Source organism: Solea solea, chromosome 15, assembly GCF_958295425.1.
Source record: "Solea solea chromosome 15, fSolSol10.1, whole genome shotgun sequence".
Classification (NCBI taxonomy): Eukaryota; Metazoa; Chordata; class Actinopteri; order Pleuronectiformes; family Soleidae; genus Solea; species Solea solea.
The window spans coordinates 23,098,494-23,208,989 of record NC_081148.1 but is presented as its reverse complement, the minus strand read 5'-3'; the positions used below and the strand labels follow the sequence as shown (position 1 = coordinate 23,208,989).

Here is a 110,496-nt window from a genome sequence, read left to right as displayed (position 1 = left end):
TACCAACATTTTTTGACATTTTATGGGTCAAAAAACTCAATTAGAATCTTCAGATTCATTAGGTTTAGATAGATAGAGAGAGCGACAGACAGACAGACAGATAGGAAACCTTCGGGAACATTCTGGGAACCAAAAGAGAACGTTCTCTAAAGGTTGTGACAAAGTAACTGTGGAGAACATTCTGGTAACTGAATGTGCGATCAAAAACTAACGTGAGGAGAACATTAAGAAAACTTTCCATATCAACCACAGGAGAACCTTCAGAGAATGTTCTGGGAACCAAAGGAGAACGTTGTCTAAAGGTTGCATGAAGGTTGTGACAAAGTAACGCTGTGGGAACGTTAAGGGAACCGAATGTGCGACAAAAACTAACGTGAGGGGAACAAAAAATTCCATATCAACCACAGGAGAACCTAGTGGGAACCTTCAGGGAACGTTCCCAGTGACAATAAAGCTAACTTTGAAATTCGAACTACACACTTTTAAGAGAAGACTGCAACATCATCAACGTCACCAAAAGTTTAAAAGTGAATTAAAGTAAGAAATATATATAGATGAAGTGAGAAACAGCTTCAGGCCAGATTCACAGTGGATTGGTGTGAGACACGTGTGTGTGAGACGCCTGTGCAGCATCTGCTTTACATTTTAAAATAGAGTTTGCCTTTTGAAAATCATAAAAAAGATAGCGCACATATTTCACAGTAAAACGCTACAAACGCAATCATGTCACGCTGATGCTTTTACTTTGAAACAGGAACAGGACGTGCTGTGCTGGCGACATATGAGAGCGTCGGATTAACACTAACGCTGTCGTATGTGTGTATTTTTGATGCGAGACATGCACACATGGGGCTCGTGTGAAAATTAGGTGAGAAGTTTGTTCCCAAATAAAAATGTGTGCGTCTCGCTTTGTGTGAGACACAGGAGACGTGTAAATGAGCTCATTAGTTATCATGTGAGAAGAGACACGTCTCACACACACATCCACTGTCCTCTGTGGAGGCCTCAGACATTCATGGACGCTGTCATTCATTGATAACCTAATAAAATATGATGTTTGCCAAGTTTATCCTAATATTAAACAGCCTTTCGTGAACTGCTCGCTCATCTACACCAAAATCCATAGAGAAAATCAGTATTTTTTTTACATCACATCTCACAGGAGTTGTTGATCCACTGCTGCCTCCATCGGGAAGTTCAAACGTGTTATTTTATGAATTCTGTTTATAAAATCCTTCAGTTGGACGTATCCAAGTGGCACAAACTGGATAAAAGAGGTGGCTCCTGTGTAGCTTCTGTATCCCTGAGTTAAAAACGTCAATTTTCTCAATGGGCTTTGGTGTGTGTTTACAAACTTTCTTTTCCAGCGGGGAAAATGCTCTCTAACGGTAAAATAAAGGTTCTTAAGATGTCATAGACTTAAACAAACATATATATTATCAGGTGAGGCTTTTGTTAAGTGTCTAAAATCATTTTTTCTTGTTTTCAGCGAGAGCAAGCGTCCTTAAAAAAACCCTGAACTATCACTTTACTCAGACAGCATGTTCACAGTGTTATATCACAGATTAGAGTAATAAGTAATTACACTTCTCATCACCTTTAACCCCGGTGCACTGTGCTGGAAACTGAAAAGAGATTGTGAAGAGACTGTCGATTTCTGCGGCTGCTGCGTTAATCTCTGAACCCAGACACTTATTCTGGGCTGCGTTTTTTTTATTCTGCTCAAATCTGTTTCAACTCAATGAATTCATTGAAAAAAAAAGACAGAGAAAGAGAGAGAGAGGAGGTCGTGAGCATGTTTCATTAAGATTCCGAGTTAAAAATAGAGACAGACTCTTTGCTGCTGTAGTTCAGCACATCTCACCTTCATTATTCCAGTTGAATGTCGGAAGGTGTGGACATCATTTGACGTGTCCCTCCTTCTTGAATGTGTAAACGCACCTTGGAGTAGAATATTACCATAACAACCAAGTCTTTTTGTCCCCCCCTGCCCCCCATGTGTAACTCACGATAACCTGCTTAAATTGCCTGGTTTTATAATTGCACCAAAGTGGAGTGGCTTTCATCTTGAAATAAATTGATTTTCTCGCCTCAACAAATAGAGAAAAAAAGCACTTTTAAAATTCAATTTTCTTCACACAAATATGGGTCACGTTAGGGTGCAGTGACTAACATTGTTGCCTCGCAGCAAGAAGATAACCTGTTTGAATCCCATCCTCTTGAGCGAGGAGTTTGCATGTTCTTCAAGTGTGTGCGTGTGTGGGTTCTCCAGTTTCCTTTCACAGCCCAAATTAGGGGATTAGATTAATTGGACAGCGTAAATGGAGCATGGGTGTGAATGTGGAGGATAAAGTGGAAGAAAATGGACGTAAAAACAAATATGTATGTAAGAAAGTAAACAAATTACTAGATTAAAAAAAGTAAATGCGGCTAGAGGGGATATATTATGTCAACAGTGACATTTATCATTTAAATTTAGCATAAAACTATGCTACAAATACTAATAACTAAAAATGATTTCTTTGTCAAATGGAGCAGAAAATACAACCAGAAAACATATAACTTGATTTTAACGTTTTATCTCCACACTTTTGTTTTTCTTCTCCTCTGGTCAAGACATTTCTGAGAGCGGCACTGAGGCTTTTTACGTTCAGTATTGTCAGTATTGTTTTTTTGCCATTTTGCATCAGCAGCAATGTTTTTGTGGCCCACAAATGAAAATTATATTATTAACATGTTTTCTGATGACACAATGGTCATTTTATGTCTATTTTATTTAGTTTACATCATGAAAGAAAAATATACATACTGGTATTAGTTATTGGCTTATAGTCCAATATCATGCTTCCCTATGTCTTTGTGTATTTATCGTGGCGGGCACTAAAGATGTTTGTGATGATAGTCACTTTACAGAATAACTCGGGCCAAATGAAATCGATTAGAGGGCCACATAAGGCCCACAGGCCATGAGTTTGAGACCTCTGGCTAAGCGAGATGGGGATGAAGGGAATAAAGCAGTCGCAAAAAGAGATCAAAATAGGAAATCTGAATATTATATATAACGTATTACGTATAACGTAAGTATTCAAAGATAGAGTTTATCAGTGAGTTAATTCCACTCCTTTACTCATTTTAGCACTAAAAGAACAGATTTGTAATCATTCATAAGTCTTTATTTCACTAACGACTGACCTCTCTCTCCTGCGACTTTTCCCTGCGAGCGCGTCACACGCTCCTCGGACATCGTGAGCGGCCGAGTATAATTGCAGGCAGCGTTCAAAGAAGAAGAGCTGAGGTTGTGCTTGTGTGGCAAACAGCGACGGATTAATTATGTATGCGGCAGACACTGCGCCCATTATGATGGCGGTAAATTAAGTGTCACCTTCCGTGACCCTGTCCACGTCGATGGAAAACATGGGGAGAAAGAAAAGGGGAAAAAAAAGACACAACGGGACATTGTGTCGTCCAAGAAAAGAGTGATGAGTCATCACGCATCTGGTCTTTCATGTTGCGTTATTACCAAAATCAATAATCAGTGTACACACTCTTTACATCGTCACCATGACTATATACCAGCGTCCGCCGGCCTCAGAGTGTGTGTTTGTGTGTGTTTGTGTGTGTTTGTGTGTGTCCATGTTTACACAGAGCTCTTTGAGTTATGCTGCACTACCAGTTTGTGCCGGTGTTGTCTGACATGGGTCGTCTCCCCTGGACGTTGTGGGTTAGGTAATGGATGCCAAGTTAACCTTCCGGCACCCAGAGATAGATAGATAGATGGATGGATGGATGTGCACGGGAGTGGCCGCCGCACACGTGGGGCGTCGCTGGGTTCATTATTGCTGAGTCGTGCCATGCGGTAATAAAAGTGTGCATGTGCTGCCTTTGCAGGGTTTTTACAGTGTCTGTGGGCAGAGGAGAGAGAGAGAGAGAGAGGGAGAGAGAGAGAGAGAGGGAGAAAGAGAGAGAGAGAGAGAGAGAGAGAGAGGGAGAAAGAGAGAGAGGGAGAAAAAAGCCGGTGCCCTCTCGTTTGCCTCGGGGACAGATCAGCTTACGGAAGAGGAGAGGGCAGACATTAGTCACTGTTTTCCTGTAACACACTCACACACTGGTGCTGCACACAAGAAATAGAGTGAAGTATCTTGGGTATACCCAGACATATGCTTGCACATCATTATCACCCACGCACGCACTGGCATACAAGGATTTATGTAACCATTCACAAAGACCAAACCTCTGCACACCAGGTTAGGAAATTAACTTTTATCCAATGTCTTGTTTCCACTTTTTTTGATACATTTTTCGAATGAAATGCAATCCCGACTGCACGATCATATCATAACAGTCTCAATGATACAAAGCCAGAGAAAGTTGTTATTTAGCAAGTTATATTGCAAGATAGACCAATGTTCTGTGAAGGTGTTTACAGAAATGGAAAAAAAGGAAATTGGAAAAGAGAAAACCAGAGTATTAAAGTGTCAAATTAAAATTATTCCAGAAAAGGTGGTGAACCGATAAACGGATTCAAGGATTCCCTGACCTCACTTTTGAATCTGCAAAACCTTTCAACAACTTTTACGCAGGGTGCAAATCGTCAAAATGACCGCCTCACTGTTTAGTTGAGGCCACGGTTACGGCCGACTTTTTTGTTCGTCTTGGTCTATAACGTCTTTCCACCAAGTTCAAGTCAATTTGGTCAATTTTGCCTCTGTTTTCACCTCAGGGGGCGCTATAGAGCCCTTGAGAAACGCATGCGTCCGGGAACTATGCTCATATCGCATTTCCACCGGACCTGACCTCCATGCCAAGTTTCAAGAGTTTCAATGCACGATACACCCTCATGTCTAATACACTTCGTTATCCTTCTGTGGCGCCACCTACTGGTTTTCTCAGTCAGAATATTCGCTTTACAGCGGTGAATAAAAAAAAAAATCTTTCATCGAATATTTGGAAATTGGGTTAAAATTTGCGATACATTTTAATGGAAACCGCTACAAATGTATTTGATTTCTGCAAGTAAATATTAAACAATCACGATTAGAAATAACAACGTCAGCTGTGGCGAGACAGTTTTCTTAAAGGTAAAGTTCTGGGTCCGTTCACACGAGAATCCACAAAAGTTTTGTATCCTATCCCCCTATTTTTGTTCGCATGGAATCAGGGTTTTGTTTGTTTGTTTTTTTCACCCGTACATACAACCAATACATGACTTATGTTAATAAAATGATGACGTCATAGCCCCGCCTCTCTAACCCTAAGCCTCGTTAGACATCACTCTTATTCTTGTGTTTGGAGTTTGTAAACACCGAAAAAAAGATCGTAAAAAGGAATGTTGTGTTTCTGTGTCGATATGGCCCCAGTTTGCCTTCAGTTAGCATCAGAGCTAAAAAAAAAAGAAAAGAAAAAGATGTTTAGTTTGTCCTTTGTGGGCAACTGTAAAAACACACCTGAATTTTACACACTGGACCTTTAAATACGCTGGAAAACAGAAATGGTTGAGAAACCACTGACAAAGAATTACTTAAGTCGGTTTGACTCTAAGTTAGGAGGTTATATGAAGTTTTCTAAAAGTTTTCCAGTGTATTTTACTTGGGGTATTGAATGCACTTTATATAATTTTCTGTCAAAACAATAACAAAAGAGCAAATCTGATGATGTTAGAAAGCAGCGTGGGATCATGGGAAATGTTGTCTTCACCAACACGTGTCTCAAGAGGACAGTTACGACGATAACGTCATTAAAAAGTGACCGTCACCTTGAATGGAATCAAGGTTTTTAACTCATATGGAACATTTGTGTCATTTTTGATGCATGGAATATTACATACCGTGTCTTTAAAAGCTCCTGTCATACAGTGAGCGCAGTGGTGGGTTAGGGTACGTGTACCCTGCCTTGTCTCGGACGAATCGAGCACTAAAATGTCTGTGTGACTGCACGCTCTGCTGCCGTCCCACGGCGAGGCGCCACCAGCTGGACACCTGCCTGGGCCTGCAGTCCCCGGAGAGGTGGGACGAGCACTGAGGGAAGGTGAAAGGAGGAGGAGAGAGAGAGAGAGATGCATCATGGGACGAGGACAGGAGGGACACTAAAGCCACCGGGAGACGTCTATTATTTCTGTGTCCCTCCAGCCGCCAGTCTCGTAAAAAAGACTATAAAAAAAAAGGTATCTGACAGCGAACGCTTGCACTTAAGCGGCAACATTATACGCCGACGTCATATCACCATCACGTCTGTAACATGAGCTCACATCCCGGGCTGCAGACGGATCAGTCGTCTCACACTGGAGACGGAGACGAGCTCAGGAAACTGACGGTGCAGACGCAGTCACGGTGATACTTCCTTCCTGTTTTAGTACGGTCACGGTCAGATGAGGTGAGGTGAGCGCGTGGCGTATTTCACCTTTTGTTTACAGCGGTGCTACGGCTACAGCTAACGCAGCTGTCGTGAATATTCTCGTTCTGGATTTTGTGGTGAAGATGAAGATGAAGGCCACATGACTTGTTTTAGAGGCAAACTGTGGTGCGTGTACAACCAGCGGTACGTGAGGATTCAGCTGCTGGTACTTGGAGGAAAATCAGAAATACTGTTCTACTGTATAAACCAGGGTATGTGGTCGCAGTGGAGCTGAGGAATTAGAAAATCAAAGAAATAACAATATTTTTTTAATTTGAATAATAAATAGAGTCACATTATCTCTCACTCCATCTTAATCTAATTTCACTATCCATCCTGTGTTGTGTTTTATCTGCACTTTTAGCTTATTTTAAAGTTAAAAAAGTTTGTGTTTTATTTTACTGTTTTATTTGCATCTTTTGTTTTATTACAAAGTTAAAACAGGGTTTTTTTACTATTTTACTTAAGACTTTTCCTTTTCATTCCACCCTGTGTCGTGTTTTATTGTTGTTTTTGCTTTTTAAATTAGATTTTCCTTTAATTGTGAAGCTCTTTGAGCTTCAATCCTTGTGTGAAAGGTTTAATTGTTATTTGTGAAATGGGTTTTTATGTGAGTTTCAGTAAAAAACTATGACGGCCAATAGTGAAAAAAGGATTTTTAGTCACTTAACAAAAGGCTAACCTGGCATTAGATAAGCTGTTTGACTGGAAACCAAAGTTTGTGTCACCGCTCACTCTCCTGCACCAAAGCCCATAGAGAAAATCATCATTTTTACTTCACAGGGACACAGGAGCTGCTGGTCTACTGCCGACTAGTTTGGTCAGTTTGTGATATTTAGGTAAATCCATAATGAAGGATTTTGAATGCCGAAAGTCACTAATAAGCAAATTTTAATTTAATAACAGAGGCAACAACGGATCGACAACTCCTGTGAGCTGTGACGTAAAAATCGCTGTTTTTCTCTATGGGCTTTGGTGTGAGGGGATTAAACCGTCAATTACACAAATGTCAGTACATATTAAGAAGAGTCAATTGTACATGAACAAATTGACTGTTTTAGGTCCACACACTCACACACACACACACACACACACACACACGTCTGCCAGTGAAGCCAGATTAATAAGGAGCTCGGTGATGTGAAGCAACGACAGCCTGTCAGCGAGCGTGAGAGGACGCTCTGCGTCTGCGGTTATAGCAGGAAGACATGTGTCTGCGAGGTGAGCGGGGGGGGGGTCAGGGGTCACTGTCTGCAAGACTGCATTCACGTCATCTTCCAGGTGTGCTGGGGGCTGGTGACTGTTGTTAATAAGCACACAACGGCCCTGGAAGCTCACGGCAATAAAGAGGGAGAAAAAAGGACTGCAAATAAATAAAGAAAACTGAAGTTATGGAGATTATTTTTGCTTCAAAATGTTCACTCTGGTTTTTTACAGCGTGGTTGTGTGAGTACTGACACACTTACTGCTTTATGTCACTGTTAGACAGACTTTTCTAGCACATTTAGGTCACTTTGAGAAACTCGCTCACTCCCCTGCACCAAACTCCATAGAAAAAATCAACAATTTTACATTTGGAGACACACACGAGGTGTTAATGCACAGCTGCCTCCATCAGTAGGCTCAGTAGGCTAAAATATAGTATTGTTGTGACTTTGGCATTTAAAATCTTTTATTTCGATTCACTTAAGTGACACAAATTTACCACACGAGGCAGCAGTCGTCCAGCAGCTCCCCATTTAACCCAAAAGATAAAAATGCTGATTTTTTCTATGGACTTTGGTGCGGGGGAGTGAGTGAGTTTACAAAGCAACACAAAGTGAAAATACTATTAAGATTATAGTAGATGGATTCCACTGGTGTGCCCTGTTCATTTCATGTCTCTTTATAGGTGTCTTGTGTCTATGTGAGTCTGAATCTCTTTTTGTTGTTGTTGTTGTTTTTTACATGATTGTTCTGCACACAGCACGTGTTTTCCCACAATCAGAAGTCACTGCACGTGCTGAGCCACAGACGAGGTCCTCAACCCTTTGTGACGGACGACTCTTTGTCTCAGCGCTGCATCTTTAATCAACAAAATGAACAAAACGGAAAATAACGCCGCCGTGAAACGAGGTTGTCGATGCCTCGCGCGCCTCGCATTTCGTTTCGTTTTTCTCAACCTTTGGCTCGGCGGCGTGGCATTAGCGAAATGTTAATCTGAGGAGGGAAAACACAGATCCGTCCTATTCTACCCATCTTTTCCTCGGCGTCATTATCATCATGATGATGATGACAGAGTAAGATAAGAGTGTTTGTGGACGTGAAGTGTTTCACTGCGAAGAAGGTGATGAAAACAAACAGGCACTTATCGTCCTCGTCTCATCCCCTCCCTGATTATCATTCTGCCAAAGTCTCTGCGGCTCATTTTTGTATCAGTTTGTTTTCACCTGAGAAAACAAAGGCACTCGGTCGAGACAGGATTAGTTTCTGCTCCTCCTGAGCAAATTCTCCGCTGTAACAGCTTTTTTTAGGCCTGCCACCAGCTGTGTGACGCAAGGAGAGGCCACTAAAATGTTGATTTTGTCCTTTTTTTTATTTCCTACGTGCGTCTCACTGAGGTGTTTTGGATGATTTACACACACTTGCAAGTTGCTCTCTGAAGGATTTTCTCCTCGACCTTCAACCAAGGTTACGTCTTTAAAGTGGTGCAGTGTTACGTTTTACAATTGGCCGCTCCGACAGCTGTGATAAAATTCAACTTTGTAAACAAACCTGGGACCACACACACGGCGGTGAAGTGGCTAGCTCTGTTGCCTCACAGCAAGAAGGTCGAATCCCGGCTTCTGTGTGGAGTTCTCCTGCTGTTTCCTCCTGGAGTACAGAAACATGCAAAGGTTACTTTTTATGTGCGGTCTATAGCAGAGGTCTTCAACAGGGCGACCCCTAGAGGGTCCGTGTAGGTACTGCAGGAAATTTTGGGTTCATTAGACAATTTTTTATACATGCCTTTAAATACAAATTTAACCCTTTTATGACCATCATGACATCCTGATTATTAGGGCCCGAGCCATAAATGGCAGGGGCCAAAACGGCTCCTGGCACGAATTTGACCGTAACCATATTTGGAACCATTGGGCGATTGGCACCCTACATAAAAGGAGCTAGACACATCAAAGGCGAAAAGTTGTCGAAAGGTTTTGCGGATTCAAAAGTGAGGTCAGGGAACTGGTACACTACCCGACTTACGTGGGGACGCGAGGGCCCAATCATGACTACAATTCTGCTCCTTTTTCCAAGATAACTCTCACTTTCATTATTCAACCGTTTAGGAATTATGGTACAGAGAACATGTGGCGTCGCTGGTGAATCTGGTCTGCAATTGGACGGTCATTCCTTGGGAAGTCCTGCGGGGCTACTGTAATGACAAGTATATGGGTGCAAAGTTCTATTTTCGCAGCTTTCTAGTATCCATCCATCCATCCATCCATTTTCTAGATATCACAAATGGTCTAGGAGTTACAGTAAAGATGCCAAACCCTGTCTGTAACAGAAGGGTTAACATGATTCCGACATATTGTGACAGGTATTTTAACACGGACATCGGCCATTTCTCATTTTTGTTTCCACATAAACGTCAACTTGAATAGCTTATATATCATGTCACTGACAGACAGTGTTGATATTGGCATTGGTATCAAGTTAACAGGGTATGTTTATATATGGCACCAGGCCCAGTTTAATATAAAAACTAAAAAATGTATACATGATATATACTATGGGGGCCCCGCTGCACTTCTACTTGGCCTGAAAAGTAGTGTTTTATAGTGTTAGGTAGGATGGGAGATCTTTTTTTTAATGTTAATGTTAATTGTGGCAAAAATGAAAAATGTAAGTCACCTGTGGAACAGACAGGACCTGATACCGATACCGATATAATAAACTATGATTTACTGAGACTGATATTATTCCGACACAGTCATTTTACACCATTTATGAACGTATGAAGCTGTTGACGACACATTTGTGCCGAGTCATTTCAAAGACAATTCTCTGACAGTGTACCAAATATTGTTCTCCCAAAAAAGAAGGAATAAACGGCCCAAACATGACTCAGCTAAAATGCTTTTGCTGATTTTTATTCACATATTTACAGTATGTGCATAAGTGAAGAATGTCATATATATAGGATTTTTGAATTGTATCGGATTTTACATTTTTATCCGTCCGATATCCGATGCCAAGTGATTTTGACCAATATCGGTCCGATACCAATACTGACTGATACCGATACCCATCCCTAGTAAAAACATCATCCAATCGTATTGAACGGAATTAATTGGATCGTTGTACATCAATCAAACTTCCGTCTGCCAGTATCGAAGGACAGAAGTACCGAAAGTTACCGATGCTGCACGTTGCTCATGAAACCGTGTGAAATCAACGCTCCTCGTGAACAAGAACCTACAGATGGTCCAGAATACATCTTCAATTAGCCTAAAGGGGCCACCATTCATTGACCTTCAAGAAGTTCTTGAAGACCCAGCTCTTCCAAGAGCATATTCTGTCCTAGCATCTCCTTCTGCACTTGGATCCAAGTCGCTTTGGATAAAAGCATCTGCTAAATGCTTAAATGTAAATGTATTCCTGTGCTTTAGCGTCGCTTTGGATTGTCCAGGATCTCCAACCCTATCCCTTAAAGGCAGCAGTAAATAATGGCTTTCCTTTATCCATTCACACCAATGATGTTTCCACACATGTGAGAAATTCCTTGTTTAATTTTTGGATCAGCGCTAACATCTCACATGTGTGAACACTCCCGCACTCAGGGTGTCATTTTATTGCTATCCATGCAGAGTGATGGACAAAGCCCTGGCCTGTTATGAAGGAACAGAGGTATGTTACATAATCTGTGGATAGATAATCCCTCTCATCTCTCAGCTTGTGTGTGACAACAGCTGCAGCCGCTGCACTGAAGCAACAAACTCGTTTAGGTGCAGAGGTGGAAAGGTGGGTAAATGATGGCCCTGCTTTAAAAAAAGAAATGAGTCTTTTATCGAGTGGAACTCACTTCCCCTCGGCCTCACACGTGGGGACGGGCAGTAATTCTGATGCATGCGTTTCAAATACACAGTATTGTATTTGATTGAGATTTTGTATCAATGTTGTGTATTTTTGTGTTTTTGAAATACAGTAAAATACTTTCTTTGAAACAACGTGATGACACTGTGAGAATTTAGTTATTTCTTTACTCTTTAGTTAGTCATTGGAGTTATGATAATTGATCTTTTCAATACTTTGAAATTGTGTATATTCTCAATCCTACAGATTACAGATTATTATTATTATTATTATTATTATAATTATTATCATTATCTCACATGTGGAGTTTTGAGTAGATTGGTCAATATACAGTGAAGTTACAGCCCCACTTCCTGTTCTGCGGTGTATCCAAAATTTCAATGGTTGCCATGGCGATTTTTTTAACATTATTTTTGCCTTAAAAATGTGAGGAGAAAAGAAAGATTTCCACATAAGAACATACAGGATGATTGAGGGGCCATATTAAGATATATCATAGAGTGGAGTAAGGCAGAAGCTCGGAGCGATAAGATGTTTGGTATTTGCCAGTCTTGTATAAAGTACCTTAAAGTACGTTACCAGAAAATGACTTTGGTAGAAGTCGAAGTCACTTAAGTCACTTAAGTAAAAGTCTTAAAGTATACAACATTTACTGTACTATCAAAAGTAATTTCTTCTGATAGAAAATCTAGTTAAGTTTTAGAAGTAAAAGTATTAAAAAAAAGTGAGGAGTTAGGATTGAGCCATGGTGGCTCAGTGGTAGAGTGAGTTGTCTTTCAAACTGGAAAGTTGTGGGTTCAATTCCCGGCTCTGCTAGTCTGATATGTGTCCTTGAGAAAAAACACTAAATCCCATGTCGCAGCGTGTGAATAGTTGAAAACTGTTGTGTAAAGCAGCTCATCAAGACTAGAGCAGCTCTATATAAATACAGACCATAATACCAACTCTTTGATAGTAACGAGAAACAATAATGTAGTGGAGTAAAAATACAGATACGTGAATTTATTTTGCACTCAAGTACAGTAACAACGTATTTGTGCTACGTTACATTACGACACATTTTGATGTATTCTGGGCCACACGTGCTCACACGTTCACCCTCACTCCCTCACACTCTGCCTCTCCTCGTGTGTGTGTGTGTGTGTGTGTGTGTGTGTGTGTGTGAAGAGCTCATCACAGAGTGAGATAAACGTGACACAGAGCACGCCGCTGCGCTGTCCTCTTAATAAGCCGTAAACACACCTGAGCGATGAGTCACGCAGAGGCCGCGTCGTTATCAGGCTGTTTGTGAGGAATGCGTTTAATGGACGCCATCGTTAGTTACTCCCCCCTCCCGGCGTAAACCGTACCATATGGAGGCTATACGTCAAGCTGTAGGCCAAACATCTCAGAATTCTGTGTCTGTGAGGGAAAGCTCTCACTGTCTCTGTGCACGGACTGAAACTCTTTGATTTAGGAGGTTTTTTTGTTTATTTCATTTGATTTATTTGTTATAATTCACTTCATTTCTGACGGATCCTTCACGTTATCTCTCTGTGACGTCAATGAGGAAGTATGAATGTACTGGATAGTCACTAGGGGGCGTCAGTCAGTACATGTACGGTTTCATCGCGCTAAGGCCTTAGTCCGACTAAGACAAGCAATCGGACAATTGGCCGTGTACGTCTGACTCCGCCTCCGTAGGTGGCGCTGTGTCGCTCTATAAGATAGTGCGTATTGATTCAGTTATTTTGAATGAACGACGAGTAATCGGACTATGAATCAGATTACCCAGGTGTGTTAGTCCAACTATAGGACTAGCTTGACTATAGTCAGACTAACATGTTTATAGGACTTTAAGAAAACCGAATTATTGACTAAAAACATTCTCAATTTTAAAGTCAATCAATAAATGGGTGAATGATAAATGTGTAATATTATGGGATGTGAGTCATGGTCTTAAAAAAGCACTTTTCATATAAAATACAGACAGTTTTAGTGCATTTTTGGATAAATTACTACATAAATAATTTATCTGAGCAATAAAAATAACAATTTAATGGCTATATATTGTGTATATATATTAGAATATTAGGTTTTGTGACGTGTTCTTTTATGTGTTTGTTTAGAGTTTAAAAAAAGTAACTTTTCTTTCTTTGTGCTTTGCCTCAGGATCAAAACTCGACCTTTAATTATCTGATAATCATCTACATTAGGTTTTTGGCTGTATTGCCCAGCCCTACCTAAAAAACGATTTCAGTTTTTTGAGGTATAGATCATGTTTTATCAGATTGAATTAGGATTTTGTACATTTTTGACAGGTTTATTTTTTATATAAATTGATTTATATCGATTAAATCTGAATTTAAATTTTATCTAAAGATTTAACTCGTCTCTGTGAATACTCAGTTTAATGTATACTAATGCAGCACATGCTCTAAATATGTCATTTAAAAAAAAAGCACAATAACACAACATCTGATTCTTAGACAGAGTAGAAATAGAGGAGGAATAAGGTTGCACTAACATTTTCACAGCGACCGAGCAAATGCTTTAGTGACATTCCACGTCGGTGTAGGTGTGAAACAGTAGCTCAGCTGCAGACGCCTTAAAACAACAACTATAGCACCCCTTGGATTCCTCGGGCACATGCCAATCTCTGCGGGGTTCCCTGGCCGTTATGAGCCCGGACCTAAGCGTGTGAAGGCACTGCTGCTGCTGCTGCTGCTGCTGCTGCTGCGGCGAGCGTCTGCAGCCGGCTCAGCAGACAACAGTTTTCACTGCAGTGACCTCATAAAGAGTCTGAGCGGCTAAAGATAGACGCAGGCGGACAGAGGGACGGCCGTAAATCAGAGGGAGACCCCCAGGGTTTGATCAGAAGAGAAGAGAAGAGAAGAGAAGAGAAGAGAGAGTAGGGTCCTCAGATTCTGCTGCCAATATTCTGATCCTGAGCCTGTTGAGGATCTGCACCTCCTCTCGGCTCATGTGACCTAACGACCTGGCTGTACAGTGATGCTCCTCAGCGAGCGAGTGACGTGCTGCTGCTGCTGCTGCTTCTGCTGCTGCTGCTGCTGCTGCTGCCACAGAAGGGCCTCCACATTCCAGGCTCAGCTGGACACTGGACAGGCCACCACCTGCAGCATGTCAGCCGACCACACAGGGTTAACAACCCCCTCCTCTGCCTCACTGTTAAACCATTTACCGTCACTCTAACTACGGGGAGCAGTAAAAATAGTAGTGGAGTGAGCGTACTTGTTAGTGGACACTGTCAAGTCATAACAGAGAGGACGACATAAACAGCAGAGGCGGAGAGAGCGGAGTCATAAGAAGAAGAAAAACGGACGTGTGCGTGTACAGTGACATGAAGATCAGTCAAGTCTCTTTATCTGTGTCCAAGTCCTTTTCTGTGTTCTTATGTCAAATTCTGTGGTTATTATTGACGTTTGCATCTGAATCATGTGACTAAAAGCACAATGTAACAAAGTAACAAAGTACAAATACTTTGTTACTGTACTTAAAGGGCCACTTCACCCATAAAATACATAGTTTGTTGTACATGTGTTATTAGATGACCAGACAGTGGATCTGAGGAAGTTGGGATTGACACTACACGACAGTTTTCACCCATTCACACACTGCAACACCGCCACTGGGGTTAAGTGTCTTTGCTCAAGGACATATAGACGAGCAGAGCCAGGAATTGAACCTTCCACAACCTTCCAGTTGAAAGACAACTTTCCCTACCACTGAGCCACCATGGCTCAATACCAACTTTTAAAATACTTCTAAAACTTAAGTACATGTTATATCAGAAAATGACTTTTCGTACTTAAGTACAGTAAATGTCGTACACTTTAAGACTTTTACTTAAAAAAAGTGACTTCAACTTCTACCAAAGTCATTTTTCTGGTAACATACTTGTACTTTTACTTTTAATATACAGTTTGTGTCATACTTTATCATCTATTTACCTCTAAAGAGGAGCAGAATTTACAAAACTGTCATGATGTTCCATCTGAGAAGAGCTGAAACTAGTGATTGAAACCATTAACTCCTCAAAGAAAATAACAGTGCAATCAGCAAAGTCGCCCGCCCTCTAGTGGCCATACAATATAATTTTTACTTCCACGTCTGCATCCTCGGGAGAACTGGAAGACGACGTCCACTTTTTAATACACGTTTTGTGCATAGAAGGTGAAATAAAAACAAGAATAAACCTAAGATAAAGGTGCTAAGCAAGACTTTATGACTTATTATAACTTATTATAAATTATAAATGTGGGCATAATATTACATTTGTGGCTATTTTTACTGCCATTTTTATACCATGTAATATTATTTTGAACAGATAAACCATTAATTTTCGGGAGACAGGAATCAAAATTTGATTGGACGCATGTTTTATTTAATGAATCTTAGGTAAAATGCTAGAAAACAACATCCCAAAATATGTCCCCGGGAGTGAGTCTTTGTTTAAATTTGATTTCACGGACTGATTATAGTGATTAAATAAGAAAAGATGAGTTTATACAGTATAGACGAAGCCAAACAACAAAAGGCTGGTGAGTTTGATTGACGTTTGCCTGTGGCTGTGGGGGAGGGGACAACGAGGAGGAGGACTAGGAGGAGGAGGAGCTGCTCAGCTGTCACTTCTGAGGCAGTGGTGGGAAAATAAAGCAGGAGCCCACACTCTGTCTGTCTGTCTGTCTGTCTGTCTGTCACATCCACACACTGAGATCCCGTCAAACACCTTCATGTAATCACTTTGTCACTGTGTCCCTGCTCTGATTCAAGTGATTTTAACCACTTCACACAAAAGAGGCTGCGACTTAATAAACACGCCGCCGTCTTAAAGCTGTAGTACGTAACTGCAGTAAGTCACATCCCGGCTGGATTATTCAACTTATTTTCTTGCTCAAAATTCAAGCACTTTCAATGACCACTGTCTATTTAAAATTCCAGAAAAAAAAATTCTAATTAAAAAAAACTTTCAAGGGAGTTCAAGGACCCACAAAGGTCATGTCGCTGGTGGGAGATATTTACCTAAACATCAACTTTACTTCTGTTCTTGCACAAAATTCAAGCACTTTCAATGACTCATGCCTATTTATTCACAAACTTTCAAGGATTTCAAGGACCCATGGGAAGCCTAAATGGCACATCAGTGGCGGGAGACATTTGACCTAAATATCAACTTAACTTCTACTCTTGTACAAAATTCAAGCACTTTCAATGCCCCATGTCTGTTCAGAGTGCTTTTCAAAAGACTATCAAGTGCCTTGAATTATTATTTTTTTCTATTCACAAACTTTCAAGGATTTCAAGGAACCATGGGAACCCTGATTAGAACCAAACTGAAACTGACTCCCCAGTTACATACTGAGATTTTAGACATTTCCTTTACTAAAAGTTGGAGATTAACACATGTTTTTTATGTTTTAAGTCTTTTTAACTGATCTACACTGACAACACCCTCTGACCCATCAGTGGCCGGCAGTCTGTCGATGTCACATTTTAGTGTCGGCTCAGCTCGCTTGGAACCGTTGTCAGAGCAGGTACAGAAACCAGGAGGGACTATCACTGATGGTGAAGGCCTAAAAAAACAAAAACGAGTCGAGTTAAGCTGACGCCAGTGCGTCATATAAGCCCACATCAAAAAAAAACCCTCAAGTGTCCCTTAAAGACTGAGTGTTTTTATAAAACCTCCTTGAACAATTAGCAGTTAAATGCAACGACGATCTGCTTTGATGTCGCATTCAAGAAAAAAACCTCCTTCAGTAAGAAGGAGAGGACTCTTCTGCTGCTGCTGCTGCTGCTGCTGCTGCTGCTGCTGACGTCTCCACATCTGCATGACAAAGACCACACCAAGTGATAATATAGGTGACCACTCATCAGATCTTCTCATCTCTTTGCTCTCGTCGCAGTTGCCTGGTTGCCAGCAACGACGCCCTCTTCATTTCCTAATCGACATCACGCGGCGCCGGTGCCAGCAGCAGCAGCAGCATCAGCAGCAGCAGCAGCAGCAGCAGCATCAGCAGCAGCAGCAACAGCTCTCACCCAGAATAACTGGACACGGCCTCCCGAGGCAACTGCTAGCTCATGTAATATGCATGAGCGTCTCTCGTGGACATCATGTCAGGGACATTAAGAGAAGCAGAGACGCGTCCTTCATCAGAGAATCTGTGTTTGTTAAGCAACAGCAGAGCAGTAGTGGTTTAAGCCCTCGTTTCAAAGCTCGAGCGCGACTTTAGAACCTCACTGTTCCTGTGTGCAGCTGGTTGCTGGTCGTCTTCGTGTTCCACGCATGATCGGCTGCAGTAAATCAGCCGTGCAGGTCAGCGTTCATTACAGCGACCCTTTGACCTCTCACATGCTCGACAACGACGACGACAACAGCCTCATTTATTTATCGTCGCCGAACGCTCACGTGTACATTTCTGCTGCAGCTTCACGGCCTCAGCATCATCTCATCTCATGTTATTGTTTTATATCATATGAGATTAGGTTATTTACGTTCACTCTCAGTGGATAAAAGGACATTTAAAGGCACAAAAATGTTTTTTTTGTCAAATCAGAATCAAGTTTTTGTGATGTAACATTTTGGGCCATTCTTTGTCTGTTACTTTAAGGTAAAATGTGTGTTTTTGTAACATTACAACAACTTTTTTTGCATCTTTTAGTAATTCACAACATTTTTGTAAACTGTATTTAAATACATTTCTTTTGTAAAGTAGCATGTTTTAGTAGCTTTTCCTACCATATGTAAATTTTAAGTAAAATATGTGTTTTTGTAACATTTTGTGTTACAAACATGTAGCATTGTTAACATTAGCTAAAGCAAAAAAAGATTTGTTGACCCATGCCTACTTCAGTTTGACCATTTTGACTGATTTTAAACATTTATATTTGAATCTTTAGTTGTTTTAAATATGAATATTCTGCCTAAAGTGTATTCAATGCTCATTTTAAACAACCTCTCCGTACGTGCTGATAAATGACAGATTTATTTGAGTTTTTGGAATTTTTTGGAATGTTTTTTTTTTGTTTTTTTGTGTGATTTAGTGACCTGTTTTGACGATAATACCATTTTGTGACATTTTTTCAGAATTGTTTTGTAACTTAAGCATCTTTTTGTAAACTACAACATTTTGGATCTTTTATTGGAAACAGTGTTCTTTTGAAAGTATCAAGTTTTAGTAGTTTTTGCTATTGTAAGTTATTTTGCAGCGTAAAAATGTGTGTGTGTAACGTAAGTCACATAAGTTCATTTCATGTCTGTATTTGTGCACATTTTCTTATAAAGTGTATTTATATGAAGGATATCTTGAAAAATTGTGAAATAAACATTTGCTTCGAGTATGTGGTTTTTAAATATGAAAGTTTAGACTGTTAAGACTGTATTGACTGTCCTCGGTGATAAATAGACGCTTTTACTCCATGTTTTGTGTATATTTATATGTAAATTGTGGGTTGTTCATTTGGCTCACGATAAGACTTTCTGTTTACAATTCCTCAGGCTTTTTCTTTTGAGTTGAGGAACTCGACAGCGGGTTAGGGTTAGCAGGAGCAGAAGCTAACGTTCCCACAGTCCCAAAGAAAAAAACACACATGATTACCTAACAGTGGGCTGAAGTGTAACACGTACATAAATCAACTTTTAGAGACGAGAGAGAAAAAAAAGACAATCAAGATTAAACAGAGAGGTTGTTTTTTTTTTTCCTTTTACGCGAGTTTTTAAAATTCCTGAATGAAGCGGCTTCAGAACACAGTGTCCGCCTCTGTCTCTGTGAGACTGTGAGAGATTACACGTTACACAAGACCATGAAAATAACCGTGTGAGAGAGAGAGAGTGAGAGAGTGAGGTCCAGCCAGCGTGAGAAGCTGGTAACGCTCCAGTGTTTGGCTGCAGGACGTCGTGCTGGGCTTTCACACTCTCTATATATGGTCATTATGTTGTCAGTGGTAATTTTATAACACGACAGTCACACACGCTGTGTGTGTTACATAAGAGTCGTTTTCTTAACGCTTTTATCAGGTTTTTCCTCTCTTGACCAACTGCTTTGTTCTCCTTTTAGAAGCATAAAGATTTACATAAATAAATAAAATAAAGTCTCAGTGTCGTCTTAGATCAAAAAGCCACAGATCTGCGACCTTTAGGAGAAAGATGACAATTTTTTTCTCCAGCTCCAACCAAATAAAACATCATTTTACACACAGTAGTAGGGCCAGAAAATGTGCTTTTGCCAGTTTTTCTAGAATAACTTTCAATATCTGGTAGTTATTTACAATTGACTGCCATCAATTAAATAAAAATAAAATCGGGGCCTAACAATTTAAAATGAAGGAAAAACAAAAAGAGCACTGTAGTTGTACATGGACACCAGATTTTGCATGCTAAATTTTTAAATTTGAACGGTATAAGCTACAAGCCAATAATATTGTTATGATTCATTTCATATCAAATTTTTAGTAGTGATATAAAGTAGTGATAATTGTGCAGAAGTCATAAAAGAAGTCTTTTATATTTGTTAATAAAAACGAGCCGAGCTAACTGTGAACTGTGACGTTTTTCATATTTAAACATTTTGAGTACTAGGTGTATAACGTATATATAACATATATATAACATATATATATATATATATATATATATATATATATAACATATATATATATATATAACATATATATATATATATACACATATATATATATTTATATGTACGTTATAACAGTAATGGGGGGGCTGCCTAAATTGTCTGTGTTTAAAGGGTTAATTATGATAAATGACATAATAAAGACTGAATATATAAACGTAGAAATCATATTGTCTCGGTTGTGCTGAAAAAAGGAATATAAGACACTCTATATAACACAGTGTTATAACCTCTGTATATACTGTACATTTAAACACAGTCATGTGTTCTCAGGGTTTAAGAGGCTGAAAAAACCATGCACGTGCAGAAAGCATGAGAATAATAGTAGTGATTGCCAAGAATAACCATCAGCACTCTTCACCCTGTGTCCCACCGAGAATCATCATCATCATCAGGAGCAGAGGAGAAGAAGGGGGGGTGAGGGGAGGGGAGTTTTCAGTTCATGCTGCAATCGTCTTATATTGATTACGCCCAAAGCCCGTGTTTACGTCTGGATCCTGACTCGTGGAAAAACTCAAATCTGAATTTAGACGCCGAGTTTCCCACAGTGAACTAAATAAAGCTGACTTTGACTTTCACAGTTTCCCAGCATGCTTTGAGGAACGTGTGCTGTACAGTTTCTCAGAGAAGTCAGGTGATTGCTTGAACCAACCCCCCCCCACACACACACACACACACACACACACACCAGGACACACTGGTAATGGTTGCCCGTGGCAACGCAAACATACAGTAAAGATATCTGGAGACGCTGTGGATGTAAACGTCAGGAGACCTGACCTTCTGCAACAGTCGCTAACGCGCGACATCAATTATTACAGCGTTATTCCCTGATCAACAATTAGCTTCACTGTCGAAACATGATTTAAAATATAAACAACAAAGCGGAGAGATAGAATATTATAATGAAATAATAATCTTTCAATGTTCAAGAGGGGCAAAAATGATCAGGATGACGTAAGGAACTTTTCAAAGGATCAAATGAGTCATTAATGGCTTCATGCCACTGTTCCATCATATCGATATTTCCCAAACCTCGAGTATCAAATGTGTACAAATCAAACATCCTGGGACCCGGACCCTCGCTCTCATAGACAACACGGTGGCAGCAGAACTGTGGATTCCTGTTAGAAACTGAGGTTCCGACACATCACACTTCTCCTGCACCAAATCCCATAGAGAAAATCAGTGATTTTAGCTCTCGTGGACAACAAGTGCTGCTGGTCTAGTGCTGCCTCCTGTGGTCAGTTTGTGTCACTTAAATGCATCCGAATGAATTTTTTCAAAAACAGAATTCAGAAAATAACGCATGTGAACGCTTACTGACCGAGGCAGCAGTGGATCGACAACTGCTGTGTGCTGTGATTTAAAATTTAAAATCGATGATTTTCTCTATGGACTTTGGTGGGGGGGGATGTTTTTTGTCACAAACTTCAGTTTCAAGCTGGAAAAGGCTATTTAATGTATATTATATGTGTATTATAAGCTGGCATAGACTTTATCAGGTAAACATCGTCATTTAAGTGATTTTCTTTTTTAAAAAGGCACCTTGTAAATTAAAAATATCCCTTTAAGTGCATTAAACTCTCATTTTCTAATGACACTGAAGTCACTCCGAACAAGGTCATTCAAATGCCAAAGTCGCACAATAACACGGTGGAAGTTGTTAATGGAGGTAGCGGTGGATCAGCAACTCCTGTGTGCTGTAAATGTAAAAATCAGTGATTTACTCCATGGACTTTGGTGCAGGGAGAGCGGAGCCTCCATAAGTGCCAGACACAGATTAGTGAAGACACTGAAATATGAGGACAAACGACAGGGATTTGGATGTCACAGCCGTGTGGTCTTTATGTAAATGATACTTTGACAAGCAGGATCTAAATCAGTCCGCCATCTGTTCACCCCCAACACTCCACTGCAACGCTTCCAGAATCATCCGCAGGAATAACCTGCACGGGAAGACATCAGCGATCAAAGCGTCAGTTCAAGGACGACGACGATGATGATGATGATGATGATGATGATGATGATGATGCATCAAGAAAAAGGCCTGAGAAGAACCAAGGATGTTGTTTGAGTTTGTGTTTCAGAGTGGACGACAGATGGCACGGGAACGGTGTCCGTCGGGATTTGACCTTTGACTCCATTGCATCACACAGTGTGTGGGTTTCTGACGTGGTGCCAGCTCAGATGGGGATTCTGTGCAAGATTACAAGAAAGTCGATCACGTGGCTTAAAGGGGTTAAAATATGTAAAACAGCGACAATCTGGGATTAAAAATGAGTACTGCAGTCCTGATTCAGAACACTGGAGGGCGCTGGTTGCTATACAGAGATTTTGTCAGTGTTAAACGTTGACATGCACTTACAGAATGATCACATGACGAGGAGACGGTAACGGGCTGCAAAAAAAGGGTTTGAAAACAAACGTCCGTTGTTGCTAAGCAACCACAACCTGGGAGATGCCGAGGCGACTGAAGCTGCTGCAGCTTTCACACATTATTAAAACTATTGAAATTCAAACTTTCAAAAGGGACAATTTGCAGCTCATTTGCTGGATGTGGATGTCGGTGTTTGTAAACTGGCCTTTCCGTCACCCAGTGACTCAGCGGCTTCATCTGGAGGACAGAGGTTCACAGTTTATTTCAAAGTCCAAGTTCACATCGTTCTTTGGCCCCGAGAGTCAAAGAACACACACGAAGAAAACACTCAGCGCATTCCTAAAAGCTGAGATATCTTCATTTAAACGGGACAACAACGTCCTCAGAGTTGCTCTGAGGATCTTGACGTTCTACGAGCTGCGTTATTGTGTGAATGTAAATGAAAACTGTAGCTGTTAGGCAGTATTTACAACTTCACATGACTTGAAACAGTCATTTCTTACGTAATGTACCTTTAACAGTACAGTCTGATGCCCAAAGTGGGGCCCGAGGGCCAAAGATGGCCCGATACACTGTTTCATTTGGCACACCAAAGTTGAAATTATTATAAAATGTTATAAAATCTCATTCTTTTCACAATACTTTTGACTACAGTTGTGATGGTTTAAAACTTTAGTTACATGCACTTTGAAAGCTGACGAGACAGAAAACATAATGTTAAATTGTTGTTTAACTGTTTAAGATGAAACCAATTTTTTTTTTTTTATCAAGTTTGTTTAAATACCATTGGTGCAAAATCGCCCAATTTTTTTTACTTTCGACCCAAAATGGCGGCGTTCCTGTTGGGTTGCGTCCATTGATCATCGTTGACTTTTTGGACCGTCCTGACACGATGACGCATGTACCAACTTTTTTTCTCCATTATCATAAGCCCCTCCCACTTCCAATTTTCCACACTTTCACACAGAGCAACTTTCACACGTAAATTCCACAAATTTTAAAGTAGTGTTCCTGCCATTTTAACGTCAACATTGTTGGAGCGCTGAGGCCACGCCTTTTGACGTAGAGAAAATCCTTTGACAACTTTTGATCATCAACGTCGGAAAATAAAATAATATAATATATAAAATCGGAACATATGTGCGACTTAGACATCATACCAATCTAAAATGTAGCATTTAACGTAATTTTGGCCACTTCCCATGACCCGACTTCTATAGAGCTTTTATGCTAAAACTAATAATCTCAACAGGAACACAACAGGTTTTCCTAATAACAAGTCACTTCTTCCGCACCTTGTGTTTACTTTTGGTCTGTGACCTGCTATTACATTCAAGTTTGGGCAGCCATGTTCCCATCAATGATCATCAGCACAGTCATGATTGTTTAGACTGCTACTCGCTGAGTCATCTCTATCTCCAGGGATTGGCGGGGGAGGAGGGGAGGCAGGGAGGGGGGGGGATTGCAATGTCAAGAGGCTTTCAGAGGCTGCACTTATTGGTCCAAACTGATGTAGCGCGTAGCGACACGAGCGAGTTCAGAGGCGAGGATACAACGACACAGCAGCACCAAGCGTTTGAGCGCTGCTCATTTCATGGCTCCTTCAGAAGTGTGTGTGTGCGTGTGTGTGTGTGTGTGTGTGTGAGTGTGTGCGTGAGATTAGAAAATAAAAGAATCTCATCACGACAACTGTCACCGTCGTTTTTTGGGGCCTGAGCCTCCTGAGGTTAAAATGATTTGGAATTGAGAGCCCGTGTGCAGCATTTTTAGAACCAGGATGTTTACCAATGCTACTCTTGCCCAGTCATTTTAAAAATAAATGTGGTATATATACAGAGTGTATAGACAGTAGAAATGAGAAAATGTCACATCAAATATAGCCATCAATCAGTGGAGTGTTTTTAAGACATGGAGGTTCGTTCTCACTAAAAACACAAGGGAAAAAAACAACGAAAGTCACTTAAATGAGCATTTTCACCTGCTAAAGTCTATGCCAGCGTATAATAGACTTCTTAAGAATACATTCGCCACTTTATTCCACTGTTAAAAAGCTTTTTCCAGCTTTTCCAACCACTCACTTCCCCCCATACCAAAGTCCATTAAGAAAATCAGCGATTTTACATCACAGCACAGAGATGTTGTCGATCCACTGCTGCCTCTGTCAGCACACGTTCAGATGTCTTAGTTTATAAATTCTTAAAAAACTCATTCAGGTGCATTTAAGTGACACAAACTGACCACAGGAGGCAGCAGCAGACCAGCAGCTCCTGTGTCTTCATAAGCTAAAATCACTGATTTTCTCTATGAGGTTTGGTGCAGGAGAGAGAGGCTCTTTCTAAGCCCAGTTTCCCTCCCCGTTTTCCATGTTTACAGTACGAACATAACTTGAACTTTCACCTCAACGTACAGTACACCTCCAAAGACTACAGTCCAGACGGTGACTATGTTCACCGTGGCAGTTTTATTGCCCCAACTGTTCTGTCTCATACCACCCACTTTTCCCAGTCATCCATTATTAGGCAGCACTTTCTCATTTTCACTGCAACATCGTTATCTCCACAGACTAAGTATGGTATTACGGTTAAAGACCGCAGCAGCAGCAGCAGCAGCAGCAGCAGCAGCAGCAGCAGCAGCGCTGGGAATAGAACATACGTTGCCTGTGACCCCCATGAATCAGATCTTTGTTTCTCTTGGCTTTGCAGCACCGAGGGGAGGACAGGTTACTCTGCGGCACTCGTATTGTGCTGCTGTTGTGTAGCTGCAGAAATGTGAGTTTGAATTTGTCACATACTGAGTGAAGTAAGTCTTCAGAGCAGCGAGTAGAGAGAGTGGCCAGATTGGAAAACAGGCTGCTGATGAGTGGACGACGCCAGAGGAGAGAGTGTGTGTGTGTCTTCACAGACTGTTAGAATATTACTTGAGTAATATGGAACTACCAAACTAAACATTCACGACGCTGACAGTAATTAAAACAAGTCTGCTTTTCCCTGCACATCTGCATCGTTAAAACATTTTTTTACATACATACAGTACATGCAGCATCACCCTGGTTTGTTTGAAAAAGGGTTTAGTTCAGTTTAGTTTTCAGAGTGTGCTTTGACAAGGTACTGACACATGGTCAGCAAGGACGGTGCACGTGGAAAAACAGATTGTAACCACTCCATAAAAAGGTCTGACATGTTCAAAATCGACCCTGTGACATCTTAAGGACACGTCTTGCTACTTTATCTCGCTTTATCTTCACTTTGTGAATCCATCACACAGAAGTCCAAAGAGAAAAATCAACAATGTCACATCACAGCACACAGGAGTTTGTCCATCCACCGCTGCCTCCGTCAGTTTATTAAAATGCCTTATTTTGGGACTTTGGTGATAGAAACTCAGCAAACGAGGCAGCAGCAGCAGAGCAGCAGCGGGTTCCTGCATCACTGCAAGCTAAATCCATAATTTACATTTTCTCTTCTCTGGAGTTTGGCGAGGGAGTCGACAAACTTCAGTTTCCCTGACTTAAAAAGGCCGTCAGACACAAAGATAATGTTCTTAACACATAGACTTGCCCAGATGCATTATTAGGTTTGACTTTTATTGTGTCCCTTTAGGCAGCCATGATTTCAGCGGGCTTTCTAGCAGCACTGCTCAATTACGCTTCAAAAAAAGAAGAGCTGAAAGTGTAAGGTGTTTAGTGCACAGCTCCTCACCATCGCCACACTCACACCCCAGCCCTCATGTGACTGAGTACAGTAGTAGCGTGGGAGTTTGGCTGACCAGCCCAGCTCTGGGGTGCCAGCAAATTCTCCAGCGAGCTGAGGAGGAGCCGGCTCCAAACAAACATGTCAGGGTTTTTGGGGGAGCTGTTTTTTTTTTTTTGTCGTCATGAGGACCTCGTGCTGTTTTCACTCCAGAGGTGCACTGAACACCCGCCTCCCCCAAGCAACTGCTCATCAGCAGCGTAGGCGTGTCGTGGCAAGCTTCCATCATGATCAGCAGCGAGAGCAGACGTATGGTGATGAAACACACGGATCACAGTTTCATTCCGAGTGTGACATCTTCCATCAAACGACGATTCGTTTCAAATCCTGGAGCGACATGTTCCAACATGAACCCCCCCCCCCGACAAAGTGTGAATGATTAGGCGCTGTTGATCCACTGCTGCCTCCGTCTGTGAGTTCACAGGTGTCATTCTATGAATTCTGTTTCTGAAAACACGTCAAATGACAACGATTCGCCTGTCGAGCAGCAGCTGGAAAATGTAGATTTTCTCTACGACAAACTTAAATACGCCACAAAAACCTCCAGCATTTAGGAATCACATTCCTGACCATCTCTTAAATAATCATCCTTGGTCTCCACAGGGAAATGTCTGCTATGTTGCTTGTTTTCACAAATATCTCAGAAGCTACAGGTGAGCACTGGTGATTCATTGGTAGATTTTGGTCTTATCCACACGGAGAACAGAACTTTATATGAGATTATTGTGTAAATTGTTCGGGTTTGAGGAGAAACCTTCCAAGTTGGAAACATGTCTGAAGGTTCACCAGGACACAGTGAAGGGGCAGAACTAATGCAGGAAATGACCACGTGAAACTGGAGCAGAGAGAGAAAGTGGTTTTCTTTATGCAGCTCAACGTGTCCACCTGCTGGCTGCTCATGGTTACGTGAAGATGTTGCAATGATCTGGCACAATCTGCAACATGTGGTGAGCCCGGCAGTAAATCATGTAAGAAAAGCATCCTTCATATCTAACAAACACAAACAAGTGGTTGAGAAGTTCATCGAGAAATGAGAACAACTTTCATTTTGTGGAGACAAAGGGAAACTTGAACCTGAGCTAAGTTTTAGACAGATTTTTCAAATATGTCCATTATGTGCTCTTGAAACCAAAGAACTGTTTTCTGTACAACTAGATAATAGATAACGGGAGGGAGGGTCAGATAATGCTCTGAGCCGACAGGAGTTATGTTCTGAGTCCATTACTCTGTCAAACTAATTAAATGTATTTCCACCCACTGACTGCACTGCATGTCCCACACGCTGTGCTCCACAAAAGAAAGACCCAGGCCGACTTTTCAGTCATTAAATCTTCCATCAGAGCATCAGATTTAAGCCCGACTCAGACGTTTGCTGCATCTGAAAACACGGCTGTTAGCAGAAAAACTGATTTTAGTCATGGAATAAAAGTCTCGCCTCATAAAAAACGATACCTGCTTATGTCCATGAGTGTCTTTGATGGTTTATCTCGCTGCTGGGCGGCCTTTTCTGACTGGAAACTGAAGTTCACTCTCCCCGCACCAAAGCCCATAGAGAAAATCAGTGTTTTAAGCTTGTGTGGACACAAGTGCTCGAGTTTGTGTCACTTAAATAAACCAGAGTGAAGGATTTCAAAAACAGAAGTGATAAAATAACAAAATAGAACTTAAGGATGAAAGGCAGCAGTGGATCAACAACTCCTGTGAGCTATGATATAAAAATCACACATTTTCTCTTTTCCTGTGGAAAAAGTTCTGTCAGTTATTGTGTTTTGATTGATTTAGGAATCACTGCTGGGTGATTAGAATGTCACGTAGTTAGTTTGCCTTTTTTGAGTACTGTGGTCGCCATAGCAACCAATGAGTTGTGAGTTACCGACTTGAAAGCAACAGCTTGTTTCGAACAATCGACAGCCGCAGGAAACACACGAAAGTGAGATTAAAGCCCGTCTGAACCCGCGGCATCTTGATCTTTGGTGATTTATGACATCCAGTGACATGACTCTGGTGTGGCCCAAGGAAGCGAAGGTGTGCGCAAAGCAGCAGGAGGAGGCAGCGGCCAGCATCATGGACGACAGCTGTCATAAATTACCAAAGGAGGAGAAGGACAAGGAGGTGGAGGAGGAGGAGGAGGAGCAGGGGAAAGTGGAGAAGAAGAGCACTCAGGGATGGCTCTTCAGGATGAAGAAGAGTGGAAAGGTTGCCAAGGATTTGATCATGAGGGGTCTGGCTTGGCTCGGCGATCGCTTGGAGCGCCTGTTTCTAGCGACGCATCCGAGCTGGCACGCCAACAAGCTGGAACCCAGTCAGAGGGCCCGGAGGAACGAGGAGGACGAGGGCCCCACCCGGGATTATAAATTTGAAATCGTACTGGGTCTGTTGATGTTCGGCATGGCCGCAGCCATGACGTTGTTCTCAGTGTTTTGTGCCATCCCTTTCTGAGACCTACAGACTCAGACTCAGACCACCGGAATGATCATGCGTGCAGGTTTCCCCACAGTTTCCCACAGTCTGTCGTGGCCGTGGTCCTGGTGGTCCAGGAGCTCCACCAGGAGCGTAAATATGGACATGTTCAGAGATGAAGATGCTTGGATCTTCAGGACATTTGGAGTAGCCATTAGGTCTGCTACCATGAAGGCGAAAAGACTAAATCATCACTTCTATGTGCATTTTTGGTTTATACTAAAACATTAGACAAGACGATCAAAGATTATTCCTAGTCTTTATTATTCTTTTTTATTATTCGGAATGATGAGTCAGCAAATTGTGTTTTCCTCCATTTGTCACAAACTCCTCCCACAGTTCAGATCAAAGGCAGACACCACTAAATAAACACTGCAGTCACGCCAGCCGTGGTTCGCGAGTGCCTGGTCACATCAGCCGCACGTTGTTTTCTAGTGCGCGAATTTACAAACGTTTACGGTAATCGTAATGAAGCGGCATTGAGAAGCTGGGAGGGACTGTGAGGAGTTCAAGATTCATGCTGCTGGGACTGAGTATCGTCCAGCTGCATCCCCGGAGAGCAATAACAACACTCCGGCGTTATGGAAGTTATTTATTTAGTTATTTACTTAAACTCTGTTTACACACACCGAAACAGACGATTCCGTCAGAAAACTCACAAAAAAGAAGAAGAAACGAAGTGAAAACTTGAAAGTAGTGAACTAAATACGTCCCAGACTACCTGCAAGCGTAATATGAAGTATTTTTGGAGTAATCCTCTGTCAAAATACCCAACAGAGGACATGATTAAGTCAATTTCGACCTACTTCGACATGGAATAAAAACCTTATTTTAAATAAGTAGTCCAAGAGTCATACACTACTGCACTAAGTACTTCCCAGACTACACGTATGAACAATATGAAGTACTTTTACTGTGTACTTTTGGAGTAATCCTCTGTCAAAATACCTAACAGAGGACATGATTAAGTCAATGTTGTCCTACTTTGACATGGAATAAAAACCTTATTTTAAATAAGTAGTCCAAGAGTCATACACTACTGCACTGAGTACTTCCTAGTCTACATGTATGAATATTATGAAGTACTTTTACTGTGTACTTTTGGAGTAATCCCCTGTCAAAATACCTAACAGAGGACATGATTAAGTCAATTTCGACCTACTTCAACATGGTATAAAAACCTTATTTTAAATAAGTAGTCCAAGAGTCATACACTACTGCACTAAGTACTTCCTAGACTACACGTATGAACAATATGAAGTACTTTTACTATGTACTTTTGGAGTAATCCTCTGTCAAAATACCTAACAGAGGACATGATTAAGTCAATTTCGACCTACTTCAACATGGTATAAAATCCTTATTTTAAATAAGTAGTCCAAGAGTCATACACTACTGCACTAAGTACTTCCTAGACTACACGTATGAACAATATGAAGTACTTTTACTGTGTACTTTTGGAGTAATCCCCTGTCAAAATACCTAACAGAGGACATGATTAAGTCAATTTCGACCTACTTCAACATGGTATAAAATCCTTATTTTAAATAAGTAGTCCAAGAGTCATACACTACTGCACTAAGTACTTCCTAGACTACACGTATGAACAATATGAAGTACTTTTACTGTGTACTTGTGGAGTAATCCTCTGTCAAAATACCTAACAGAGGACATGATTAAGTCAATTTCGACCTACTTCAACATGGTATAAAATCCTTATTTTAAATAAGTAGTCCAAGAGTCATACACTACTGCACTAAGTACTTCCCAGACTACCTGTATGAATATTATGAAGTACTTTTACTGTGTACTTTTGGAGTAATACTCTGTCAAAATACCCAACAGAGGACATGATTAAGTCAATTTCAACCTACTTTGACATGGAATAAAAACCTTATTTTAAATAAGTAGTCCAAGAGTCAAGTAGACTAGTAGTGGGTATTTTGACAGAGGATTACTCCAAAAATACTTCATATTACGCTTGCAGGTAGTCTGGGACGTATTTAGTTCACTACTTTCAAGTTTTCACTTCGTTTCTTCTTCTTTTTTGTGAGTTTTCTGACGGAATCGTCTGTTTCGGTGTGTGTAAACAGAGTTTAAGTAAATAACTAAATAAATAACTTCCATAACGCCGGAGTGTTGTTATTGCTCTCCGGGGATGCAGCTGGACGATACTCAGTCCCAGCAGCATGAATCTTGAACTCCTCACAGTCCCTCCCAGCTTCTCAATGCCGCTTCATTACGATTACCGTAAACGTTTGTAAATTCGCGCACTAGAAAACAACGTGCGGCTGATGTGACCAGGCACTCGCGAACCACGGCTGGCGTGACTGCAGTAAATAAACGAGCGTTGCTATATAAATTAATGTAGGGAAAAGTGACCCCAAAAAGTGCAAAAACACGGAAAGAATAGTTGGGAATGATGACTCAGCATTCCCAACTAAAACGGAAAAACAAAATAAATAGGGAAATCTTTGACTGGTTGCCCTATTAACCTTACTCACCTTAACTGGTAGCATCTGTCCGAAACCCCATTTGCATGGTAGATGAGTGATGAAGAGTCACCATGATGTAGAGGACTATAATCTGGAGGCTTCAGACGCTCGTGACCTTCTGTGAAGGGACAGTGAAGCTTAAAACATCGACAGACCAAAGTGTGTTGAAGTTACAGGAAACTGTTGTAGAATAATAACGCACAACAATCTCTTCTGATGACATTTTTTGAGGGGTGAGGCCGAGAATCAGTGTTCAAAATAATAGCAGTGTGTTTAAGAACGTGAATAAAGCACAAAATCCTTATAATAATGTTTATTTTGACGCATTGGAAACACTGCACATTATATTCTAAATCAAAACATGAAGAAAAATGTATCCATTTTTTAACTACTTTACAGAAAATGAAGAAAAAATTAATAATTGGCTGTTCAAAAAATAGCAGTGTATGCATTTTTCTTTACAATTTATTTATTGTATAAACTGAACAATCTTTAGGATTTAGCATTCCTGTGAATCCCTTAATACCTGTTCACAGGTGCAAGAAGTTCTCAGGAACAGGTTATACAACTAAATGTTAGTTAAGGACTGCTAAATCCTAAAGATTTTTCAGTTTATACAATAAATATTTCAGTTTGTAAAGAAAAACGCATACACTGCCAATTATTCATTTTTCTTCATGTGTTAATTTAGAATAATGTGCAGTGTTCCAAATGCATAGAAATAAAAATGATGAGGATTTTGTGCTTTATTCACAACTGTACGTGAATTTTTGTACACACGCCAAGTTGTGATAGTGAAATCCACCTCGTTTGTGCGTTAAACCCATCACCAGTGGTGACCACATACAAGCCCAGCACAGGGAACAGTGGCTCGCACTTATCTGCAGGATTTGAACCAACGATCCTCTGGTTACAAGCTCAATTCCTTTGCTCTTGGTCTTGGGGGAAGTTTTAACGAAAGTCTTGAGTTGTTTACTCTGTAAAACAAATTACACTGACACAATTACACTCTTTTAACCAACCAACACCAAAATGGCCTCCAAAAACAACCCTTACCACATAATTTGGACATTTGTAGAGAAACTAACATTTTGGGGGTTTTTTTTCCAAAAAAGCCGAATGAATATAGCGCAACAAGTTATTATTCCTTTAATTAAAGATATTAGTTACTCGTTCTGCTGCCTCCTATACTGCTAACAGCTAACAGGCATGTCCACAGATTTGGTAAAAAACATGAAATTCTTCCACACGCCACTTTTCAGGTTCTTTGGTGTCGTGATTCTCCACACGATAGACATTCCACCCCCCCACAGCAAAGCATGGTAACATCATTGTCATTCAAAATAGATCTATGGCCATGGACTGATGTGCTTCAGGGCTGTGTATTTTTGAAATCTTGACAGGTTGTTTTTTTTTTTTAAACTTTTCCCCCTACGTTTGCACAGATATGTGAATTTCAGATGGGTTGTTGACTCAGGTGATGCCGAATTTACATACAATGATCAGTTTATCATCACGTTCCGCACACATACCAGTCTTTACAAAGTTATAGTGCGCTCCAGTTGGAATTTCCAAGTTCCCCATTGCTCCCACAGGTCAGATTTCCATTAGCTTTGTTGACTAGTATTTCTCAACAAGAACGCAGCAGTCCCGACTACCGATGTTATTGGAACGCACCATTAAAACACATAGTAGGGGGAGTAAATCTCATTTTTTCAAAAAAGCTTATCAGTTTAATTTGAAATTAAAAGTAAAAACAATGAGTTAAATGTATTTTTTCCCCATGAACTTACGTAATACTTATTCTTTACAGTTCATTCACAGTTACACAACGAAAAGCAAAGTAAAAAGTAAACAAGGACGTGATTTTAAAGGTAATCAATAGAGACGCACTTTTTCGAAAACGCTTTTGCACGAAACGGCCAAAGTAAAAAAAAAAAAGTATAAATCACCAGCTCTGTGCTTTCATGCTTCTTCACTTTGTTCCCCACATTCAAGTTCCATGTTGAACGTTTGGTATCACACTGGAGAGGATTTGTACGCCGTCTTTAAAAAAGGTAGTGGCTTCATTTAGTGCAAGATATAACAGATTTTCCGCACAGAAACTTTGTCTGAAGCTTCTGTTTTTCGCCATTTTTAACCCCCCCTCCCCACTATTGGGGGCCAATTCTGATCCAAACTGGGGTCTAATGTGGGGAACAAATCAGGACTCCTCATCTCCTAAGCAACAACAATACACATTTCAAGCTCAGGTCCAGAATAACTTGCACCTTGGAGGTATTTTCCAAATACATACACATCCAATACATACATTTCCAAACAGGCAGTGACATTTGAGCAGGTTAAAAAAAAACAAAAAACTGGGAGGTGTCAATGACCAGGGTTTAAACGTGTCTGGTGGTTAAAATGAAATTTTACGGACATAAAAATTAATTAACAGTCAATTTTTTTCATCTATTTGAACAGCAGTATTCAACTAAGCACAAACTGACATCATTAAGCATCAATAAATAACGGTACATTTCACTCACTGCACTTCATTTTGGGAAGACCAATCTTCTGCTAAGGCTGGCGTAGTTGTTGGTTGTTTTTTTTGTTTTTTTTACATTCATGGGAATTAGACTGTTAACTAAGTACAAACTGGTTTCCGTGGCGTGTTCACACCCACGACAACAAGAAACAAGACACATAATAGTTACTTGAACTGTTTTACAATCAAGCTAATAAAGGCACTGGAATCGGGTTACACCACATTAGATTCTTATGCTCTCAGATATCAATCTTGAAAAGGTAAAAATCTAAAAAATCTTTTTTCATCGGACATCATTTTTGCGTTTGAAAAATAAAGTTTGACATACTTAGAAAAGTTATCTTCTAGTTTGTTTTTTGTTTGTTTTTTTTTGCACCGTTGACTTTGTTTATAGCAAGAAACCGTTTTACAAAAAGTAATTTTGCTATTCAAAAAAATAGCATTATGGCATTTTTGGTTATCAAAGAAGCGATGGACGTTGACATGACTAGCGCTAAAAAAATGTTTTAAGAACATGAAGAAAGTATGGTTTTGTGCTGAGTAGGGATGGGACGATATATGAGTTTGTCATGCGTCACTTAATCGCAATTAGCCGACTGCGATTAATTATCATTTTAGGGATAAATCGCAAACGGGCAAAACTGCAAAACTTGAAAACACTTGGTGTGACGACGACATAGAGTCCTTGTGATTGAGTAGAACCTTTGCAGTCATTTTATGACCATGTTATTTTGGAAGTATGTAACCCCCATTTGTGACGCAAAGAAAGAACAACAATAATAATAGTAATAGTTTGTACCTAAATGTAAGGTATATGAAATGTTCATATCGTCCCATGCCTAGTGCTGAGGAAGAAAAGGTTTTTGAGTCCTTACAGTCAAAACATGTAGTCTGATGAAATGCTTCATAGATCTGCTACAGAAGCAGAAACTGTGCCCACAAAGAGGAAAAGACACAAAACAAATATAATTTACTTCTCTGACAAATACTACAAAAAGAGAAAATGATGACGAGAAAAGAAAAAAGAATTCTGTACATACACAAAAAAGGACAAACAAAACAAAAAATACTAGGTGGGTCACAGTGCTACCCATTTACCCTTTTGGACGTGGATGTGTCTGTTACTAGAGGTGAAAGGACAGCGCTACAAAAGAACAGTGCCATCTTCTCTGTGGGTTTTCTTTTTTTAAAAAAAAAAACAAAACAAAAAACAGCACTTATGGATGTCGCAGTCCCAAGTCGCGAGTCACTGAAGGTCCAGTCTGCTGTACTTTACGCCGCGGCTCCAGTTCAAGCCTCGCCACGAAAATGGCAGCTGATAGTTGCGCGGGACGATGCCGCTGACGTTCTCCTCAAAGTACTGGAACGGCCTATACCACCACACCCGCGAGAAGGGGTTACCCTGCGACGTCTCCTTCAGCGACTGAAACAAAAATACAGAGATACAATCATACAATAAATATTGAACCAAATATTTGTAGGAAACTTTTTTATACTGGTGAAAATTCATGTGTGTATCGGTGCGTACATGTGTGTTTATAGGACTAGGATGAATCAATAATAGGGTACCTCCCGATACGGTAACAATAACATCACGATACCTTTATTTTTTGATAATCAACATATTGCGAGACAGCGATACAGATCTAGCAATGTCTAACTGAAGAAAACAGGAAGTCGCTGTAACCACCAACAACCACTATGACACTGTTAAGACATAATTCTCCAACTGTTGATATAAATATCCTTCTCCCATAAAGCAGAAATAAACAGCTCCACAACATGGCTAAACTCAGTTTTTACAGTCTGTGCATAGGGAAGTATGTGATATATAGGATTTTTTGGATCGAATCGGATTTTACATTTTTATCCGTCCAGTGATTTCAAAAGGAAGTTGGCATATAAACAAAAGTAGCTCAGAGGCTATTTATAGTTGCCTGGTGTTGTTTATACTCCTACTGTATAACTGTATGCTTAAATATAAACTTCATTCATGTTACTTTGTTAAAGCTAGTATTTGTTTTAGGAGTGAATATTTGTTTAAAGCTGTTAAAATGAATAATACTTTTATTTCACACTGTATTTCCTTAAACCACACATGACAGGATCCATTAAAATAATGTATAGGTAAAATACCAACATCAAACATCTTTATTTAAATAATGTGAAGATTTAATCCAACTTAATTCATCATATGGGTCTAAAATTACTAAAATTCCAAGTCATGGTACAGAGCCAGAGACATCCACCGTTCTAGACATGTAGTCGGACCTCAAGGTGACACAGACCTCAACAACTGTCTTACTTATTCTGTGAAGTGTCCCTGAGTGTCTTAAAAGGTGCTTATAAATAAAAATGTCTTATTATAATCAACTGTAATTGGTCCCCTAGGGCCCATGACTCAGCACAGGGCAAGAAACTCTCCCACCACGGTCAGCTCGTCTTCTTTCTTTTGTGTTGCAGTAATTTGCAGTAACAAAAAAGCAACAGAGAGAAACTGACAGTTGAAGATAAAACGTCCATATTCAGAAAATGACTTTCGATCACTTTGCCAGACAAAATATGAGGGTGTAATCGACAGACATTGACTTCTATTCACTCAGACAGCCTAAACATAACCTTAACCCTAACCATGACCTAAATTAGGTTCTGCCTAATTAGAACCAGGTTGTGGTCCTGACAAGGTCAGTGTTTATGCCACAAAATGTCCTACAAGTACATTGAGTACACTACAGTAAATACCAGTACACACAAAATGACAAGTGACATTTTCTTTCACTCAATTTCTGTTGCTCAACACATATAAGTGTGATTATAAGAGTATAAATCTGGCTTTACGGCTATTTGTGCTCCATCTAACCACCACCTCTAAGGATCACAATTAACATTAATAGATAAATAAATAGGGAGTTTACTACAGTAGTTGTAGTTCCAAAAAAGTGTTGTTTTCCCTCTCTTTTGATTCCTTTTATTGATACATTATTACCGTAAATTTCGGCCTATAAGCCGCTACTTTTTTCCCACGCTTTGAACCCTGCGGCCTTTACAACAGTGTGGCTAATTTATAGATTTTTACTGGCTAACGGCCACCGGGGGGCACTCTCTAGCAGTAAACGCAAAAATGAGACAGACAAGGGGAAAGATTATGCACTGAAGATGAAGACTTCAGTGGCTTTCGTCCGCAAGAAGAAGATGGTAGGCTAAAGTGTTTTCTTTTCTAACCAGGCGTGTTACTGTCGTGCTGGTAAACATGCAGGCATGTTCACCCCGTGTTTAAATTACGTTGTCTTAACAAAAACAATAACGAAAATCTTCAGTGTAGCGTCTTTCTATGTAAATATCTCATGTGACAACCATACGCGGCGCTACAGATGGGGCGAACTTTTGTCCGTGGCCCACGCATCATTCAGTGCTAGTCACGCGCAATCACTCGCCATTCACAAAGTTGATGCATTCATTAACAAACTCCTTTGATAAGAGATTGAATCCTGGCGCCGCTACTGGTTACAACATGAAAACCTGCGGCTTATATTCAAGTGCAACCTATATATGTACAAAATGTTTTTTCTTTTAAAATTTAGCTGGTGCGGCTTGTAGTCAGGTGCGCTCAATAGGCCGAAATTTACGGTATATCATACACTATGCACATAACACATATATGTGCGTCTATTTACTCATTCCCAAAATCCAAATACCACCACTTGTGTATAGCAAGTTGCACTTACCTGCTGGTTGGCCATGGTGTGGTACCACCAGAAGAGGCGTGTAGTGATAAAATATGCCACCACCACATCCACAGTATAGTGGTCATGGGCCAGAAGGATGCACACAATCCCCACAGCACTTAAGGTCCAGCAAAACCAGTGGTAATACCAGAACCTCTTTGGAGAATCTGCAAATAGAAACATAAACACCAAGCAAATCAAACCAACTGTATCACATTTAACTTTATCATTTAACCAGTCTTTCCACTTTTCCCCCACTAGATGTCACTGCTGTATCAATCAGGTTTCCCTGCACAAACCTTGTGGAAATGATTAGAAAAACAAATGTAGTTACTCAAACAACGCCTGTTAATAGAAATGCTATCATCTCAACCACAAGCAGCTCAAAACATCCAAACTGACCCTTGTACTTTGTCTTGAACCCACATATGGGTGTGTAAAACAAGGAACTCGGATAACGCACATATGCACTTAAAAAAAAAGACACAGTACATGCGGTTGAGCAACAGAGCAATAATGCACTAGTACTCACAGGAGAAAAGTTAAAATTGTGACTTTTTGTGTCGCAACAATACTTGTCAGAGAGATGATAAGTTATGAATATGACAATATGTTGCTATACAGTAATGAATCTTAAAACTAGAGAAAGCACTTATGTTTTTATGTGTGTGTGCAAAACTCCACTAAAGCCACTCATGTTCTGTCCAGAAAGCCACCAATGGTGTCACGGGACATAAACCTACACACCTACTTTGTGAGAGTTCTACAGTTCACAGAAAAATGCGACCAAAAACGGAACTTCATTAAAAGGAAGTAACATTACAGTAGTGTGCAAAAAAAAAAGGTATTGTTTTGTTCTTATTTTATGTCTGTCAAATTCTGTGTGAAAGCTGGTCAATGAGCTTAACTCAGCAGGTATTTATCTATCTTTTAATACTGGACATTTTAACCTGTTTTCTGAAAATGTTGTTATTTTACAACTGTATACACGTGTCCCTTATCTACTGGATGTGTACCAATAAGGTGACTGAGAAATATTTACACTGTGCGATCATGATAGCATTACTAAAACACAACTAATGGACTTTTGCAGTGTTATACATTCTTCCACAACAAACTCACCACAAATTGTCCAAAATGTCTTTGTATGCTGAAGCGTTAAGATTGCCCTTAAGGGGCCTAGAATGCCTGAATGAAACACCTGAATTCAATACTTAACAGGTGTGGCCAAACACTTTTGTCCATAATAGCTGTACACTGACGTGTCAATGTACAGAATTATAAACTCACAATTATCAGTTGTATATCAGTAATAATTAAGGTAGAGTTGAATAAATAGCATCAGAGATAAAACCTTTGTACACATTGTTGCGCCTTGTTTCCATGTAGCTCTCTGTCTGTATAAGATACAAATTAGCCAGTGGCAACTTGAGTCACTGTTCTCAGTCTAGAATTTGCATCATGTACATTAAAATGTGTAAATTATCAGACAGACTGTACCCTCTTGTGTCACAGCATGTAAAACAAAGTAGCTAAAAGGCCATTTGATTCCATTCAGTTGTTTGGTGTTGTATACTTATATTAACTTCAGCCAATTCATCACATTGTCCATTTCAAGAATCAAAGTTACAGTTTATTAATCTACATGTATATAGTCATATTACTGAGATAAAAATGGGCATCATCCACTAATCTCATAAAATATCAGGTGCATTTGATAAATGAAGTGGATATACAGTATACATGGTAGTGCATCCATTTTAAACAAAACTACACTGAAACGACAAAGAATCAACGGTGACACTTACACTCCTTGATGAAGAGGTATGTTAGTGTTAACATGACAGTGTGACCACTGTACAGATAATCTCCACACATGTCGTGGGCGCCGGTGATGGTCAGGCCCCCGCCCGCGATCATCTTCAACACTCGCCTCATCTGTGCCTCCCAGTTCCCGAGAAGCTGCAAGAAAACGACGGCATTAGATTACAACATCTTTAACACACTCACAGAACAATATCTGACAAGAATAATGGGAAATAATTCAGAAAAATATAAAAAAGTAAATGTCCATTTCTTCTTGGGACAAGTGAGAACAGCCAAGTTTTCCCTTGAGAGTGGAACCACCAGTGATGTGACAGCTAATTTCAATGATTATATTTTATTTAATACTGAAAATGCTGCCCAATTTATTGCCTTGAGTGTTTTTGACAATTTAAACAACAAGCTCTGAGAACTTGATCTGCCAAGTGTCGCTTGGTGTCCTCGTACCAGGTTAAGCCCCAGAGGTCATGAGTATCTTGAGCCTCCACCTAACACATTAGAGTAAATCAGTGAAGGAGAATCGTTGAATGGCTCCTTTCAGAGTATCAGCAGCCTGTGGCAGTAACGAGTATTGTACTGCTGTTTCGGTAATCGAATCACCAACAATGGAGAGTATTATATTCCACTAACATAGCCGCAAAAAAATATATGCGTTAAAATACAAAAAGCAGGACAATGTGCAGATCAAAACAGGAAAAACAGTATTTAAAATTGTCTTCATTTGAAAATGTGTAAGGACTGTGTCGTTATAGTGGCTGCTCCCAGCACTTGAGGAGTTTTGCTTTTATCCCCTTTCTGCCATTTTCCTTTTGATGCTGGTTAGTTCCTCAAAGTGAGTATTGTAGTGTTAGAATTTGCCTATTCACTCACTGTTTTGGTTACGCAGTTCCTTTGTGCCAAGTGAGCTGTTATCTCACTGAGAACACCGTGTTCCTAGTAACATGGATTATACAGAAGCATTATTCAGCTTTAACTTTAAATCGTCGCTCAGTTGTCTCTTTCTTTTTTTACTACGACTACTTAAAAAGGTCCAGTGTGCAACAGGATGGTTAATTGGCAGAAATGTAATATACGATCTGTAAGGATGTTTGTATAATGCAGCTTTTCCATTATACAGTTCTAGCACTACTCAGCTCGAATGTTGTTGTTTTTTTTCCTCTTCCATTAAGGATAGCACCTGGTGCTTTTTTTTTGGTACCTGCTCTGGCGAGGTTCCAAGCTTGCTGAGCCGATACTAAAATGTGACGTCTGATAGGTCAGAGACTGCCTTCACTGGAAGTAAGTCCACTATAATGGAAGTCATGAGCATGACACTAGGCAGAGGTCAAACCCACTATCATTAATTAGTGTGTGCAAAAATGACAAATTCTAATATGAAAAAGCATCTTGTGTGTATCATCACTTTAAAATAAAAACTAAATCATTTGGTTTACGCACGGAACTTGAGTTACAAAGACCGCCATCGTGTTTCACCAGCAGCTCAAAACAGCCAGCCATTTGTTACAATCTGCAGTCCCACTATTGGATATCCGCAATTCTTAGACACTGAACCTTTAACAGCCTTTGTTGTTGTTTACATTTGATAAGGGGTGCAACACCCTTGAACAGGAAGACATAAGGGGGTTTCAAGGCAAGTATAACAGTGCGTTCTATTGGTAGACAGAACTTGAGGTCAGGGAACTCTTCTACTTTTACCGTTAATGTCTCGTATTTGTCTCGTACACAAAGTACTGTTTCAATTTTAACTGTTGACATGTTGCCATGCTGTAAGTGTGCACAGGTTACTATGTAGAGCATGGTTATTGTCCTCAGCCCCTATTATCAGTCCTCAGTCATGAGTTTTTCACAGTAACAACTTTCCATTACCTTAGTCCTCAAGTTCCTCAGGCCTAACAATATAATCAGTTTAAAAACAACAAAAAAAGTTATATATAAATTTACAAGAGGAAGGTTATGAAAAGGGTGTTCCCATTTGTTAACATTTCGGTTCGGGCAGCCAACACATCAGCATCTGTATTTAAATGATGTTTGGACTGCATCCACATTACCTTTTTTCCCCCCTTTATTAAGAAAGAAATTTACAAATAGTGGCTTTATTTGCAGTGCTATCAAAGAGGAACCACAGTGAATCAAGCACTCAAAGCCCCACTTTGTTTTAGTGTGCTGCAGTAAAATAAGAAATCCTTTTTATAGTGCCGAGAGAAATAAAAGTGAGCAAGTATTATACCTTTGGAGAGCATTTGAAGTGCATCCCTGGAACAGGCAGAGTGGTGATGTACATTGTAATACACCGGTACAGGTAGAGTGTGCCCACAATGAAAAAGAACCGCCTGCCTATAATTGACCTGTACAAAAAAAATAAGAAACATTTTCGTTTAGTTTGAATTCATATTTCAACTCGATCTGTTCAATGACTGGAGATCTGTCCTGTACCTGTGCTTGAGCAGAATCCACTGTACGAGCCACAGTCCGACCAGCAGCACGCCGTTGATCTCACAGATGGAGAAGGCCCACTCTACTCTGTTAAACAGGTCAAAGAACTTGTCAGGCAACGGCGGGGTGTGCTCTTTTGAAGGAACTCTCTCATGGACCACGGAAATGACAATCGTGGTAGTCACAAAGCACACCACGGCGTAGCAAAAAGCCGCGCCCGTCTTCCTCCACTCCGTAGGAAAAGAGGAGCGCGACGGTTCCGCTGTAGGGATGTGGATGTGCACCATCTCCATCCTCAGGTCCTTCCTCCCCATTGTGCCATTCAGGGGTTTGCTCGTACCGTTAGGTAGTCCGACAACATGTCCGTTTGTGTGACCGTTTTTGTGAGCGACCATGTGGTTCTCAATCTGTAGCGTCTTCACCCGCTCCGTAATCTGCTGCCCGCCGTCACATGACAGCAGCGAGAGGGGAGGATTCCGGAAATCCGCCTCTGTGAGCCTGAGCAGAGCAGGACCGTCTGTCTGATGGAGGGCATCCTGGTACTCAGGCATCCCCTCTTTGCTCAGCCAGTCAGAGACATCCTCCGCTGACCATTGCTCCACCTTCTTCATCTTTGCCAGTCGGCAACGTGGGGGATTAACGGGGGTCCTCAGACTAGAGAGGAAGGTTCACAAGAGGACTGGAAGTCTTACGAGGCGGTGGGAACTCCTTTACAGTTTTGGCACATGGTGTTTCTTGCACCCAGAGGGACCACAGCCTCCTCTTGAAATGCTGTAGGGAAAAGTAGGCCAGTGGTTTCTTCACCTCGTCTGCTTCTCCACCCGCACACTGCACCCCCCTGTTAAAAGAAGAAGAAAAACTCTATGAATCATCAGTGGTGGCTAAGCACTTCCACATTCTCCACCCAAAGAAATATATGATTCATAATGGTAGAGATGACTACCAAACTCTAAGTGGGTGTAGCCGTGGATGAAATGATAGGACACTCCAGGAAAACTGTGCGTACTTAGAAAACAGCATGGATGTGTAACTCTAAACTACTAAAATTACTGAAAGATCTTGCACAGCATCCCACGGACCATAACATTGAATCAATAACTGACATCACTCTAAAACTTTTACAACAATAATAGGAAAAGGACTCAATCGATCAAAAGGTTTCCCCGTTAGATCCTCGCTGGAGAGAAGCCCTTTCATACATCAGCAGTAACAATCCCGTGTGGACTTTCATATTAAACCTAATCCCAACAGAGACGTGGGGGAGTGTTTGCAGCGTTACTTCTATACAGGACTCGATACTAATGGCATCACCTGATTTAGAACAAAAACAGAAAAAGCAACTGGTATACAGATCCTTTTTTTATTGTTATTATTGCAATACCACTGGGAAAAGAAAGAGGGTTTTTAAATATAAACGATGTAGTTTATTTTAAATGTCACCGGGCGACACAAGATCTAAACACAGTGAGAGTCGAATGGAGCAAATTAAACAGCACTGTGTGAACTCATTTGACAAGAGTTTGAATGTAGAGTATGTTGTTTGCACTCCAGTATTACATTTTCAACGTTCATGTTCAAAGAAAATGTAATCAATCATCTATTGATTAACTGGCCAATTGATGGTAGAATAATACTACCATGTAAATTGGCTTCTCCATAATGTTTCTTATCTCGGTTTCTGGCAACAGCCCATGCTTTGCAACAACAAGGACATGAAAACGCACATCTGCTGCACATCATGCTTTGTTTATACACAGCGATGTCGGCACCGGACACAGAATGGACCAACTTATGTTTGGGGGGGGGGGGGTGCAGTGCAGCTGGAAGAGATTTCTCATCTACTGCTTGGACCAGAGCGAAGGAGGAGGAGAGCAGGGAAACAAGAGTGAAAGGAGGAACTCATAAATCAGAGTGAAGGTCAGTGCTGAGCAGTGAGGCCACCCCACCCCTCAGAGGGCAGTCAGCCAGCGGGCAGGCCCCAGCACAGCCAGCTCAGCTCCGGCCAACAGCAGCTAAATGCACTGGCAGGCAGAACAACAAGCTGTACATCAGTGGCTCGTCTCACCTCAAAACTGCTCAGAGGGCTTCGCACATTTAAGCCATTAAAACAGGGGTGAACGGAAAACAAGGGCTATTAAATGGGTCATCGAAAACACCTGGCGTCAGATTTATTATTCACTGCTGCTGTGGTCTGGAGAACATTCTGACCTCACAACCCAAGTTTTAATGTAACAAGCAGACACCAAATGTGTAAAAATAAGCACATGGATAGCACAAGGCTCTACAACCCAGCATGGGGCCTCGTCACCTGCTATGTGACAACTCAGCTGGGTGCCTTAGTGTCGCATGACGTGAGCAAAGGAAGCGGAGATAGCTAGAAACGGAAACAAAGAGCACTCAAATCAATCTGCGTGCAACTGAGGCCGATCAAAGTTCAGCTGTCACCGAGTCGGCTGTGTGCCAAGGACCTTTAGTCAGTGAATCGGTTTACTGGGTGCCTGGCGACAAATTCATCTCAAAAAGACCCTAATCCCGAAAACTCAGATATGACCAGGTATCAGACTCAGAAAGGGGAGGTGCTACTAATTTACAAAATTAACCATGTTTTGTGATTCATGCAAAAGTCTCATCAATGTGTGCATGTCCATTTGGTAGTGAAATGACAAAAGTGTGGTCTTGGTTGCCAACCATGTAAATTCAAGTAGAGTCTCTTCATACTGACATTATGATAAACCTGATAAACCATGAGAACTGATTCATTGGTTTGAGTGTTTTTTCAATATATATATATTTTTTTTTTTTTTTTTTTTTTTTAAATGAGAATATTTTCAGGTGTCTTTGCTAAATCTAACAAAGAAATATAAACAAATTAATAATTTTGGTTTGTGGACAAAACACGACATCATTCCCAGGTTTGATAAACACTGATCAACATTTTTATTCACCAAACAAGTATTCAATTAATGGAGAAAATAATCAACAGATAATGAATTAGTTGCAGCCCTACATTAGTCCCTCCTTCAATCCTTTTTATGTAAATGTTGAGTGCCATCCAAAGTTGTAAAAAGTATGGCTACCCTCATGGCCGGCAGATAAATGCACATGACAGTATTGGAAATTTGAGCCAAGGCTGATTAAAAACCACCGTGCATTTTCATTTTGAGAGTCATTTGACCAGAAAATAAATACCAATTAAATCTGTTCTGGTCAAAAAAGAAAAAAGCAGTATCGGGGTCACATTTTAATGAATGTAACTTGACCTTGCAGGACCACACAGATACTGAGGTTGTTGTAAAGTGCCATTTCTCTCAATCAAATCTTTGCATGGTGAGGTTAACCTACGCCCTATGACCACGGAGCAGGAGATAAAAGATAGAAAAAAAACACAAGCAAAAAGAAAAAAACACAAGCAAGTCTGATTAAATGTAACTCCAGGACAATATTATTTCAGGGAAGAGAACTACAAAACGCAGAATAAAAGAATGGAAATGCGTCAGCCTTGTGGTGTGGTGAACATATAAAACAAAGATAAGACACTGAAGCTCCTCCACCTCCTCTAAACAAAGGGCTGAAAAGCCTTTACTTTCCCTTTAGATCTTTTGTAAATATGACAACACTAACAGAACACAAGGGGAGATTGGATTGTTACAAGCTTTAATTCTCAGCTCAGACGTGTGTATTTACAGAGCAGGGAACTCTATTGTCCTGTGTTTACTCACTGTGAGCCTGGTTCCAATTCATGTAGTTGCATATGTGTTAGATGTAAAGGGAAATGGGGAGGTTTTTTTCAGACCAAAAATAGACTGACGCAGAGTCAGTGTTAAAACAGTTCACATATACTGTGCATGAGTATGTCTGGGTAAACAGGAAGCAGAGTTTATATTCTGGGGTCTGCTGCTTAGTTGCAGGTAACACGGCCAACAAAATAATGCCGAAAAATAAAGCAATTTTGTCAACTGGAGCAAAGAAACCAGAAAATATTCATATTTAAGAAGCTGAAAAATCAGAGAACTTTACTAAAACTGATTAATTGAAGTTACTAACCATTTAATTAACCAAATAATCATTACAGCTCTAGCTGTATCCTGGATATTTACCATTCCAGATGTGTGCGTAAGTTACTGTGTCTCATCCAAACTAAAATACAGAGTTTTCAAAATAGAATGGGGTCTCTGATTTAAAGGGTTCAAAAGCCCGGGGTAGTGTGGAGCAGCAGTCTTAAACATAAATGTACATTATAACTAAAATGTAGAAAATTGATTGGGCATGAGATGATGATGATGAAGAAGAAAATGGCAGGTCATAATATTTGACTTTTTGCCAATATCCGATATATCGGGCTGATACCAGTTTTTCCCTGCACCCAATTGCAGAGGTCCCTTTGGTAAAGAAATTAACATAATACTTTTTATAGTATACTATCCCTTAAAATAACTGTTTCACAATATTGTGGTAAAAAATGTGAAAAGCTTTAAACTCTAAAAACACAATGAAATGAGTTCACCCTATTGTTTTCCGTGAGCATATTAGAGTAAATAACAACTAAGGTAAAACGACTAGAAAAGGTGCTGGTTTGAGGCAAATTTAACCCCATTAGTCACTCACAAATTTATCCTGAAAATGTGAAATACCTTCACACACAAAATATGCTATAATCAAAGCTCACAAATAATGAGGCGATAAATCATGTGTCTCTACAAATGAATAAACATCTAATCAACATCTCTGAGCAACTTAGCCAACTGGTTTTCATGCACAAATATCATTAAGAGCAGTTGTTATAATTTTCTTAAATCAATATTTACTTAGCTTAAGTTTGCCCAGCACAAACACACTCTCACTAGATTCTGTTTTGTTCAGTAGAAGAAGAGAGCATTGGGGTTTGGGAGGGAGGGAGTGTCACTTTGAGGATTTTGTGATGATAGTGGGACAAGGAAATTCTTAATTATGAACACAATCTTGACAATATCACTTCTCACCATACCTATTACAGCTAGGATTCCACGCCGTCTTCCAGCAAGGCTAGTCTAAACAGGTAGAAACATTTCGATTCCCAACATGGCAACCGCCCACTCTTTCGTAATATTAACAGACTCTTAGTCATTGGACCACACAATAATAAAAAAAAAAGCTAACTGTTAATCACAAGCTTATTATTCTCTTCCATTTATGGGACACGTCATCATGGTCTAGACATTTTCAACCATGGGAAGCCGATTATTAATATTTACAGTTGAAACAATGAGCTAATTATTGAATTTGATACGAATGTAATAGCTTATCAAGGAAAAAATAATGAGAAAAAGCAAAACTAATCTTAGGTATCTGCTTCTCAAATGCAAAAGAAGACATCACCATGGGCTCTCGAGTGATTTTACTTTTGTAAAAAGATTAATAGCAATAGAAAACCTGATAACTAAGAACTTTAGGGCTGCAACAAGTAATTGATTCAAGTTCATAATAAGTTAATTTATCACTTATTCATCAACAAAACTGGAGAGAACAGAGGGTATTTCTGTCCATTAAGTTTGTTTTCAAATTGGTCTGAAATTGTGCGTTTGTCAATCAAAACAGATACAAACTTGCCCAAAAAGGTAGATACATTTGACTAATTAGCTGAACAACGGTGTATAATGGTGCAATTATTCAGAGACAGTTAAATGCAAATCTTTCATTGAGCAGGTATTGCTTAAGTTTCTGTTATGAAGAAAATATATATTAATTGCATTCCCCTTTCGTTGAGAGAGTGAGAGTGAGAGAGTGAGTTCTGTTTATCCGATTAATAATCAATGAATCGAAAAAATAAAAGACAGATTAATCGATTATCAAAATAATCATTAGTTGCAGCCCTGAAGAACTTAATAGCTCACTTCTTCCATTCTCAACTGAATTATTTATGGTTAATAAACAGCTAGAAATACAATAGCATGGCCTGAATGAATCTCTAGCGATCAATGAAACTTAAAACATTGTGCGACGTAGAGAATATTAATGTCTCTGCTTTGCAGGTGTCGCCCTGCTGCATGTGCAAAAATGCCACTACAGTGCTAAAAAAAGACAAACGCACTGTAAGCATCACTGCTTAACTCGCTGTGCTGACTGGAAAAAAGTTAGAATGGGAGTGTATCATACTCAAAATAAAGAAAATATAAAAGCAACTGCTCCTATCCCTCTTCCTCTCGTCCACAAAAAGGTTAGTGGGGCCAGGGGAAGGGGACGGCAGGACGGGTTGGGCAGTGCATGCGAGATCCCAACCAGGAGTGACAATATGTCAACGCGACACAACATAAACACAACCATCCGTAGTCCATTTTTAGTTGGCTAAAAGTAGGACCAAATGACTCATTCACAGCGGCTTTGGGAGAAGAGGAAAAATCCGCTGAGATTGAGTATCACAATAACCAATGAGACACGGCACGAGACAATGTCGGAAACCGTTTCCACATTAACTAGAGCAAATAGGCCCAGTGTACTTTCATGAGATTGCTAAGCAACTCTGCTCGTTTCGTCTATAGACACCTAAAACATTTGTACTTTCAAAAAAGGCCTATGTGATATGAACTTCTTAGTCACAGTCACACATTTATAAATTCCATCCTCAGACAGAATTGACAGAATTGAGAGGATAATTGGTGTTTTTATTAAGCTGCCACGACTCTCTTTCAGTTGTTACCCCTTTTCATTATCCTTGTTACAGCTGCTGAAGAAGGAAGCAGTAACTACTCACTGTATTTCATCACTCTGCTAATCTGTTGCTGCACATTTGTTTTTCACAGTTGTTTGTGGGGCTCTGTCAAAAAAAGTTAGTTAAAAATACAATTAAAAGTCATTGGACCACGATTTAATTTTTTAATTGCTGACAACATTCTCTGACCAAAAAAAAAACAACCACAAATTGGGGTTGACTCCACCCCAGTGTAAAAATCCCTGCAAGGTACATTGTGTAAAATCTATTAGGGCTGCAATGATAAATTGATGGATCTGCAACTACTTCGATAAATCAATTAATTTTGGTTTGTAGACAAAAAGACATTCACGAACACCATCATTTTTAGGCTCTGGGTGAAACACAGATGAACATTTTTTAGACATATTGTGATATTTTATGGATACAGCAAATTAAAACACCAAAAAATGTCTCGTTTGTCCATTGTAGGCTACCAAAAAAACATGCTGGTCCAAAATAGAAGCCTCCTTAGAGCTGACCCTGCTTAAGACTCAATCTGGGGTAATGAAAAACTAAATAATTTCACTTTAAGTAAAACATTTAACTCATTAGATTGCAAAAGTCAGAAATTTTGCCATTACTCAATTCACAACAACGACTGCTGTAAAAAAGAAAAGATCTTATTCGAAAGAGCAGCCCTGTATAGGGTTTCGCCAATACTGTCTCTGTGGAATATCACTATTACAATCCACAAGTGATACATTTTATATGAACAATAAGTGGCCCATTTTCCCTTCAACAGGCATGAGGTTACACATACTGCAAACAATGTCAGTTACGCAAAATAAAAACCACGTCCATGGCCTTGTTTGTCCTACCCTCAAATTGTGTCCCCTCAGGGCGGGGGACACCCTTTTTTATTTCCATACTACAGAATCCAGTTACAGTTCTGTCCAACAACTGCATCCTTTTAAATGCCTGGAATACAAACACCACACAGGTATACAATATGGGACCAATATTTACACAAGTGTTGAGCCTGGTTACTCTGACACGTATCGTGGTTAAAAATTAACCCTGTATGTTCTCATTGTTGATTTCATACAGTTCAGCACTTCAGTTTGAACGAGTTAATAAGCAACAAGCTTAAAAGATCCTACCCAAAGGATTTTTGCCTAAGTGTGTTATAATTTTAAGAGAAATACTGTTCAGCCTAAGAATAAGTTTTGGGTGACTTTAGCGCCCTGCTTTACAGATGCTGCCATCTTGGTCCACCGTGAAAGTAAGAACTAAGCAACGCCTGTAGTTCATGTTTTGATGTTGATGCTTACAACACAAACAAACATAAGGGAATTTCTGGTACACAAAGGCCACCGTAGTCCCCTGACACACTTGAGAAAGGGAGGGGTTGAGCAGAGGAGTCCTCACCATTAGATGTCTCCAGTTCTTCTACACTGGACACCTCAAATCTAGCATGATGTTTAATCTTTGTAAAGATAACATTTGTGGCAATAAAATAAAATGTCCATCAGTGCTTCCTAAAGCAAAGCATACATTTTCTGGTTTCTTTGTAAAAACAGGAATGAGAAATCAGAGAACTTTAAAATGAAAGCAAAACCTCAAAAACACTTTATTCAATCAATTACCAAAAGATGAACAATTCAACCTATTCAAACTATGTTTTTAGAATCAGTTAATCTGTTACTTAATCAGTTAGGTCTAAAAAAAAAAATGTTGAACAGTGTTGCCTAAACCTCAAAATTATGATCTTAAATGTCTTGTTTTGTTCACAGACCAGAATTACTCAGATGTGATAATTTCTTTGTTATATGGAGCAAAGAAACCAGAAAATATTCACATTAAAAAAAACTATTAATCGAGTTTTAGCCCAACATGAAACATAACATTTACACGTTACACGTTTACATGTTTTAAAGATTGAAGGTTCACCCACCTATTAACCATGAATATAGTTTTGAGACTTCAGCCACTGACTCACCACGAGGAGGGTCGGCTTTCAACCACACATGAGCAACAGAATATAAGCAAAACAAAAAGCCTCAAAATTTGCATTACACACCTCCTCCGCCTACAACAAAGCACTTCTGAATGTGTTTAATAAATAAGACGACAGCTGCAGGGTAACAGTAAAACAAAAACAGAACTGAAGGCAACAGGACTTGTGTTGACGTTCTGGAGACTTTGGTTTTTAACATCATAGGTGGAGGAACGACTGCAGGGCGATGACACCACATCGCCCTTTTTTTCCTCTTGCATCTCTTCCCTAATGACTTGACAACTATTTACTACTTACACTTGGCCTCAGGTGAGTCTTAATAAACTCTTGTTAAAAACTGCCAGGAGAGATAATGAAGACAGCACTGACCTTAATGATGACACCACAGACATTTAAATATCTCATAACCAGTCACTTAGAGTTGGAGAAGCTCCATGGATCAGGTTTGATAATGCTGACAATGAAAATACTGCAAATTGTGCAGGACTTGACCTACAAAATGTCAGTGAAATAATAATTACGTCAAAATGACTCACTTACATTTTGTAATGTAATTTCTATATTTAAATGATGAAATGTTTACTAGATATAAAACTGCTGTGTTGATCCGTTCTTATGTTATTGTATTATTATTAATTTAGAGTAAAGCTGCAACTAATGATTATTTTCATCACTGATAATTGTGTTGAGGATTTTCTCGATTAATAGATGGGTTGTTTGGTCCATAAAATGTCAGAAATGCTTAAAATTATGATGTGATGATCAAAAGAAAAACTAGAGAATCACTAGAGAACTTCTTGGAATCATTAGATAAAAATACTCAAACTGATGAATCAATCATTTACTTTAATTTAGTTAAATCCAACGATATGATAAAGTCAAGAATATCAAGACTCAACTCAAACTAACATTTGATTTATAAAGTTAGTTAGTTTAAAGCAACTGAGGTTGTTGACCGAACTGCTGTACGGAACCACATCAAAAGATTAGCAAAAAAATAAAACAACACCATGCATAACAGCAGCAAACAACAGGAATACTATATTACATTGCACCAGTTGCTATATACACAGACACACACACACACAACACAAGAAAAAACAAAACTCAGGAGTCCAGCTCAACCTGAAGGCCAACAAGAAAAAGTGAGTTTAGAAGAAGATAATAAATCTTTGTTCAAAATGTGTTTCATTATACAGAACTAGGGCTGAACAATTGATTGCATTTACAATAATATTGTGATATGACGAAGAGATTTTCTCGATTACACTTACACTGTAAGTGAGAGCAGAGGATGGAGGAGGTTACCTGTTGTATCAATGGCTTCAGGCTCAACTGAACCCGGCACTATGGAAACCCGAGTGTCAAACAGAAACACTACATCAGCAGTGGTGTGGAACTATTTTGGCAATATTGGTTTTAAAATAAAATTCAAATTGCAATTTTTCCCTAAATCACTCAGCACTTAACAGAACAATTTCACAGAACAATTAAACATGTTCAGTCCCTCTGATAATTAAGAGGAAAAAAAGCAGCGTGTGGCCACATGTGGACGTGGAGCAGACTGTAATAAGTTACAGTTGGCTCTGGGGAGCAGAGCTGAATGGCAAAACAACCACTGCACTCCAAGGTGCCATCTGCTCATAAGAAAATCACCTGTGGCTTTATGAGTCACAGAGGAAAATGTAAGGGGCCCCAGAGGACAGAAAACACAACATGTGTGGACTTCAGCTGAACGAGGCACAAACAAATATTTGTTAGAATCGCACTCAGGTAACCACTCTGTTCTTAATACACAAGTTGCGGAAACTGCTGTTACTTCAGGTGCTATCATACAACTGTAAACAATTATTTAGTTAACTTAACAATGCCTCCGTTTCTGAACTGAAGAAACATTCAGGTCCAAACCAAGCCTGAACCACACGGACAGGCTAGAGCCATATTCAGTTGGTCATTGCTAGTTTTCCCTGATAACAAGCGTGTGCAGTGTAAATGGCCATTAAAAATTACATATTAAACACTTATATATACAAAGCAACATTCTCAGAGTCATTGAAGACTGGATTGCCCTTTGTTAACCCTGCAATGGTGAAATGTACAACAGCAAAAACAGTCAAATGTAAAGGTGATATATAATAAACATGCACCTTGACATAGGGAACGATCATAATATGTCTAGGTTGATGGGTCCTGAAAGAATTACACAATATTTAATATACTAATAATTTTGTATGTATTAATAAATGAACTGCCAACTACTTTGATCATATAGACCTGAAGATGCCTTTTGGACAAATCTAAAAGTCCAGTTGCTACTGATTTAATGGCAACATTTTTGAAGCTTTGTTTTGTTTTTTTCCCCCCCTATCCCCTCTAAGTTAGGTCTATGGATAAAATTACACATTTTATGACCTCACACGTTCAAGGTTAGGTCACACAGTTTTCTTCAATTTAGAATAAAACAACTATTCAAAAAAATCAGAAAAAATAAATGATACATATTGGATGATAAACATATTTGTTAGCTGCAGCCCTACTATAAACAGAATACTGTAACTACAACTTTCAACAAAGATACTCCCCTCTACAAGTTACTACTAAAATTAAAGTCAAAGACTCTCCCTTGCAGAAACCATTTGCAAAAAAAAACAAAAGAAACACAAAATTGAACAGGTACTGCTCTAGATTTATGAATGCATGATTTCCTTTAAATAGCTTCAGACTGGCTTGTTGTTAACCAAGGTCGCACACTCAATCCTCACTGTGGTATCATGTTAAAGTTTTCACTTAAAACAAACCAAAATCAGGCTAAAAATTAAAAAAGATCTTCTTTTTTTCTTTTTAAATAGGGCAGGGGAAGATGGTGTCTGGTTTAATATGGTCTCTCTTAATGGTCTCTTTAATTTGAAACTACCAACTTATATGAAATGTGTGTAAAACAAGACACCTGATAAACTTGATTAACACACTGGAATGCAGGTGGGGGTAAGGGGTGTCACAGTAACAGGAGACGTGTCAGGACAGGGGATTTTACTCGGCTCAGGTAAGCAGGCTACACAATAGTACACAACTGACAAGGAGCCGACTCTCCAAGGATCAGCCTGTACCACTTAAAATTCCTTACCAGCACCAGCACTCCCTCCCCCCACAACCTTTCCCCACTACGTTTGTCCTGTTACCTGCAGCTACTAGGTTAATATAAAACCTCACATATGCACATTATCTCAAGTCAAACTGCAGCTCACGTTAATTCTGTGGGGTTGGTGAGTTGACACAAGACCGGGCATGGGCATCGATTACGGCATGTATCTGGACTTTGATACAGTCCCATTTAATCCGTAAATTTCTCAATTTTTCAAATCAGTCTTTTTCTCCATAAATTTGCTGGAGGCCAGAGGATGAACGCATATCATAGTGCTGTGCTGGAAATGGCACTTCTCTGGAAGAGACCAAAGGCGACATTAGCACGTTCACCTCACCTGGGATTTATGTTCCAATGTCCAACAGCTGAATGTAGATAAAACAACCTCAGACCCATTTTGGTCCATTAAACTGTCAGACAACATTGACAAATGTTGACCGGTGTTTCACAAACCCCTAAAAGATGATGCTCTCAAATGTCTTGTTTTGTCCACAAACCAAGATTATTCAGTTGTATTGGGTTTTATTACTATATGGAGCAAAGATACTGGAAAATATTCACATAAAAGAAGCTGAAAAATCAGATAACTTCAAGTAATCAATTCATTATTGCAGCCCTACTGGGTACAGATTACAAATTTTCGATATAGTATCATTAGCGATATCTGGACCTTGAGGACCAGGGCTGCAACTTATACTTCATAATCAATTAATCTGTTGGTTATATTCTTCTCCATTAATCTCATTTGGTGTGTAAATGTCAGAAAATCATGAAAGAATTTGATATGTTTACCAAACCAAAATAGTTGACGATTTATTTAGTAATCGAATAGTTTAGATTAACCCTCTATGGCAAACCACATAAAAGGACCTCACACTGTCCCTTTAATTTTTGAAAGGGCAAAATTCCAAAATTCAAAAGATGGGGTGAAATATTTTTTTGCCAAAAAAATAAAAAGTCATGCCATAGAGGGTTCTCATGGCCTGAAATTTCATATGGTATGAAAACACATTTTCAACATTAGGTGATACAGAGGAAGTTGACACCCAATTCGTTCCACGGAAGTATTGAAGTACAACACCCGGTCCTACAAAAGGCTACTAAAACAATTACCTGTGCTTTGTGATTGTTAACATTGCATTTCTTTATCTGACATACAGAGAATTGGTTCCATCACAGTGCCATTAGCCTAGATTTCCAAAAAGCAGTTGTAGGCCACAGGAAACTGGGACGTCACGTGAGTGGCAGTAAATCTTCATGTGTTTCTAATTATGGCAGAAATAAGATTACGTCCGTATTACATGTTGTTTCTCTGGAGGCAAAACGTTAATGGAAATCAAATTGATCAATGGCTGTCGGCTGGCACCAGCATTTACAGTGTGCCATACGGCAGAACAACACCTGTGGTTTGAGTACAGAGGCTCAAATACACCGGAAAGGAGCGCATGTGCACACACACACTCTTTTCAAATCGAGCCAAAAAAAGCCTTTCACGAGTTTAATATACGTCAGTTTAGAACGTACTGGCAATCAAACAATATTTTCCATGATGCATCGGAGGGAGTTTAAAGTAAGTACGGTATTTTTTGTTTTAGGTAACAAGATTAAGGTAAAGTACATTGAGATCTTGAGCTTTTATCTGGCAAACAAACATTGACATTTACTACAGAAAGATTAGGTTTGCATTAGCAGTGACGTGACAGATCATCTCTGTGGTGAAGATCATGAAATAAAAAGGGTAACATGTTTGTGATAGAGACAAAGAGTCAAAAGGTTACCACTTTATAAGGAACAAAGAAAAATTGTTCTGCCATAAAGTCTGCTTTTATGGTGCCTATAATACCCAGTCTTGCCATTGACACAGGTGTAGATTGTGTTTTACCACTGTCAATAACATCGTGACTACTGTCTACTGCACTGTCAATAATGAGCGTTGTACCTTCCTCGTGCAATACAATAATCAATGTGCCACGGCAAATACCGATATTTTAATGAATAATTTAAGGTGCTTTGAAGTACAACAGTCCCTGCCAGTTTCACTCACAGGCGTCTTGTCTCAAATAATTGAGGGAAACTTGGGCGGAAGTTACCTGGCCAAAGAAGAGGGAGTTTACAGTGGGTTAATGCTATGTTAGAGATGCCCCAGCCACGTTCAATTGTTCTCCATGTTGTAAATAAATATAGAAATCCTGCACTTTTAACTTTTCACCGACGTTTTGCTTTATCCAGTTAGACAGATATTGTGATGCATTGCTGTATGATTGTCTTGCAATATATTGATTATCACAGAATCGCTGTATGGTGATATTATCGGTATCACAGACCATGTATCGCGTATTGTGAGTTTGGGGACTGGCACTGGACTGTTTATATGAGATATTTCTATTTCCCAATCAGGCTTTTACTCAGATTACTTTTGTCCATGTAAACATAGCTACCGACGATGGTGAGGAAACAATTGTGAGAGTGTATTACTCAACTCAAGTGATAAGCCAGGTATTTAAGGGATTTGTGAGTATTTTTGCTTCACCAACACCACAAGCATGCATGCATGCAGCAACACTTGGTATGTGTTTAGACAGAGAAGTCTCCTTTAGCCAAGGATCGACAGTACTTTTTACTACAGATGAGTGAACATGACTCGGATGGATACTAATATCAGTTAGCTGTGTAATTTAATATCTGAAACTCAGACAGATTGATTATTCATACACAGGAGAGCAGTGCATTCATTAAAAATACACCTAGTCCCAATGTGCAACAATTGTTGGCATCAGTGGGAATGTAAGAGCCAGGTGAACGTGCTAATTTTGCCTTTGTACACACATTTATCCTCTAGACACTAGCATAGCTGATAGCATTAATGTTTGTAGTAATCATTACTTTTTCTTCTTTTTTTTAACCAAATGGAGCCTCTTACCCAGGCTTTTAGTTAACAAATGTTTTAATTAACACACATAAAGTGAGGTTTTATGAACATTTCTGAAAAAAAAGTAGAAGATGCAAAATGGTACACCACCATAACAGTATCACAGAGACCTATGGCGGTGGTGGGTGTGTGTGGTGTCCTTTTCCTTCCCCTGCTCGCTTTGTTTGCAGCGTCACACTTCACGCACAGGTGAGAAAACTTTTACGGGGTCGGACCAGCCACTGTCGGTGGAGTGAATGGGTTTAAATATCCCAGCTAATTGTAGCATGGAAGAGGCTGAAGTAAACTGCAGCTGAGAGTAAACAAGCAGAACTGTGTGATTCTGTGTGGACTATTTTTTTTTTCAGTTAAATAGAGAAAACCTTGTAATTATTACTTCAAAAAAGGTGTCTCCAGCAATCTAAACACAACAAGAGCAAAAGAGCACTTATTCCAGAACTGAAGAAGTTGATAATCCAGGATTAGATAAATTTGGCAGTTTTTCAGGGCTGAATCACAGCTGTGTCATAGAAATAAATAAATAAATCACTGTTTCCATCAAAAGACAAGAACCTCTACTGTGTCTTGCTTGTCAAAACCACCAGTTTGCGTGTTGATAGTCTGACATGCTTTGCATTGGCAAAAGATGTTTCTCTACAAAAGGGGCCGGATGCAGTGACAACAATGCATCCCATTGACTTACTAACATTTTGCAGCCTTCACACAGAGTGCATTCACACTGTTTACATCTGTGAAAATCTGCTTTCTCACCATTCCCTACACACAAATACCACACTGTGTATTTCTAGCTGGCTCATCTGGCCATCGTTTACTGTGGCCTTAATGCAGAGGTCACTAAAAGGGTGGCCTGCGGCCCCGATCCAGACTCGGACATAGCTGACTTACTACCAATAAAGTCTAAATTCTGATAATGGAATATTTATGTTATGCCTTTAGAGCAACAAAAGGCCAGGGAATTCATGTGCTGTAAACAACCATGTGATGGCACTCAAGCAATGAGCCTTGGGAAGAAAAACTTTATTTACACATTTTCCTCCTGAAATTACTGACTGTAGTTCTTTTTTCATTTTTAAATATGCATCAAATGTAGGGACACATGATGACTTGCCGATATCCAAAATGCCCATATATATCGTGATGTATTGTTCAGCATGGTCAAGGGGATTTCATAGACTCACTCTAGTAGTTTTTTTGGACACACTTAACTTTTGCAGAAACTCATAAACTGAGAAAACAAGAGCTCCATGTGAGGAATTTAACCTCTAACCTCTCTCTTGTTTGTTTGTTTATTTTTACATTTCTATCCTCAGTTGGATTATTTAGTATAATTGGGGGGCTGCAACAATTAATCAATTATTAATCGAATAGCATTAAATGAATCGTGAACTATTTTAATGATCAAAGATCATCGGTTTTAGGGTTTTTCTCAACTAATTTCATGAAACTTGGTGGGAAAAAGGTTATAGGCAAAGACAAACAAAAAAGTCGATTGGACCTGGGAGAAAATAGATTTATTGGCCGTGTACGTATGACTCCGTGGCAGCAGTACTGTATCTCTCTATAAGATAGTGCATATTGAATCAGTTTACTGTTGATCTTTGAGTCACAGAAAAACTAAAAGGGTACATGAGATGGACCATGCTGTGGTTCTGTATCTGCTGTACATGTTAATCATGGTACAAATTAGAGTGTTGCTCTTGTAGTTGCCATGTTGTCCGAAGAAAGACACCACCACCATCTACATGTTGTCTCATTTTACTTCCGATCAAAGAACAGGAAGGAAACACCAAGTCCAACTCCAGCATATATATGCAGGCGTAATCAGAATGAATCGGATTATCCAGATGTGTTAGTCCGACTATGATCAGCTCGATTTCAGTTGGACCAACATGTTTACATGACATTAAGAAAACAGAATTATTGTCTTAGTCTGACTAAAATCATACTTTTAACATAAATTTAACATGAATGTTACACTCCCGAATTCCGAAAGCCCTCAAATCCTGTGAAGTTTGGGACGCTCTGCTCCCGAGTTAAATATTTGCGAAGGAATAATGTTTATGCTTCCACTGTCACGTTCCTCAGCACACACCTGTGTAAGACCAACATAACCGTTCCACAGAGGCGGATTAAGGCACTGAAAACAACACTTTCGCGAATAGCCAGGACCCCCGACCCGACAGCCGCTGTTTGATGACGACGTAGATTAAGAGCTTAAAAGTCTGAAATCTTAAAAATAGACAGGCCAGCTGGGATCCTCGAACATGAGGCTAGCTAGCCTCGCTCGCTAGCTACAACACCGTGGCTCGTGAGGTTCTGAGGTAACGGTTAGTCACTCAATGACTCACCGTGGTTCACAATAACGCAGCAACATGTTGTACTAACAAAAAAAATGTTTTAACCAGCTGTTAACCACACTGAGGTCGACGTTAGCACGGCGCCACACGGAGGTGTAGCTTCTCCGCCCATCACATAACGGAAGATGTTTCTTTTTCGTTTATGTTTGCAACACAAGGCCAAATAAAAGCAGCGTCATTTAAACCAACGTTCCATGTATGCGTCACACAGTAGCTCAACATTACGTTCTTACAGTTTAAAGGATAATCTCAAGAGTTAGTGTTAACTCATAGTTACCACGACTTAACCAAAACACACATACATACATAGATGGTTCGGCGGGACGTACACGCGCGCTGGTTTCTAAATCACGTAACGAGGGAGATTGTGTGTTAAATTTAATTTACCTTTTGTTGTAGAAATGTGGAAGGACTTGTCCTCTCCCGTTTGGAATCACCGTAACGAGGCACGGAGTGCTCTAGTCTGACTGTGGCAACCGACCACACGTTGCGTTCACTGTTAAGTAAGTAGGCGGTTTGCCTGGAGAGTGAAGCGGCGGTGAAGTGACTTCATACCGTCACTCGTGCTGCCTTCACGGGCCGCCAAAAAATGTCCGTCCACATAGACGAGAGCGCCACATAAACGAGAGCGTTTGGAAAACAAACGCCTCATTTCACAAAACAATCCGTTCACTTATGTGCACACACATCATTTCACTGTATGTGTCTGTATGTTAAAATATTACTGCTGTGTATTCAACACGATTTCGCAATGTTGACAAAAAAAATAAACCGGAGCGCACGTGAACGCAGCAGCAGTGACAGCTACGCAGAAAACGCAGTGTTGGAGCTCAAAGCAACTTAATGTGCTGAATCCCTCTGTCGGCGAACGCGTGAACTCACAATCCTTACATAACAAGGAGGACTGGGAGAATCAGGGGTGGATGTAGGATTTTTAAATGGGCCACATTTTACACTTAGGGGGGGCCCAAGTTTATGGCCAACATCCATCCATCCATCATCTATGGCTTTATAGGATGGTTCCATTAGGTATAGTAACTAGTACCTGGTGCTTTTTTTGTTATGTTTTGTACGATAAAAAACATTTATATCGTGAAATGTTTATCCGTCTATACCAAAACAAACACTTTTATTACTGAAATGTAGTCACAAATATTGTTACTGCTATATCATGATGGAATTTCACAATATAATTTTGAGATGTTCTACTGAACTGTGGTTTTTTTCTTACTTGACCTGCCCTTAGTGACCCCAGGGTCATTTGACTGTGAACTGAGGAACTGTATATGTATATATGCACTTTAACTAATGACATGGTCACACAACTGCCACTTTAAACAATTCCCAGCGATGTGAGTGTTTGTGTTTGTCAGGGATGTGAATTTGTGTATTTGTTCATTTTCATGTATTTTCATACTCACAAACAGTCTCGCTCTCATCTCGTCTGCACTACGGTCATATTTCCAGCAAAAATATATGTTTTGAATCTGCTTTGAGTAGCAGTAATAATTCATGCAAAGCACGACTCCATGCATGCAAAGCAAGGAACTTTGCACTAGTCATTAAAATATTTTTTGCAGGATCAACACAGAATAGAACAATCACATGAAAAAATTGGGTGCATACAGCGTATTCTCGTCACTGAAGAGTTCTCGAGGGCACTTTAGACATGTTTATGTTATACAAATGGCACATTCTACTGTATATAGCCTTAAAACAGTTAGTTTGTAGTTAGGATCAGCATCCATGGGAACTGTGTAGATTCAAGTATTCATGTATGCAGGAAATAAAACCCTGGGGGGTCTGCTGGTCCTCCCCCAGAACATTTGCCATTTCCTGTATTCTAGTGCATTTTAACACCATATTAGCACCAGATAATCCTGGTTCTGTGAGATATAGTTCTGGCTCAATATAGATCAAAAAAGGCCCCGACAAGTCATTGCAAAGGTAATGTTTCAAGGCCCTTGTCCTCGAACCTGGGTCTTCTTGCTGCAAAGCCAAGAGCGCTAACCACTACACCAACCGTGCAGCCCACCAGGAATTCTTTTCCCCACCTAAATAAGTTCTTGGTAATTAACGTTCCTGGAAATGTTGGTGGAAAAAGAGCTTTTGTAACAGAAGCTAATATCTGTCATTGTTAGTATTCATGAAGTTGTATGAACACAAGCTGGGTTGGTTCACAGTTGCAGGTCCAGGGGAAACAGTGGTGCAAATTTTGGTCACACAAAATTCAAATTCATTCCATAACTCATCCGAACGATACATCCGACAGGTGAAATGTACAAGGAGAAAAGTAGTGGTCCGAGGACAGACCCCTGAGGCACTCCATACGTCAGGGCTGAGATGCCAAAACAATTTTTAAGGCGGTCAAGAAGAATACTGTGATCAATCGTGTCAAATGCTGCACTAAGGGCACTCTAAACACCAGGATAATCCAGGGGATTTGGTTTGATAGGACAAAATTCACACGAATACGCAGTGCAAAGAAGAGAATCTCTTCATTTGCATTAGAGTTCGACCTTTTAGAAAGTTATTACTGCACCAAACTGCCATTGACATTTAAATGTGAGTTTGCTCTTCATTCGTTCTGCCGGCCCCTGATCAGCTCTTAACTCTGTGACGCTGAGATAATGACGTTTGCACAGTCACTGAGTAAACGTTCTCCGGTCTGTCCTGACAGAGCAGTCATTGTTTTATCCGCATGCCGCCCTTCACTGGTAATTCACTCCTTCAGGGATGGTGACAGTGAATCTAATCTCTTTACTTTCTCCCTCTTTTGTTAAGGCGATGAGCACCTTCTGTTCTGCAGAGAACATGATAAACCACAGAGGTTTTTGTTTTCGGCCTTGATAAAGTAAGTCATGACCGGGTTTGTTTGCTTTTGTTTTGATAAAATCTGCACTCAAAATTCTTCCTGTAACATTTTAGGATTACAGTTGTGTTTTTCCACTCTAAAGGAGAGTGTTATGATTTCAATATGAATCATAAACACTAAAAAAATGGGTGAATATGAACTTTACCTGAGTTTTTATATTAGGTGTTAATTATTCACATTGGTCTAATCAAATGTGGGTTTTCCCAGAAGTGAAACTACACCTGGAGGTTATCATTATCTACAATAATGTTGTTGGAGCATTTAAAAGAAATGACATCCCACCTGACGTATGAAATCGTACGAAAAACAGAATCATTAACCAAGCGAGGGCAGAGTTTAACAGCTGATGTGGTTTTATGTGGTTAAATATTAAAATACCAACAATGTTCCTCTTATTGTCACTTTAAGATATGTATTTTTATGTCAGTCATATCAGGACATTGTTTTGTGGTAAGAGATGTTTTTCTCCAAAAATCAACATTTGCAAATCTGTGCAAACCCCACTGCCCTGCATGTTTTCTTTGATGTCACACGCACCTGATTCAAATTGTCAGCTCATCGACAAGCGCTGCAGAAACCTGATAATGACCAATTGATTTGAATCAGGTGTGTTGGAGCGGGGGAAACATCAGAAACACACAGGGCGTGTTACAATGTACTGTATATACAGAGGCTATAAGAATATAGAGTGGTGGCTTATGTCCTTGTTTTCAGCACAAACTATAGACAATCTGATGAAATGATTAGTTTTTCTTCCATATTCACCAATTATATGTAGGCACACCTGAGCAAAAACTACTCAAAAACTTTCAAATCGTGTTGAATTTGTGAAATTTGGAAATGCATCACAGTTCAAAGTTTGCTCGTTTTTATGAACAAAAAAAAAGAAAAACAGTCCTGTTTTGTGGCTTTTGCACAACTGTCGCTACTCCTGCTTTTTTATATATAAAATTAATCATAATTGTGACTCAACTACACATAAGAAGACAAAAAAAACACACCCCCAGGATGTCCATATCATGCTGTGTTCACACCGGACACGGCAACAAAAGTTTACGCACGAAAGTTTGCGTACAAACGTTTACGTACGAAAGTTTGCGTACAAACGTTTGCGTACGAAAGTTTGCGTACAAACGTTTGCGTACGAAGGTTTGCGTACAAACGTTTACGTATGAAAGTTTGCGTACAAAAGTTTGCGTACAAAAGTTTGCGTACAAAGGATAGTCAATCCACCCTCAGCCTGGTTCTCTTCTTCGTCCTCTTTGGTGGGAATGCGTCTTATTCCCCGTGTCCTGACTTGTACCGCACAAGTATAGCAGGGTCCATGTGCGGAAGTATACCAAGTCCTTAAGGGTTAAATACAAAAGCGCAAATGAATACTCGGCCACTTTTGTGATTTTACTGCCCTCTAATGTTAAAAAACAGCAGTGTCACTGGTATCTTTGTATCAAGGATAATAATAATCAAGCACCGGCTCCTCTGAGTTGCTGGGAGGGGGGGCTCCAAAATCAAATTCAGCTTAGGGCCCCAGAAAGTCTTCTGCTGGCCCTGTTCTAGGTATAGCAGCTTGTTATGAGGGAGTTCTTGGCCTGGGATGAAACTGAAACGCTGTGACCGTGAATAAAACAACAGAATGGAGCTGGATGATGAAATGGTGTGAAATATCGGAACAGTGATCACTTTTTTCCTTTATCTTTACAGTGTAAGCACGGAGCACAGAGAGGAAACGAAATGTTTCACTCTGTCACACAGAAATTCCCATATTTTAACAGGGCCCTGAAGCCACATGACACTGATTATTATGTGATGTGTCTTGATGGGGCCCCCTAGGTACTATAAAGGTGACACTTCTGTGCCAACGCGGGGGATCATAATCCAGCCCAGGGTTTATTTATGAATATATGATTGAATAAAATGAAGTTTTAATTAATTTACCAATCAATAACTGACCAATTTCACAATTCAAAATGAAACTGGGGCTGATGAGATTCATAATCTGTGTTAATCAGTGGTGTGCAGTACTGACTTTGGACACTGGGTGGAGTTGTTTTCATATAATGGAAACAGTGTGATGTTTGTTATTGAATAAATTATTACACAGACATCAAAACGAAAGGGAACAATAGTTAAGGGAACTGAAATATCAGATTCAGTTTCTGAGATTATAATTTTTTGTGTGCATGTGTTGAAACACAGTTTTTTTTATCTGGAGCATAAAAATTTAAAAAATATATATATTCTTGCAGCTGGAGTTTTGTGGACGTTTACTGAATTAAAATCCAATCTCTTAATCCAGCTATTTTTTAATCTTTATTTTGTTTATTTATGGAGTTGTTTATGTCGGTGTTTGTTATTCACAAATAACCTTCACTCTGTAAATCCAATATGTACACTTACAATTAGTATTTTTAGTATTCTAGTGTTGCGTGTGGCCATGACATCACTCACTCATTAAGACATTTATTCAATCCCTGTGCTGTGCTTAAACCTGCATGTCCTTCTTTTCTTATCAGGCTGGCTCACTCAGGCTGACACACCTGCAGCAGATCCAGCATCGTTACCACCCAATTACCAGCCTGCTATAAAAGCCAGCAGTTCAGTTGCTCAAGAGACTGAGACACCTTAGTCCGACAGTATCATTTGTTAAATACCTTTTCCTTTCAGTAATCCTTGATTTAGTTGTTATTTTATTTTGGCCTGGAGATGGCCGGCAGTCCTACTTTTCGTTTAGCTTTAGTTTATTATTTGGTTTTGTCAGGGAGGGAGGGGGAACCAGCTTTGACGTCCCTATAGGGGGTGGCCTGGGCCCCCCTCCATTTTGCTGAGTTTGGCTGGCATCTCCAGGTCCCTTTTGGTTTGCTGATTCTTTATTTGGTAAGGTATTTATATTATTTATTTTATCTTTAGTTGTGGTTTTCTTCAAGAATATTCATTTCCCTGTGGGAGAAGTTGATGAATAAAACCGGTTAAAACGTTCAATTTTCTGGTGTCCTTCTTTTATGTTAAGGTCTCCAATTTGAGCCACTGAGTGTTTTATTTAATTGTTTGGAGGCCGTATCACTAGTATTTATAGTATTTTTTTTTGAAATCCTTAACTTTAAAATACAGTCACGTGCATACATATGTAGTAATGTTCACAGACCACACTGGCTCAGGACATACACATGGTTACAGGTGATTTGCAGTACACTTCTCAGCCACATGAGGGCGCTCCTTCATTTAATTTTCCACCTCAGTCATGGTTTCTAACATAAAAACTCACCAGGATGTTTGACCAGGATGTTAAAGCTAGAGCAAGGATGATTTAACACAAATGTAAATGTTTAAAATGACACCTGGTTTATTATATGTATATATTGATTCATTCATTCATTCAGTTACTTTAAGAGGCTTTTTCCTCTTGTAAAGACCCTGGAAAACGGAGCATACAACTTTAAAATTATTAAACTATATACAAAAAAGACAGAAATCATCGTTAACAACATTATTTCCTGAAACTAAAGGATCTTAGAGGCAGAAGCATCTGGATGTAGATGTTTCGACTGTACTTTATACAGATTCTTTTATTTCACTTTGCTGATTATGTGATTTTTATCTTGTCAAATGCTTTGTCCTCATGAGGGACAGCGGGTGGAGTCAATCCCTGCTGACGTGTGCCGCATTCCATTTACATCGGAATTAGGAAATTGGACGTCAACCTGCCACTGAGAAATGCAAACGCATGCAAAGGTTAGTCATAGAAACCTGTCGACCGTGATATTTTTGCATTTACGGTTCAGCAACATCACGTCCAACATGTCAAAAATTAAAAAATGACTGTGAATCAAAATAGTGCAAACTCTCAAATTCTGAGAAAACCGCATGAATTCTAAGATTAAAATCAGAAAGTCAGAATTCTGAGAAAAAACTTTGTGTCCGAATTCCGACTTTAATCTCAGAAATCTGACTTTGATCTCAGAATTCCGACTTTAATCTCAAAATTCCGACTTTCTTATTTTAAATTATGACTTTAATCTCAGAGTTATGACTTTAATCTCAGAATTATGTCAGAATTATGACAATACAATGAGTTAGATTTGGTCAAAAAACAAGAGACAAAACATTGACAAAAAGTAAATAAAGTGCTATTTCGTACTTTGGAGACAATATAAACACAAATTAAAGACATAATCTGTACAGTATGAAATATTTGTTCACGTCAAAATTAAAAAACATAGGAACTTTACAAAAGAGGACAGACTCTGGTCCGACTGAGGATTTATTTAGTGAGGACTTTAAAGAAACAGCACCTCCACAGAGGTTTGTACGGGGATTATAATTCTGTTCAGGCTAAAAATGACTGTATCGGTAAAACGTGACAAACACTGAGAGGACAAAGAAAGCAAACACTCATTATTATTTGTTTGTGAGGCAGGGACTGAGGGGATTATTCACATTATGAACAAGTGTTTATGTGTCTTATGTTACAAACTGACCCTGAAACATAATCCTCTTTCACACCTTATAACTACGTGAATGATGTGCACTAACAGGTTATGGTGTGCATGCAAATGACCACAGGCGCTGGATATTATATTAACAGCAGGTCCAGCTGCATTCTCCCTTCTATCCTCTCCTGTCTCCTCTCTCCTCTCCTCGCTCCTGTCTCCTCTCTCCTCCCATGATGAGCTGACGTGGCTCAACGAGTACATCACAGCCACTTTATTAGGTACACATGCATGCAAATATCAAATCAGCCAATCCCGTGGCAGCATCTCAGTATATTTATTCATGTAGACGAGGTTTAAATTGAGGATCAGACTGAGAGGAAGTACAGTGCATCACTTTTAAATATAAACCAAAATGTCCATTACACATTTTTCAAAAAGTGAATAATAAAGCAGTAAATTCCATGATGATGCTTCATCACTGTCTGACACACACACACACACACACACACACACACACACACACACACACACACACACACACACACACACACACACTGATAACGTGAGTAAAAGTACAAATATGTTACCAGAAAATGACTTTGGTAGAAATTGAAGACACTTTTTTTATATATAAAAGTATTTACGTAAAAGTCTAGAAGTTTATTATAACATTTACTGTACACTTAAGTATCAAAAGTCATTTTCTGGTATAAAATGTACTTTCATGTTTAAGGAGTCAACTATTGATTATATATTATTATAGATTATACTACTAATTATATATTATACACATTATACTACTGATTATACAGTGTAGTATTATACATAATACTATTGATTATATATCATATTATTATACTAATAATTATACATTATATTATTATACTACTGATTATATATTATATTATTATACTACTGATTATACATTGTATTATTATACATTATTAGACTTATATTTCAACAGGAAATACCTGAGCGTAAAAGGAACAATGAAGGGCAATATATAAACAATAATAAACTCCAATGACAGCACCTGTCGTGTGAGTGAAAGGTTGTTGAATTTAATTCTCTCTCTCGAGGTTTATATTTGACAGATGTAATAGTTCTTTATACCCGTCGAAGAACCTTTAAAGGGCCAGTACAACTAATAAAACGGTTCTTACAGCTCCTGTCGTGTGAGTGTAAAGTTGTTATGTTGGATTATACTATTGTAACTTAAACAGACTAAGAATGAATAACAATTTTGTCAGTGATTATAATCATGTTTTAGATTCTAAATATGAATTATTACCATCAACTACCTTAAACTTAATAAAAAACTTAATTAAAGGTCAAACAGGACTATTTTATCACTATTTTTCATTGACTGGCCACATGCGGCCCCCTACTTTAAGTACTTCAAGTTATTTCTGCAAGTTTTTTTTAATCAAAGGATTAATTTGGCATCATAAATATGTTTATATTATAAATGATGATTTTTCCGTATCAAGACACACTTTTATTTTGAAATTTTGAGATTAAACAAATAATTAATGTTAATTTCTGCATGTTTTTTCTTTAATAGATTCATTTTTTTATCATAAATACGTGAATATTGTGAACTATTTATCATTCCATATCAAAACATACTTTTATTTAGAAATTTTGAAAAAACATTTAATAATAAAAAAAAACATTTAACTTTAGTCACCTTTAAAAACACTACGATACAATGATAAAATTAATAAATACAAGTTTGCAGAGTGTAAAATAACCATAAACAGATGGTTATTATTTACGTCCGGCCTGAATCTACAGAAAGTTTCTCTGCTTCCTTTTTCAAAGACCAGGGTCATGTGACTCTGCAGATTTGTGGACTGTGTTGACCTGGAGTAACCCTGAGGCTGTGTGGCCCCTCTGAGCACCTGTAATAACCCAAACCTTAGTCAATGTTCAGAGTCCACTAAATGTGCTGTGTCACTCCAGTGTGCACTTTTTTATTTGGCTGCCGACAGCATCTGTTTTTATCTGCTCAGTAGTAAAAATTAAAGATTAAAGTCATGCTGTTTTATTATTTTTGTCTTGCAAAGCCTGTATTGTGTGTTACCAAAGGACTACAGCTCTTTTATTAACTCATTTAAATTGAAATGCTGATTCATATGCATTGTCTCTTTTAAATAAACAAGAATTAAAAAAAATAAAATAAAATAAAAACATGGCTGGAGATCAATTATGTCAACAATATTCTTAGAATGTGTTAGCTGCTTTATCTCACTATTAGACAGACTTTTCTGACCAGAAACTTGACTTTGTGTCACTTTGTGTAAACTGTCTACTCACACACCAAAGTCCACAGAGAGGAAATCATTGATTTCATCACAACAGCAAATAAAATGGGCTGTGTGCTGTGTACTGCCATATTTATGTAGTTGATGACAAAACTCCGTATACGTATAACGCTGTGTCGTATTTGGCCAAAAAGAAAACAAAAAAAACACAACCCCCTCTCATGGTTTATGTCTGTATTTTTTCTTTTTTTTTCTTTCAGTAACTTTTGAAAAAATGTGGGTGAATTTCCAAAAAAATTAAATAAATAAATCAATAAAAATTAAATAAAGTATTTAAAAAGGAAACAAAAAAAGGAGCGTTGTGACAGTGCTGCAGGGCGGGACAAACAGGAGCAGTTTGTGCGTTGTTGTAGTTTAAATAATTGTTGGAAATGTTATTTCAAGGGAATGCAAAATATTACGAGGAAACGCCAAAAGTATTGTGAGGGAACGCAAAAGTATTTCAAGGGGCCGCAAAGTATTGCAAGGGAACACAAAAGTATTTCAAGGGGCCGCAAAGTATTGCAAGGGAACGCCAAAAGTATTATGAGGGAACGCACAAAGTATTGTGAAGGAACGCCAAATATGGCAAGGGATTGCAAAATATTTCCAGGGAACCCAAAATGTATTGGGAGGGAACGCAAATGTTCAGTCTAAAATATTTCCAACCATGACTTTCATTTCATACCACTGAAGGAAGCTTGCGTACCACTGGTGGCACATGTGCCACAGTTTCAGAACCATGGCCACTAGATAAAATAAAATGAGTCAAAATGATGTTGAAGACATCTAAAACGTTAATTCCAGATGGTCAAACGTTAGCTGTTGAATGTTCAAACACAAACTATCTGTGTGGACATCCTCTCTAACTGTCCTGTCACTGTGACGTTACAGTGTCTCTTGTTCGCCATTCGCGGACACAGAGCTGTTTGTCCAGCTGCATCATGTCGACCACAATGTGGAGACTCATTATTGTCCACTTCTCCGCCATTGTCGGTTTTTCCGGCTGTGTCCCGAACAGCGGGGACATCCCAGCCATCGCCAAGTACTTCACCACGAAGGGGAGATACGAGGAGGTGAACCCGCACCTCATCGAGGACATACTCGCGGTCAACAGGTCCGTCCTGCAGCCTCCATTTCCACAATGCCGAGAGATCCATCTGACCGCCATCATACGACACGGCACCAGGTACCCGACCTCCAAGAACGTCAAGAAGATGCAGACGCTCTACGACATCGTCAAGAGCAGCGCCTCGGGCAGAGAGAGCTGGCTGCGTGAGATCCAGAACGAGTGGACCATGTGGTACACGGAGGACATGGACGGCAGACTCGTCCAGAAAGGAGTGAGCGACCACAAGAACCTGGCGGTGAGGCTCTCGAAGCTCTTCCCGTCACTGTTGACCGAGGAGAAGTTGCGAGCCGGACTCATCAAGTTCACCACCAGCTCCAAACACAGGTGTGTCAACAGCACGCTGTCCTTCAAGGCAGGACTGACCGAGCTGTGGGCCATCGAAGGTACGACCACGGTCCACCACGCTGTCTCCACCGGCGTCCATGGACAGGGGTGGTTCAAGGCACTTTGGGGGCCCTCAGGCTGAAGGGACCTGGGGGGGAAGTGGAAGGGATTCCATTTGAGACTAGCTACTGTTAGCAATGCCAGCTAACTGTAGCTATGTTCTACACAGTATTTTGTGAATACAAATTTAAATCAAATGAGTTAATGTGAATTAACTAAGACAGAAGTGAAAGTGTTTTTATTAATGACGCAAGTGGCAGCCATCTTAGAATCCCAATGTTGGGATTCTAGAGATTGCTCCGACTTTTGAAGATCAAAATCCGACTATCGGAACTCGGAAACTCTGTCTTCAAACTACAACTGGAATGCACCATATTCGCCTGAAAGGAATAGTTAAGTGTGGTTTTACTATTAGGCAATAACAAGTAACAATAAAGTGTGCATTTAAGTTTAGTTTGAAGGCAAAGTTTACTTTGCATCAAAGAAGAACAACCTGGTTCTCACAAAACTGTTTTTGTTGTGGATTAGTGGGCCCCATCTCAGCTCGGGGGCCCCAGACAGTTGTCTGCTTTGTTGCCCTGATGCAGCAGTGCCCCTGGCAATAAGCCGTCTCTGTTTTCTCTCTCTCTCTCCACAGACATGGAGTTTGACCACACGGTGAACGACGCTCTGATGAGGTTCTTCGACAGTTGCCCCAGGTTCGTGGAGGAAGTTGATAATAACCCCTCAGCTCTGACAGAGATGGACCGGTTCAAACAGGGACCAGAGATGAGGAGGGTCACGGAGAAGATTGCAGACCGCCTTAGGGTCTCATATGAGAACATCACAGATGGTCAGTGGTGGAGCGAGGATCCAGATCCTTTTTAAAACTGTTGGGCTCAAAACATTAAACTGTGATGATTTGCACCTGGATCAGTAAATAGACATATTATACACATATACACTGTGAAAGTGGTTTTGTTACACTTTAGTATTAAATAATATGCTTGAAGTCTTATATGTCATGTTCCACAGTGAGTTATCTAATGCCCGCCCAACACTAGAGGATAATTGGCCAGATTTTGGTCTCAATCTGGCCTTTCCGACAGATTTTATGGAAAATGATCCTGTAGTGTGAGGGGTTCTGAAGTCACGTTAAATCATGCGGGTTTCTGCGAGATCCCAAATCCCTGGAATGTCCTCCCTGAGGTTGTTTGATTTCACAACACATTAACATTTTAATGTGTCGTTTTCTCCCACAGATATGGCCGAGGCTGCCTTTTATTTGTGCGCATATGAGTTGGCCATCAAAACTGTGAACTCCCCCTGGTGTCGGCTCTTCGATGAGGTTGATGCGCAGGTACAATAGTTCTCCCACCTACTGAATCAAATAGCTGTGGCATTGATTTATATTATAAGTTGTGGACAAGTCACTTGAGTCACTAGAGCTGTTGTGTGTGTGTGTGTGTATCGCAAGTATTTTGCAGTATTGTGATAATATCGTATCGTGACCTATTTTTCTCTATTGTCCCTGTTGTGGGACCACTAAAGGACTATCTTATCTTATCTTATCTTATCTTATCTTAAAGTACATTTGAATGTATTGTCATTTTTGAGATAAAGCATTTTTCACCCTTTTCTGACACTTTACGAAGCAAACAACCAATTAACAAAATAATCAGCAACAATAATCAATAGTGACAATGTTGGTTAGCCATAAACCATTGCATTATAAAGTTAGAGAAAGACATTAGTACTTGTTTTTAGGCATAAGTAGTAGAAAAAGCTTTGGTATCATCCATGTCACAAAGAGTCTTTGGTGTTTTTGTGACTTCCCTCGACTCAGGTGTCGTGAAAAGATACACCCACACTTTTTACCCCCTCCACACCCACAGCAGCAACAATGTACTGTTTCAACAGGTTATGGAATATTCAAATGACCTGAAGCAGTTCTGGAAAAGAGGCTACGGTCATGATATTAACAGCAAGTCGAGCTGCATTCTCTTTCACGATATGTTCAGCCGGCTGGAAAAAGCAGCCAATGAGAACAAGTGAGTAAAAACCCTTAAGGGATAATTCGGGGGTTTTCTGAAATTGGATTTTGTTGTTGCTACTACTACTATACCAAAGTCTATAGAGAAAACAGCAATTTTACATCACAGCACACACAAGTTGTTGACCCACTGCATCCTCCATCAGTAAGTTCAAACTTCATTCTGATTATCTTAGTGACACAAACTTACCAAGGCAGCAGTAGTAGACGATTACTAAATTTATCATTGACTATTTGGATAATCGATGAATTGGTTTGAGTGTTTCTTTTAAAGAATTAAAACAACATCTCAAGACTTTCAGCTTCTTAAATGTGAATATGATCTGCTTTCTTTGCTCCATATGACAAATAAATCATTAAAACTGAATCATTTTGGTTCAAGACACTTGAGAACATCATCACTTTCAGGTTTGAGAAGCACTCTCAACATTTATCGGCATTTTCTGACGTTTTATAGACCAAACGATTACTTATATAAATAAATCGACAGAATAATTGGAAAATAATCGTTACTTGCAGTCCTACTACCCTGTTAACTTAAATACCCTTAGCTTTGCCCTCTCACTCTTGGGTAGAGGTTCTCCAAACTCACTGGATCATTTACTTGAACATTGAGCAGACGCTTTTATCCAAAGCGACTTACAAAAGAGGAATAAGTTGGAGTTGGATCCAAGTGTAGAAGGAGATTGTGCAGGGTAGCGGGTAAAGGTAAGTACTAGGACAGAAGATGCTCTTGGAAGAGCTGGGTTTTCAAGAGATTCTTGAAGATAGACTTGGACGCCCCTGTTCTGGTAGTGCTCGGTAGGTCATTCCACCTACCTGGCGCTACCAGACCTCAGTCCGAGTTAGACCTGAAACCAGTGTGTTGTATGTGTCAGGTCTGGCCAGCAGGTGACTGAAGCTGTGACAGTCCAGATCGGACATGCAGAGACCCTCCTGCCGCTGCTCACCCTGCTAGGCTTCTTCAAGGACAGCGAAGCCCTGACGTCAACCAACTACGCCACTCAGTCCGGACGCTCTTTCCGCACCAGTCTCATGTTGCCCTACGCCGCCAACCTACTCCTGGTGTTGTATGACTGCGGGCAAGGCGACCTGAGACTGCAGCCACTACTCAACGAGAAGGCGGTGACTTTCCCTGGTTTAGGTGACCAGCGGGCCTTGATCCCACTCTATGTGGACGTTAGAAATAACTACAGAGCACTGCTCAATGGCTGTGACTCTGAGACTGAGTGTAAGCTGGCCGATCGTCCTGCTCACGGTTAGGCAGACGAGACGGATTGTGGGAAAGGTGGCGATATATTGGCTTTATTGTGTTTTAAGTTTTTTACCTAATTAATCAAATTTGCACCTATTTGCCTAATACCAAAGAAAAGGTAGTTTTGACTTCCAGGAATGACATTTTAATTTAAATTCCTTGCTAGTTTTTTCCTGTTGTTTCAAAAAATAACACCCGATATTAAACAAATACTTTTGCTGTGTCTAAATATGTTGTCTTCTAGATATAATATGCACTATATATATACATATATGTATATATGTATATATGTATATAAATATATATATATACATATTCAAAGCATTTCAAGGTTTTGTGCTGACTCATATTTAACCACACCCCACCATTGACCTTTTTTAATATTTACATTTAGATTTACTTCCCTGTACTATTGTACAGTATGTCTTACTGTCTTACTCGCACAAGGATAAACTCAAACAGAGAGCTCAGAGTCAACAACTATGTTTACATAGTCCATGGAAAACTGAAATAACAATTCTAATAAAACACTAATTTGGATGACGTCATTCTCCTTTTTTTGGTTTTTAAAATAAACCATAGACATAATGAGAATACATTTGAATGGAATATTCTATTTTGACATAGAAAAATGAATGTGGTTGGCTCAGCAATTTCTACATGAACACACAGTAATGTACGAAGCCCTTCTGGTGACATGGGTGGAAAAAAAAATATTCCGTGGCCACGACTTGTTTAAGGTGTGGGAACAAGATCCCATTCTGTGGCCATGACTTGCTTAAATGCATGGGAACAAGATGATTCAAGTTCCAGATTGATGGGGTGGTGTCATAGGCACCGATTTATATTTTTGCCCGTAGGTGCCCAAATTATATAAATACCATCATATAATTCTGATTATATAGGGGTGGCGTGCTCACTGCTTCTGAACATCTGATTTTACAAAGAATTTGTTTTCTAATTCATGCTATTGATAATGAGGGTGCTGTTCTATTCCGGCGGGTCAGAGGGAGAGAGAAGGTCCTGGGTCAGGAAGGAGCCGCCGCCCGTCTCTCTCTCCTCACTTCAAGTCATTTATGTCAATAGAGGGAAAATGGAATTTGGGCCGAAAGTTTTATTTGCAATATTGGCACGTGACACGGTAGGCACGAATGTCGAGCCAATGAAGCTAAGTGCCATTCCTGTGGAAAAAAAGGTCACTACCAGAATGTACAGAGAATAGAGGAAGAGGAGGAGAAGGTGAGATATGCCATATCGATGACCTGTTGGTGTGGGGCCAGGACCAGGCAGAGCACGACCCTCGACTCCATGCTGTGCTGCAAAGACTGGAAAGAGCAGGCATAACACTAAAAGTGTGAACTCTCAAAAACAGAGGTTGCCTTCCTGGGCCACATAATCACAACCGCAGGCATCCGCCCCGACCCCCGAAAGACTGAGGCTATCTCAAAGATGAAGGAGCCAACAAATGTGAGTGAGTTGAGGAGTTTCCTTTGAATGGTCAACGAGCTGGGAAAGTTCATTCCCCAGCTGGCAGAAAAACATAAGACACTTCGTGATCTTCTCTCAAAGAAAAACTGCTGGGTTTGGGACGTGGACCAGGTTACAGCGCTCAAGCTGTGCGCTGAAAGACGCACGGCTTGTAATACCATCAAGATGAGGAACGATATGCTAGCCAGGCTACACGAAGGACACCTAGGTGTGGTGAAGTGCAAAGCTTGTGCTCGTCAGAGTGTGTGGTGGCCTGGACTCAGCCAACAGGTGACTGACATGGTGCTCAACTGCAGGACATGTATACAGGAGCGACATAATCACAAAGAGGCACTGATGCCATCAGCATGCCCCGAAAGACCATGGCAAAAGCTGGGGGCCGACCTGTTCATCCTGGGGAGCAAAACCTACCTGCTTGTTGTGGATTACTTCTCCAGGTATGTTGAGGTGGCACAATTATCTCACACCAGATCCACTGATGTAATTGTGCACTTCAAGTTCATTTTTGCCCGCCATGGCATCCTGATATCAGATAACGGACCACAGTTTTCTGATCAAGCTTTCATCACCTTTGAAGTTTCCTGTGGCTTCTGGCACATCACCAGCAGCTCGAGATTTCCACAGAGCAATGGTGAAGCTGAACGGGCGGTCCAGACCGTGAAAAACCTCCTGAAAAAGGCAGAGGATCCCTATCTGTCTCTACTCCCTTACAGGGCCACACCTCTTCAGAGTGGTTACAGCCTGGCGCAGCTCCTCACCTTTGTGCAAAAGGTAAGACAAGTTCAACTGCACCCCTGGCAGGTTGTACTCAATTCCCATGTAAGTCGCTTTGGATAAAAGCATCTGCTAAATGAAATGTAATGTAATGTAACATGGACAATCTTTTTTTCTTGTTTTACAGCCTGAAACTCACTTTTTTATCTTTTGAATGGCTATAAACTGCAAAAAAAATTTAAATCTGTACTAGTGTAATTGACTTGAATTTAGTGTATTGATCTAATCACACAATTGTTTTAACTTATTTACCTATTAAGGCTAAAGATACTATAAGCAGCTGTAAAATTGCTATCACAGCCATTGTTCGATTGAGTGTTAAGCGACACATTTACTGGAGGCTGTGCACAGAGGACTGCATCGGTGCTCTTGAATTCCTCCCACGTTCCATTGGAGCTCGGAAGTCGGAACTGGGAGTGACATTATCTACAAGTTCACCGGGTTCTAGTTAAGATATCGGAAACGCAAACCGTACCTCAAGCTAGCCGTCGTTAGCAGTACCAGTCAATAACAGCGCTCTCCGTGTTATTTTGTGTTGTGTAGCAACATGTATGTTAAAAATTAAATATGTGTACGACTGATTCACTGTGAACGACACAGTACTGTTAACGCATAAAGTTGTAGTGTTTGTATGGTGGCAGACATTTTGAATTCCTAAGTTCCAACTACACACCATTAAAGACTACATGTTTTCATTCAATATTGGACATTTTAAGGCCCATTTATAATCTACGACAGAGCCCTTTGTATTTTTTTGTGTTCATTTTGAGGTTAAGTCATGGTGGACATACGGAAATATTTAAAATGACACCCGTCATCGATCTCTCTCATCAGCAACGCCAACAAATAATATTCCTTATTAACGGGACGACTTAGATTCAGTGGTCTTACTTTCCACCGCCGCAAAATCCACTATTTAGGATTAATTCAATAAAAATATAAAAATTTAGTATAAATTGTCCTTTTAAGTCCTTTAAAGTTACCTTAAAAGAATTTCACATTAGCGACAACTGACAGGAAGTTTAAGAACTGGTTTTATGTTTTAGCATAAGTTGTAAGTGATGGATATTTTTATTGTTTTGTTCAATTTGACTAGTAATAACTGAATTGTGGAGACCTGTAATTACATATCCATGAAGCTATTGAATGTGGAAACCACTTCTCACTGAAACACACAGTGCTTCCCTTTAACCGCCGTGTTCACCCACTCTACTGTGGGTGTTTAACCCAGCTGAATATCATGTGAAGTGTCAGTCTGCCATTTATGCTTCGTCACTAACTAGCTTAAAACTAGCTTAAAAAGTTACCGTCAGAGCGATTTAGCTCGCTAGTGCGGGGCAGTGATTTTTTTATTAATGGGTTTATAACGCTTATAGGTTTCGGACCGGTACACTGGACCGAGTTGGTGGTGACGTTGCTCGGTAAACTGCACCACACAGCTCGGTTCAGCTCGGCTTAACCCGGGGAAAAGCTGTCCTGCGAAGGCGAACATTCTGTGCTCCAGTATCCGACAAAAAAACGACAAAAAACGCCGATGTCGGTTTCAGCCTGATCCAGTCCTTTTACGCTGAGTATGGACTAGTATCCGGTAAATTATGCAGATTTGTGGAGGTCGGAGGAGGAGGAGAAGGCGGAGGAGGAGGAGGAGGAGGGAGGCCGGGCCAGCGGAATGCTACGTGTCTTGAAAGTGTCTCATAAAAACCCTCCGTCTGCCTGTGCTACGAGCACCGCAGCCGAAAGTTTGGAGCCCCGAACCGCAGCAGCGTGAAGCAGGACTCGTTCCCCTCCGTTACCCCCTCAGCACCAAGGCCCGTGTGTGTGTGTGTGTGTGTCTGCGGATTTATACGAAATGTCCGGCGTGAAAAAGCTTCGTACGGTAAGCAGACAGTGAAGATAGAGGCGTAGCGATAAGTGTCAAAGGTGGCAGCGTTTACACGACCGGCGATGTGGACAAAACTGCTGTGTCGCTAATGTCTTTTTCATGACTGTAATTTCATTGACTCTGGTTAAACAGTGATGAATGTAGTGATTCACACATAAGTACATTCAGATGCTTGCATTATTTCCAATTAAATTCACCCTTGTTTGGGTTCATTTGTACTGAACCATGATTTTATGAAACATTAGTCTAGCTATTATTTTTTTTGGGGGGGGTTTGTACAACTATTCTAACCCTTGTACATTTTTTAGCACTCAACAACAAATTATTATTTTCCCATTACTCATTAATAGCAACTATGGCTGAAATTAACAATTGTTTATTGTAAAATCTGACAATTTTTCATGCAAATTACCTAACTTCACAGGTACATATCACTGGCTTGCTAAGTTGTACTATTGTAACAGTACATAAAGCAGAAAAGACTCTTGTTATGTACTATTATAACAGCAATTAAAGCAGAAAGGACTCTTATTTTGTACTATTATAACATTATAACAGAACATAAAGCAGAAAAGACTCTTATGTTGTACTATTATAACATAACAACAGAACAAACAGCAGAAAGGACTCTTATGATGTAACGACCATCAGCTCAAGTTGATTTTTTGAAAAGTAAACACAGCAGCGACCCTCCTTGCTCTTCAATGTCAGCCCCTTTTAACCATTTAACTCTCGTTTTTTGTTCTCTTTCAAGCCTCTTTTTATTGTAGCTGTCTTCACTGAATAGGCTGCTCATTGTAGTAATTAATGTTGCTAAACACATCAACATGTGCCATATACAGATATACTTTACAGTAGAAGAAAATGTATTTATGGGAGGCAATAAGACCAGTAAGTTGGAATGGTAATAATGCATTTAATTTGAGTGTTAAGTTGTAGTCTTTAGAAAAGTAAAACTTTAAACCTGTCAAAGTTGTAATTTCTGTCCACTTTTATGCCTCTTTTATTTACTGTGTCACTCGCTGTAACGGTTGCCTTCACTGTGAATAGGCTGCTTGTTGTACTTACGTCTCCATGTCTACTTATTTAATGGGTCATTCATAACATAGTAGTGTGCCTTGTGTGGCGGGGTTGATGTCGGGCAGAAAGAAGAAGCCAGTGTGAGACGGCTGGCTGACTCAGCGATTTGCCTACTGAACATCCACTCACTTGATGAGGTATAATATGTACTTACTTAAGTGGCTGGGTAAGGTCTTCTGCTGCTGTAGCACATCTCCATGTTGTCGTGTTTTCAGGTCCTTCTCCTCTGACCCCTGGTGTCAACAGGGCATTTTCATTCAGAGAACTGCTGCTCACTGGAGATATTTCTCTTTTTCAGACCATTCTTCATGAACTTTAGAGAAGGCTGTACATGATATTCTTAGTAGATGAACAGTTTTTGAAATACTCAATCAAGCCGGTCTAGAAACCAAGTCCATGCCACATTCAAAGTCATCTTTATTCTCCATTCTGATGCTCGCCTTGGACCTCGGCAGGACACCTTGACCATGTCTACGTGCCGAAATGCATTGTCAAAAAATTGAATTCATGTAAAAATCACAATTCCTGCTCTTGATTCAAAACTTAGTAGGCCCTCAAATTAGCAGCCCTGTTTACTGAATCAACTTTGAATGAAAAAGGCTTTTGAATCGGACACCAATTTTTATTTGATCCGAATCACAAGCAGTAGAATAGGTGCAGCTAATGATTGCTACTGTAATTTCACCAATTATCATCTTAAGTGGTTGATAGTAACAATGATGTCTGGTGCAGGGAAAAAAAGATATTCATCTCTGCAGGATCGTTGCTTTAAATCCGTTATATACCTCTCTCTCTCTCTCTCTCTCTCTCTCTCTCTCTCTCGCTTTCGCTCTTTTTTTTTACTGTATCAGTGGTTCCTTTCGTTTGTGAATAGGCTGCTTGTTGTACTTATGTCTCCATGTCTACTCACTCACATGGTCATTCATAACATAGGTGGCCTTGTGCGACGGGTTGAGCGGGTGTGGGGGGGAGAAAGAAGAAACCGGCATGTCCATGTGGGCCCCGTTATATTTGGGCTGACAATAATAAGGTCCAAAAATGGGTTTATTCATGGTGTCCATGGTGGCCCCACCTGTGTTTGCCCACTTCAAGCCTATGTCAACTAAGTACCCTAAGTGGGTACAAGGTGGGCATGGGGCAAGAGGGCAAACAATGCAGGTCCCATATGGTTGTAGTAACATGGGTCGGGCCACCATGGAAACCATGGACAAACCCTCTTGGGACCCTGATTGTAAGCCCACTTGGAAACCTCACAAACCTAGCGATATGTTTGCACCTGGAACTCGATTCTCAGAGGTGACATTATTATCCAATTCCGACTTCCGATGTAAATGGAATTCACCATTAGTCTGAGCTGAGTACTTCACTTTGGCACAGTTAAATATATGTATTGTGGTACAGTTTTGATATAGCTGTCAGGCTGCGTCATTCTCCGTTTACACATATCCTCTATCCCAGTTTGCTTTATCGTCACCCATTCTTTGACGTTGTTTTTGTAGTTAATAATAGACGGCGCTTTTGTCATTGGCTAGTTATGTAAATGCCACCAAACAGGTTAGACGTGAGTGGAACCCCAGAGTTTTTTGAGACTGCAGACAATTCAATGCACGTCACTGATATGACACGTAAAACAGAATACACCGAGTATCTGTGGATATTTATGACTCAACAACAAGACCGAAAATACGTTAATAAGTTTTTTTGTTGCGTTACAAAGTGATTCATTTAAACAGGATTACAGTTGGGGCCTCTTAAATTATTAGCTGTTATTTGAGCCATACTGCTGGTCAGCACTGCCTCTCAGGAATTTCACAATACTCCTCATCCTCATAGTTTTGTATTATCTGGTGTGATTTCCTGAGAGAGAGAGAGAGAGAGGATGTAGGCAGAAGTGAGAGCAAGTGGGAAGAGTTACACAAGTTTTTTCAGTCAATTTCTTACACAGGAATTCAGCAAACAGAGCTTTCCAACATGTGAGGAAAGTGAGGAAAATTCAAAATTGGGGCGAGATTTATTGTAGTTGAAGTAGTTTGGCAGTTTTGAAGGAGGGAGGATTGAACGAAGAAGGTGTGCTTGGAATAACAGTCACACCAACATAGTGTGGGTGTGCTCATGCACACAATGCAGTGCGTGCCACGAGTATGTTTGGATAACCTGACCAGTCTTACCACTGGATGTCACTAACACTTACATAGTGGACCTTTAACATGTATATTAGTTTGTAAGTCTTGTCAACTTGCATTGGCTGACTGATTTATTTTTATTTTTTTCATCCAAACATTGTTTTTTAAGTTTTTCGATGACCTGTTTCATATATTTAATATTTAGTTTAAACATGTATACGTGTACGTTGGAGAGACAGACCATTAAGTTAAGTAATTCTTATACTATTTGTTGTCATTAAACACTTGGCTGTAAAAACGGCCGCAGTAAAACTCGTATCAGTCGACCTCTAATGTATAGATTGGTATATAAACCCAGCAAGTTTATGGAAGTTTTTGTCCACAGTGGAAGTAAAGTCATAAAGTAAAACTTTATGTGGTAATTTTCCCTCACCCCTTGACTGAAACACACCCTCTATGTGTGAGACGTGTCACAGAGCCATCACATTTTACAGTCACCGCATTGCAAATTTTGAAGAAGTGAAGCCACTGAATCGATGCAGGGAAGTATAGTGGGAGTGGGTGCAGAGGGCAATTCTGTGGGCACAACACTGCCACATCATCACTGGGCTGCAGGCACTACACTGGACACATTGTCCACAGTCAGTCCTCTCCCTCCCTTCATCCCTTCCATGTCCCCCGCCCCTCCCTCCCCTCCAGATGTCAATACAGCCCCATTCATTCTCGGGCCACATAGTCGCTTTGAGCAGGACATGTAGAACCAGTTGTGCTACGTGGGGCATTGCTATGTAAAGTGTCATGATGTGTCACATTGCAGGATACAGTAACGTGTCCTATCAGAGTGATAGTTCAGGTTTTGTTGGCGCGTGGTTCCCGGCCCCGCCTGAGGCTTGGATGTTCTCCATCACACAAGGAAAAACAAATGCTTGCTTAAGTCTATGATATCATAATATGTTAACCACGTCATCTCACCAATAGGAAGCGTTTTCTGACTGGAATTGGTAGTTTGTAAACGCACCAAAGCCCAGATTAAAAATCTGCATTTTTAGCTCATGGGGGATACAAAGCTGCTGGTTTACTCGTGCCTTCTTTGGCAAGTTTGTGTCGGTTAGAAAATGTATCAAATGATTTTAAACACAGTCACAGTCACACGTTTCCAGTCAGAAAAGACTGTCTAACGGTGAGATTAAGTGGCGATTGTATAAGCTTAACATGGCATAGGTTTGAGCCATGAGTTGTTCATGGTATCACGTCCGGCAGCCACGTTTCAAGCAATCTGTATTGACTTTAATTACCCTCAACCACTTCAGTTTGTTCCAACCGTCTGCATTTCTCTTACAGGATTTCAACAGGTCGACGAATGTGGTGTACCAGGCCCACCATGTCAGTCGGAGCAAGAGGGGTCAGGTTGTGGGCACCAGGAGTGGATTCAGAGGCTGCACTATCTGGCTCACTGGTACGTCTTTATGTTGTTACATGATTTCTAGGGCTGCAACTGACAATTCCTTTCATAACTGATTAATCTGTGGATTCTTTTCTTGATTGGTCTGTAAAATGTCAGAAAAGTTTGTCGAAATGGTAGTGTTCTTAAATGTCTTGTTTTGTCCACAAACCAAAATGATTCAGCTTTAATCTTTCCTTTGTTATATAGAGCAAAGAAATCAGAAAATTCTCACACAGTCTCAGTATATGCTGATGACACTATTATAAATATGCATCACTATGTAATAGAATATTCACATTTTGGAAGCTGAAAAATCAGATAAACTTGTTTCAATTGCGGCTCTGATGATATCCACCTTCACGACATCCACCTTCGACCCAGTGTGATGCTCATGCTGTATGTTTTATCACATTTTCCCCCCATCAGGTCTGTCTGGTGCAGGGAAAACCACCATCAGTTTTGCCCTGGAAGAGTATCTCGTGTCCAAAGCCATCCCTTGCTACTCACTGGACGGGGACAACATTCGCCACGGCCTGAACAAGAACCTGGGCTTCACGGACGAAGACCGCGAGGAGAATATCCGCCGCGTCGCAGAGGTGGCCAAACTGTTCGCAGACGCTGGGCTCGTTTGCATCACCAGTTTCATCTCGCCCTTTGCCAAGGTCAGAAAACATCAGTGGTTAGTTAGATAGTTAATGTAATGGAACAGTGGCGTTTGGCTCAGTTTTGGCCCTAAAATAAACAAAAAATTCTCATGAAGGTGAGAATGAGACATCCTGAGACATCTGTAAACCGGTTGTTTTGAGAGCCCTAAAAATGACGCCCTCGCGTTTCCGAGTACACCGATATGCAATTTAGTGACGTTTTGTGTGCTTGAAATGATGCTATGTAATTAAAAAATCATTTTAAGAATGAAAAGGAAAAAGATTGTGTTGGGAAAGTCCTCTTTCTGTGTGGATAAGGTCTAAAAATTGTATTTAAGTGAAATGGTTCTCCTCCACAGGATCGTGAAGAGGCGAGAAAGGTCCACGCGAGTGCAGGCCTGCCCTTTTTCGAGGTGTTTGTCCACGCTCCCCTCGATGTGTGCGAGTCCAGGGACGTAAAAGGTCTTTACAAGAAGGCTCGCGCCGGAGAGATTAAAGGTGTGTGCGATAACTATTGTCCGTCCAATAAACTGTCGTTTATGTTGTGGATTTCATCAGTGAGATGGAATTTCACTTGTTGTGAGGTTTCAGTGACTGGACATTTCATGTTTTTCAGGATTCACTGGTATAGACTCAGACTACGAGCGTCCCGAGGGATCGGAGCTGGTGCTGAAAACCGGAGAGCTCACGGTGAACGAATGCCTCCAGCAAGTGCTGGAGCTCCTCAAGGACCAGGTGGGTCAGACAGATGTTCCGGATGACTGGAAAGAGAAAAGAGAGTCACAAACATTTGAACACAGCAGAACAAATAATCAAAGACACATGGACACGTCAGGAGAGCCATTGTGAGAGTTTGTGTACCCGTGAAGCGTAAACAGCTTTCAGACGCTTTAAACGCCATGTACACATTGTCTACTATGTACAGAGGCGTCTTTTCGTAAAGCTGAGTTATTTGTAGTCAAGGAGGGGCCACGGTGACTCTCTGATCTCAAACCAAACAGTGGTTTAGATTAAACACGCAGAAGATCCTGGAATCTTTTATTTTAAGTCCTGATGTGAAGGAGACAGTTTAGTAAACAGCGGTCAGAGCCAGAGAACATCATCACGTCATCATCGTGTTTGGTTGCTTACAACAGGGGTGGAGGATCATCAGGGGAAAGTAACTTTCTTCCGATCTTTGTGGCTCGGATTTCGTAAGACGTCAGAAAATTCAGTAGGATGACACGGCGAAAATTTAGCTAACCTTTTAGACGTTATGCCACAGGGAGTATAAAGTGCTTAAATAAATAGACAAAATAAACAGAAATGAACTGTTAACGCTTACAAACTTGTACCACCAATTGGTACACAAGCTCCCTCTGGTGGTGCTACTTAGCCTCAGCTAGCGGTTATGGTGTTCCGCCTTGAGTTTGACTGCACTGTCCGCAAATTCCCATCATGCATCTGTCAATGCAAGGAGTTTGAGAAGTTGGTGAGCTCTTCTCTACAACGTAATTGACCCAAAATAAAAAAGCCAGACAGTAACAGACGCACATGTATCTGAAAGCAGCTGTTGTTAGGAGAAGAAATTCTGTTTTTTTTTTTCTCAGCAGCAGTAGCTGAGTGTCTAATAATCTCAAAATCATACACCGACTTGTGTTTGAGAGAATTTAAGTAAAACCCCCGTCAGTCTGCGTAACAGACTGTGCAATTCCTTTCTTTCCAAGGAATTGCACAAGTGACACGCTTCGTCACCAGTTTGTGTCAGATTACATTCAAGTTATGACGTGAACGTAATGGCGAGTCATGACAGGAAGATCACTCACTCATGAGTGTTTGTCAGGCAGAAATAAAGTGCTTAAATGACAAATATTGAACTTACTGTAAGCCGGCCCACGCTCTGTGAACCAGGAGCTCAGCAGAGTTATGTCAGCGTAAGGATGACGTAAAGAGAGACCAGTTCCAGGAACTGCTTTTGTCTCTGAGAGCAAGTCAAGCCAGACTGTGTCACCTTAGGCTTCAGCGGAGTTGAAGAACGTGTTCCAAATCGAGTGGAGTGGTCCAACATTTAAGTCGTGCCAATATGTGTCCTCCTGAGATAATTGGCGGTATTAAAAAATATGTCGAATGATGCATTGTAATGTAAACAGAGTGTAGTTAGTGTGGTATGTGGAGGAAAGGAAGAGGAATTAGTCTCTCTCTCTCTCCCCCTCTCCCTCCCCCTCCCCCTCTCTGGAGGCCTCATATCTTTTCATCACCACTCCCATCTGAGCTGTCTTGTCTTTTAGCAGTCGCCCGTTTACATCTGATGTAACTGGTAAATGTTTTTATAGTGAACTGTAGTAAAAACAAATTAAGTAACTGATAGTACATAAAGACAAGGTTCTGTTTTTTTTAAGTACATGACAGGTGGGTTTTCAGGAGTTATTGAAAGGCCTCTGGAATTGCTTTATTTGAAGCACGTTCAGTCGCCTTTAGCTAATTCCGGACGCTACCTTGACCTGGATAATGAAGAATGCTCTCAGACATGTTGAGTGTGTGAGATATATCATTCTCATGGAGACCCATACTTGGTCCCTAATGAGGCAGAACCTCATTTTCTGAGGAACTGTTTAGGGCTAACTGTTTAAGGTTACGGTGAGGGGGATGATGCTTGTTGAGTCTGTTCCAAATGAATGGAAGTCAAATAAGACAACTCAGACTTATGTGAGGACCAAAACATTGAAAAACCAAAAGGAAGTGAGGACATTTTGGCTGCTTTTCATATTCAGTCACACCTCAAAAGAACTGTTCAAGGGTTTAAGGTAAGTTAAGATTAAGGCCATGGTCCTCAAAACCACCATTTGTGCTGCAATTCGTACTTGATTGATAAGAGAACATCTGTAATACTTCTTTTTATGGACATACCAAAAATAACCTGTTATCCAGCTTCTGTAACATGAAGAGTTGCCACTTGTTCTCATCACCCGTGACAGTCACAACTGCTTATTTCCTCATTTTTCTCTCTTGTCTAAACAAAAAGATAACCTGGGAGTCGTCCGGCTTCCTTTTAACACTTCTTTTACCATTTCTTTCTTGTCGTGCTCAGAGCATCGTACCACAGGAGATCACGGAGGAGGTGACTGAACTCTTTGTTCCCGAGAACAAGCTCGAGCTCGCTGTGGCTGACGCAAACACGCTCCCCACCATCAGCATCACCAAGGTAACCCCACCACTCCAGAATATAGGCTTCTGTTTTTTTATCCCACAGCAAATCGAAGAGGAGGGGGGGGGAGGGGGGGTCGATACTGAACATGGCAGTGAGAGAAGCTCATGATGAGCCCATAAACATCCCGTGTACTAATGAACTGCACTGTCTTCTTCCCTGGGCGCCAATAAAAGCCCACCATGCAAACACACACACACACACTCACACTCACACTGGTGTCTTATCAAATCAGCCTCCAGTCTGTGAGGATTTCTACCAAAGGTAGAATGCCACTATACCTCCTTGTTGCCCACAGAGCAACAGCTGTCTTTCGATTCGGTTACCTGCTTTCCCACCATTACTAGATAACCATTGCTCGGGTTTCGGGGCAGTATTTCTGCAGAAAAGACCGATAATACTGTATGCGTCTTGCGCAACGATAAAGAACAAGATATACAATATTGACACTCCTATGATCATAAAAATGTCAACAGCGATATCTTGTTCAAACAGCGTAGTGGCATATTTGTTTGAAGCTGTTGATTCTCTCAACCGTCCAGGATTCTGGTTTCCACATTGTTTTATTCTTGGTCCACAGCTGGATCTACAGTGGGTGCAGGTCCTGGCTGAGGGCTGGGCGAGTCCCCTCAAGGGTTTCATGAGGGAAAGGGAGTTCCTCCAGGTCCTTCACTTCAACAACCTGCTGGACGGTAAGAGTCCACTCCACTGTCCGCTGTCACGTTTAAATCCATATTTTACTCCTCGTCCTTACCACTTAGGGCTGAGTCATACCTCTCTGGTGTGGTGTTGTGTCCACAGAGATGAACATGTACTGCTCCATTCAGTCTATCATTACGTGCATGTGCACTCGTGGTGCTTTCCATTTATATTAGATGTCTAAAGTCTGGGTTTGTGGCTTTCAGAGTAACTGACATGTAGAACTAGGAACGTGTACATTCTGACTTCTGACTACAGCTGGAATGCACCTTTTTAATTATTTCTTTTTGGAAAAAAGTTCCAACTTTAGAGGTAAAGAGAGGTAAAATCATTCCTGTATCACCCAAACACTTGGTGTGATTGTTTCGCCCGATTGTTATTTTGCTGTAAACAACATTTCTGGAGGTCTCAGGCCTGGATGAATGGGAGGGTTGCGTCGGGAAGAGTCAAAGTCTTAACTCTCGCCGCGTCCTCTTCTGTCCCAGGCGGAGCCATCAACTTGTCTGTTCCCATCGTGCTGCCCGTGACCGCTGAGGTCAAGCAGGAGCTGGACGGCTGTGCAGCTGTAGCTCTGGAGTACCAGGGCTCGCGCGTGGCTATTCTCAGGAACCCGGAGTTTTACCCACACTGCAAGGAGGAGCGCTGTGCCCGACAGTGGGGCACCACCTGTCCGCAGCACCCTCACATCAAGGTAACGGCACAGGTTTTACGCCAGTTCTGAAATAGTTTGGGGATCAAACCCCGTTCCTCTGTTTGACGGACAGCCTGCATTTCCACTGAGCACAGCCCATATCTGATATTTTCTGTCCTCGTTGCAGATGATTATGGAGAGAGGTGATTGGCTGGTGGGTGGCGACCTGCAGGTGCTGGAGCGAATCAAGTGGAACGACGGGCTTGACCAGTATCGCCTCACTCCGAGGGAGCTAAAGCAGAAGTTCAAAGACATGAAAGCAGGTGAGAAAGTCGGATTATTGCTCGTAAAATTACACAACTACTCAAAGTCTGTAGCAGGTTTGATTGTAATAGTATTTAGCGCTTGACTGTTTTTCTTTCAGAGGAACTTGACCAAAGACCAGATGAAAAAATAAGAATGGTAAATTTGAAGCTGCATGACGAGTTTTGCTGTTGTGTGGTTTCCTATAGTGTTTGTTGTTTTTTTAGTCCAAGCATGTTAATGTGACGGGCCTCCGGGCTCCGGGCTCCGGGCTCCAGGCTCGCAGTGTTGAACGTTCTCCGACAAAACACACAAAACCACATGAAGAAAAAAATGTCAGTGAGCGTCTGTTTATTCCCCCCGAGCCGCCTGCGTCCCACACCCACGAGCATTTGTTCCCTAAAGCTGCTGCTGCTGCTGCCGCCACTGTAGTTGAATGCATGTTAAATAATGCAGCAAACTGACAGATCTCACTGATGTTTCCTCAGGGCTCGCTGACAACTTTTCCATAGGTTTTTTTTACAGATAGAGTTAGATGACATGACAGAACACATGTTAATACTTTTAATTCTGTCAGGAAATCACTCATTAATGTAGAGTATTATTATAAATCCCTATAAATCAACAATTTACAATGTTTGTAATGTCTAATTTCCGACATATTTCCAGGTAATAACGGTGTACTAATGTTGTAATAAATAATAATATTATACTGTTTCCACAGAATCAGTGTAAAACATGAAAACTAGTATTTACGATGTTGTTAAGTAGACTTTTATCCTCCCTTTATGTTGCACACACAGGCTTTACTTTGAAGGAAATAATGACTTCTTACCTGGAAACTGTGTGTAAAAACTATTAATCATCTACCAGAGCTGCAATGATTCATATGTTAATCAATTAAACTAAATTAATCTTCAACTGTCAACTCTGTGTTCTTAAATGTGAAAATGTTCTCATGTCTTGCTCCATATCACACAGAAATCAACTGAATTTCAGACCAATAATTACTTAATTAAATATTTAAAATTATTACCTGTAATGTCAGGTTTTTAGCGAAAGAAATCCAAGAATAAATAGATGATTACATGTAAAAGGAAGGCGGTTTAATGCAACATTAACAGATGCCAAGTGGTTAAAACCTTTGAAACCGCTCAAAATATAAATGTTCATTGTCTGAAGTTATCTATAAATGCAAGGCATGTCTGTCTGACTTTTAATCAAATAAGTTTCCAAGGGTTTGCTTGACAGGCTTCAAACTTGGCGCGTTGCGTGGTGCAGTCACCAGTGTGTCAAGGGCCGACTTTGATGTCGTTTCGATAAGAAATGAGACAGATATAGCTCAACACTGATGCCAGATCTGTAAAAGGCATGACGTTTGCTGTGACGACTAAATCCTTCCCACATGTTAATCACTGCATGCACGTCAACATGCTGTTCTAACATTCTCCGCTTCTTCTTCTTCTTCTTCTTCTTCTTCTTCTTCTTCTTCGCCACAGATGCCATATTTGCATTCCAGCTGCGAAACCCGGTGCACAACGGCCACGCTCTGCTGATGCAGGACACCAAGCGCCGCCTGCTGGATCGAGGCTACAAGAACCCCGTGCTCCTGCTGCACCCGCTCGGCGGCTGGACCAAGGACGACGACGTGCCGCTGGACTGGCGGATGAAGCAGCACGACGCCGTCCTGGAGGAGGGCGTCCTGGACCCGGCGTCCACCATCGTTGCCATCTTCCCCTCGCCGATGATGTATGCCGGACCTACAGAGGTGAGTGTGAGGGGAACGTTTACAACCATCACCTGTGGTGAATTATGTGTGTGAATTAATGGAGCATTAATTGGTTGAGAGTTTCCTTGAGGAGAGGCGAAAGAATATGAGGTTGTTTTTTTGTAATTATAGAAGAAAAAAATACAATGAGAGTGCCGAAATAGCTCAGTTGGGAGAGCGTCAGACTGAAGATCTGAATGTCCCTGGTTCAATCCCGGGTTTCGGCATTTACGAGGGGGTTCTCTTTGGCCGAGTGGAAAGGGAACTTGGCTTGTAACTGGAGGGTTGCTGGTTTGACTCCTCACAAGGTCAAAAAAATAAAGGATTGGAGCTTGACTGATGAAGGACTACTTTATTTAAGATGGCAGTAATGCAGCATCATGGTTACAAGTTGCCGGGGACAGCTTCTCGTGATATGTGTGTTTGACTGACTGTTCTGCTGTACTTCCATCATGGTCCGGTTTGGTACAGTACAGTAACAGTGTGGGCCAACAAACGAGCGGTCTAGCTGGATTTTTACTCTGGTACCTCATGGGAAGGGTGCCAAAAAATGGAGCTGTAGAGGCCGTTCAAACTCGATGAAAACAAGGCTTTAATCTGCATGTTTTCCCCCTTTTCTCAACAGGTCCAGTGGCACTGCAGAGCCAGGATGATCGCTGGAGCAAACTTCTACATCGTGGGCCGGGACCCTGCTGGTATGCCTCACCCAGAGACGAAACAGGACCTGTATGAACCCACTCATGGAGGCAAAGTCCTCACCATGGCCCCGGGCCTCACCTCTGTGGAGATCATCCCCTTCAGGGTAGCCGCCTACAACAAGGATAAGAAGGCGATGGACTTTTACGACAAAGAGCGGTGAGTGATGATGTAAATGAGGCGTACACATGGTAGGTTTGCAGAACATTTGGGGTGAAAATCCGAAAATCCTGGTGCAGCTTCACATGAGATTCTCATAAACACGTTTGTCGACCTAAATCTTTTCACCCAAAATATGAACCTCGTGAAAATATGAACCATCTGTGACCTTAATCCTTTGCCCTAATGACACAGTTTGTAATATGAATCTCAAAATTCTTTTTTATTATGCGGTTGTTATGTGGTTTAAGAGATGTCTAGAACCAGCGGAACCTCAAATGTGTGTCTAGTTAACCTTTGGAGAAAAAAACGGCAAAATAATCATATTTTTGCCGTTTTTTTCAAAATATATACAAAATGAATCTATTCATCAAAAGAAACATACAGAAATAACTCATTATAACTTGTTATTAAGTGGTGGGCCGCATGTGGTTTGAGACCTCTGAGCTAGAGACACAGATGCTCCGTCTCAATGAAAACGCGTTTGCCATCAGGAGAACACGAGGAAAAACAGATTTTAGCCACATAACAAAAAGGTTCACCTAATCTAGAGAAGATATAGTCTCCTATACCAAAGCACATAGAGAAAACCAACATTTTTAACCTGTGGGAATCCAGGAGCTGCTGGTCTGTTGCTGCCTCGTGTGGTCAATTTGTGTCACTGAGGTTAATCTGAACAAAGACTTTCAAACTCCTAAATCACAAAATAACACATTTAAACTCACTGATGGAGGCAGCAGTGGATGAAAAACCCCTCATTGTAAAATCGCTGATTTTCTCTATGGTTTGGTGCAGGGAGTGAGTCGTGTAGAAAGTGTCACAAACCTCGATTTCCAGTCCGAAAATGGTTGTTAAATTATGTTTAGTAGTTTTCCAAAGCACCACAACAACATGTGACCCTTCTCTCTTCATCCCGCCTTGTCTCGCAGACACGCCGAGTTCGAATTCATCTCTGGAACCAAGATGAGGAACATGGCCCGGAGCGGAACGAACCCTCCCGAAGGCTTCATGGCCCCCAAAGCCTGGAAGGTGTTGGTGGAATACTACAGTTCTCTACAAAAGGACCAATAATAATAATCCTAACCTGTCAGTAAACAAAACAATATGGTTAGTTTTTAAAAGGGGATTTATTAGACATTACATTATCCTAAACTAAATGAAATGTTTATGTAGAGTGGAGAATTTAGATTGATATGAATAAATAAATAATAATGATAATAATAATAATAATGAATGATAATGAATTCTGTCTGGGATGGGTATCTTCCCTTAAAGCATTACATTTGTACACTGCTTTAAATCTACGTGATTTTATAACCCGATTGTATTTTTATATGATTATTAACTTAAAAATATATATATGTATGTATTTTAATAAATAACTTGAGATTCTTTTTTTTTTATTTTATTTTTAGTTGAGGTTTTAGGAAAACTCATCCCAAGGAAACTTAAATCAAATAACATAAACACGCAGAAGTGAAGGAGCGCGTGTGGAAGAGTTACACGGAAGTTTTAAAACATGCTCTCACGGGTGTGGACGTTAACAAGCTCATCGCGGTTAACATTTCATGTCACTGTGTGAAAAGATGCGACACAGAACTTTGTTTGTACATAGGAAATATGAAATAAGTGCCTTTCTCTCTCAAAAATGTCAACGGTTTACACAAATGAGGAAATTGTTGAATGTCTCCGTCGTGGAAGGTTTTGTTTTGCCCTGAAAAAGTGCCTCAGATTTCACATTCATGTCGTGTTTTAAAGGTGGGGTGTGTGTGCATTGATGTAGAAAAGAAGTCTTAGGATAATAAAGTTGGAAATGTTAGTTATAAATCATTGTTTTTACTGTCCTCATTTTTATCTTTTCTCTACTGGTTGTGAAACATAACCGCGGTCTGTACAGGGTGCACAGTGATCAAAGTCAGGGGTTAAAGGTTGCAGTGTGACGCTCTGAGGGCTCTGCTAAGGCAAAAGTGCAATGCTGCCCTCTGCTGGCGGTAAGTGGTCACAAAAAATAACAGCATGAGAGACTACTTTGAGTGTAAAGGCACATCCTGCTTAATTTTTTACAGGATTTAGTCATGATAACTGCACCTAATGTGATAAATTCACTCACTGAGGTCAAGAAATAAGGTTTCCTGCACTTTAATCTAACATTTCTTAAGAAAACAGGTCAAAATTTACTGTATATTCATTTGACAGACGACTTGGTTGAGCAATAATGTGGTTTGTGTTTAGCTTTTGTACATTTTTTTCGCACAAATGCCTTAAAAATGTTGTTCAAGATCTTAATTTACACTTAATGTACACTTCTATCAAATACCTTCAAATATTGTTCACACCGAATGTGTTAGAATTCCCTCAAAGGCCTTAAAAGTGAGTTCATCATCTTTAATGTCTAATTTTTCACTCAAATGCCTTAAAATGTTATCAAATATCTTTATTTACACTTGGAATCTTAATAGTCACTCAAACGCCTAAAAGTCTTATCGACACGGAAGGCTTTAATTTTCTCCCAAATGCCTTAAACATTTAGATTAACATATTTATTGACACTTAATGTCTCAGTTTTCACTCAAATTCCTTGTCAAATATCTTGATTTACTCTTAGTTTTCCCTAAAATGCCTTCAAATCATATTTACACTTAACGTCTTAGTTGAATGTTTTAAAATGTTGTTGAATATGTGTCTTTATTTACACTTAACTCTTAACCTTTACATTTTGTTTGCACTTAATTTGTTGATTTCCACTAAATAATATGTATGTCAATGACATGTAATGTAATGAAATGCCTTAAAATTTAGTTTAACATCTTTATTTACACTTAATGGCTTTATTTTCTCTAAAATGCCTTTAAATTTGTTTGCACCAAATGTGTTAGTTTTCACTCAAATACCTTAACATTTAGATTTACATATTTATTCACACTTAATGTGTTGTTGAATATGTCTTTATTTACACTGAACTGAAAAGCCTTAACATTTAGTTTGCACTTAAATTGTTTTTTTTACACTTAAATGCCTTAAGATATTGTTTAACATCTTTATTTATACTTACTATGTGGATCAAACAGAGATCAAACCTAAGTTTCTAGCCCCTTTAATTGTTAAGTAGACTTGTTTAAGTAGTAGTTAACAGTGGTGAGTTTTGGCTCTGAAGTGGTTTTACTGTCTTTAATCACAGATTAAAATCTTCAGGTGCTTTTCAAATTACATTTAAGAGGTGGTTGGATGAACTTAAAGCACTGATTAATTTTTGCCAGTCATTACGTATTAAGGGCTTACGTTGTTATGGGATGAGTGGTCCTCAGTGAGGACTACCTGTCCTTTATAAAGAAGCAGATTCTTAATTAACCTTTACTTGGGATCAGATCGTTTAATCTGTGATGCTCCAGTTAACCCACATTTTAATCTGATTAACTGTACCATCGCTGCTTTATAAGATCTGTAACTACTGTACGTGCAGTATGTCTCATTCTTTAGAAATTACCAATATTCTCTCCTGCTGGCTTAATCTTCTAGAATATAATCTAAAACTGTTGTTACACCCCACAACATGTCATGTACTAAGGCACAAAAATCACATTATCTACTGGTTTACTATGAAAATTAAACATGGATCTATTATATTAAATATGAGGTGTTACAGGAATAAATCAGTAAATAATTGTCAGAATAAATGCACAAAGTAGCCCCTATCACTATGTATACTGTCAATTAGGATGTGATAGTTACATTTACATTTATTTTTATTCTCAACCTTTTTAGACTTTTATGTGTTTACAAATCATTAGTAGATGTACGCTTGCATGCTTCATTAATTTCAGAAACCTAGTTTTTTTCTTATAAGTTTTACTGTGGTACCATTACATAATAATAATCCTAATAATAATAATAATAATAATCATAATAATTTTTATATACAAACATATGTTTACAAAGTGCTTTGACAGACTAAGCAAAACAGAATAGTATAAACACCAAATATCAAAGTAAATAAACACAAAAGAGAACAAAAAACAAGCAAGTAAGAGAGAATAAATAGATTAAAGTACAAAAAGCAACAACAACAAAATAAAGGTTTATAAGGATTATAGGGGTTAAGGGAATAAAACAGTTAACTGACTCTGCAATTAACAGCATTTTTTACATTCATATTTAATTGTTTACCATATAAATATGACATTCTCAGTGTAATAAACGTGTTCTGGAGCGAGGTGAGCTCAGCGACAGCCTTAAATGACAGTTGAAGCCGCGAAAAGTGACATTTTGTTGGAAACTTCCCTAATTACAACCACACGTGATCACTTTGACAGAAGGGAGCGTCGCGAGCGGACTCGCAGTGTCCTTCCGCCGGGACCACAAAATAACTCGAGTGTACCGTTTTCGGGCACAGGTGGCTTTAAATCGAATACATGCGTAAATACAATAGTGATAACGTGTGTCTAATTTTACTTGACGAAACACGTACATTGATACTACGCGTGTCGGTTTTTTGTGTGTGTCTTTTTTTAAATGACTGTGTGGGACTATGTGGTGAAAGGCGGAGGGATATTTCATCTAAAATCCCAGCCTGCTCTACCTTCTTTTTTTCCCTCGGTGGAGGCCATGATGGGAGCCTGAGAGTTCAGCTGGAGCGAGAGCTGCGAGAAAAGAAGATGATTCCCCGGGACCGAGCTGTCAAACCAATCCCCGCCGATTCCCGAGCGTTGTAGATTCTATATACATTCAAGGTGGAGCCTGTCACTTTATTTCCACGTGTGTTTTTTTGGCAATCAGTCGATGACAATGTTGAATCGTTAGAAGGCTCTCGGCGTTAAGAAAAAAAAAAAGGAGGCAGTGTTAGCTATTGTTGCTAGCTGGCTAGCTGCTGCGCTAGCTAGCTAGCGAGGCTAGCTCGCTCTCTCTCTCGCTCGCTCTGGGATCCAGGCTTCGGGAACCGGTGAGTCCGTTCTCCCTCGCTGTCAAAAGCGGCCGCGGCGGCTGCTGCGACTGAGCCAGTCGGATATTCTTTTAATCGTTTTCGACACCTTATGAGGTTCACCCGAGGACAACTGCATGTATTTAAATCGGGCGCGTTTGCAAGACGAATCGCAGGATTGGAAAAGTCGGGCCTGCGCGGAGGAGCAGAGCGAGGCCCGTCTTTATGATCCAGAGGAAGCCTGTCTAATCCGACCCACGGCCACTTCTGCGGGCTAGCACGTCTCTGCAGGGACCTGGGACAAAGAGGCAAAGACTGTCACTGTTAACTGCGACGGACACGTCCGCACAGCCAGTGCTAGAAGACATAAAAGCCCCATTTTCATCATTTACCCCCATATAGACTCCTGTCACCTGCTACAATGGCTGCGATTATAAAAGAAATGGTCAGCCGGAACAAAAGGAGATATCAAGAGGACGGCTTCGACCTGGACTTAACCTGTATCCTTTCCATGTGTTCCCTGTTTTCACAGTTTTCACCGGTTTGTAACGCGGTAGTAAGTGCATTAATGTGTGAGGAGCTCTGGAAGCAGAGATGGTGAGGGTGTTAGCCGTTGCTGCTGCTGCTGCCGCTGCTACTTAGCTCGCAGGCTAGCTGTTCAGACAGCAGCAGCAGCTCCGCTGTCAGCCAGCATGTTTGAAAGATGGTGGATCTGTCAAAGCAGCGCGCAGACATGTCACCGTCATGTTACAGCTGCACAAGAGCGTCCAAACACGCCGTGCACTCTCAACACGTCACTGCATTTAGCCCGTAGATGTTGCTTTAAATGTAGATAGGTTTTAGATTTTTAAATGACTTGTCGGTTGAACACAGGTAGAGCTTGTCTAGTATGTATGACGAAATAATTATGTACTCGTGTGTGTATGTATGTATATGTGTGTGTGTGTGTATATATATATATATATATATATATATATATATATATATATATATATATATATATACACACACATACATATAGTATAGTATACTAAGTAAATAGGCTGTATACACATTGGCCACTTTATTAGGTACAAAGGACACCTAATAAAGTGGCAGGAGTGGCACTCAGTGTGGTCTTCTGCTGCTGTAGCTCAGCTGCTTCATGGTTCAGAGATGGCTTTCTACGTAGCTTGGTTGTAATGAATGGTTATTTGCCTTACTATCGTTTAAAAAAAACGCCCCCAAAAACTGCAACTCATTTGATGTTTACTAATTTTCTTATTTAATTTAACTATTACCTGTGAACCCTTGAGATAGTTGTGCGTGGTAATACCTGTAGATGGTATATGTTTTTTTTCATTCTCAGACAAGCACCTCTTGCACTAGCAAAAATTCACATTTCAAGTAACTTATGTCACCTTGCTTTTCCATGCTGATGCTCTGAAAGTCTTCTTGACCACCAATACATGCCTGATTAGATATTTGTATCAAATGTGGCAGATAAGTGTACAGCTAGGTTGTATGGAATAGTGTCTTGTTTTGTGTCCACAGACTGAAATCTTTCAGTGTTAAGGATTTCTCTGTCAAACAGAGCAAAGATAAAAACCATAAAATAATCACATGTAAGAAGCTGAGAAATCTGACAAACTTGTTTTAATTATTTAAAAAAAACAACCTAAAACCGAATCGATCATATATCAAAGTAGTTGCCAGTTATCTTAGTAATCAATTAAGCAAATAACAGTTGCAGCCCCAATGTTGAAGGTCAGGTTTATTGGGGACTTAAGTGTGAAAGCAGCTAAACCCACAGAGTTTACATCTGCATGCTTTTAAGTCGCATTTTCTGTTTGAAAAAACTTAAATGGGAACACAGAAAATTAATATTGAGAAAAGGTGTATACATCTGAGATGGGTGAAAAAATATAATTTGATTGTGCGCAATGATAAAAGATATTGTTAAAAAAAGCGTTTACAGATCACTCACGTGACTCAAGTATTACGCCAGGTCACTGTAAAAATTGCATACGGGAGTTGCTATGTGTGGACTGACGAGGAAACTGCGACATTCCACGATATTGTACAAGAATCAAAAATGAATTACGATGACCGTGGTAGCATATGAAATGTGCCCGTGAACCAACAGCTACTATTTTTTGGTTTTTTTACTCGCATCATCACGGTCGGTTACGGCATGTACAAACTCCCAATATTCACTTAACACCACTAGATAAAAACAAAAAATACACTTTCTTTCATGGAATTTTTAGAAATTTGTGATGCATTTTATTTGTAAACAGGTCATTTCTGACATGCCTTTGAAAAATCTGATTCATTTGTACTTCTTTATTTAAACCATTTGAATATCTCTGCTTCAAGGCCTTGTATCTCCTCTATTACCACTGGTAGTCGTTGACCTGGTTCCCTGGTGCTTGTACAAATTTGGCTGCAGATAAACTAGATGAGCAGCTGATGTTGACCATGGCCCACTAAATGCTAAAAACCTTTTGGTACCAGTGATGAGACTGTGGCTGATGGTTTTGGTGGTTGTGCACTTGATTTTGCATCAGGATGTCAAGCCGCCTTTTCAGCCCTTGTAGTCACGAGTTTCATATTTGATCAGTTGTTAGTAACCTTTTTATAATATTTATGCCTGTGGCGTCTTAGATAAAAGTAATGTTTGATTTTGATTTGTTTAACGTGTGGACTGTGTGTTGGACAGCTCGGCAAATGTGTGATGAATAATGAACAACTCGAGAACAAGCATACAGCTGGTATAAAAGTTTAAAACGGCCTGGATTTGCCCCGGTTGTGTTGTCTTTTCTTCTAAGAATGGAAATGTTTAGGCAGTAGGAGACGAGTGAGTTACAATGAAATAGAAACATATTGAACAGACCTGTGATCTATGATGCAAGTGTGAGTGCAGACAATTCAGCGTGCACATCACAGCGGCGCCTGATCAGGTGTTCTCTCGTGGTGTTATCATGTGGTAAAAAAGCTTGTGTCTTGTCTGCAAGTGGCAGCCTTTTGTGGTGTACAGATGTTAAAGGGGTCACACCACTTAAAAAAAGAAGTGCCATATTTCATTCTGTCACAGTCTCGTCTCATTCACATGTGGTTCGATCGTCTTTATTATGTTTTTTGGCATAGTCTTATAACAATATGGACTCTCTGCTGTTATGTAATGCAGTATCACAGTTCTGGGAATTGCCCTTAAAATAGAGTTGCCAGTGATCTTATATCAGTGCTGCTGTCTGAGAGCTCTCTCCCTCTCTTTCTCTCTCGCTCGCTCTCTCAACCCACCACCTCTCCTTTTCTCTCTCCTCCTTTTTTTTTTTTACTACTCCCACTCTAATTCTCCCTCCCTCTGCTTTACCCCCTTATTTCACTGCTCTCCTCCTTTCCTGTCCTCTCCACCCCCTCCTCACTCAGCACTGGCCAGTTCCCACTCTCCCTTTTCCTCTCTCTCTCTCTCGTTCTCAGTCGTGGATTTGGCTTATATGCATCGAGCTGATTCAAGGCTAGCTTTAAAGAAAAAGGCGTGCCCGAAACAGCAGATTTTCCTTTTTTTTTTCTTCTCCCCCCCCCCTCCTCCTACTTGGAGCTTCCGTCGGGGGTCCCGCATGTGTGTTTCCTCCCAGCTGCAGAGACCAAGCCCCCCACGCTCTGCACCGAGGTTCTCCTGGGAGCTCTGAAGCTTTTTAAAAACACTTTAGAACAGTCTGACTGGGATCACGTTGCCAGCAGGTCCAAGGGTTAGATTGGCCCATTACGTCGCACAGAAAACCTGTGTTTGGCTCTAAATTAGGTCTTTGAGGCATTAATGGAAGTGATTACGGCACAGTGTGTACAGATAGGCAACGGTGGTGTGAGCTACGGGGAAGGAAGCTCAGCAGTATGCAAATAATGGCATAGATTTGCTGTTGGGCTTGTTGTATTGCTGTGTTTCAGCTGTATGAAATGGTTTTAAAGGGAAAGTGTGTCATATTCAGGAGGGTATTTGTCCGGGGCTGATGAAAATCAGTGGGTCAGAAGTAAATGTCCCAAAATATACTTAAAAACAATGATTTAAAGGCAGCAGCAGCATTTAACCCGAGTCATATTGTGGGCTCTACGTTTATTATTTATGGAAACAGGATATTAGCTGCACCGTTTATGTTAATGCAATGCATCAGCACAAATGTGTTTGTAAATCTTAGCTGCATTGAACTGATATCAGGAGAAACTTGAGCTTCCGGTGTCTTATATGACGTGAAAAAGAGGTATTGCCTTAGAATCTGACTTTTGGTAAGCGCTTGCTGGCCAGAGTATGTGTTTAGGGTTTTTGAAATGGTAGCTTAACTACAAAAACATCGAAGAACGACATCCTTTCTGGTATGCGAAGGCCACCATAGTTCCCTGGTGTGTCTGAGGAAGGGAGGGGTCACCAGAGGAATCCTGTACTGAAGTTCATCCTACAACCATGTTTGAAAATAACCCTTTTGTATATGTTTGTCCGTTGTCATACAGTTGACTTCTGATTTTTTTCCGTTGCTAGTAGGGCTGCAATGATTATTCAATCAATCTATTACTACATTAATTTTCAGCTATTGTGATAATCTTTAAACTTTCACATATTCACCTTCTCAAATTTCTCAAATACATTTGAGAACATCATCATTGGCAAACCCCAATTTTATGGACCAAACTAGTAATCAATTAATCGAGAAAATATTTGCCATATTAATCAATTATGGAAATAATCGTTCGCTGCAGCCCTACTCGCTACCAGGTCAACTGATTGAATGACGAAGTGTGTGTGTGTGTGTGTGTGTGTGTGTGTGTACGTACTTGTATTTGTTACCTTTTTAGGACATTTTCTGTCATAGACACTGACCTTGTCAGGACCAGTAGTACCTAATTTCTGAGGAAGTGGTTAAGTTAGGGTCTAAAATTTGAATTGTGGTTAGGGCTGGCGATAAGGCTTTTTTTGGGCTTTTCAAATGAATGGAAGTCAGTGCAGTGTCCTTAAAAAGCTTGTTCTTGTGTAGAGCTAGTCTCTCTCTCTCTGTTGAATTTTTCTAACCAGTTTAAAAGTGAATTGACTCAGAAGAAAATGTCTTCACAAAGTGAAGCAGAAACGTCCAGTTTGACATATTCAACCCGTCTATTTTTGACACCGTGGTACAGGAAGTGATGGCAAAGGTTGCCCTTTAGTCTGTGGTTTAAGTGTGAAAACCTTGCAGGCTTGTCAGCGCCAGGTAGGCGTCGAGCACCAACTCAGTCATTTGTTTCTTTGTGTTTAAAAAAAAAAAACGTCTGTCACTTTATAAGTGGCCCACAAAGTTTTCCACCACTCTTCTTGCTCTGAATAGTGGAGCCAGGTTTGATGATATAAGACAAGTGTAAACTCACACGAGGTAAAGATGCATGAGCAAACTCCTGCTGGAATCTGGTGTGTTTGGTTTCTTCCGCATCTTGTCTGGAGGTGCAACTAACCATTAGTTTCATTATTACCTGCGCAAGGTGGTTATGATATTCTCTGTTTGGTTGTGGCTCACAGAAGGAATGAATTGGGTTTTAACCTTGAGAGAAGGGGACTGTACTAACCCTGTGGAGAAATGAGGTTTTTGGTTTTGCCTCAAGTTGATTAATCTGTCACATATTTGCTCAATTGATCTTATCAGTTATTTGGTCCAGAAAATGGTAAAATTGTGTTCATTTTTTACCAAACCTCAAGATAATCCTCAGATGTTATTAGATATTTATTGAACCGTCCGTCATGGAGGATCAAAGAAACATGTTTTAAAAGCAAAGTATTTATTTTCGTTAGTCTCAATTAAAAAAAAACAACAAAGGACAGAGTTTGATGACATCGGGGAAGCAGTGTGGAATCATGGGAATTCTTATCTTTACCTCCATTTGATGGTTAAAGTCCATCTATGTGACGCACGTGGGTTTTCCCCCATAAGCTGTAGCTGATGATTTCATCATGAAACCAAAATGGAAACGTTTTAGTCAACGTAACAAAGAACAAAGAAAGCATTAAAAACAAAATCGTTTTAGTTTGCAGACAAAACGAGAACATAATTTTGATGTTTGGGAAACACTGTTATGGACCAAATAACTAATCGATTAATCCTAGTCCTGCCCACTGCTGAATGCTACTCAAACTGGCATACGTGCAAATCGTGACACAAAGGATTCTTGTTTGATGTTTTATTTATTTATATATTTTTTTTTTTTCTGTCCGTGTATCTGTCTCCGTATCACCTGCGCTCGATTGCCGAGATATTCAAATTGGTCTGGCTCAGCCTGAAAGAGATAAGCCGAACATTTGCGATCGTCCCAATATAACTTTGGGCTCTAAAAATACACGCGGGTCAGGGAGCGGAGAATCTCTCTCCCTGTGGAGGCACATGTGGGCCTGGCTCGAGCAGGAGCGCTGTTAACTCCCGTCCTCTCTGTCCGCTTCTCACTGTCAAGGCCATCTGTCACAACACACACACACACACACACACACAGACTGACCAGCACACCTCCTATTGACATTGGCTGAAACTTTTCCACGCTCTGCTGCTCATCTCGTCATTCTTGTATTTGTGCTGTAACTTTGTGAATAAGTAGCGATGCTATCCCTTCTAAGCCAAAATGCTTCTCCAGTGCATGCAAGCTCGTGAACGTAGTAACGCAGCGTGTTGAGCTAAGAGGAGCAGCTAACAAGATGCGTTCAAAGACCCTGGTACCTTTCTTACAAATGGTCACATTCACGGATCGACTTTTTTTTTATCAAATAAATAATCAAAAAATCTAATCTTCATGCTCTTCCCTACTATGCTTTGAACAGACACTGGAATAATCAGTTTTATGTTGTTTATAGTAGCCTTACAGATACAATAACTAGTGTCTGGCCGACATGTGCTTTTCTTTGGCCAATACCAGTCTTTAGAAAACAGAGCAGCCAGTGGCCAATGTTTGGTGTCTTTCCCCAGCCTTCTAATAAAATTAAACTATGGCAAGCTATTTAACATTAACAAAATTGCATGACATAACTAGACGTTTATTATCTTTGTTAAGTAATAATCTGAAGATGTTGATGGTATGAAATTTACAAAAATCAGCCCAGAATATTATTGGAAATAAAACGTCTTTTTCTGGATTCTAAACTCTCAGAATGCACCATTAAAATGCTCTGTGTGGTGTTTGGCCTCCGCAGCACCTTCACCCTCTCTGTTTTGTAAAGGCTTAATCTCCATGCACACATTTCCTTGACCCCCTCCTGTCTGAACAGATATCTACCCAAACATCATTGCTATGGGCTTTCCAGCAGAGAGACTTGAAGGCGTGTACAGAAACAATATAGACGATGTAGTACGGTGAGTTCTGCTTCTGCTTTGTGGTCACGCGCAAAAACAGAAGAGAAAGACACTTTACCATTATAGAAAATGTTTTTTGTTCGATGACCTTTCATGGGTTTGATAACTAAATGCTCTCTGTGGTTCTGTTTTCTCAGGTTTTTGGATTCAAAGCATAAAAACCATTATAAAATCTACAACCTGTAAGTGTGCACACCTGAACGTCTCATTGTTTACTCACTGAACTTCCTGTATTTGATCACTCACTGGGTTTTGTTCTTTCCATTTCAGCTGTGCAGAAAGACACTACGATGCTACCAAATTTAACTGCAGAGGTAGGCTGCGTTTTTTCTTTTTCTTTTTTCTTTTTTACATACATACTCTTGTCTAATAATGTCTCGTCTAACTTCTCTGCCGCCGTGTTCTTCCCTCCCTCTCTCGTCACATCTCTGTGTGGACCTGCGTCCCGTCACACATCAGTTGCACAGTACCCTTTTGAAGACCACAACCCTCCTCAGCTGGAGCTAATAAAGCCGTTTTGTGAAGACCTGGACATGTGGCTCAGTGAGGACGACAATCACGTGGCAGCCATCCACTGTAAGGCCGGGAAAGGCCGAACAGGAGTCATGATCTGCGCCTATCTCCTCCACCGTGGCAAATTCCAGGAGGCCCAAGAAGCCCTTGACTTCTACGGCGAAGTCAGGACAAGGGACAAGAAGGTACAGTGTCTCTGCTACAGACCACCTCATTTATTTTCTTAATTTATGAATTTATTTAGTACATACAATGTCAGAAATGTGTGAGAAAGCATGTTTTCTAAACCTCAAAATGAAGATTTCCCTCAAATGTGTTGCCCACAAACCAAATATCTTCATTTTGCTGTCCATAGAGCAAAGAAACCAGAAGGTTTCATGTTTAAAAAAAAAAACAAAAAAAAAACACAACTGCAACTGGAGTTATGAGTTAATGAATGCAAGCTTAAGCATGATACTGTATTTATTGTTATATTTCTTCAAACATGGAGGAAATACTACACCTACAAGGATGAGATCTCATGATATGCATTCTTTGCATTTTTTTAATTGGCATCAAACTATCATCAAAACAAAACCATTAAATTGTTATGGTTTGCATTTTGAAAACAATTGTTCAGTCCTGCAGAGAAAAAAGTGTTTTTAAAACAATTTGAAAAAGGGCGATCAAACCTAGAAATGTTCCCGAATGTATTTTTTTTTTTTTTTTGTCCACAAACCAAAATAATTCAGTTTTATAGACATTTTTGTTATATTTGAGCAAAAGATAATATTCTTATTTAGGCAGCTGAAAAATCAGAGCTAGTTTTGTGTGTTTACCAGTTGCTGATTAATTGTTGCAGTCCTATTTGCTGCTTATGCTCTGGAGTCATCATTGTGTCTGTTTACTGTCAGAAAATGTCAAATCTTGTTGCTGGAAATCCGATTTTTTTCTATGACTGATCATCACAACGGTCTATTCCACTTAAAGGTGCTAACACTTGAACCCTCACAGAAGAGATGACGACGTGTCGCGTTCACTAACATCTTTTTTGTTGTCGTCGTTGTTGCAGGGAGTAACAATCCCGAGCCAGCGCCGCTACGTCTGCTATTACAGCTACCTACTGAAGAACCAGCTCGACTACAAGCCGGTGGCGCTGCTCTTCCACAAAATGGTGTTCGAGACTCTCCCCATGTTCAGTGGGGGCACCTGCAGTGAGTCACACTCATGTTCAACTTTCACTCCACACCAGGGCGTAGGCAGGCAGGCATGTATGCATGCGTGCGCGTGTGTGTGTGTGTGTGCACGTTGCTGCTGCTGCTGCTGCAGCAAACCAGAGCCGTGGACGTGATGTACATCACAGTTCCTCACCCACGCTGCGCTTAAGCCACGATTTTAACATTCAGGTTTGAAGAGCAGCTTCTTATTGGTCATATCTTATTTTTGGTGTTGCAAGTTAAAGTTTATTTCTGTAGGACAGGTACAATTAAACTTCACTAAGATAAAGAAATAAGCAACAATAAAAAATGTATTTATTTGTCACTGAATGAAAACAAATCCAAGAACGGAACCTTTTAAACCAAGTGAATTGTTGTTTTAGGTATTTATTTACCTTTTTAAGAGGGAGTAAGTTCAATTATTAATTTACACAACAGCCCTGGTTCTCAAACTGTTGTACGTGTACCACCGGGGTACGCAGGCTTCCTCTGGTGGTACTTAATCAGAAGTGCTATGTGATCAGAGTGTGTATAAAATTAAACGAATACCAAAACATTTAAATATTAACAATTGGAGTCACCTGATCTCTCACTCCATCTTAAACTGACGACATTGTACGCCGGTGCGTTGGTATTTAAGGAGCAAAAACACTCTGACAGATTGATTATTTTGAAAAAAAACGGGTGATATAATGTGATGTATTTAACTGTTAACTCATTTGTCATCACTGCTCTGTTTTAGCCTTCAGAGGCTTCAAAGTCAAACAGTGTTTTTTTTCCCCACCCTCTCTCTCTCTGCTCAAATGTGTCTGAGTCACACAGTGTTGTGCTTTTTTAGTATCTGAATTTGTCCATTTTTAACTGTCGGTCAGAGAAAGACGGGTGGAGAGAGAGAGTGTGTGTGTGTGTGGAAGAGAGAGAGACAGACACCTCCTCTTGGTTCTTTTCTCTGGTTTTTTCATATTAACACCTGACTGAAAAGCTCTCACTGTATTGAGCATTCTTTCCTATTAACTCTCCCCTCTTAATTAAAAAAGAGGCCCTATTCTGAGTTTGACGTCTTATTAGAATAGAATAGAATAGAAATACTTTATTCATCCCCGAGGGGAAATTGTTTTAACATAGCAGCAATAAATTACACAATAAATTACACAAACACGTCTCCGGCTAGCATAGTTTCACTTTAAATGTTGGTTTTTAGGGCTGAAAAATTTGATTTTTCTGATCGCAATACAACAAAAACCTTCATATAGTGTATCCAAGTTTGTGTCAAAGATAAAGAAATCGACCTTTTTAATTATCTGACATTTATCCAGATAGTTTCATTATGATTTAATTCACCATAATTAGTTTTTTAAAAAAGATTTTTCACTTTGTGATAGGTTTTAAATGTGGTGAATCACCACATGAGATGCCTTTTTAAAATATCAACTGAGGTGTGTGATAACTGGTGAAACTGTGGAATCATAACAATCATAGGACGAAAGAATGTCGTTCTTCGGGTTTTGTGAAGCAAGTTTTCGCTTAAAAATGCCAAACGCACACTCTGGCTCTTGTTTGTCCTTTTGGGCCGCTGTAGAATCATGTCACCGCAATCAAGATGGCTGCCTCTGTAAAGCAAGGCCCTTGCCCCCTGCATACGTAGAAAAGCTGATAAACTCTCCTAAATGTTACACAGTGGACCTTTTAAGGATTTGAATTGTCATTAACTGTAAAGTACAAGTCCCATTTTCACATTTTGATTTGAAACAATCAAGTTTTCAGCCTTTATTTCAAAAAACACTTGTTTGTTAAATCCAGTATTTATTTATTTTTCATCACACCGACACCTCAGGTCCCATGTCTGATGTATAAAATGTACGCCTCCACGTTTTTTACAAAACAAAACCAAAACCCACACGCGTACTGTATGTTATTTGTAAGAGAAAGCTATGTGGATGCAAAATACCTGTAAATATTTGTGTTAGGGGTCTTGTGTTTGCCCTGACGGGCCAGCCTGGGCCCTGTATGTGTGACCATCTCCTTCTTTCTCTCTCTAAGGGGACAGTACAGTTAAAAACAGGAGCGAGCCGATCCCTCAGGGCTTCAAGAAGGGGAATTGGCACTGGGGTAAATGAGCCTTTTATCCATTATTGTCATTTCACTCATTTGCTTTTTTTGAAATGGGGCCCCAGAGATCCACCAGGCGGGAGCAAGGCTGAGGTAGTAGACATGTTGCCGAGCAGGATAGGACTTAGCTTGCAGGCATAATGAAGTCACCTCCCAACACAACACAACCCCCCCCCCCCACCCTGACAGGAAGGAGGGAGGATTCAAATTCTTGTATTATGTGCAACATTGTTGCGCTGGTCCAACACCAAACTGTCAGAATAGGGTCCTGTATCTCTGGTTCTGGGTCTCTTTGGGTGTCACATTTTGCCATCTATCTCTCCTCCCCATTTCTACTCTTCTCATAATTTAAATGTTGTGTTGCTGTTATTTAACCAGTTTCTTGTGTAATAACACGTGTTTCCTGTCTGGCTCTTTGAATTCACTCCCATCTCCCTTGTTTTTGTCACTCCACTTACCCCTTGTTTTTTTGTGTGTGTGTGTGTGTGCTTCTTTTAATTTATTTAATTAATTTACACAACGTCCGTCTCATAATCCTGTCCCGTCCCCCTTCCTCTCTCCCTCCCACCCCCGTGCAACATCAACTTCTTGTAACCTTCGCAGATCCCCAGTTCGTGGTCTATCAATTGAAAGTGAAGATTCACACGTCGAACCCCGCTCACACGCGGCGCGAGGACAAGCACATGTTCTTCGAGTTCCCCCAGCCGCTGCCGGTTTGTGGAGACATCAAAGTGGAGTTCTTCCATAAACAAAACAAGATGATGAAGAAGGTGAGTTTGTGTCTCTTTGTGTTTGTTTGTTTTTTTTCTTTTCTCGTGTCTTCCATTGTTTCCCAATTTGCTCGCCTCTTGTGGCTTGACCGTAAAGAGCTCTATTCTGCTGCTGGTCGCCGTGACGTCTGCGTACTCAAAGATCAATACGCTGGCATGTGATTTCTGTTCATAAAATTCGTGAAAAGCCAAAAGTGCAGCATTTTCTTCTACTTTTCTGTTTTTGTTTCTTTTTTTACTGCTCCTGCCTCTTTTGTTGTCCAGAAATGATTAAATCAATGAGCCTCGCTGTCGTTTCAGTCGACATGTTCCCACAGTTGCCGTCCTGCTGACGTAAATGCTCACTAACGCAACAAATGTGTATCAGAGCTGCCAACAAATGCTCTGTTTTGACAGATATTGGAAAAATCTAGCAGCTGTTTCCCACAGAGTTGAGTCGGCCTGTGTTGAACATGCATCACAGAGGCCGAGTGACAAGTTCAGACTCTTGAGGAGGCAGGGCTGTCACTTTTTCCAGAAAACTTAAAAAGTTTGGAGGAATATTACCTGACATTAGCTGTTGAAGAAGATTGTTTTCTTGTCCCCTATTTATTTTTACATTTGCTAGAGGAAGCCAATATTTGACTTGTTTTTAAAGATAATTCGTTGATTATTTATCAGTAAACTTATTGTTTTTATCAATTGATCTGATTATTTTCTTATCAATTAGTTGTCAGAAAATGTTGAAAATCTTAGATTGGTGTTTGCCTAAAAAATCCAAATTATCTTAAAAAAAATGTTATTATTCCTATAGTTATATGGAGCAAATACTCAATCTAGAACTTGTTTGACTCATTAAAAAAACTCAACCTGATGGTGATTAATCATCTATTCATGGATGAATAGTTCTGTTAATTAGCGCCTTTTTTGTTCTTAAAAGCTTTGATAAGTCACAAGAACTGCATGTTTTCACCCAGTAATATTTAGAATTATACAATAATATATGAAATGTGCAGAAATACAGACTTTCAGCGTCATTGAAGGTTTGGGTCTGTGCAGAAGGCTCCACCCATTTAAAAAAAAATATATATATATTAAAAATAATATTGTTTTGTTTTTTAGTCATTAATAAGCGGAAATTAGCCACAGTAATCTCGTGACTCGTAAATTCTCTTTACCAGGATCATCCTAAAATGATATTTTTGTGTTCATGCCGAGCGGCAGGACAACGCAAACATTCACCTGCATTTGTGCACGTATTTATTGAAAGTCTTCAGTTCTTAATCTTTCAAAAGAAAACGACAGAAAATAACCACAGTAATGTCATATATGGTGATTTCTTTTTTCATCAGGTTCTTGAATAAATCATGTTTTTGTATCACAGAGAGCAGCAGCAGGACAAATGAGACTCTGGTGAGCCGCAACAGTCGAGATAATTAAAACACAGGAATTATACCAATCAGTTAATGACTGAGGTTATTCCTCATTTGAAATAAACTATATTAGTTTTTACAAATCTTACAGAGGAAATTGAGACGACGTCATGAGATTTCTTTTTAACATACGTGCATTAAATCAAAAACCTCAAAGGGTTTAAGGTTAGGTAAGGGTAAACTTAACTGTCCACAAGGTGGAAAATTGTCTTTGGCTTCACATCAACAACCACAACATAACTGTCAAATAAAATAAAATAAAAAGAAACCTGTTTAAATAGTGTTTGGAAAGCTTGTGAGTTAAATTAAAGCTAATTAAATTCTCTCTTCACTTTTTCCCCCTCCAAAGGACAAAATGTTTCATTTCTGGGTGAACACCTTCTTCATCCCTGGACCAGAGGAGAGCATGGACAAGATGGAGAACGGGGCCGTGAACAACGTGGAGAGTCAGCAGCAACAACAGCAGCAGCAGCAGCAGCAGCAGCAGCAGCAGCATAGTGGAGCCGGGCAGATGCAAGGGCACCAACAGCAGCAGCAGCAGCAGCAGCTACTGACGCTGCGCGCCAGGAGCAGGGACAGCTGCAGGGACAGCGACAGGGACAGGGACGATCTCATCCTGACGCTCACGAAGAACGACTTGGACAAGGCCAACAAAGACAAAGCTAACCGCTACTTCTCGCCAAACTTCAAGGTAAGCTGTGACACAAGCTGCCGGTCGTCACATTAACAGTGATTTAACAGGGCTGCAACGATTATTCCATTAATCAATTATTAATCCAGAGTTCCCACGGGTCCTTGAAATCCTTGAAAGTTTGTGAATTTGATTTAAAAAAATAAATAGAAATGGTTCATTGAAAGAGCTTGAATTTTGTTCATTACTGTTGTGAGGTTTGCGACACATCGTCCACGATACAATAATATCACGATACAGCGATTCTGTGCTAATCACTATATTGCGTATAGCGATACGTTGTGATATCTGTAGAAAGAAGAAAACAAAATGTTAACATGAAAAGTCAAAAGTGCATAAAGTCTATGTATGAACGTCGATGGAGCGTCTCTTAACGTAGCTTTCTCCGCCATTATCCCGTCGTAAACTCCCTCTTCTTCAGCCGGGTAACTTCTGCCCAAGTTGACATCAAGTAGCGACGTCCGGTGACTGAAACTGGCAGGGACTGTTAATAATCTTAATTTGGTTATTAACCCTCTTATGACCATCACGATCGTGATATTCAGGCCACCTGGAGTTACGGTAATAAGACGTATGCATGCCAAACACAATGATATCAGAAGAGTTAAAATATGTATTACTTGCCCTGGTGTATCAATTATCGTGTTTTAGTGGGGGTTTTCAATGATTTAAACAAGTTTTCTAAATTTTCAGCTTCTTAAATTTGAATATTTTCTGGTTTCTTTGCTCCATATGACAAAGAAATAATTAAAACGGAATAATTTTGGTTAACTTCCGGTTTTGGTAAACGCACTGATCAACATTTTCTGACAATTTAAGGAGCAAAAAGCGTGATTAATTGAGAAAATGATCGTTAAATGCAGCCCTACTAATGTTACTATGTTTTTTGTGATACTTTTTCACTGCACAGACTGAAATCCGTTGTCTTTTAATTCCCCCCCTGATCTCCCAGGTGAAGTTGTATTTTACGAAGGCCGTGGAGGAGCCTTCGAATTCGGAGGCGAGCACGTCGACATCCGTCACCCCGGACGTTAGCGACAATGAGCCAGACCATTATCGATACTCTGACACCACTGACTCTGATCCGGAAAATGAACCTTTTGATGAAGAGCAGCACACGCAAATCACAAAAGTGTGAACTCTTTTTAAAAAAAAAAAAAAAAATAAGAAAGAAAAATTATACACCAGAGAGAGAGAGAAAGAGAGTGAGTGAGTGAGAGAGAGAAAAAAAGGAGAAAACTTGAATATGAACTCAAAAAGAAGAACCTTTGTCCCTTCCTTCCCCCAGACGGCAATAGAATATCATCCTGTCAAATGCCAATTTTAGGGAAAAAGAAAAAAAAAAAGATAAATATCCTGACCAATATGTTTTTTTATTTTCTTTTTTTTTAATTTTCTTTGGCAAAGCCATGTACCATGTGTGCGAGGTATTGACACTGTTGCCCCATGGGAAAAGGTGCTGTAGCTATATG

At 40.1% G+C, this 110,496-nt stretch overlaps 4 protein-coding genes and 1 non-coding gene across 6 annotated transcripts; 4 read left to right on the top strand and 1 right to left on the bottom strand.

Moving 5' to 3' along the window:
• Positions 1-32,575: 32,575 nt before the first annotated feature.
• On the bottom strand, positions 32,576-59,340 carry sgms1a (sphingomyelin synthase 1a). The gene is made up of 6 exons (XM_058652020.1): positions 59,183-59,340; positions 41,684-42,521; positions 41,478-41,595; positions 39,235-39,388; positions 37,427-37,593; positions 32,576-35,124 (listed from the first exon to the last, which is right to left on the bottom strand). The coding sequence occupies exons 2-6, from the start codon at positions 42,292-42,294 to the stop codon at positions 34,948-34,950; spliced, it is 1,227 nt and encodes a 408-aa protein (XP_058508003.1). The 5' UTR covers positions 42,295-42,521; positions 59,183-59,340; the 3' UTR covers positions 32,576-34,947.
• Positions 59,341-69,213: 9,873 nt separating this feature from the next.
• On the top strand, positions 69,214-73,752 carry minpp1a (multiple inositol-polyphosphate phosphatase 1a). Its single transcript, XM_058652443.1, has 5 exons — positions 69,214-69,921; positions 70,560-70,754; positions 71,164-71,261; positions 71,822-71,952; positions 72,833-73,752. Exons 1-5 carry the CDS (start codon positions 69,351-69,353, stop codon positions 73,215-73,217), a joined length of 1,380 nt encoding a protein of 459 aa, XP_058508426.1. The 5' UTR covers positions 69,214-69,350; the 3' UTR covers positions 73,218-73,752.
• Positions 73,753-77,150: 3,398 nt separating this feature from the next.
• Positions 77,151-91,911, top strand: LOC131474410 (bifunctional 3'-phosphoadenosine 5'-phosphosulfate synthase 2-like). Its single transcript, XM_058652249.1, has 12 exons — positions 77,151-77,347; positions 81,898-82,012; positions 82,427-82,662; positions 83,004-83,142; positions 83,261-83,379; positions 85,712-85,825; positions 86,409-86,520; positions 87,013-87,218; positions 87,346-87,481; positions 88,961-89,229; positions 89,855-90,084; positions 91,014-91,911. The coding sequence occupies exons 1-12, from the start codon at positions 77,321-77,323 to the stop codon at positions 91,153-91,155; spliced, it is 1,845 nt and encodes a 614-aa protein (XP_058508232.1). The 5' UTR covers positions 77,151-77,320; the 3' UTR covers positions 91,156-91,911.
• On the top strand, positions 89,384-89,456 carry trnaf-gaa (transfer RNA phenylalanine (anticodon GAA)). Its single transcript has one exon. It is a non-coding gene; the product is annotated as a tRNA-Phe (tRNA).
• A 2,734-nt stretch (positions 91,912-94,645) lies between the features above and the next one.
• On the top strand, positions 94,646-110,201 carry ptena (phosphatase and tensin homolog A). Of its 2 annotated transcripts, XM_058651831.1 has the most exons (10): positions 94,648-95,499; positions 102,249-102,333; positions 102,471-102,515; positions 102,604-102,647; positions 102,793-103,031; positions 103,898-104,039; positions 106,083-106,151; positions 106,755-106,921; positions 108,683-109,024; positions 109,977-110,201. In XM_058651831.1, exons 1-10 carry the CDS (start codon positions 95,421-95,423, stop codon positions 110,160-110,162), a joined length of 1,398 nt encoding a protein of 465 aa, XP_058507814.1. In that variant the 5' UTR covers positions 94,648-95,420; the 3' UTR covers positions 110,163-110,201. The 2 variants fall into 2 exon arrangements, with proteins under 2 accessions (XP_058507815.1, XP_058507814.1); XM_058651832.1 differs by lacking the exon at positions 106,083-106,151 and having other exon boundaries at positions 94,646-95,499.
• The last annotated feature ends 295 nt before the right edge of the window (positions 110,202-110,496 follow it).

Excerpts from the sequence above, each read along its gene's own strand:
- sgms1a (XM_058652020.1), bottom strand. The coding sequence starts at position 42,294 with ATGAAGAAGGTGGAGCAATGGTCAGCGGAGGATGTCTCTGACTGGCTG. Across the intron at positions 41,596-41,683 it reads TGGATTCTGCTCAAGCACAG|GTCAATTATAGGCAGGCGGT; the intron begins GTACAGGACAGA and ends TTTTTTGTACAG. Across the intron at positions 39,389-41,477 it reads ACTTCAAATGCTCTCCAAAG|CTTCTCGGGAACTGGGAGGC; the intron begins GTATAATACTTG and ends GTTTTCTTGCAG.
- minpp1a (XM_058652443.1), top strand. The coding sequence starts at position 69,351 with ATGTCGACCACAATGTGGAGACTCATTATTGTCCACTTCTCCGCCATT. Across the intron at positions 69,922-70,559 it reads CGAGCTGTGGGCCATCGAAG|ACATGGAGTTTGACCACACG; the intron begins GTACGACCACGG and ends CTCTCTCCACAG. Across the intron at positions 71,953-72,832 it reads AAAGCAGCCAATGAGAACAA|GTCTGGCCAGCAGGTGACTG; the intron begins GTGAGTAAAAAC and ends TGTATGTGTCAG.
- LOC131474410 (XM_058652249.1), top strand. The coding sequence starts at position 77,321 with ATGTCCGGCGTGAAAAAGCTTCGTACG. Across the intron at positions 85,826-86,408 it reads CCACCATCAGCATCACCAAG|CTGGATCTACAGTGGGTGCA; the intron begins GTAACCCCACCA and ends CTTGGTCCACAG. Across the intron at positions 87,482-88,960 it reads GTTCAAAGACATGAAAGCAG|ATGCCATATTTGCATTCCAG; the intron begins GTGAGAAAGTCG and ends TCTTCGCCACAG.
- ptena (XM_058651831.1), top strand. The coding sequence starts at position 95,421 with ATGGCTGCGATTATAAAAGAAATGGTCAGCCGGAACAAAAGGAGATAT. Across the intron at positions 102,648-102,792 it reads TACCAAATTTAACTGCAGAG|TTGCACAGTACCCTTTTGAA; the intron begins GTAGGCTGCGTT and ends GTCACACATCAG. Across the intron at positions 106,152-106,754 it reads GAAGGGGAATTGGCACTGGG|ATCCCCAGTTCGTGGTCTAT; the intron begins GTAAATGAGCCT and ends TAACCTTCGCAG.